The sequence below is a fragment of the Nicotiana sylvestris genome, chromosome 3, assembly GCF_000393655.2.
Source record: "Nicotiana sylvestris chromosome 3, ASM39365v2, whole genome shotgun sequence".
NCBI lineage: Eukaryota > Viridiplantae > Streptophyta > Magnoliopsida > Solanales > Solanaceae > Nicotiana > Nicotiana sylvestris.
The window spans coordinates 219,595,474-219,736,946 of NC_091059.1; the positions used below are offsets into that span (position 1 = coordinate 219,595,474).

At 36.1% G+C, this 141,473-nt stretch overlaps 5 protein-coding genes and 1 non-coding gene across 6 annotated transcripts; 3 read left to right on the forward strand and 3 right to left on the reverse strand.

Annotated features, from left to right (window-relative positions):
- Nucleotides 1-31,322: 31,322 nt before the first annotated feature.
- LOC104218281 (uncharacterized) lies at nucleotides 31,323-32,367 on the forward strand. The gene is made up of 2 exons (XM_009768734.2): nucleotides 31,323-31,646; nucleotides 31,923-32,367. Exons 1-2 carry the CDS (start codon nucleotides 31,527-31,529, stop codon nucleotides 32,295-32,297), a joined length of 495 nt encoding a protein of 164 aa, XP_009767036.1. The 5' UTR covers nucleotides 31,323-31,526; the 3' UTR covers nucleotides 32,298-32,367.
- A 14,448-nt stretch (nucleotides 32,368-46,815) lies between these two features.
- LOC138888695 (putative WEB family protein At1g65010, chloroplastic) lies at nucleotides 46,816-61,688 on the forward strand. The gene is made up of 7 exons (XM_070170607.1): nucleotides 46,816-47,139; nucleotides 47,596-47,654; nucleotides 51,241-51,657; nucleotides 55,709-56,075; nucleotides 56,532-56,590; nucleotides 60,177-60,676; nucleotides 61,639-61,688. The coding sequence occupies exons 1-7, from the start codon at nucleotides 46,816-46,818 to the stop codon at nucleotides 61,686-61,688; spliced, it is 1,776 nt and encodes a 591-aa protein (XP_070026708.1).
- A 12,004-nt stretch (nucleotides 61,689-73,692) lies between these two features.
- LOC104230595 (transcription factor TCP5-like) lies at nucleotides 73,693-75,742 on the forward strand. The gene is made up of 2 exons (XM_009783446.2): nucleotides 73,693-73,883; nucleotides 74,250-75,742. The coding sequence occupies exon 2, from the start codon at nucleotides 74,295-74,297 to the stop codon at nucleotides 75,273-75,275; it is 981 nt and encodes a 326-aa protein (XP_009781748.1). The 5' UTR covers nucleotides 73,693-73,883; nucleotides 74,250-74,294; the 3' UTR covers nucleotides 75,276-75,742.
- A 13,777-nt stretch (nucleotides 75,743-89,519) lies between these two features.
- Nucleotides 89,520-90,193, reverse strand: LOC104244297 (psbQ-like protein 3, chloroplastic). The gene has a single exon (XM_009799697.2). It carries the CDS (start codon nucleotides 90,094-90,096, stop codon nucleotides 89,548-89,550), a length of 549 nt encoding a protein of 182 aa, XP_009797999.1. The 5' UTR covers nucleotides 90,097-90,193; the 3' UTR covers nucleotides 89,520-89,547.
- A 54-nt stretch (nucleotides 90,194-90,247) lies between these two features.
- Nucleotides 90,248-90,319, reverse strand: TRNAT-CGU (transfer RNA threonine (anticodon CGU)). The gene has a single exon. It is a non-coding gene; the product is annotated as a tRNA-Thr (tRNA).
- Nucleotides 90,320-108,699: 18,380 nt separating this feature from the next.
- Nucleotides 108,700-115,188, reverse strand: LOC104218462 (protein LONGIFOLIA 2-like). Its single transcript, XM_009768959.2, has 5 exons — nucleotides 114,372-115,188; nucleotides 113,952-114,022; nucleotides 111,421-113,526; nucleotides 111,195-111,336; nucleotides 108,700-109,772 (listed from the first exon to the last, which is right to left on the reverse strand). The coding sequence occupies exons 1-5, from the start codon at nucleotides 114,523-114,525 to the stop codon at nucleotides 108,943-108,945; spliced, it is 3,303 nt and encodes a 1,100-aa protein (XP_009767261.1). The 5' UTR covers nucleotides 114,526-115,188; the 3' UTR covers nucleotides 108,700-108,942.
- Between the last annotated feature and the right edge of the window lie 26,285 nt (nucleotides 115,189-141,473).

Sequence of the window (141,473 nt, forward strand, 5' to 3'; positions counted from 1 at the left end):
CTTCTCTTAAGCCTTTATATACCTCTTTCTTTAGTGTTTCTAAGTCCTATGTAATTGGAATGCTATTTTTTGATATCTTTTTTTGCCATTGTTTACTGAAAAATTGTTATTTAGATTATTAGCGAATACTTGATGTGGAAGTAAGGATTATTGGTAAAATTGCTTTTAAATTTCTGTTTTTACCTAGGTTTTTTATATTTTTATTGTGTCTACTGGTTTATGCTTTTCTATATACTCATTTCAACCATAATATCACGGTGTTCAGAATTCCATATTATAATAATACTAGGTTTCTCTCTGGAATTGCCTCTTATCCCCCGCTTCTTTATGGGAAATTGGAAGAGTAAAAAGAAATAGTGTGAAAGAGGAAAAAAAAGGATGGAAGCATCGTTTTTCTAAGTTTGGTTAAGTTATATTTCCTAGATATATCAGTTATAAAGTAGTATCAATCATATAATCAAAACTTACTACAACTATTTTTCTATACAGTTTTTGCCTGCTAAAGAGGCTTGTGTGAGAATAACCTTCAAAAGAAAGGTACTCGACATTGCAGCAAATGTCCTCTCTGTAGAGATCATTACAAAGGTACTGACCATCTCTCTCTGCCCTACAAAATACATTAACGCTTTGATATTGTTTCTCAGCACCGAAATTAGTTTTGGTCATATCTTAACAGCTCTTGAATTTTTTTCATGGTTGATACCATTATAGAGGTTTGCTTTCAACTACCTCTTTTTCTGTGTTTGGCATCTTTATGAGTGAAACATATCTCATTGGAATTGAGGGAGGTTTCTGATTCTGAGATATTTATTGTGGATCGCTTATCATTGTTGAACCATGATATAACATGTATGAAAAGGGTAGGTATCATATAACTTTCTATGTAAACTGAGTCATTAACGGCTTTTACTAGATATAATAGTCAATATAAAATATAGAGTACACTGGTTTAAGATTGCATTATGACACATGGTGTAGCTTCCGCACCAAGTTAGCCCTAAAAGTAGGGATGGTACATGGGACTTGATTAGTTTTCAGAATTTTGTATCGTAGAAAAAGGATGAAAAATCCGAAGGGTGTGATTTTCCTTTTAAATTATGTGCAAGATAAGGGTGTGATTTTTCTTTTAAATTATGTGCAAGATTTTAACATCAAATTCGCGGTTTGTGGTCTTATAAAGACAAACTTTTAACACTTCCATCCCTACCTTCATACATGATCCTTGTAACTTTTTGGACCAACAAAAAACTAGAGAAGTTCCGGGGTTGAATTTATGACACAGCTTCTTGGTTTTTATAGTAGCTACTGCTTTGTCTATTTCAAACATTGAAAACTTGATAAGGTTTATTTTTCATATAAGGTTCAGTTAGTAACTTAGTATTGACAAGTTTACTTTGCATTTCTATTACATATAAGGAAAGAAACATGCTACTTTGTCGAAGTTGCTATATGTTGAAGATTTATGCTGGCTAGAAAAAGACTTTATAGGTTCTTTTATATTTAGCAACCTTAGCAGGAACCGTATAGAGACTATCATTTTGCTCTGCTACTTTCAAGTTCATGTGAATTTGCTCATGTGATGCGCCATCACACACTATCGTTTTGGTATAGTTCATTTTTTGTGTTGCAGTAGCAGCACCATCAAATCTTCTACCAAGTAAAGAAGCTGGTCCAGGTGTTACTAAATTGATCAGTATATGCAATATCAACCTACAAGACAAGGCAATCTAATAACAAACTATTGAGAAACAGCAGAGTTCGACGGAATGCGTGACATGATAGTCTTCCATTAAGTAGCAAGCTGAAAACAACGCAGTAAATGAGGCTCTTGATTGGTTGTTGAAAGGCATCGTTCTTATGTACTTTTTGCACATATTGTAAATAAAAAAATAAAATTATGCTCATGTTGTATGGAAAACTCTTTTGATTATGATTATCTATTTGGATTTGTTTACTATCATTGCTGCAATTGAAAAAGAAAAGGCTAAATATCCAATATATTGGGCCCGTGCTGGCATGGGCTATCCCTACCTAGTCACTTTTAATATAGCATGGATATGTATTTTCTTACTCTAGAAATATTTTTATTCTTAAAACTTATGTTACACTGTTCAAAATTCTCCAATTGTCTAAATTTATCAATAATATTTTTGAGAGTTATTTATTTATCTTTTATTTTTTTAATTAATTCAGAATATAACTATCATAAAATTAACCTTATCCCCCTCTTTTCGTCATTATTTTCTATTATAATATTTGAGTAATTTTCTCAATTTGTAAGTTACTGATAATTTAAATAATGTAATATTTCTTTTACTGAATTAAAATTTTAAATTCATCAAAACTATAAAGAGATAAGTCTTTTATTATTTGTATAAAAAAACTACCAATAATTGTAAGAATTATATATATATATATATATATATATATATATATATATATATATATATATATATATGCTTATCTTATGTATAGATATAGATTTGAATGGACAGTTTTTTATAATTTATGTTTTTTATTATTAAATATTTTATTTTATTATTTTATAGATATTTAAATTTAAAAATAATAATCAATAACTAAATAACTAATTATTAACTTTTTATGCCATGTGGCTTTTTTGTAACTGCCACTTGACTTAAGGAGGGAGCTTATAATACATAATCTATATCTTTAAAATTAGTTAAAATAGGGGTATTATTTTTTTCTTTAAACTCAATTTTTTATTTATTAGTTAAAATAGGGCAGTAGGTCGTATCTTTAGAAAAATCTTATTTACTATATTCCCATTTAAATTAAAAAAGATCTTCCTTTCAATTTAAATTAAATGTTATTATACATATTATCCTAAATTGTCAAATGACTTTATAATAGCTTGTCACTTGGCTTAACCATAATGCACATGTTATTCCTTTAATAGATATCAGCATGTCGTATCTTTAGAAAAATGTTATTTGCTATCTTCCCATCTAAATTTAAAAAAAAAAATCTTACCTTTCATTTTAAAGTAAATGTTATTATATATATTGTCCTAAATTGCCAAATGGCTTTATAATAGCTTGTCACTTTGCTTAATCATAATGCAAACGTTATTTTTTAATAGTTATACAAATTCAAATTATTTTATTTTAATTAAAAAATTCTTATTTTTCAATTTAATATATTTATTACATTTATTTTTACAGTGTAAAACTTGATTTGACAGAATATTAATCTTATAAAATTATGAACTAATATATTTTTATTTTAATAAATATTAGTTTTTATTTTCTTATTAGTATGCAGAAATATAACAAATCTATACAAAATCAAAGGATACACATCATATAGTAATCAAATAAATTATTGTCCCTTATTTATTTTTTATTAAATTAGCAAGTATGTGGTATTATTTATTTACTAATGTGATTTTTATAATCTTGTCAATTGACCTAATATTTTGATACTACTTCTCTTTTAATATAACATGGATATATATTTTCTTACTCTAGAAATATTTTTATTCTTAAAACTTATGTTATACTATTCAAAATTCTCCAATTGTCTAAATTTATCAATAATATTTTGGAGAGTTATTAATTTATCTTTAATTTTTAATTAATTCAAAATATAACTATCATAAAATTATCCGTATCCCCCTCTTTTCATTATTTTTTCTACTATAATATTTGATTAATTTTCTCAATTTATAAGTTACTGATAATTTAAATAATGTAATATTTTTTTTACTAAATTAAATAATGTATCTTTAGAAAAATCGTATTTACTATCTTCCCTTTTAAATTAAAAGTCTTACCGTTCTTTTTTTTTTGGTCGAAATTAGAACTTTTATTCCAACCTTTTTTGCAAAGTTACACCATCTGCTCTCTATGGACTTTGGAGCAGATCTTAAAATAAAAACCATTTATAATCTCCTATACAACTCTTCTGTTGCTATTCTATTACAAAGCATATAACTATCCTATATACAACTAGGATAGTTGTTTAACCTTTTCAGTAGTGGCTTTCATTTTTGTTTTTTTTTTGTCCAGTAACATGAATTTGGACAGCAATATCCTTTGCTCTGTCTTGTACTGTCTTCTTGCATTGTTGAAATCTTCTAATGTTTCTTTCCATCCATATGTTGTACATACAACATCAAACACAACTCCAAGTATGGCTCTCTTTGGGTTTCTGTTATTCACATTCTTGATTAGCCAGTTAACTTCCTCTTCCCAGTCTTGAGTTCTTCTTGAGTTCTTCTGTGATATCCCTGCCATGTTAACATACTTTCCCATAGTTTCTTTGAGTATGAACACTCAAAGAATAAGTGTTCATGAGTCTCAGTCAAGTCTCTCTCACACAGAACACATCCTTGTTCAACCTGAACTCCCCATTTCATCAATCTATCCACTGTTGCCAGTCTTCTATGCATTGTCATCCACACTATGAACTGTTGCTTTGGCAGACTACCATTGATCATTGTTATAGATTTTCATCTCACTTTTGGCCATTCTGGATTGCTTTTTACATATGTTGTTTTGATGCTGAACTTCCCATTCTTTACACAGGCTTGCATTCTTTGCATATCATTTTTCCACCATTCTCTTGCATTGAATATTTTTCTTACAAGCCAACTAGCTTGTTTAGGAACTTCCATACTTGCTATATCTTACTTCTTTATATATTGGTCATGTATCCATTTTATCCAGAGTTTATCCTTCTTAGTCACTAATGCCCATAGTAGCTTTGTTATTGCTGCCTTGTTCCATGCTTCATAATTGATTATGTTTAGTCAGTCCTGCTGCTTTTGGCTTACACAAAGTCTCCCAGGATATAAGATTTCTCTGAGTGGTTTCATTGCTCCCAGTCCACATATACCTCATGCATATGCTATCCACCATCTTTACAATCTTCTTAGGGATGAGGAACACTTGAGCCCAATAAGTCTGCATTTCAAACAAGACACTCTTGATGAGCTGTAGGCTGCCTGCATATGAATGAAACTTAGAGGTCCAGCTTCTAATATTGTCCACAATTCTTTCCACCAAGGACATACATTGTTGTGTGCTGATCTTTTTTGCAGATAATGGTACTCCCAGGTATTTGAATGGTAAGGTCCCTTCTGATAACTGCAACTCAGCTAACATTTTATCTTTGAATTCATTTTTTACTCCTGCTATATATAATGAACTTTTATCCATATTAGCATGCAATCCTGAGACTTCAGAGAACTTTTGGAAACATCTAATAAGCATCTTCATTGATATTTCATCAGCCCTACAACACATAAGAAGGTCATCTGCAAAGCAGATGTGGACAATCTGCAGTTTCCTACATTTAGGATGAAAATTGAAATTTGTTATCCTTGTCAGAGCTTTCAAGGATCTGTTGAGTACTCCATGGCTAGAACAAACAGGTAAGGTGACATGGGGTCACCTTGCCTTAAGCCTTTCCTTGCTTCAAACTTCTCAGTGAGACCTCCATTCAACAGTAGTGAGTAGCTTACTGTACTGACACATGTCATAATCAGTTCCACTAGCTTAAAGGGCACACCAAACTCTAGTAATACTGTTCTCAAAAAATCCCATTCCATAGAATCATAGGTTTTCCTAATGTCCCCCTTTATCATACACCTAGGTGATGTTGCGGAAGCCAAATGTATATAGTGTGAATAAGTCACAACTACTATACCAAAAATTAAGACAACCACCAAATAATAAATAAATAAGACAATAAAGCAACAATAAAGGGAACACCAGAATTTACGAGGTTCGGCTAATTTTGCCTACTCCTCGGACACAACCAATATTTTATTTCACTCCAAAAATACAAGTGAAATAATACTAAAGAGAGAAGATACAAATGCCTTAAACAGATGAGAAGGCAAATGAGAGGTGTGTTTAAATCCTAAACATTAGGCCTTCTTTTATAGGGGAAAAATCCCCCAAAACTCAAGAGCCCACCGATGTGGGACAAAAATTTTCCAAACTTCAACAAATCTCCACCTTGGCAAAATTCCACATCTTCAATTTTCTCTCAATAACAAATTTTGATTGTGTCTTCATCTTCAATCTTCAGTTTTCAACAATGTTGATCAAATCCAAACAATGTTGAAACTTGACCGCAGTCACCACCTTTGTCAGCATATCAGCAGGATTCTCCGTAGTATGAATTTTCTTCACCGTGACTCCACCTTCTTCTATGATTTCTCGTACGAAATGATACCGAACATCAATGTGCTTCGTCCTTGCATGATAAACTTGGTTCTTCGCTAATTGAATAGCACTTTGACTATCACAAAAAATTGTGATACCTTTTTGTTCAACACCAAGCTCCTTTAGCAATCCTTGAAGCCAAATTGCCTCCTTCACAGCCTCTGTAATAGCCATGTACTCTGCCTCTGTTGTAGACAAAGCAACTGTTGACTGCAAAGTAGACTTCCAACTAACTGGTGCCTTTGCAAAAGTAAACACATAACCAGTAGTTGATCTTCGTTTGTCTAGATCACCCGCAAAATCTGAATCACAATATCCAACTACAGACTGATTGTCTTCCTGCTCAAAAACTAACCCGACATCTACAGTATTATGAATATACCGTAGAATCCACTTCACAGCTTGCCAATGCTCCTTCCCTGGATTGTGCATATATCTGCTAATAACTCCAACAGCTTGTGAAATGTCAGGCCTTGTGCAAACCATTGCATACATCAAGCTACCAACAGCATTTGCGTATGGTACCTTTGACATATACTCTCGTTCAGCTTCATCCATTGGCGACATAGTAGTACTTAGCTTAAAATGGGGAGCAAGTGGAGTACTAACTGGCTTAGTCTTGTCATCTATGCCAAAACGTTGTAGTACTCTCTTCAAATATTCTTTCTGAGATAAACAGAGTTTCTTTGAACGTCTATCTCTAATTATCTCCATGCCAAGAATTTTCTTTGCCTCACCCAGATCCTTCATCTCGAACTCCTTCTTCAGTTGATTCTTCAATTTATCAATTTCTTCCAAATTCTTGGAAGCTATCAACATATCATCAACGTATAGGAGAAGATATACAAAGAAACCATCTTTAAGCTTGTGCAAATACACACAATGATCGTATTTGCTTCTCGTGTACCCTTGCCGCAACATAAACTCGTCAAATCGCTTGTACCATTGTCTAGAAGATTGTTTCAATCCGTACAACGATTTTTCAAGTTTGCACACCATATTTTCTTTTCCAGCAACTTTGAATCCTTCTGGCTGAGTCATGTAGATTTCCTCCTCCAAGTTTCCATGTAAAAACGCAGTTTTTACATCCATCTGAACTAGTTCCAAATCCAATTGTGCTACCAAAGCCAACATAATTCTAATGGAGGAATGTTTTACAACTGGAGAAAACACTTCATTGTAATCAATTCCCTCCTTTTGAGCATATCCTTTGGCCACCAATCTTGCTTTGTAGCGAACATCTACTTGGTTAGGAAATCCTTCCTTCTTTGCAAATACCCATTTGCACCCAATTGCTTTCTTTCCCTTCGGGAGATTGGCCAATCTCCATGTATGATTCTGATGAAGGGACTGTATTTCATCATTCATGGCAATCCTCCACTTATCTTCTTCTGAACTTTGGACAACATCTTTATAAGTGGTAGGAACATCATCAGCTACAATTGAGGTTGCACAAGCAACCGTCTCTATGAGACGAACATGTTTCGTTATTGTTCTTTTTGGCCTGCTGGTTGCTATTGATTCAAGTTGTTGTTGAGGTTCCTGAGTTGGAATCTCCTCTACTGGCTCTCCTTCCAGAGGGTAATCTTCATTTGTTTCCTCCTCTGCTTCTTGTGTAGGAAAAATAAATTTTCCCTCAAACTCCACCTGCTTAGAAGCACCTTTATTTTGTTTGGTATCTTCTGTTACCTTATTTACCATAGCAGATTCATCAAAGGTAACATCCCTGCTGAATATTACTTTCTTTGTCATAGGACACCATAAGCGATATCCTTTGACTCCAGAAGTAATTCCCATAAAAATAGCCTTCTTTGCCCTTGGATCCAATTTTGACTCCGTCACATGATAATATGCAGTTGAGCCAAACACGTGCAAAGAGTTATAATCTACAGCAGGTTTTCCGTACCATTTTTCAAATGGTGTTTTGCCATCAATAGCAGCAGATGGTAGACGATTAATGAGGTGGCATGCATATGTAATTGCCTCAGCCCAAAAATTTTTGCCCAAGCCAGCATTGGACAACATACACTGTACCTTCTCCAGCAAGGTTCGGTTCATACGTTCTGCCACTCCATTCTGTTGTGGTGTATGTCTAACAGTGAAGTGTCGGACGATGCCATCATTTTCACAGACCTTATTGAAATGATCATTTTTGTATTCACCTTCATTGTCTGTGCGAATACACTTGATCCTCTTGCCTGTTTGATTCTCCACCATCGTCTTCCATTTGAGAAAAATTCCCAACACTTCATCTTTGCTCTTCATTGTATACACCCATACTCTTCGGGAAAAATCATCAACAAAGGTTACAAAATAGTGCTTCCCACCCAATGAAGGTGTTTTGGAAGGACCCCAAACATCAGAGTGTACATAATCCAAAATGCCTTTAGTATTATGGATCGTTGTACCAAATTTAACCCTTGTCTGTTTCCCTTTAACACAATGCTCACAAAACTCCAAGTTGCAAGCCTTTACTCCTTTTAACAATCCTTGATCTGATAGAGTTTTCAAGGATTTTCCTCCAGCATGTCCCAAGCGCATGTGTCATAGCTTGGTTGCTTCTGCCTCTTTGTCGTCACTGGATGTCACTGTCGCTGTCCCAATAACTGTACTGCCACGATAGCGGTACATATTATTATTCTTCCGATTAGCCTTCATTACCACTAGTGCACCGGAGCATACTCTCATCACTCCATTTTCTGCAATGATTTTGAACCCTTTTGATTCTAGGGCTCCCACAGAGATGAGATTCTTCTTCAAATCCGGTACATATCGAACATCTGTTAATGTTCTGATCATTCCATCATGGTTCCTTAATCGTATTGAACCAATGCCATATGAGGTAAGAGGGCTGTTATCCGCTGTGTGGACGACTCCATATTCTCCTTCTTGAAATTCCACGAACCAGTCCCTGTTGGGACACATATGATAGCTACAAGCCGAGTCCATCAACCATATGTCTGATGATGTTGATGACTCTGTTGTAACTAATGAGAAGTCTGAATCATCACAATCAGCTACATTTGAATCCATAATGGCCTTTCCATTGTTATGTTTGGCCTTATTCTTCAACTTCGGACAGTCTTTCTTCCAGTGCCCTTTTTCTCGACAAAAGGCACATTCATCTTTGCTGGGTCTGGATCTTGACTTGGATCTTCCCTTCTTTGTCCTCGTTTGACTTTGAGGACGACCCCTCACAAATAGTGCTTCTCCTTCTCCGCCCTTCTGTTTTTCTCGCTTTCTTTGTTCATAGCTGTACAAAGCCGAACAAACTTCTCTGAGAGAAACTTCGTCATTTCCATGGAGTAGAGTAGTTTCAAGGTGCTCGTACTCATCAGGAAGTGACGCCAACAACATCAAGGCCAAGTCACCATCATCATAAGTTGTATCCATATTTTGCAAATCTGTGACCAACTTATTGAAACTGGTGATATGTTCATTCATCGTGGTACCAGGAACATAGGTGAAGTGAAACAGTCTCTTCTTCATGTACAATTTATTTTGACTGTTTTTCTTCAAAAATTTATCCTCCAGTGCTTTCCATAATCTACTTGCAGAAGTTTCCTTTGTGTATGGATATTTCTGCTCTCTAGCAAGGTAGGATCGAATGGTACCGCAAGCAACACGATTGATAATTCTCCAATCTTCTTCTCCAATAGCATCTGGTCTCTTTTCTTCAATAGCAAGATCTAGCCCTTGTTGAAAAAGGACATCTAGAACCTCGCCTTGCCACATCCCAAAATGTCCGGACCCATCAAATATTTCGACCGCAAATTTCGCATTTGACACAATTCTTGTCATAAGCGAAGATGCCAATGATGACGTATTGTTGACACTTGATGTAGATTCTTCTTGTTTATTGTCTCCCATCTTTGACACAAATATTATTTAATAGCTGACGACACAAATCAAGATTATTTCCTTTCTGGTGTGGAAGATCAGACTAAGCTGCAACCACAGAGCATACTAAGACAGAATCTTGACACAGTTACCAAGATAAATCTTTTCTGATGTGGAAGATCAGACTATGCTGCAACCACAGAGCATACTAAGACAGTACCTTGGCTCTGATACCAATTGTTGCGGAAGCCAAATGTATATAGTGTGAATAAGTCACAACTACTATACCAAAAATTATGACAGCCACCAAATAATAAATAAGACAATAAAGCAACAATAAAGGGAACACCAGAATTTACGAGGTTCGGCTAATTTTGCCTACTCCTCGGACACAACCAATATTTTATTCCACTCCAAAAATACAAGTGAAATAATACTAAAGAGAGAAGATACAAATGCCTTAAACAGATGAGAAGGCAAATGAGAGGTGTGTTTAAATCCTAAACATTAGGCCTTTTTTTATAGAGGGAAAATCCCCCCAAAACTCAAGAGCCCACCGATGTGGGACAAAAATTTGCCAAACTTCAACAGGTGATACATTCTTCTGAGTATATCCTTTCATTAGTTCATGTGCCATTATCACATTGTCTAGTATATTCCTTCCTTCAATAAAAGCAGACTGAGCAGGTCCAACCAGGTAATCCACCACCATTTTCAGTTTATTTGTTACAAGTTTAGCTATGATCTTGTTTAGTGTTGAACAACAAGCAATAGTCCTAAACTCCTTAACAAGACTGGGATTTTTTACCTTTGGTATCAATGTGACAGTTGTGCAATTAACCTCCTTCATTAACTTTCCTTTTTGAAAAAAGTTCTACACAACATCTGTAACTTCTTACCCTGTGATTGACCAGTACTCCTTGAAAAATTCTGCAGGATATCCATCAATGCCTGGTGCCTTATCATTAGGTAGGTTCCTCACTACTTGGTTGATCTCCTCATTAGTAATTGGAACTAACAGTTGCTGCTGTTGAATCACTGTCAAGCATGGCCCATCTCTTGCTATAGTTAGATCAATTCCTGGCATTTGGTCTACTGCTTTCCCTAGCAGCTACTTGAAGAATTGGATGAACTCCTGTTGGATCAGCTTTGGTTCTGTGATCTTCACCTAAGTATCATTGTAAATGCAGCTAACTTTGTTTCTTGCTTGTCTAGCTCGCATACAGGCATGGAAATACTTTGTATTTTGGTCTCCTAGTTGGATCCATGTAGCTCTTGATTTCTGCCTTAATATTTGTTCTTTGACTGCTTCCCACTTCTCAATATCTGCTAAACATTTCCTTTCATCCTCTATCAGTTCTACATTAAAATAATCTTCATTTAACTTTCCTTGAATCTGATTCTATTAGTCTGTAAGGTCTGTTGACTTTCATTTTTTGCAACTCAGTACTGATCATTATTGGTGTATGGTCTGAACATCCAGGAAGCATGTATTGAGTCTCAATACCAGTGTATAGGTTGAACCATTCAGCATTCCCAAAGGCCCAATCTATATGACTATATATCCTTACTTCAGCATCTCTTTTGTTACACCATGTGAAATCACCCCCTCTTTTGGTAATTTGCCCTACTCCTATATCTTCAATACAATTTTGAAAATCTACTAGCAGCTTGTTGTACAGGATTACCATTTATTCTATCATCAATATTTAGTACACTATTGAAATCTCCTATTATTCAATTGTATACTTCTCAGTTTTCCCCATAGTGATTGTCTATGTTAAACAATATGCAATCCATAAACATATGTTATGTAACAAGTGAAAGCAGAGTTCTTATCTTGCACATAACAATGAATCAGTTGCTCTGTCTTCTCCAATACTGTTACATTGACATTGACTTCCTTCCACATTAACCATATTCTACCATTTGGTGCATATTCATAATTGTCCTCAATTTTCCAATCATTGCTTATTTTCCTTTGGACATGCTTTGCCTTCTGCTTTCTGACTCTTGTTTCAAGGCAAGCTATCATATCCACTTTGTTTCTTAGCAAGAAGTTTCTCACTTCTCGCTGCTTATGTGACTTATTCAGTCCCCTCACATTCCAAGATATGATGATCATGGTGGCTGAGCATTAGGAGTGCTGCTTAGGCTCCTTTGTCCTGCTTCATTTCTGGTTTCTGCATGCACAGTCTGTTCAGGTGGCTTCTTGTAACAACCCGACTAGTCATTTTACTGTTTAGAACCCCGTTCCCTTAAATAAAACTTCTCGTGCTCGCTTTAGCTAATTTATAACTTGCGAGGACGGTTAGTTTGGAAGTTAGAAGAGTTTTGAGTAAAAATATATCCAATAACTTCCTTAAGAATTTCTCAAAAGGCCAAGTTTGACTTCAGTCAACTTTCATGCGAAACGAACCCGAATTCGTGATTTGACGGTCCCGGAGGGTCCGTGGGAAATATGGAACCTGGGCGTATGCTCTGAATTGAATTCCGAGGTCCCTAGCTCGAGTAATGAATTTTTATGTAAAATTATTAAATCGAAGTTTTAAAGAATTAAAGAATCTAAGTATTCATTGAAATCATAGGTATCGGGTTCGGATTCCGGTTCCGAAACTTGGTACAAGTCTAAAATATCAATTAAGACTTACCCGTAAAATTTGGTGTCAATACGAGTAGTTTAAGGGCGTTTTGACTCATTAAAAGGAAATTAAGAACTTGAAGTTCAATGAGTTGATTCAATTGGTTTTGGGGTTCGATTCCTCGATTTAGCATTGTTTTGAGTGTTTCGAGGGTTCGAGTAGGTCCGCCTCGTCATTTCAGACTTGTCGGTATGTTCAGACGGGGCTCGGGAGTCCCGAGCGTCGAATGGTCGAGGTTCGAGTGAAGTTGGAAACTTAGAAAAGGACTGAACTTGTTGCTTCTATCATAACTGCATCTGCGGTTCTTGGACCGCAGAAGCGGGACCGCAGATGCAGTCGTTTGATCGCAGAAGCGAAAAAGGGGCAGGCCATGGGGAACCGCAGAAGCGGCCCAGGGACCGCAGAAGCGGTTCCGCTTCAACGACCTCCAGACCGCAGAAGCGGTCTGACCCAACAGACCCATGACCGCAGAAGTGGCCCAAGAGCCACAGAAGCGGAAATTCTTCCGCAGAAGCGAAAATAGCTGGGGGCAGAAGGGTTCATTTAATACGAACTCAACTCCATTTCCCTCATTTTTCAATACACATTTGGGCGATTTGGGAGCTTCCAAGAGAGGGTTTCCATATAGATTGGTAAGGTAAGTAATTTCTCTTCATTCTTAGCTTAAATACATGTATAATAGGTAGATTAAACACTAAAAATTTAGTAAAATCAAGGGTTAGAGCTAGGCCTAGGGTTTTAATATAACTAAGATTTAACTATGTAATTTACTATGTAATGAACTAGAAATCATATATTTGTGATCCTTAGATTATAGAGAACAACTTTCTTTAAAAAATCTCGGAATCCGGGCACGTGGGCCCAGGGTCGGAATTTAGGAAACTTGTGGGAAAGGTTGGGAAATCACTTAAATAACTAGAATTCAACGTTGTAAGCCTTTATTGACTAATTAAATGCGTTTAAGAATGTAAGAATGTAGTGAAATTCAATTAAGTCGCGCCTAAAGAGTCTAACGCGTTATTATCTTTGGGAAAGGCAGTGAAATTCACTAAACAGTCCATCCCAAATTCTAAGTATTTATTATGATCAATTATTGAGGGCCCCGCAATTTGATTTTTTATTTGGCGAGGCTCGTCTCATTATTTTTTAAAAGGATAATCTTAGCATGACCACATTTTCTATTTTTTGTTTTCTAAAATAAATAAAGATAAGGTCCTACTTTATTTACATACTTTCGAGTTATTATAATTAAGTTTCGAAAGTGAGTTGTTTAAGGAGTTTACATGGCAACGCATAGAACATTCTACATACAGACAGTAAAAGAAAGAAAAGACTACATTAAATTACAACTTCAAATCTTTCTCATTTTTTGCATTCTTGCCTCGAGTGGCTTACAAGATGAACCAGTGTATCAGTTTGTGTACCTGGTATTTGGGAAAACAAGGAAAGAAGATGAAGATCAGTAGAAGCAGCAGTAGTGTAAATACACAGCAACCCAACAACAACAAATTCGAATCAGATTCAAGGCCCAGAAAACTTTGAGGAAAAACCGAACAACTCAATAGAATAAACCCAAAAGTTTGTAAGCAAACTAAACAGCAACAAACCACGCGTGTATTAAACCCGAAACTAAACTCGTTTCTCCCTTTGTTTTTGTTTTCTTTTTTTTTTTTTACTCTCTAACACTCTTGAGATTTTCGGAATATCTCCCTCTCTCAAAATAATCCTCAAAAATCTTTCAAGTTCAGTCTAAGTTTTCTCTCTCAAGTCTTAGTCTTCTTAAAATGTGTCAAAATGACTTTATTTATAACAAGACTCTTGTCTTGAATCCCCAACCCCAAATATTCCCTCAATTGCATGTTTTGTCCTCACTACTTAATGTTTTCTTTATTTTAAACTCTTGTCCCCCATGCTTAGCATAAATAATTACATTATTCTCACCCCACTACATTATGTCTTGTCCCCCACTATATTAAACAATTATATCAACCCCAACCCATTACATCTTGTCCCTCATACTTAACATAAATAATTACATTATTCTCACCCCACTACATTATGTCTTGTCCCCCATTATATTAAATAATTATATCAACCCCAACCCATTACATCTTGTCCCCCATGTTTAACATAAATAATTACATTATTCTCACCCCACTACATTATGTCTTGTCCCCCATTATATTAAATAATTATGTCAACCCCATCCCATTACATCTTGTCCCCCATGCTTAACTTAAATAATTGTTCAAATGTTCAATTCCAAAAATACCCCTCCGACCTTACTGCAATTATCATTTTACCCCTGAACGTACTGAAATTTACCAAACTACCCCCATCAGCTATAACCAAATCACCTAATCAATCTCAACAAAAATACAGCAAATATGACCAATTTCTAAATAAATTTCAACAACAAATCTCATGAACATATATTGAATCATGCAACTTCAAATTAATGGGAATAAGTTAACCATATTGGGAACCAATCCTGGTTAACTTAGACCAAAAAATGAATGAGCAAAGAGACAACAATATCAACAACAAAATATATGATTCAAACTAAATCAACAAATCAAAAACCAAAACAAACTCAAATTAAATTACTGGATTAAAAATGAACTTCAAACAAAGAATGAACATGCAATAAATCCATATTAAATAACAAACATGACGGATCCAAATGATTAAACCAACATATTTTCCTATTACAACTAAATTCTTTTAGACAAATAAAAACAAACCGAAGAAGAAACAATTATGAATTTAAACTTGAATCTAACAACATTAACAATTTTTGAAAAATACATAAAACACATGAAACAAACTGAAGAAATAATTAATTAAATTTCAATTTGAATCTAACAACATTAAACTAACAATTTCACATGAACAAACTGAAAAATTAACAAAACGATAAACACGAACAAAACAAGAATCAAACATTTACCGATTTTAGATTCGAGAATATCAAAACAAAATACGGATAAAAGTGAAACTCAAAACCCACTAACCGAATTGAAACGACGAAGAACTTGAATGAGAACAAATCTATCCAGGAACGATTATCGTGCCAAAATAGCTCGACGCCGAAGACGACCATGAACGGACCATGAACGAGAAGGCTGTTCTGTGCAACCCTTTTTTTCTTTTCGTTTTTTTTTCCAGGTGGAGAAGAAAGCAGCGGGGTCGACGAAGCAGAAGCAGAAGCGTGGTCTGGGTGGTTCGTTCATGGCAAGGTTCTGGCTGGTTGACGAAGCAGTGGCGATGGGGTTTGCTTGGACGTGATGGACGTAGCAGAAGGTGAAGCTGAAGACGCGGCGAACAGAAGCCATGGGAGCTCAGGCTCGAGCTCGACGAGGCAGTTGAAGATGAAGCAGCAGCGACGGGGTTGAGAAGAAGACGCAGCAGCAAGCCATGGATGTCGATATGGAGCTCGAAGGTGATTGTTGCCATGGATGTCGATATGGTTTCGACGAGGACGGAGGCTGGGCGAGCATCCATGGACTAGCTCGAGCTCACCATGGAGAAGTCAAAAGCAGCAAGAGGCAGCCATGGGAGCTGGACCTCGACTGACTGCGGTCGTGAAGGTAACCATGGTCGAGCTTGAGCTCGACAATGGAGAAAAACGGAGCAGGGCGATGGACTATCGTGGTGGTGTGTGTTTGTGTATGTGTGTGTGGCGACGTGAGGGGGGGGAGGCAGCCATGGTTGTTGCTCACGTTGGGGTCGTTTAGGACGAAGGGAGCAGACGAAGAAGGGGGCGGGTAGGTCGTTTTAGGGTTTTCCATGTTTTTTTGTTTTTGTCCAATGTAAGATAGGGGGTGTTGGGTATTTGGGTTATGGACCGGGTTGACCCGGTTTGAAATGGACCGGGTCATGGGGAAGGTTGAGTATTTTTTGGGCTTGTGGCTTGAATTTGAAGACGAGCCCAATTCTGATTTTCTTTATATTTTGCTCTCTTTTCTTCTTTTATTTTTCTAAAACTAAATTCTAAAAATCCTTAAATTATTAATAAGTTATAAAAGCACAAATTAACTCCCAATAACAATTAACACACAATTAAGTAATAATTAAGCATAAAATTGTACATTTGGACATTAAATGCTAAAAATGTAAAAGATGCTTATTTTTGTAATTTTCAATTTTTGTAAAACAAACTTAATTACTAACAATTGTAGAATTAAATCCTACATGCAAAATGCGACATATTTTTTTATTTTTTATTAATTTAACAAATAATCATGCACAGACAAATACAAATAATTATCCAAAAATGCACAAAAACTCTCAAAATTGCACACCAAGGAAAATCATTTTATCTTGAATTTTTGGGAGTAATTCTTTCATAGGGTAAAAATCACGTGCTTACAGCTGCCCCTCTTTGACCGAAGACACGAAGGGTTTTCGTGCAAAGATAAAGTGAGTGATTTTTGCCCATCTGAGTACTCCGTGTGAAGCATTTTTTGAAAAAGATTTAACTGAACCTTTGCTTCAAAGGTTTCCTACATATCCCTGGCTAAAGGGGAATCAGGTTAATGTAGTTCGGGAAATTTTGGTAACTGGGACTACCATGGGATTGCAATGCTTGTTGTTATTGTTGTTGTTGTTGCCACTACCGCTTTACTGACCTCCTTATTACAACCAAAGGAAATTGAAACTGAACTAGCTACTTATGCATGTCAACCGCTAGTTACAAGATTCCTATATATAATTCTTTTGCAACTTGATCTTGGGTCTTAGCTGATTCTGCTTGTAGACTTCGATCCGAATCTTGATGCTCGCAAGTTGTAGGAGCTTGTTTATTTCTGCAGTATTGAGTGAAACGGGATTGGCGGAGCTCGGGAATTTGATCAAATTTTGAGCGACCTGCCCTTTGTTTGTTCCAATATTTGGGAACATCTTCTTTTTGTTCTTTTCTTCTTTTCTTTATTCTGGATTGAGACTCAAACCGTAGGTCATCTCGATCCATGCGTCTCGAGGTCAGACCTGCTGAGACAACAAAACAAACGAACGAAATTTTCTGCCCCAGTTTCACTAGGAAAATTTTGTGAGTTAATTGCCATAAAAATTTACGGAATTGATGAGGGGATTGGAAACCTTAAGTCTAAAAAGCGCAACTCAGGGATTAGAGCCCTAATGTCGCAAAAGGTAAAAATGCTCAACACAGGGATTGGAGCCCTGATGTCGGCTTAAAGAAAATTGCTCAACTCAGGGATTGGAGCCCTAATGTCAGCTAAAAATAAATTGCTCAACTCAGGGATTGGGGCCCTAATGCTGGCTAAAAGTAAATCGCTCAACTCAGGGATTGGAGCCCTAATATTGGCTAAAGGGAACTCGCTCAACTGAGGGATTGGATCCCTAAATTGGGAGGATTGCCAGGTTACGCCGGAAACTGTCCGGGTTATGTCGGGAGAAAAATGAAAAAGGGCTCCTGGGTTATGCCAAGGAGGTGCACGGGTTATGCCGTGAAAACAAAGAGGTCCCCGGGTTATGCCGGGGAGGAGAGAAAAAAGGGCTCTGGGTTATGCCGAAAAAGGGAAAGAATCCTCGGTTTATGCCGGTAAAGTCATCGGGTTATGCCGGAAAAGGTCCACGAGTTATGCCGGGAAGATTCATCGGGTTATGCCGGAAAAGGGAAAGAGTCCTCGGGTTATGCCGGGAAAGGGAAAGAGTTCTCGGGTTATGCCGGTAAAGTCATCGGGTTATGCCGAAAAAGGTCCACGGGTTATGCCGGGAAGATTCATTGGGTTATGCCGGAAAAAGGGAAAGAGTCCTCGGATTATGCCGGGGAAGTCATCGGGTTATGCCGAAAAAGGGAAAGAGTTCTCGGGTTATGCCGAGTAAAGTCATCGGGTTATGCCGGAAAAGGTCCACGGGTTATGCCGGGAAGATTCATCGGGTTATGCCGAAAAAAGGGAAAGAGTCCTCGGGTTATACTGGTAAAGTCATCGGGTTATGCCGAAAAAGGTCCACGGGTTATGCCGGAATAGGGCAAGAGTCCTCGGGTTATGCCGGGGAAGTTATCGGGTTATGCCGAAAAAGGGAAAGAGTTCTCGGGTTATGCCGGTAAAGTCATCGGGTTATGCTGGAAAAGGTCCACGGGTTATGCCGGGATAGTTGAGGAATGAGGTCCTATGCTACCATGATTTGTTTTTCTTTTGGGGATTTTCATTTTCTTTCTTGTCTTCTTTATTTTCTTTGGTTTTCCTTTTATATTTCCTTTTATTTATCAAAATGCATGAAAGAATTCTGGGGAAACTTCCTTTTGGTCGTTTTTCCTGCTGCAAAGCTCGTTCAACGCTCGCACATTTCATTTCTTTTGGGTTATACCTGCTTCTTGCACAGTTGCTTTGAGTAAGACCTGTTTTCAACAAAGAACAATTTATTAGTTGAAACAGTGGTTGGTTCGGTGGCCTTGATCGTTCCAATTGCTTGGTCTCGGCCTAATTCCTGTTGAGAAACCCTGTCATTGATTGGATTCACAGGCAACCCCTTTTAAACTGATCAGACTCGCATTTTCGGATTTTGTGACGATTTGCCCGTGTAAGGCTTTGGTTCTTTCATCCTATTCTGCTTGGGGATTCTTAACGAGGTCAACTCAGTGGGGATTTTTATTGGGGCAGACTCGTTGGGGATTTTTTACAAGAGGAGACTCTGTGGGGATTTTTACAAGGGGAGACTCTGTGGGGATTTTTACAAGGGGAGACTCTGTGGGGATTTTTACAAAGGGAGACTCTGTGGGGATTTTACAAGGGGGGACTCTGTGGGGATTTTTACAAGGGGAGACTCTGTGGGGATTTGCCGGATTATTTTTTTTTTCTACTTCGAAGACAATCATCATCATGATCAGTCAGGATCGAACTGACGTACCGCTGAAGCGGGGTATTTTTTTCGCTTCTTACTAAACGGAGCTCCGTGAAATCGGTCCTGCCACCTTTTCTTTCCAACACATTCGGAATTTAGGGTTAAAACGAAAAGGATTTAAGGAAAGGGTAAACAAAGAGCGGAGAAAACGAATTTTAAAAGAGAAGTGTCCCTTTCGGGGACAAGAAAAACTTATCTGAGGCAAACATGCTGGCTTTAAATTGACATGACATGCTTTTTGGACTGGATGTCCGACCTTCATGAACTTGCATTTCCTCATGAACCAAAACGGATTTATGTTCTCAAACTAGTGGAACCCTGCCAAAACTTTCTGAGGTGGAATCATCTTTTAGGCCGACAGCGCCCTTTGCGGGTTTTCGCTAGTTGACCTCTCTCATTTCTCTCCTTGTTGTCGCTTGATAGCACTCTTTGCAAGTTTTTACTAAACAAGCTCTCTCATTTTCGATTTCTCTACTCTCGTCGCCTTACGGTGCCCGAAGATTTTCACCGACAAGACTCTCTCATTTTATTTCTCTCAATTTTGAATGTACCGGCCTCCAATCATGATATCTCTTGGCTTCCCCTGCCTTTGGCAATTGATCCGAAGGACTAGTGCTTGGTAAAAGAATTGTAGATGAAATTACAACTTTTAAACCATTTGGTGTGCTCCGGTTTCCACTTCAGGGTAAATTGGATTTTATTTTTGGTGTGACTGAACCCTAGAGAGAGGCTGCCTACGTATCCTTTCGGAATCAAGTCAGACGTAGTTCAGGCAAATCATTTGTTTTTTTTTCCGGAGCATCAGGGATTTTTTGATCCTCAAACCTAACTGCAATGGCTAATCGCGTGGGACTTAACCTTTCCAACTTTATATTTTGTTTTCTTTGTAGGCCTTTCTTTTCTGTCTTCTTTCTTCCAACTTCAATTTTAGAGCATTTGGGGGTACCTTGGTTTCTTCAACTTCGCTGAGGCGATTAACCATGTGAAACTCAACCCTTTCAACTTCAATTACCTTTATAGGCTGCCATGGCCAGTCGAGGTCGTCTTGATGCCCCTGCTGAGGCTGGGTGCCTTTTGCACATTAGCGTGCATCAAACGAAAGCCCTGTAGATCAGTCTTGCCATCCTTTCTTTGTCTTGGTTTTGGAACAGTGTTAGACCAAAAGGGATTCAAAGAGAAACAAATAATTGAATGGAGAATGAGTTTAAAACTAGAAGTGTCCCTTTCGGGCAAAGGAGAGAAGGACTTATCTGGAGTACATGCGGACTTCAATGAACATGACATGCCTTTTGGACTGGATGTTTGATCTGTGTAAACCGTCCGACTCTCAAAAATTCATCACAACTTTGCCTTGAATACCGAGGAACCTTGCCAGGACTCTGTTGATGCCGATGGCTGTGAGGATCTTATTTTCGATCATGGGCGCCCTTTGTGGGTTTTCACGAGCTGGCATTTTTCATTTCATTTCTTACCATCTCCTTATAGTGCCCGTGTGGGTGTTCACTAACAACACTTCTCATTTTGATTTTCTCTACTTACCGTCGCCTTACGGTGCCCGTGTGGATTTTCACCAATAAGACTCTCTATTTTATTCTTCTCATTTTGTTGTATCAGGTCCAAATAACTCCATCCTCCCATTTTGAATCACTTTGCCGATTGATCAGAAGGACTTGAACAAGGTTTGGGGTGAAAAGAATTTGGATTGAACTACAACTTTGGAACTTTTTGGGCGGGATCATTGCCGAACCATTATAACTTCTTCCCCAGTTTCACTTTTGGGGGACTTCTTGGATTTTTGTTTTGGTGTGACTGAACCCCAAGGAGAGGTTGCCTACGTATCCTTTCGGAATCAAGTCAAACGTAGTTCAGGATCAATCAATTTGTTTTTGATTTTCTTTTGTTTTTCTGATTTGCTTTGTTTTTCACTTTCTTCTTCCCTTCCGTTTCCTTTTTTTCATTTTCATTGTCTTTTCTTCCCTTTTTTGTATATATATTTTCTTATTATTCCAATTCTTTCTTCGTCTTCTTCTTCTTTTTTTCTTCATTTTTCTTTTTCATTTCAATTTCTTCTTTTTTTCATTTTATTTTCAATAATACTTTCAGGTTCCGAAGAGGGTAATCAAAGAAGAGTAACCAGCTCAAATGGGTTTGCAAAGGGTTGATAGTGTTTGGGTAGCGAGAATGAAAACCCTCGTCATCTCAACCGGAAAATATTAGAACTATATGTAAGATCCAACATAGTACCTTTTGACTGCATTTAAATTGACAGTTATTTCAAGGGCATTTCCTTCGATGTGTCCCAAGTACAACGCACTCTTTTGACAGTACTCTTGTTGCAATGTATGTACCTTTCCAATCTGGACCCAATTTTCTTTCAGCTTTTCCAAATCTTTGTCTTGTTTCCTTAAGCTATTCTTCATTGCGACCCAATTCTTGATTCATTATTTCGAGGTCTGACAGAGTTTTAAGATCCGGGCATGAAGTCCGCAAGCATGTCATATTATTGAAATCTGCATTTAATAGAACTAAAAGAGAAAATGAGAAAATTGACAAGATTTAAGAAAAGGGACATTCCAGGAAAATGAAATATCAATTTCATTTGATTTTTTGATTATTTTTTTTTTTGAAGATAGAAGGTTTTACATCGGAAAGTAAGACAATAAAGTAAAACATCTGGATCAACCCTTAGACAATCCAGATGCAGAAAGGATAGCAAGACTGGCTAGCGAGACTCCCGTCTGATGGGGAACTTTCAGGCTTGACAATCGTTTTTTGGCTTTTTTCTGTCACTACAATGGCTGCAATAGCCTTCAGTGCCGGATCAAATTCCTCAGCTTCACAGATCATTCCGTCTATTGTCCCATTTGTGAAAGTAGGCAGGGAAATGTTCATCATATTAGGAACCTTTTCGTCCCGGAGAACGATTCTTTCAGTTTCAATCAAGTCTTCAACTGCCATTTTGAGGGTCCAACGACCAACAGTCCTTTGTACCGTGCCCCACTGCTCAAGAGTGGTATTCACATCTAGTATCAGTTCGATACGGGGAGGGGGACTTGGTGTTTGGCCGATTTGGGGCCACTGGCTGCAGCAGACTTCGCTTGACTAGCTTTTGGAACAAGCCTGAGTATGATTCACCAATAGTGGTGAACTGATTCCTTTTGAAAGACTCTCTTGGGTGAGGATTGTATTGAGGAACATTTGATTGGGGACTATATGGAGATTGGTAAGGATGGGGATTTCTGAGAGGTGGAGCTCAGTTTTGTGTATAATGTTGTGGCCGCGTGCAAGGCTGCATGTTCATCACCGCATACCAACAAAACCAATCACCTGAACAGAACCTGGCTAATTTACTCACACACACAACCTTGTTAGTTTTGAGGCATTTAACATATAAGAAATCGCACGATGGGATGCAATGCACCTAAACAGTTAAACGCTTTTACCATGTGTTTGAACGGGTTGCATGTTTCATCCCGGCCTTAAACTAGCCCTCTTCACTATGTACCTCTTTTCTTTTATTCCTACCTCTTTTTAACCACTTTTGATCTTGTTTTTGCCGCTCTTTTTTTTGCACTCTTTTTTTTATTTATTTTGTCGCTCTTTTTTCCCTTTTTTCACTATTTTTTCTTTTCTCTTTTTCACTCAATTTTCTTTCTCCTTTTCTTTCAGTTTTTTTTTACTCAATTTATTTTATAGCTATGATCGAATCCGATGGAGATCGCCTACGTATCATGACCCCGCATGAATCAGATCTTGCGTAGTTCGGGACAAACAAGTGCAAAAATAAAGAAACAAGTGTTCATTTTGCATTGTGCTCATCCTGCACATTTATTAAGGTGATTTAAGCAAAAATGATTTGACTCGAAAAATGATTTGACTATTTCTTAGAAAAGAGAGATCCGATTTTCGAACACGGCCTTTTAGCACTTCGGGGATGAAGATTTTAAGGCTGTGAGGGTCAATCGATTCAGACTCTACAGGATGACCGAAAGTGGTCGTTTATGCAAAGTCAGCCTTCCGACGTCCCTTTCGGGAACATTTGGCTATTTTTGACAAAAACAGCATCACTTGATTTATTTATGACTCTTTTTTTCAGAATGGTGACCCGACATTGGGAACATGGCCTCGCAGAGCCTCGAGGACGAGGATCCTAAGGCCATTGGGCAATTTGGTCAAAAAAAATTTAAAAAAATGACCAAAATGGTTGTTTATGCAAAGTCAGCCTTCCGGCGTCCCTTTCGGGAACATTCGGCTATTCTTGACAAAACGGCATCACCTGACTCATAAATTAAAATTCTGACATTTTGGCTATTTCTGAAAAAGGGGAGTTGGACCCGATGAGGGTTGCCTACGTATCTCATACCCTGTGAGAATCAAACCGGCGTAGTTCGGGCGATCGTGAATAGAGTAAGTAAACTAACTCTTATTTTTTTGGAATAATTTTTTTTTAAAAAAAATGCTTTAAAAGAATAAAGTTTTTTTTTTTTGGATTTTTGTTTCTTTTGGATTTTATTAAAAACAATGCTTTAAAAGAAGAAAAGGATATATATTTTTTTGGATTTTTGAACTTGACTCTATTTTTTATTTGAAAGAAAGACTTCTAAAAAACAATTCCTTTTCTTTTGATTGGAACTTTGAGAATTTTAAAAGTAAAAAAAAAAAAGAAAATATTTTTGTTTAAATTTGCATTTGTTCTCTCTTTTTCTAAATAAGAAAGAAAATATTTTCTTTGGATTTTGGCTGTCGTCTCTTAATTTTCGAAAGAGGCACTTTTAAGAAAATATTTTGGATTTTCGAGTTTTTTTTTTTAAAATTTACAAAAGTACTTCTAAAGAAAAATGAAAATATTTTTGGACTTTAATTTTTTAATTCTATGACATTTACGAAAGAAAGACTTTTAAAGAAGGAAAGTCTTTAAAAGAACGAATATATATATATATTTTCTCTTTTTTCTGATTTTTTTTTATTTTTTGGAAAAATACTTCAAAATAAAGGAAACCCGTATTTTGGATTTTGATTTTTTATTTCTTTTTATTATTTTTTTTCTTTTATTTCTTTTTCCGTATGAAATAATTCAAAAAGAAGGAAACTGCCCCTTTTTTTGAGTTTTAAAAACTTCTTTTTTTTTTTTTTTTGAGTTTTCTAAGGAAAGATTTCTAAAGAAGGAACTAATGAAAAATATTTTTTTGGATTTTTTGAAAATTGGGGTCGGAACCGATGAGGTTTGCCTACGTATCTCACATCCGGTGAGAATCAGACCCGCGTAGTTCGGTACGATCAGGAGTAGAGGAAATAAACTAAACCCCTTCTGAATACAATCTTTTAAAGAAAAGGAGAAAATATTTTTTCTGGATTTTTATATTTTGTTTTGTTTTTTTTTATTTTTAAAAAGAGATGAAGACTAAAGAAATATTTTTTCTTTGAACTTTTTTTTTTTTACCTTTTTTTTGAAATTTCGAAAAATCTTTTAAGGAAGTATTTGGACTATTAGTCTGAATTTATAAAAGAGATGCTACAAAAGAAACAACTTTTTTTTTTTGAATTTTGAATTTTCCCTTTTTTTTTACTTTTAAATATATATATATATATATATTTTGGATTTTGAAAGTGATTAAAAGGATTATTTTATATGTTTTTTTTAATAAATCAAACTAAAAGACAAATTTTGTTTTCATTCTTTCTTTTTTTTTTTAAGAAAATTCCGGCGAGGTTTTGACACTACTTGGACATTGGTTTTATTTTTTCAAAAATAAGTAATTATCTCTCTACGCTGTTATTTTCTTTTCTTTTTTTTTAAAGTTTTTTTTAGAAACAGGTCAGCATGCAGAACTGAAGCAAATAAATGCGCAAAACAAACGGTATGCAGCAGGATGGTCTTTTCATTTCAGGTTGCCTGTCCTAGACGGACCCAACCCCTGTGTTGAGTCCCCTATGTCAAATGCAACATGATGCAAATAAGTGTTCCTACTAGGGATCCGGCATGAGGTTTCGTTATACTAAGTTCATCCTGAGTATATGTTCTAGACTGTGTACCCGAGCGGACAACTCGAGTCGAGGAGGGGGCTACGTACCGGGGACCCGCGAGATCGTCCGACTTTGTAACTTGTCCGGCCTCTTTCTTATTTCAGGTATAGACACTAACAAAATAGGGAGTCTCGACCAGCGAGCTTCTCCCCGGAGGTAAGAAGAGAAGGGTTTTGACACAGTTTATATACAGCACATATAATATCAAAGCGGTAAAAGACAACATTTAGCACGTTATGCCAAAACATGTAATAAAGATCAGATAATAAAGCCAAATATAACAATTATTCTAAGCTCTAATTCTTGAACCCTAAACCAGAGGTTCTGGGTTCTAATCCCCAGCAGAGTCGCCAGAGCTGTCACACCTCCTTTTTGCGCGCCCGCCCCGGAGGGTAAATGCGCGAGGGAGTTTTTCCAATTTAAGTGACAATATTCGAAATGAGGTTATTTATTTAATTCAGAGTCGCCACTTGGGAAAGGTTTGGCTTTTGGTGTCCCAAGTCACCGGTTTATCTTGAATCCCAAATCGAGGAAAATATTCGACTTTCCAAATGAAGTCTGCGAACCAGAAATTCTAAGTAAGGAATTCTGTTGACCCGAGGGAAGGTGTTAGGCACCCCCGAATCCCGTGGTTCTAGCACGGTCGCTTAAATTGTTATAATGGCTAAATATCTGATTTAAATACATGTTGTGACTTATGTGCTTTTATTAAGTTTAAACCGCTTTTATTATTATCATTTATTTTTATAGAATTGCAACGTCGTGAAAATGCATCTCGAACCACGTCACAATCAATGCACCCGTAGTTGTTAACACATTTCGACTCCGTTGAGATTTGAATTTGGGTCACATAAATGCGCACCCGAATTTAAGAATGTAATTTAATTAAGTCGCGCCTAAAGAGTCTAACGCGTTATTATCTTTGGGGAAGGCAGTGAAATTCACTAAACAGTCCATCCCAAATTCTAAGTATTTATTATGATCAATTATTGAGGGCCCCGCAATTTGCTTTTTTATTTGGCGAGGCTCGTCTCATTATTTTTTAAAAGGATAATCTTAGCATGACTACATTTTCTATTTTTTGTTTTCTAAAATAAATGAAGATAAGGTCCTACTTTATTTACATACTTTCGAGTTATTATAGTTAAGTTTCGAAAGTGAGTTGTTTAAGGAGTTTACATGGCAACGCATAGAACATTCTACATACAGACAGTAAAAGAAAGAAAAGACTACATTAAATTACAACTTCAAATCTTTCTCATTTTTTGCATTCATACCTCGAGTGACTTACAAGATGAACCAGTGTATCAGTTTGTGTACCTGGTATTTGGGAAAGCAAGGAAAGAAGATGAAGATCAGTAGAAGCAGCAGTAGTGTAAATACACAACAACCCAACAACAACAAATTCGAATCAGATTAAAGGCCCAGAAAACTTTGAGGAAAAACCGAACAACTCAATAGAATAAACCCAAAAGTTTGTAAGCAAACTAAACATCAACAAATCACGCGTGTATTAAACCCGAAACTAAACTCGTTTCTCCCTTTGTTTTTTTTTTTGTTTTATTTTACTCTCTAATACTCTTGAGATTTCCGGAATGTCTCCCTCTCTCAAAATAATCCTCAAAAATCTTTCAAGTTCAGTCTAAGTTTTCTCTCTCAAGTCTTAGTCTTCTTAAAATGTGTCAAAATGACTCTATTTATAACAAGACTCTTGTCTTGAATCCCCAACCCCAAATATTCCCCCAATTGCATGTTTTGTCCCCACTACTTAATATTTTCTTTATTTTAAACCCTTGTCCCCCATGCTTAGCATAAATAATTACATTATTCTCACCCCACTACATTATGTCTTGTCCCCCACTATATTAAACAATTATATCAACCCCAACCCATTACATCTTGTCCCCATGCTTAACATAAATAATTACATTATTCTCACCCCACTACATTATGTCTTGTCCCCCATTATATTAAATAATTATATCAACCCCAACCCATTACATTTTATCCCTCATGCTTAACATAAATAATTACATATTCCCACCCCACTACATTATGTCTTGTCCCCCATTATATTAAATAATTATATCAACCTCATCCCATTACATCTTGTCCCTCATGCTTAACTTAAATAATTGTTCAAATGTTCAATTCCAAAAATACCCCTCCAACCTTACTGCAATTACCATTTTACCCCTGAACGTACTGAAATTTACCAAACTACCCCCATCAGCTATAACCAAATCACCTAATCAATCTCAACCAAAATACAGCAAATATGACCAATTTCTAAACAAATTTCAACAACAAATCTCATGAACACATATTGAATCATGCAGCTTCAAATTAATGGGAATAAGTTAACCATATTGGGAACCAATCCTGGTTAACTTAGACTAAAAAATGAATGAGCAAAGAGACAACAATATCAACAACAAAATATATGATTCAAACTAAATCAACAAATCAAAAACCAAAACAAACTCAAATTAAATTACTGGAATAAAAATGAACTTCAAACAAAGAATGAACATGCAATAAATCCATATTAAATAACAAACATGATGGATCCAAATGATTAAACTAACATATTTCCATATTACAACTAAATTCTTTTAGACAAATAAAAACAAACCGAAGAAGAAACAATTATGAATTTAAACTTGAATCTAACAACATTAACAATTTTTGAAAAATACATAAAACACATGAAACAAACTGAAGAAATAATTAATTAAATTTCAATTTGAATCTAACAACATTAAACTAACAATTTCACATGAACAAACTGAAAAATTAACAAAACGATAAACACGAACAAAACAAGAATCAAACATTTACCGATTTTAGATTCGAGAATATCAAAACAAAATACGGACAAAAGTGAAACTCAAAACCCACTAACCGGATCGAAACGACGAAGAACTTGAATGAGAACAAATCTGTCCAGGAACGATTATCGTGCCAAAATAGCTCGACGCCGAAGACGACCATGAACGGACCATGAACGAGAAGGCTGTTCTGTGCAACCCTTTTTTTTCTTTTCTTTTTTTTTTCAGGTGGAGAAGAAAGCAGCGCGGTCGACGAAGCAGAAGCAGAAGCGTGGTCTGGTTGGTTTGTTCATGGCAAGGTTTTGGCTTGTTGACGAAGCAGTGGCGATGGGGTTTGCTTGGACGTGATGGACGTAGCAGAAGGTGAAGCTGAAGACGCGGCGACCAGCAGCCATGGGAGCTCAGGCTCGAGCTCGACGAGGCAGCTGAAGATGAAGCAGCAGCGACGGGGTTGAGAAGAAGACGCAGCAGCAAGCCATGGATGTCGATATGGAGCTCGAAGGTGATTGTTGCCATGGATGTCGATATGGTTTCGACGAGGACGGAGGCTGGGCGAGCATCCATGGACGAGCTCGAGCTCACCTTGGAGAAGTCAAAAGCAACAAGAGGCAGCCATGGGAGCTGGACCTCGACTGATTGCGGTCATGAAGGTAACCATGGTCGAGCTTGAGCTCGACAATGGAGAAAAACAGAGCTGGGCGATGGACTATCGTGGTGGTGTGTGTGTGTGTATGTGTGTGTGGAGACATGAGGGGGGGAGGCATCCATGGTTGCTGCTCACGTTGGGGTCGTTTGGGACGAAGGGAGCAGACGAAGAAGGGGGCGGGTAGGTCGTTTTAGGGTTTTCCATGTTTTTTTGTTTCTGTCCAATGTAAGATAGGGGGTGTTGGGTATTTGGGTTATGGACCGGGTTGACCCGATTTGAAATGGACCGGGTCATGGGGAAGGTTGGGTATTTTTTGGGCTTGTGGCTTGAATTTGAAGACGAGCCCAATTCCGATTTTCTTTATATTTTGCTCTCTTTTCTTCTTTTATTTTTCTAAAACTAGATTCTAAAAATTCTTAAATTATTAATAAGTTATAAAAGCGCAAACTAACTCCCAATAACAATTAACGCACAATTAAGTAATAATTAAGCATAAAATTGTACATTTGGACATTAAATGCTAAAAATGCAAAAGATGCCTATTTTTGTAATTTTCAATTTTTGTAAAACAAACTTAATTACTAACAATTGTAGAATTAAATCCTACATGCAAAATGGGACATATTTTTGTATTTTTTATTAATTTAACAAATAATCATGCACAGACAAATACAAATAATTATCCAAAAATGTCACAAAAACTCTCAAAATTGCACACCAAGGAAAATTATTTTATCTTGAATTTTTGGGAGTAATTCTTTCATAGGGCAAAAATCACGTACTTTTAACCATAATGTAAACTTTTTTGCTTTAATATATATATAGATCTAGATAGATAGATATAGATACTTAATATACCAAATTTATAAATGGAAAGTAATAACATAGCAAATCACGTTAGGAAGTTTCGAGCACTTTGAACTTCCTTTAGGTTTAGGATTTTTTTTGTTTGTTATTAAATTTTAACTAATTAATTATTTGTAAGTTACTGATAATTTAAATAATGTAATATTTTTTTTACTAAATTAAATAATGTATCTTTAGAAAAATCGTATTTACTATCTTCCCTTTTAAATTAAAAAAAGTCTTACCTTTCAATTTAAATTAAATGTTATTATACATATTGTCCTAAATTGCCAAATGGCTTTATAATAGCTTGCCACTTTGCTTAACCACAATGCAAATATTATTTCTTTAATATATATATATATATATATTTTTATTTTAATTCAAAATTTCTTATTTTTCAATTTAATATATTTATTACATTTATTTTTACAGTGTAAAACTTGATTTGAACTACTTAAGAAAAGACGTGGATTTGGATTAAAGATTACTTGCGTTAACTAAATTTCCTCGGGAAGTAGGTAAATCAAAATTTGAATTAATTTTTTTCCATTTTGATTTCAGTAATTAATCATCTTTTTGTTCTAAGTTTGCCACGTGACTTCTTAATAGCTAGCCACTATAATGCAAACTTTCTTACTTTATATATATATATATATATATATATATATATATATATATATATATATATATATATATATATATAGATTTTCCATCAAAATATACTCCACTAGTATCTTTTTAATTTGCTTACTAATATTTTTCAGAGTGAAACCAACTTTATTTTTCATGTAGTAGCAAATAAAGATAAATGTTTTAAAAAAAAATAAAGATAATTAGAAAATATTTTAACATATTTTGTCCGAGTAAAAAGTCAAACAAAATAATTAACAGAAGATAAAATGTGAAACTGAAAATCGTATTTTACCGACCTATTTGTACAAGTCTTTCACTAGACTTGGAACCTTTTTAAGGCCCCGTTTGGCCATGAGTTTTGTCAAAATAAATTTGGGATTTATTTCAAAATTCATGTTTGGCCATAAATGTTGTCCATATTTTGGCAAAATCCCAAATTCCAAACCCCAAATTTCAAAATCACCCCAATTGCTGATTTTGGGCCAAAATCCCAAAACTTGAGAATTATATACATGTTTTTCCAAAATAAAGTTAGAAAATATGTTTTGAAAACTTATGTTCAAATACATTTTCATCATCAAATCAAACTTCACCCAAATCAGATTTTTCAAAATAAATTTGAGATCTATGGCCAAACGCTAGCTAAATTTTCTTCGTATAAGTGATTATATTTTTTCCAACGAAAAAAGGGGTTAAACATGCGTATAAGTGATTATATTTTTTCCATTAAAAAGTTCATTTTAAACTAACTTCCATTTTTCTTTAAAAGGCAAATTTGATGTTCTAAAATTTCCCCTTGAGAGGACTGAGTGGAGGAGAGCGAAGATGCACAAAAATAGTGTCCAATGAGGTGATGACAGGTGGACAACCAACCGGCTAGAATTTAATCAAACATTTCATGCTATCTTCTCCGGGTCCTGGCCTCACAAAGATCGAAACATGCTTCAGCTTTGAACTCCTTTAGCCAAATAACTAGACCAGTGAAAAGAAGAAGAAGATGATAATGGAGGCCATTGCGATAACACGTTTCTCTGCTTCAAATTCCCCACTTCTCATCCGATCTATGGCTACCCAAAAACCAACTCCATCCGCTACCAGCACTGTCGCTTCTAAAAAGGTTAGATTCTTGATTACTTATATCCCGTGGCGGAAGTAGAATTTTCACTAAAGTGATTCAAAAAATAAAAATAATAAACACGCGAAGAAGCAATGAGATTCAACATCTAATATATGTATATAAGAAAATTAACCTTATACACAGTGTAATTTTTAGGCGAAGGAGGTTCGGCTGAACCCCTTCGGCCCACCTAACTCCGCCCCTACTTATATCTCAGCATTTACGGAAATAATACATGTACGATGATTAACATTTGTGTTATTACATATGTTGCAGACAACAACACCGTCGGTGAAGTTATTGACAAGGGTGGAGCAGTTGAGGCTTCTAACTAAAGCAGAGAAAGCTGGTTTACTATCTGCTGCTGAGAAATCTGGACTCTCTTTATCAACAATTGAAAGACTTGGTCTTCTTTCCAAAGCTGAAGAGTTTGGGATTCTTTCTGCAGCTACTGACCCTGGAACCCCATCAGTACTATTTAGCTTGAGCTTGGGATTGTTGGTTCTTGGTCCTGCTTGTGTGTATCTGGTCCCTGAAGATTACCCTTGGCAAATTGGTTTGCAGGTTGTGGTTGCTCTACTTTCTGTTGTTGGTGGCTCTGCTGCTTTTGGAGCCTCAAATCTTGTATCCGATTTGCAGAAATTAAAGTGAAATGTAAGCTGTTTAATACCATCTCTGTTAGACAGAAAATTTTCTGATAGTATAAATGTTCTTTGGTCAATCTTGAATTTTTATTTCTGGTGATCCATTGGGATGTGCAGATGCAATTGATTCCTGTAACCTTGAGATTTTTGTTACTCTATCTTGCAATGTAGGAGACACATTGTTTTTCTGGTTGAGCATTAAGCCACTATAAAGAAACCTGACTATCTGCAGTTTTCGACTAAGCAATGTAGTTCTTGCAATTCAAAGATTGAACTTCTTTATCATTGTTACATATATCGTTTTGGTAGAGTAACGTCGAGTAATGTTAGATCCTTGGATATATAATCAAAGTAGTGTGTCAACTATCTGAATATCATTGCAAATTGAGATTATAGTGAATGATTACATGACTGCAGAACATCAGCCTATTTGCTCCCCCTTAGAATCAAACGTAGGCCAATATATATGGCAATCTGAGGATTGTCTAGGGGAGTAGTTTTTCTGACTTTGTAACAACAAAAACAAAAACAACAACAACAACAACAAACCTAGTGTAGTCCCACAAGTAGGGTTTGGGGAGGGTAGAGTGTACGCAGACCTTACTCCTGGCTTTAAAAAGGCGGAGAGGCTATTTCCGGTTTTTCTGACTTTGTAATGACCAAATTAACAATCATCTTCCAGCAGTCAATGAAGGAGTATGCATTGCCAATAGTTGTGGTTAACACGCAATGCATAACTCATCAATTAGTACATACAAAAGGGAATTGCTAATATACACATATACATCTTTCTGAAAACTCTGCCATTTGGTTCTAGTTAGTTTAACACAATAAAATCTTGATAAAATTTGCAAACTATCGTCTAGCTGGGCAGATTGATGTACAACATACTTTACTGCCATCTACATTACAATGAACATGTCACTAATACATCAGGTAATGAGGAAGAAAATCTGTGAACATAAAAGGGAGGCAGGAACCAGAAAAGAATTCAATTGAGGAGTAAAGCTTGAACTAGAAGAACAACAAGGTGATACTGACTATGGTAGCTTAGTATTTCATATTCTCTCAAGTATAACAAAGTTGCATGAAGCTGCTTGATCACGCCCAACTATGCCTTATAAAAAGGACCCTGCGGACGTTGCAAATATAACCTGAGTATTCTGTCCAGAGTCGAATCCACAGAGAGTTAACCTATCAATCACTATCTTTAGACCCACTAAACTCTTGAGAACCAATTTCTCCAAACGTTTGAATCACAGTTGATGGTGTCTTTAATAACTAAAATTGCAAGTAAATAAGCAGTTGTAAACTAAGGATGCTAAGGTTGTGAACAATAATGAGAAAACGCTAAGGTGATGACTTCCCCTATTGATGGAATCCCTTCTGTTTATGCTTCATACAAATTGACCAACACCTCTCTATCAATCATGAACGCTCATCTTACCGTAAATCTCTCTCGAGTAATCACAGTATTATACTCAATGCACTCTCCCGAGATACACTAGCTAGCTCCAATTAACACGGTTCACTTTAGATTGCACTCAAGGCTTCGTTATCCCTAATCCCGCCTTTAAACCCGCAGTTATAGATCCCTCTTATACTTTGGGAGTGGTGTTGTTCAACAATAACCTAAATATGCACTCTCTCCCGAGTTATGCACACTAAATAGGCACAACTAATTGAGGATCCTGTCAATTAACTACAACATGCACAAAGTTGAACAAATAAAGATTGAGACTAGCAATTTGTATTCACATAAACAAGAAGTTCATCCCCCAATAGGTTCCATCAAAACCTTAGACAAAGGATTTAGCTACTCATAACTATGGGTAAACAAACTAAAACAATATTCATCATAAAACTTGCAAGAAAAATCAAAGAAAAGAAGAAAGATGTTTTGGGTGATCTCTCACACTTGTTTTTCCTTGCCAAAATCCTCTCCAAATCAATACATGCCTCTCTTGGGCGAAGTCTAGTGTTTAAAATAGGGTTTTGGGCTAAAAATCCCGTGTTTTGCACTTTAGTCCCTGAAGTTCTCCGCCTCCGCCGTGGTTCTGCCGCGGTCGCGGTCAAACCGCGGCCAAACATGCTCTCTGATTCTCACTTTGTCTGCAACCCTCTTCTATCGCGGTTCTGCCGCGGTCGCGGTGGAATCGCGGTCGCGGTGGAACCGCGACAGTCCTCTTTCGGTTCTGACTTGAGCTGTTTCGCGTGGTTTACTTGACGGAATTTTACGATCGGCCTCTTTTTCTTCATATTTGATCTCAAAAGTACTCCATAGCCTTCTCTGGTCATATATAACCTGCAAAGCATGAAAAACACTAATAAGAGCATTTTGTTATCACTTTTATCATCCAAACTATACAAGAAAGTGGTTATTTAGGGCCTAATTATAGTTAAATTCACCTATTATCAACACCCCACACTTAAACCTTTGCTCGTCCTCGAGCAAGTTAAACCACACTTCTAGGCCTAATCGTTCGATGCATTACCCAATTTTTATGCCACACCCGCCATTATGAAGGAACAACCTAAGCAGTGCAACAGTCACACCTCAGATGAAGACTCTAACACCATGACACACTCATGCTCACTCTAGTTACTCTAACATAGGTGAAACCTCACTTTTTCTTCCTGAGTCACATGCCCTCACATCATAATTCTGAGAGAAGTTCCACACACATAAAATTCAAGCAACAAGGAACCAAAGATAGGAAGAATTCACTCACTCTCAGCAAAGAACATTCACATGCCACACAGACACACCATAAGCTTGCCCCTAGTGTAGTACTCTAATAATCGAGCGATTCAGTCAAAGATCAAGAGGTCTTTATTTGGTTGTAATGTAGGCTAAAGGACGGGTAGGATATATTTGGATATAGTGACTAACATCCCTAAGCACTTTTAATACACACTTCCTTTTATTTCAATTTCCATGCTCAGCCCACTCGATCTTCCACATTTTAGTTCATAGGTGACTCCCACTTTTCTTTAGGTGCAACTGTTTTTTTTTCCTTTACAAATCCATTGCACCATTCAAGTATTTCTTTCCTGATTCCCCTTTTTCCTACTTCCTTACCACCCCATACTTTGACTTTTGTATGTTCTTTAGTAATTCAAGTGCTTCTAAGAGGTACAGGTTCAAACAATCAAACTATTCAAACACAGGGATATAGGTCATTATAGGGTTATCAAAGGGGTTAACTATGGCAATATATACAGGTGGATTCACAAACATACAGGCTACTTAAAGAAATGCCCCAATCATCTCTAAAACCAAACAACTTCTATTTCGCTTTGCAAACACACAGGGCAAGTTCTAGGTATCACATGCAAGCAAAGAATACAAGTAATAGCTCACACACACACACTTGACATGTAACTCATTCCGAATCAGTTTATCAACACACTCATACGAGTGTTCAAGCAAGACAGGATGTGCAAAATTAAGGCATAGATTTACGAGTCTACAAACGAGCCTAGACGTCGCACCCTCATGTTCGTTTTTGTTATTCTCAGGTGTGTACATCAAGGGTTGCATTCTAGCCTTCACCCATTTTGGTCTTAAAACTACAAACGAAAAATCTACCTAACCCGGTTCAAGGAAAGCCCTTGGAAAAGAACCGTGGTCAAAAAAAAAAACCAAGGGAAAATTACTACACTACCTAAAAAAGAAAAAAAATAAAATAAAATAAAGAAACTACATGGACTACTTCCCTCAAGAGTACTGTCCAAGTGGTCCGTCCTCAGGAAGAGTCCTCTACATTTTTTTTATATCCGACTTTGACCCTCAAGAGACCCGTCGACAAGTGTCCGTCGTTGGGCCAAGTCAGTTACTTCTAATGTGAGTACATTCAATTATACACAACAACACCAATCAAATACTACAACATACACCATGTCAATATACACTACAATACATTACCCGAGCAAGTCTCCCACCCCACACTTAAAAATTATGGCATGTCCCCTTGTCATATAAAAAATAACGAGCAGAAGGGTAAGAAGACTTCTCTGAGCCTCAACCAGAGTCGGAGACGGTGCTGGGGTCCACATGGCAAGCTCTCCCCAAAGCACGGAACCGGGACATAAACCGGCTCTCAGACCTGGCCTGCCGCTGAGACATGGCATCCATACGCGTGTGTAGGCCCTCCACCGAGGTGCGAAGATCCGCGACCTCGTCCTCCATAGTACGCAACATAGTCTGGGTGGACTGTGATCTGGATAAGCCTGCCCCAGCATGGGGGTGCCGAGAGGGTCCGGCACTGTCATAGGATCTCCTGGATAGTGCCATGGGAACTGGGTCATCATCCTCATCATCGATCTAAATGGTGGTGCGTGCACTCCTGCCCACTCTGATGCCCGAAGCTCTGAAAGCTGCTTTAGGGGCAACTCTCCATCAGTAGGATGGGTGGGGACATTCTTCAGCAGGCACAATGTAGTCACCAGGGAGGGGAAATAGAATCCCTTTGACCTCAGCGGGGACCGTATGATCATTTCATCACCAATAAGTCTTGCTGTATCAAAATCTTTCTTTGTGACGAAGCACCACGTCAAGATGGCTCTTTGGAAGTTCACGTCAGTCGTGTTGCCTGAGGGCAAGAACCGACTGCAAATGACAGTGAGCCAACACTTAGCCAAATGGGTGAATGAATTAGAGTTCATGGTGATATGGTCACGTATCCAGATTGGTTGCCCCCTGTGCAGAGTGCATCAGTCATAATATCCCAAGTGATCTTGGTGCATCCTGGTAATAGTCGACGTCACCAGTAAACCGGGGCAGCCGCAACACCTGTTGAATAGTTTCAACTGAGGCATCTACCCATTTGCCCCGCACAGTCACCTCCCGCAACGTATGTGATGGGCAGTTCGCGTAGAACTCTCTTACAAGCATCCTGTTCACCGTTTCAGGTTCATCAAATAAGAACTCCATCTCCCTCCGCCAGATTTCCTCATACATCTCCTCCTTTTCTGCACGGAGGGCTGCCCTGTCAATCGGAATCTCAGGGATGAAGCTCTTTGAGGCCTTGGCATGAAAGTCGTCCTCTGCCAATTCTGATTCGAACCTTGAGGCATCATATGTAGGCTGTTGGGACGTGCCTGCCGATCTCTTTTGCTTCTTACGAGCCATATGACCTGCAAAGAATACAAGAGAACCATCAAAGATATCCTACATGTGCCAGCCGGATGGTTACTCAGACTTCACCACCCGATGGCACCAAATAATAACCCCCATTTATTCCATTCATACACTATGCCAAACCCCCAACTAGTGAGATGTTCCAGGTTACAACCTCCACAATGGCCCCATAACTTTCTTACAAATTCTGGCATACAACACCTCACACTTACTCCCTCAAGTGATTCACGTTAAATATAACACCACCATTCACCAAATACAACACCACCACAACCTAGGATAGACACAAAATACCTCAAAATAGCACCACAAGCCCCAAATTTTCGGCCAAAGAGGGCCTTCCACCAAACTACACCTCAAAAATTATTTCTAGGCCTCCAAATCATCGAAACAACCCCCACAATCGAAGTATAAGAAAGATCCAACCATGTTAGCACCAAACAAATCCACAAGAAGCAAATACAACAATAAAAACATAGAAGAAGCAAAAATTGAAAGAAAATCTACACTATTCCTACCTAGGGTTTAACTAAACTAGTTTAGACTAAATTACACTAATTAGAAGAAGAAATAAAATCAAAAAGAAGAGAACACTTACTTGATGAAGGTAGGAAGGGGTGGGTGGTGGTGAGAGGAGGTGTGGAGAAGATAACAATGGAGGTTTTTTTTTGGGAGTGAGGGAGGGATTTGAGAGAGAAAGAGAAGGGATGGATTCTGAATAGGGAGGGGGAATAATTGTTTTAGGGTAGGTGCAGGGTTAGGTGAATTAGAAAGGGGGGGGGTGAATTAAAAAAAACATTTTTTTTTGCATACCTGGGTCCGACGGGGTCTGTCGCGGTTCTACCGCGGTCGCGGTGGAAATGCGGTGAACGAAGTTCAGAGGGGGTCTCTGATCGCGGTTTGACAGCAGTCGCGGTGGAACCGCGGTCTGGGCAGTTTTTTTTTTGTTTTTTTTGATTTTTTTTATATAATGTGTTACACTTACAATAATTTCGTGGGTTGCCTCCCACGCAGCGCCTGATTTAACGTAGCGGCACGATGCAGGATGAGCGCATTTAAGGCTCGCTCGACCTCTGTGGTTCAGTAAGGTGCAGCTCAGACACTTTCTTTTTCTCGCTCATGCCCACATATGGCTTCAATCTTTGACCATTGACTCTGAATGTACGAGAGTCATTCTCTGTGGCAATCTCAACAGCTCCTGAAGGGAAAACTTCAACTACTCGAAATGGTCCAGACCATTGTGACTTAAGTTTACCTGGGAACAGACGTAGTCTTGAGTTGTATAGCAATACCATGTCCCCGGGTTTGAAATTTCTCTCAACAATGTTCTGGTCGTGCAGCCTCTTCATTCTCTCCTTGTACAATTTTGTGCTCTCAAAAGCAAGATATCTGAACTCCTCGAGCTCATGCAATTCAGTGACTCTTGACGTGCCCGCAGCTTCCATGTCTAAGTTCAGCTGTTTCAATGCCCACCACGCTTTATGTTCAAGTTCCACTGGCAGGTGGCAGGCCTTCCCAAATACCAACTTGTATGGTGACATACCAATTAGAGTTTTGAAGGCAGTTCTGTAAGCCCAGAGTGCATCATCTAGCTTCCTCGCCCAATCAGTTCTTGTGGGGTTCACAGTTTTTGTTAACACACTCTTGATTTCTCTGTTGGACTCTTCAACCTATCCACTAGTTTGCGGGTGGTAAGGAGTAGCCACATTGTGGCGCACATCGTACTTAGCAAGCAACTTTTCAAAGGCCCTGCTGCAGAAAAGAGTGCCTTCATTACTGATAATTGCTCGTGGTGTCCCAAAGCGGGTGAATATGTTCTTCTTTAGAAATCCCACCACCACTTTTGCATCATTGGTGGGTAACGCCGCAGCTTCCACCCATTTGGACACATAGTCTATAGCAACAATAATGTACTTATTGCCATAGGAGCTGACGAAGGGACCCATGAAGTCAATCCCTCAGACGTCAAACACTTCCACCTCTTGAATTGGGTTCATGGGCATCTCGTGGCATCGGGAAATGTTCCCGGTCCGCTGACATTCATTGCAGTCCTTCACCCATAGGTGCGCATCTTTAAACACTGTCGGCCAGAAGAATCTAGCCTCTAGCAGCTTTGCCGTTGTCCTAACCCCTCCAAAATGTCCACCATACGCCGATGCATGACAAGCCTGTAAAATAAAAAATTTCTCTATCTCGGGGACGCATCTCCGAATCATATTATCAAGGCATATTCTAAACAGATAAGGTTCATCCCAGTAATACTGGCGGCTTTCACGAAAAAATCTTTTCCTTTGGACCGATGAAAGGTCGTGAGGAACTATACCACTGGCCAGGTAATTAGCAAAGTCTGCATACCATGGTGCTTCCTGATGAGTGGTGGCGAGCAACTGCTCGTCTGGAAAAGTTTCCAGTATTTCCTCAACCTCAACTACATTTTTAGCTCCCTCAAGTCGTGATAGATGATCAGCGACTTGATTCTCAGTGCCCTTACGGTCACGAATCTCAAGATCGAACTCTTGTAATAGTAACACCCAACGAATCAGGCGTGGTTTAGATTCTTTCTTTTCTATTAAGTACCTGAGAGCTGCATGGTCAGTATATACAATTACCTTGGACCCTATCAGGTAGGATCGGAACTTGTCAAACGTGAACACTACAGCCAACATCTCTTTTTCAGTCATAGTGTAGTTCAACTGGGCTCCACTCAACGTTCTACTAGCATAGTAGATTGGGTGCATCAGTTTGTCTTTCCGCTGGCCCAGCACTGCTCCCACTGCATAGTCACTGGCATCACACATTAGTTCGAACGGTTGCTCCCAGTTGGGGGCAACAATGATAGGTGTTGTGACCAGTCTCTTTTTCAACTCCTCAAATGCTACCCTGCAATCATCAGAAAACAAAAACGGGTGATCTTTTTCTAACAACTTACAGAGAGGGTTGGCGATTTTGGAGAAGTCTTTTATGAACCTCCGGTAAAAACCGGCATGTCCAAGGAAGCTTCTGATGGCTTTGACTGAAGTTGGTGGAGGCAGCTTTGCTATTACATCAACTTTCGCGCGATCCACCTTTATTCCCTTGCTTGACACCCGGTGCCCCAAGACTATGCCTTCTTGTACCATGAAATGGCACTTCTCCCAATTCAGAACCAAGTTAGCCTCGATGCACCATTTCAGCACACACGTCAGATTTATCAGGCACTCATCAAATGGATGCCCCACCACTGAGAAGTCATCTATGAACACCTCCATTATGTCCTCAACCATGTCGGTGAATATGGCCATCATGCACCGTTGGAATGTGGCAGGTGCGTTGCATAGGCCAAAGGGCATCCGTCTAAAGGCATAAATGCCATACGTGCATGTGAAGGAGGTCTTCTCTCTGTCCTCCAGTGCAATGGAGATCTGATTGTACCCTGAGTACCCATACAGAAAACAGAAGTGTGACCTCCCTGCCAATTTGTCTAACATCTGATCAATGAAGGGAAGTGGGAAGTGGTCTTTCCGGGTGGCTAGATTCAACTTTCGATAGTCCATACAAATTCTCCAGCCTGTGACGGTTCTTGTTGAGATCAATTCATTGTTGTCATTTGTCACAACCGTCATGCCACCCTTTTTAGGAACACATTGCACTGGGCTCACCCAGCTGCTGTCAGAGATTGGGAAAATAATTCTCGCATCCAACCACTTATCACCTCCTTCTTTACCACTTCCTTCATGTTGGGGTTCAACCTCCTCTGATGTTCCCTGGAAGGTTTGTGCCCCTCTTCCAGCAGAATCTTGTGCATGCAGTAGGCGGGGCTGATCCCCCTGATGTCTGCCATGGTCCACCCCATGGCAGTTTTGCACTCCTTTAATACCTGTAAAAGTTTTTGAACCTGCACATCTAACAAACTAGATGAGATAATAACAGGTAATGTGGAGTCAGGTCCCAGAAATTCATACCTGAGGTGGGCTGGCAATGGTTTTAACTCCAGCTTTGGTGGTTCTTCAATGGATGGCTTAGCTGGAGGAGTTTCTCTCTTTTCTAAGTGCAAGGGCTCAAACTCTAGATTTCTCTCCCAGAACCCTCTACCTTCCAATGCCAACACCCATTCCGCCAAATCCTCACCATTCACTTCATCTAAGTTCATCAAACATGCATCAAGGGGGTCCTTAATTGTCAACACCTCATCATCAGACTCTACAATTACATCTACGACATCAATAAGAGAGCAATTGGTGAACTCGCTTGGTCGCCTCATAGACTTCTGCACATTGAATGTTATTTCCTCATCATTGAGTCTCATTTTGAGCTCCCCAGTTTCACAGTCAATCAGAGCTCTCCCCGTGGCCAAGAATGGTCTTCCTAAGATTATAGGAATCTCTTCATCCACTTTGCAATCCAAGATTACAAAATCTGCAGGGAACACAAATTTCCCCACCTCAATAAGCACATCATCAAGGATACCGAATGGACGCTTCACAGTCCTGTCGGCCAGCTACAACAACATGGAGGTGGGTCTAGCTCTCCCAATGCCCAACCTCTTATAGATAGACAAGGGCATAAGATTAATGCTGGCCCCTAAATCACAGAGCGCCTTAGCAAAGGCGAAATTCCCAATAGTGCATGGAATTGTAAAGCTACCTGGATCAGACAGCTTTTCAGCAATATGTCTCGTCACCACTGCACTACAGGTCTGAGTAAGTGTAACCGTAGCCAAGTCTTGAAAGCCAAAATGCCCCTCAGGCCCACGTCCCTGAATCGGGTGAAATTTACATTTTCAGAAATCTCGTACTCTCACGAGTCCACATGCGTCCACACTATGTGTTTGCATGCAACCTCACGCGACCGCACTACTTTGGCTCCTCACACTTCGCGATCGCGAGCCAATCCTAGCGATCGCATAGAACAAATTCTGCCGCCTCACCAACAACCCTATGCGATCACAACCCCACTATTGCGATCACATATAAGGAAACCAGATATCAGCAATTCAACAATTCCAACAAGTTCCAAAATGACCCGTTGAGCATCCGAAACACACTTGAGGCCCCTGGGACCTCAACCAAACCTACCAACATATCCCATAACTTCATTCAAACTTGTTCCAACCTTTGGAACGCTCAAAACAACATCAAAACACCTATTTTTCATCGGATTCAAGCCTAAGAATTCCCAAAACTCTAAAAATACGCTTTCGATCAAAAAGTCTATCAAACCTCGTCCGAATGACCTGAAATTTTGCACACACGTCACATTTAACTCTACGGAGCTACTCCAACTTTCGGGATTCCATTCCGACCCTCGGATCAAAATCTCACTATCGAACACGAAACTTCAAAAATTCAACTTTCGGCATTTCAAGTCTATATTAGCTACGGACCTCCAAAACACAATCTGAACATGCACCTAAGCCCTAAATCACCCAACAAAGCTAACGGAACCATCGGAATTCCATTTCGAGGCCGTCTTCACACTGTTCTGACTACAGTCAACTTTCCGACACTTAATCTCTCATTTAGGGACTTAGTGTCCCAAAACTCTCCGAAACTCAAATTTAAGAGATTAAGGGTGAAAAATTGGAAAATTAGGACTTGAAATTGGATGGTTAAAATTGGAGATTTAAAGGGCCATTTGAGGTCCGATTTTGATTTTCTTGGTATGTATAGACTCGTGGGAGGATAAGGATTCTAGTGTTGTGATTTTTATCGGATTCCGAGACGTGGGTCCAAGGGTCAGGTTTGACCAATTTCGAGATTTTGAGTTTAATTTGATAATTTTCGGGTGGGCATTGCCCCTTTGACTTTTATTGATGTTATGATTTTGATTTTGGATAGATTCGGAAAGATTTGAGGGCGAGTCGAGAGGCAAGGGCATCGTGGAATAGAATTTCTTCCGGGTTGAGGTAAGTAACGATTGTAAATCTAGACCTGAGGGTATGAAACCCCAAAATCTTGTACTGTTTTGATAAATGAGGTGACACAATTCTAGGTGACGGGCATTTAGGCGTGCACCCATAGGGATTGTGACTTGGACCATCCCGTGGCGAATGTAGAGTTGCATATTTTGATAAACTTTGTATAATATCCATGTGTTTTAGAAATAAATCTGTTAACTCGGGCTGAATGCCATGTTTGGGGCCACATGCCGAACTGTTTGGACCCTTAGGAGTATTTTACTACTTTCCTCACACTGTATTGATTTGAAAGCATATCCTCAGTCATGATTTTTACCTGTTTGTTGTTTGATTCAGTTTCATCATTCTACTTTCAAATATATGAAAACTGTTTGGGTTGAGTTCCCTGATTTTTACTGAAATGTCCGAGTGGCTGTGAGGTTAATGACTGAGAGAGAGAGGTCGAGGATCTGATGGTAAGGATTATATATATTTATGGTCTACGTTGCACACCCAATGATATATATATATATATATATATATATATATATATATATATATATATATCGAGCTGCACGTCGCAGCGATAGTTATATATATGGATCGGCCTGCACGCCGCAACGATATGTTGGATCGGCCTGTGTGCCGCAGCGATATAGCGCTTGGGCTGAAGGAGCCCCTTCGGAGTCTGCACACCTCCAGTGAGCGCAATCGACTATATATATTTATGGATCGGGTTGCACGCCTCAACGGTTATTATTATGAGATATCTACTGAGCGGGAGTGCTGAGTGTGAGTACTGATTGACGAGAGCGGAGTCACGAGTGACCGAGAGGCTTTCCCGAGGGGCTATACTTATGAGTGATACTTTGCCCGAGGGGCTTGTTTATGAGATTTCTGTTTTCACTCTTCTTTTATATTGAGCTTCTATTGAAAAATATTGAACAAATGCTTTAAAGGATTTTCGTTGCACCTGGAGTTTTTACGAGATATTTGGTAATTGAACTACAGATTTTGACTTTGATAATTTTGTTGAGGTTCTTGATAAAGTATGTATATGATTTTAAATGCTCGTCACTGCACTCAGCCTTTATTTACTTTGGTTACTTACTGAGTTGGCGTATTCACCTTACTCTCTATACCTTGTGTGCAGATCCAGGTGCCAAAGCATTAGAGTGAGAGCTTTCAGCAGCTTCTGAGTATTTTCGGAGACAACAAGGTAGTTGCACGATGTTCGCAGCCCTGTCTTTCTCCTTCCTATCATAGTACTTTATATTTTAGACTTATCTTGTATTAAGCAGACACTGTTGAGTTGTACTTAGTGGCTCATGACTAGTGACACCAGGATCGGGCTGAGTTGATGTACTTACGTATTTGTTTTTTTCCTGCATATTTGATATATATTAAAATGAAAGATTAGAGATTATATCTGAATAGAAAATGAATTTACAAAAGACCTTTATATTGTTCGTGTTGATTCGGCTGGCCTAGTTGTACGATAGGCGCCATCACGATCAGGGTGTTTGGGGTCGTGACAGGTGCGGACGGAGATGAACTGATGAAGTACTCTACATCTTTATTAATTATTTGACGTACGTAAAATATCTTGATATTAAACTTTCTTCAGAGATCACACCAAACCCTCTCTTTTGTAAACTGATGATAGGCTATAATTACGTATTTTAGTCGATTATTACACTCTAATTTACTGCACTTTAGTTGAGTTTGCGCTTTAATCGCTAGTGTTTTGCACTAATTATGTGTTTTATGCCTTGTAGGTATGATTCCGAGCTATATAGATGTTATGTAATGGATTTAAGTGGTTTGGAGCTTTGAAGTCTGAGTAATAGCTCAAGGAATTAAGCCGGGATTGCGTTCGGGGATCAACGGATGATAAAACAACAAAACGAAAACTCGAAGAGGCATATTGCGTACTGTCTAGTAAAATAAACATAACTTTTTTCTAAAAACTCCATTTGGGCTCCATAATATATGGTTGGAAATATAACTCAAAGGGCTACAACTTTCATGTTTTACGTTTTTCCAAATTCCAAAGGGAACAGGGTGAAAAACCGCGGATTTGGCGCGACCGCGGCAGAACCGCGGTGAGGGCTGCTCGCAGACAATTGAAGCAGCAGAGGCCATGTTTTAAGCCCTAAACCCTATATTAAACCAAGGAAGTCGGCCAAGAAAGGTATTAGACATATTTTTGACATAGATTTGACCTAAGGAGGCAAAGACACAATAGGAGCAAGGCTTGGGAATTCTTCTACAAGTTTTTCCTTCCTCTTCCTATTTTTCATTGTTGGTTATGACTTTTAGTATCGTAGTTTTACATACTATTATGAATAGCTAATTTGTTATCTAGAGTTTTGATAGAACCTTTTGTAGGATAAATTCTTGTTATGTTTTTATATAATTGAGCCATAGTTTTTCTCTGTTTGTTCAACTACGTTCTTATTGTAGTTAATTGAAGAGCTCTCAATTAGCTGTGCCTATTTAGTATGCATAACTCGGGAGAGAGTGCACATTTAGGTAATTGTTGAACAACACCACTCCCAGAGTATATGAGGGATCAATAACCGAGGGTTTAAAGGCGGGATTAGGGATAACGAAGCCTTGGGTGCGATCTGAAGTGAGCTGTATCAAAAGCCAGCTAGCGTAGCTCGGGAGAGTGCGTCTAGTAAATTGTCGTGATTACTCGGGAGAGATTTATGGTAATAAGAGTGCTCATGATCGGTAGAGAATACTTAGGCGAAATTATAGAAGACATAGCGGGAAGGATTCCGACAATTGGGGAAATCATAACTCTAGACCTCCTTAATCTTGTCTCTAACTCTTAGTATCTTTAGTTGTTAATTTATTATTTTAATTTGTTAATCAATTAGTTAAACACAAGAATCTAAATATCTATAAGTTAGAAACTGTTCAAGCTTGTCTTCTTGGTGATAGTGAATAGCTGTAGTTAAGCCTTAGTTCTCTGTGGGATTCGACTCCGGACTTGTAAACCGGATTATATTTGCAACGACCGCATTGTCCTTTTTATAAGGCATAGTTGGGCGTGATCAAATTTTGGCGCCGTTGCCGGGGAACTAATGGTGTAGCTGTAGGTGTACATATTGCTAGGTTTCAAGTTTGAACTTTTATTTTTATTTTTTGTATTTGATTTTTTTTTGTTTTACTTGTTGATTTAAAAAAAACATGGCATCATTGAATTATGAAATTTTTGATGTTGGTAAATCTACTTATAATCCTCCTTACGAATATTGTGATGAAAACTACCCTTGGCAAAATTATCAAAATATTTCCGAGAGCGAGTTATGTGCACCAACTCAATCTTATGTGTGTAATGTGTGTGATATGTGTGGTGGTCAAGATGGTCACTTTCATGGTTGTGCTTATATTTCTTATCTTCCCCCAACCCCTTATTATGATGATTTTACGTTTTCTTGTGAGGATAACAGGAACAAAGAACCTAGGGAAGCGAACCTAAAGAAGATCGAAGATATGTTAAAGTGCATTATAGAACAACAAAGTAAAATACAGCTGCAGGTAGAAAGACAAGATGAAACTATTCGCAACTTAGAGGCTCAAGTGAGTCAACTAGTTGAAGCTTTCAATGCTCAATATGTCAATATTATGGATAGTAGCCAGGGGCAATTTGCATTAGAGACGGAAATTGAGGTGCCAATGGAGGGATCCAAAGTAGAACCCCAACACTCTAACCATCTATATTTTGAGGATGGCGATGTCGTAGAGGAGATACTAGAGTCAACCAAGGATATTGAGGACACATATTTAGTTGACTCTATTGTCATTAGTGTTGAGAATGTAGACTGTCCCAATGTTCATGTAGTTGAGCGCATTGGTCCTCACTCCAGGCATTTTTCCACATTGTGTTTAGATGATGATATGAAAATAGAGTCGTCCGAACCACTTGAGGAGTCAAGGAATGAGGAACAAAGTGCTTACATTCTGGAATTCTTCTTTCCAAAAAGTCGGGATTACACACCTCATCTAAAGGCCAAGAAGTACAGAATACTACATTATTTTATTGGGCCAGTCAGATTCGTTCCACCGCCCCATGACCATAATCATAAGCTTGAATCAAAATTTGGGGTTCAATTCATAAGCTCGAGGTGGAGGCAAAAAGTGATCAGTGTCGTGCCGCGACGTTAAATCATGCGCTTGTTGTGAGGCAACCTAACTCTATTGCTTTCTTTTATTTATTTTTTTATTTTTTTTAATTGTATTATTTTTGTAGTGTCAATTTTTTTTATTTTCTAGGAGCATGGAAAGCAAAGGTATTGGAAGGATGCAACAGCAAACCAAATGGTTGAAACTAAGTATGAGGTACCCGCACAAAGGACCAAGCTTGGGAGACGTCTGAGTACCCCATGAGCTGTTAATGTTTCGGCCTTTGGTCTACCAGGGAGTCTCTTTTACCCTTTTTATTAGTTATGGTGTGCATTGGGAACAATGCACAATTTTAAGTGTGGGGTGAGAAGATTGTCTGGGTGACTTTCTATGCTATTTTAGTTGTGTTAGTTTAATTGAACAATTTTTTTTAAATAGAAAAGATTGGACTTTTCCCGACGATGGATCTATTAGACAATTTTCTTGAGGGATTTAAGTCTAAAGAAAAAGTACAAAAAGATTTTCTTTTGTTAGGTAGTGTAATAATTACCCCTTGGTTTTTCTTTAAACCACGGTTCTTTTCCAAGGGTTTTATTTGAACCGGGTGTAGTTACTTTTTTTTTGGGAGTAGGAGCCATTATGTTGTGTTTTGAAGTGAAACAATATCTCTTGACTTTGTTATGCCTTGAGAATAGTGAGTACTTTGGTTGTGACGCTTAGACTCAGTTTTTGACTCTTGTATAGTACCTTAAATTGTATGATCTTAACTTTGCTTAACTGCTTTGACTAGAGTGTCTTGATGATCCAATCTTGAGTGAGTCATGTGCCATGTGTGCGTGAGGGTTGTTGTATTCTGTGCATTGCATTTGATGCCTAGAACTTGCCCCGTGTGTTTGCAAAGCGAAATAGTAGTTTTGTTCAGTCTTGGAAGTAATATAGGCATTTCTTTGTTGAGCCAGATATCTATATTTTACCCGCCTAATTGTTATGTATCGTAGTTAACCCCTTTGAGCCTGTAATCCTGTTTCTTTGGCAACCACATTACAAGCCTTACCCATTTGTTTGAATTAACCATCTTTTGAACTTTTTCACCTCTCATGAGCACTTGAATTGTTATGAACTTTATAAAAGTTAAAGTGTGGGGTGGTTGGTTTGGCTTTTGAGTGGAACTAATGAAATAAGGAGAAAGGTGCACTATTTCTAAAAAAATGTAAGAGCCACTTGAATTGAAAAAGAAAGAAAAGAAAAAAAAGAGTTGTATTGTTGTGAAGAATATTTCTTGTGGCGGTGACTTTTGATGTAATTGTGCTTAAAGAAGTATGGAGTTAATATACATTGATATGAAGGTGGAGTTTTGGTTTGACATAAGTGGGGTTTTAAATATTAAAGTGTATGTATTAAAGTGCTTGGGGAGGTGTAGTCACTCTTATATCCAAATGTATCTTACCCGTCCCTCAGCCTACATTACAACCAAATAAAGTCCTAATTGATCCAAGATTGAATGAGCTTGATTAGTGAAGTAGTACACTACGGGCAAGCTTATGGTGCATCTTTTGTGGCATATGAATGTTATTTCTGAGAGTGAGTGAATTCTTTCTTATCTTGAGTTCCTAAGTGTTCTTAAATTTTATTGTGTGGAACTACTCTCTTTTGTTGTGTGAGGGCACTTGATTCATGAAGGAAAGGTAATGTCAGTGACCTCTATGTTAGAGTAAGTAGGTGAATTGTGAATAATGCGTGGTACTTATGAGTCAAATCTTGAGGTGAAGATGTTACGCTTTTGTGCTTAGTCTATTTTAAATACTCTTGGTGTGATGAGTTAGGAGAATTATTTAAAAAGGTCGTGTCTATAAAAAAAAGTGTAGTTTGATTGCTCGAGGACGAGCAATGGTTTAAGTGTGGGGTGTTGATGATAGGCTATAATTACGTATTTTAGTCGATTATTACACCCTAATTTACTGCACTTTAGTTGAGTTTGCGCTTTAATCGCTAGTGTTTTGCACTAATTGTGTGTTTTATGCCTTGTAGGTATGATTCCGAGCTATATAAATGTTATGTAATGAATTTAAGTGGTTTGGAGCTTTGAAATCTGATTAATAGCTCAAGGAATTAAGCCGGGATCGCGTCCGGGGATCAACGGATGATAAAACAACAAAACGAAAACTCGAAGAGGCATATTGCGCACTATCTAGTAAAATAAACATAACTTTTTTCTAAAAACTCCATTTGGGATCCATAATATATGGTTGGAAAGATAACGCAAAGGGTTACAACTTTCAAGTTTTACGTTTTTCCAAATTCCAAAGGAAACAGGGTGAAACACCGCGGATTTGGCGCGACCGCGGCAGAACCGCGTTGAGGGCTGCTCGCAGACAATTGAAGCAGCAGAGGCCATGTTTGACCGCGGTTTGACCGCGACCGCGGTAGAACCGCGGAAGGAGGCGGAAATTTCAGGGACTAAAGTGCAAAACACGGGATTTTAAGCCCTAAACCCTATATTAAACCAAGGAAGTCGGCCAAGAAAGGTATTAGACATATTTTTGACATAGATTTGACCTAAGGAGGCAAAGACACAATAGGAGCAAGGCTTGGGAATTCTTCTACAAGTTTTTCCTTCCTCTTCCTATTTTTCATTGTTGGTTATGACTTTTAGTATCGTAGTTTTACATACTATTATGAATAGCTAATTTGTTATCTAGAGTTTTGATAGAACCTTTTGTAGGATAAATTCTTGTTATGTTTTTATATAATTGAGCCATAGTTTTTCTCTGTTTGTTCAACTACGTTCTTATTGTAGTTAATTGAAGAGCTCTCAATTAGCTGTGCCTATTTAGTATGCATAACTCGGGAGAGAGTGCACATTTAGGTAATTGTTGAACAACACCACTCCCAGAGTATATAAGGGATCAATAACCGAGGGTTTAAAGGCGGGATTAGGGATAACGAAGCCTTGGGTGCGATATGAAGTGAGCTGTATCAAAAGCCAGCTAGCGTAGCTCGGGAGAGTGCGTCTAGTAAATTATCGTGATTACTCGGGAGAGATTTACGGTAATAAGAGTGCTCATGATCGGTAGAGAATACTTAGGCGAAATTATAGAAGACATAGCGGGAAGGATTCCGACAATTGGGGAAATCATAACTCTAGACCTCCTTAATCTTGTCTCTAACTCTTAGTATCTTTAGTTGTTAATTTATTATTTTAATTTGTTAATCAATTAGTTAAACACAAGAATCTAAATATCTATAAGTTAGGAACTGTTCAAGCTTGTCTTCTTGGTGATAGTGAACAACTGTAGTTAAGCCTTAGTTCTCTGTGGGATTCGACTCCGGACTTGTAAACCGGATTATATTTGCAACGACCGCATTGTCCTTTTTATAAGGCATAGTTGGGCGTGATCAAATTTTGGCACCGTTGCCGGGGAACTAATGGTGTAGCTGTAGGTGTACATATTGCTAGGTTTCAAGTTTGAACTTTTATTTTTATTTTTTGTATTTGATTTTTTTTTGTTTTACTTGTTGATTTAAAAAAAACATGGCATCATTGAATTATGAAATTTTTGATGTTGGTAATTCTACTTTTAATCCTCCTTACGAATATTGTGATGAAAACTACCCTTGGCAAAATTATCAAAATATTCCCGAGAGCGAGTTATGTGCACCAACTCAATCTTATGTGTGGAATGTGTGTGATATGTGTGGTGGTCAAGATGGTCACTTTCATGGTTGTGCTTATATTTCTTATCTTCCCCCAACCCCTTATTATGATGATTTTACGTTTTCTTGTGAGGATAACAGGAACAAAGAACCTAGGGAAGCGGACCTAAAGAAGATCGAAGATATGTTAAAGTGCATTATAGAACAACAAAGTAAAATACAGCTGCAGGTAGAAAGACAAGATGAAACTATTCGCAACTTAGAGGCTCAAGTGAGTCAACTAGTTGAAGCTTTCAATGCTCAATATGTCAATATTATGGATAGTAGCCAGGGACAATTTGCATTAGAGACGGAAATTGAGGTGCCAATGGAGGGATCCAAAGTAGAACCCCAACACTCTAACCATCTATATTTTGAGGATGGCGATGTCGTAGAGGAGATACTAGAGTCAACCAAGGATATTGAGGACACATATTTAGTTGACTCTATTGTCATTAGTGTTAAGAATGTAGACTGTCCCAATGTTCATGTAGTTGAGCGCATTGGTCCTCACTCCAGGCATTTTTCCACATTGTGTTTAGATGATGATATGAAAATAGAGTCGTCCGAACCACTTGAGGAGTCAAGGAATGAGGAACAAAGTGCTTACATTCTGGAATTCTTCTTTCCAAAAAGTCGGGATTACACACCTCATCTAAAGGCCAAGAAGTACAGAATACTACATTATTTTATTGGGCCAGTCAGATTCGTTCCACCGCCCCATGACCATAATCATAAGCTTGAATCAAAATTTGGGGTTCAATTCATAAGCTCGAGGTGGAGGCAAAAAGTGATCAGTGTCGTGCCGCGACGTTAAATCATGCGCTTGTTGTGAGGCAACCTAACTCTATTGCTTTCTTTTATTTATTTTTTTATTTTTTTTAATTGTATTATTTTTGTGGTGTCAATTTTTTTTATTTTCTAGGAGCATGGAAAGCAAAGGTATTGGAAGGATGCAACAGCAAACCAAATGGTTGAAACTAAGTATGAGGTACCCGCACAAAGGACCAAGCTTGGGAGACGTCTGAGTACCCCATGAGCTGTTAATGTTTCGGCCTTTGGTCTACCAGGGAGTCTCTTTTACCCTTTTTATTAGTTATGGTGTGCATTGGGAACAATGCACAATTTTAAGTGTGGGGTGAGAAGATTGTCTGGGTGACTTTCTATGCTATTTTAGTTGTGTTAGTTTAATTGAACAATTTTTTTTAAATAGAAAAGATTGGACTTTTCCCGACGATGGATCTATTAGACAATTTTCTTGAGGGATTTAAGTCTAAAGAAAAAGTACAAAAAGATTTTCTTTTGTTAGGTAGTGTAATAATTACCCCTTGGTTTTTCTTTAAACCACGGTTCTTTTCCAAGGGTTTTATTTGAACCGGGTGTAGTTACTTTTTTTTTGGGAGTAGGAGCCATTATGTTGTGTTTTGAAGTGAAACAATATCTCTTGACTTTGTTATGCCTTGAGAATAGTGAGTACTTTGGTTGTGACGCTTAGGCTCAGTTTTTGACTCTTGTATAGTACCTTAAATTGTATGATCTTAACTTTGCTTAACTGCTTTGACTAGAGTGTCTTGATGATCCAATCTTGAGTGAGTCATGTGCCATGTGTGCGTGAGGGTTGTTGTATTCTGTGCATTGCATTTGATGCCTAGAACTTGCCCCGTGTGTTTGCAAAGCGAAATAGTAGTTTTGTTCAGTCTTGGAAGTAATATAGGCATTTCTTTGTTGAGCCAGATATCTATATTTTACCCGCCTAATTGTTATGTATCGTAGTTAACCCCTTTGAGCCTGTAATCCTGTTTCTTTGGCAACCACATTACAAGCCTTACCCATTTGTTTGAATTAACCATCTTTTGAACTTTTTCACCTCTCATGAGCACTTGAATTGTTATGAACTTTATAAAAGTTAAAGTGTGGGGTGGTTGGTTTGGCTTTTGAGTGGAACTAATGAAATAAGGAGAAAGGTGCACTATTTCTAAAAAAATGTAAGAGCCACTTGAATTGAAAAAGAAAGAAAAGAAAAAAAAGAGTTGTATTGTTGTGAAGAATATTTCTTGTGGCGGTGACTTTTGATGTAATTGTGCTTAAAGAAGTATGGAGTTAATATACATTGATATGAAGGTGGAGTTTTGGTTTGACATAAGTGGGGTTTTAAATATTAAAGTGTATGTATTAAAGTGCTTGGGGAGGTGTAGTCACTCTTATATCCAAATGTATCTTACCCGTCCCTCAGCCTACATTACAACCAAATAAAGTCCTAATTGATCCAAGATTGAATGAGCTTGATTAGTGAAGTAGTACACTACGGGCAAGCTTATGGTGCATCTTTTGTGGCATATGAATGTTATTTCTGAGAGTGAGTGAATTCTTTCTTATCTTGAGTTCCTAAGTGTTCTTAAATTTTATTGTGTGGAACTACTCTCTTTTGTTGTGTGAGGGCACTTGATTCATGAAGGAAAGGTAATGTCAGTGACCTCTATGTTAGAGTAAGTAGGTGAATTGTGAATAATGCGTGGTACTTATGAGTCAAATCTTGAGGTGAAGATGTTACGCTTTTGTGCTTAGTCTATTTTAAATACTCTTGGTGTGATGAGTTAGGAGAATTATTTAAAAAGGTCGTGTCTATAAAAAAAAATGTAGTTTGATTGCTCGAGGACGAGCAATGGTTTAAGTGTGGGGTGTTGATGATAGGCTATAATTACGTATTTTAGTCGATTATTACACCCTAATTTACTGCACTTTAGTTGAGTTTGCGCTTTAATCGCTAGTGTTTTGCACTAATTGTGTGTTTTATGCCTTGTAGGTATGATTCCGAGCTATATAAATGTTATGTAATGAATTTAAGTGGTTTGGAGCTTTGAAATCTGATTAATAGCTCAAGGAATTAAGCCGGGATCGCGTTCGGGGATCAACGGATGATAAAACAACAAAACGAAAACTCGAAGAGGCATATTGCGCACTATCTAGTAAAATAAACATAACTTTTTTCTAAAAACTCCATTTGGGATCCATAATATATGGTTGGAAAGATAACGCAAAGGGTTACAACTTTCAAGTTTTACGTTTTTCCAAATTCCAAAGGAAACAGGGTGAAACATCGCGGATTTGGCGCGACCGCGGCAGAACCGCGTTGAGGGCTGCTCGCAGACAATTGAAGCAGCAGAGGCCATGTTTGACCGCGGTTTGACCGCGACCGCGGTAGAACCGCGGAAGGAGGCGGAAATTTCAGGGACTAAAGTGCAAAACACGGGATTTTAAGCCCTAAACCCTATATTAAACCAAGGAAGTCGGCCAAGAAAGGTATTAGACATATTTTTGACATAGATTTGACCTAAGGAGGCAAAGACACAATAGGAGCAAGGCTTGGGAATTCTTCTACAAGTTTTTCCTTCCTCTTCCTATTTTTCATTGTTGGTTATGACTTTTAGTATCGTAGTTTTACATACTATTATGAATAGCTAATTTGTTATCTAGAGTTTTGATAGAACCTTTTGTAGGATAAATTCTTGTTATGTTTTTATATAATTGAGCCATAGTTTTTCTCTGTTTGTTCAACTACGTTCTTATTGTAGTTAATTGAAGAGCTCTCAATTAGCTGTGCCTATTTAGTATACATAACTCGGGAGAGAGTGCACATTTAGGTAATTGTTGAACAACACCACTCCCAGAGTATATAAGGGATCAATAACCGAGGGTTTAAAGGCGGGATTAGGGATAACGAAGCCTTGGGTGCGATATGAAGTGAGCTGTATCAAAAGCCAGCTAGCGTAGCTCGGGAGAGTGCGTCTAGTAAATTATCGTGATTACTCGGGAGAGATTTACGGTAATAAGAGTGCTCATGATCGGTAGAGAATACTTAGGCGAAATTATAGAAGACATAGCGGGAAGGATTCCGACAATTGGGGAAATCATAACTCTAGACCTCCTTAATCTTGTCTCTAACTCTTAGTATCTTTAGTTGTTAATTTATTATTTTAATTTGTTAATCAATTAGTTAAACACAAGAATCTAAATATCTATAAGTTAGGAACTGTTCAAGCTTGTCTTCTTGGTGATAGTGAACAGCTGTAGTTAAGCCTTAGTTCTCTGTGGGATTCGACTCCGGACTTGTAAACTGGATTATATTTGCAACGACCGCATTGTCCTTTTTATAAGGCATAGTTGGGCGTGATCAAATTTTGGCACCGTTGCCGGGGAACTAATGGTGTAGCTGTAGGTGTACATATTGCTAGGTTTCAAGTTTGAACTTTTATTTTTATTTTTTGTATTTGATTTTTTTTTGTTTTACTTGTTGATTTAAAAAAAACATGGCATCATTGAATTATGAAATTTTTGATGTTGGTAATTCTACTTTTAATCCTCCTTACGAATATTGTGATGAAAACTACCCTTGGCAAAATTATCAAAATATTCCCGAGAGCGAGTTATGTGCACCAACTCAATCTTATGTGTGGAATGTGTGTGATATGTGTGGTGGTCAAGATGGTCACTTTCATGGTTGTGCTTATATTTCTTATCTTCCCCCAACCCCTTATTATGATGATTTTACGTTTTCTTGTGAGGATAACAGGAACAAAGAACCTAGGGAAGCGGACCTAAAGAAGATCGAAGATATGTTAAAGTGCATTATAGAACAACAAAGTAAAATACAGCTGCAGGTAGAAAGACAAGATGAAACTATTCGCAACTTAGAGGCTCAAGTGAGTCAACTAGTTGAAGCTTTCAATGCTCAATATGTCAATATTATGGATAGTAGCCAGGGGCAATTTGCATTAGAGACGGAAATTGAGGTGCCAATGGAGGGATCCAAAGTAGAACCCCAACACTCTAACCATCTATATTTTGAGGATGGCGATGTCGTAGAGGAGATACTAGAGTCAACCAAGGATATTGAGGACACATATTTAGTTGACTCTATTGTCATTAGTGTTGAGAATGTAGACTGTCTCAATGTTCATGTAGTTGAGCGCATTGGTCCTCACTCCAGGCATTTTTCCACATTGTGTTTAGATGATGATATGAAAATAGAGTCGTCCGAACCACTTGAGGAGTCAAGGAATGAGGAACAAAGTGCTTACATTCTGGAATTCTTCTTTCCAAAAAGTCAGGATTACACACCTCATCTAAAGGCCAAGAAGTACAGAATACTACATTATTTTATTGGGCCAGTCAGATTCGTTCCACCGCCCCATGACCATAATCATAAGCTTGAATCAAAATTTGGGGTTCAATTCATAAGCTCGAGGTGGAGGCAAAAAGTGATCAGTGTCGTGCCGCGACGTTAAATCATGCGCTTGTTGGGAGGCAACCTAACTCTATTGCTTTCTTTTATTTATTTTTTTATTTTTTTTAATTGTATTATTTTTGTAGTGTCAATTTTTTTTATTTTCTAGGAGCATGGAAAGCAAAGGTATTGGAAGGATGCAACAGCAAACCAAATGGTTGAAACTAAGTATGAGGTACCCGCACAAAGGACCAAGCTTGGGAGACGTCTGAGTACCCCATGAGCTGTTAATGTTTCGGCCTTTGGTCTACCAGGGAGTCTCTTTTACCCTTTTTATTAGTTATGGTGTGCATTGGGAACAATGCACAATTTTAAGTGTGGGGTGAGAAGATTGTCTGGGTGACTTTCTATGCTATTTTAGTTGTGTTAGTTTAATTGAACAATTTTTTTTAAATAGAAAAGATTGGACTTTTCCCGACGATGGATCTATTAGACAATTTTCTTGAGGGATTTAAGTCTAAAGAAAAAGTACAAAAAGATTTTCTTTTGTTAGGTAGTGTAATAATTACCCCTTGGTTTTTCTTTAAACCACGGTTCTTTTCCAAGGGTTTTATTTGAACCGGGTGTAGTTACTTTTTTTTTGGGAGTAGGAGCCATTATGTTGTGTTTTGAAGTGAAACAATATCTCTTGACTTTGTTATGCCTTGAGAATAGTGAGTACTTTGGTTGTGACGCTTAGGCTCAGTTTTTGACTCTTGTATAGTACCTTAAATTGTATGATCTTAACTTTGCTTAACTGCTTTGACTAGAGTGTCTTGATGATCCAATCTTGAGTGAGTCATGTGCCATGTGTGCGTGAGGGTTGTTGTATTCTGTGCATTGCATTTGATGCCTAGAACTTGCCCCGTGTGTTTGCAAAGCGAAATAGTAGTTTTGTTCAGTCTTGGAAGTAATATAGGCATTTCTTTGTTGAGCCAGATATCTATATTTTACCCGCCTAATTGTTATGTATCGTAGTTAACCCATTTGAGCCTGTAATCCTGTTTCTTTGGCAACCACATTACAAGCCTTACCCATTTGTTTGAATTAACCATCTTTTGAACTTTTTCACCTCTCATGAGCACTTGAATTGTTATGAACTTTATAAAAGTTAAAGTGTGGGGTGGTTGGTTTGGCTTTTGAGTGGAACTAATGAAATAAGGAGAAAGGTGCACTATTTCTAAAAAAATGTAAGAGCCACTTGAATTGAAAAAGAAAGAAAAGAAAAAAAAGAGTTGTATTGTTGTGAAGAATATTTCTTGTGGCGGTGACTTTTGATGTAATTGTGCTTAAAGAAGTATGGAGTTAATATACATTGATATGAAGGTGGAGTTTTGGTTTGACATAAGTGGGGTTTTAAATATTAAAGTGTATGTATTAAAGTGCTTGGGGAGGTGTAGTCACTCTTATATCCAAATGTATCTTACCCGTCCCTCAGCCTACATTACAACCAAATAAAGTCCTAATTGATCCAAGATTGAATGAGCTTGATTAGTGAAGTAGTACACTACGGGCAAGCTTATGGTGCATCTTTTGTGGCATATGAATGTTATTTCTGAGAGTGAGTGAATTCTTTCTTATCTTGAGTTCCTAAGTGTTCTTAAATTTTATTGTGTGGAACTACTCTCTTTTGTTGTGTGAGGGCACTTGATTCATGAAGGAAAGGTAATGTCAGTGACCTCTATGTTAGAGTAAGTAGGTGAATTGTGAATAATGCGTGGTACTTATGAGTCAAATCTTGAGGTGAAGATGTTACACTTTTGTGCTTAGTCTATTTTAAATACTCTTGGTGTGATGAGTTAGGAGAATTATTTAAAAAGGTCGTGTCTATAAAAAAAAGTGTAGTTTGATTGCTCGAGGACGAGCAATGGTTTAAGTGTGGGGTGTTGATGATAGGCTATAATTACGTATTTTAGTCGATTATTACACCCTAATTTACTGCACTTTAGTTGAATTTGCGCTTTAATCGCTAGTGTTTTGCACTAATTGTGTGTTTTATGCCTTGTAGGTATGATTCCGAGCTATATAAATGTTTTGTAATGAATTTAAGTGGTTTGGAGCTTTGAAATCTGATTAATAGCTCAAGGAATTAAGCCGGGATCGCGTTCGGGGATCAACGGATGATAAAACAACAAAACGAAAACTCGAAGAGGCATATTGCGCACTATCTAGTAAAATAAACATAACTTTTTTCTAAAAACTCCATTTGGGATCCATAATATATGGTTGGAAAGATAACGCAAAGGGTTACAACTTTCAAGTTTTACGTTTTTCCAAATTCCAAAGGAAACAGGGTGAAACACCGCGGATTTGGCGCGACCGCGGCAGAACCGCGTTGAGGGCTGCTCGCAGACAATTGAAGCAGCAGAGGCCATGTTTGACCGCGGTTTGACCGCGACCGCGGTAGAACCGCGGAAGGAGGCGGAAATTTCAGGGACTAAAGTGCAAAACACGGGATTTTAAGCCCTAAACCCTATATTAAACCAAGGAAGTCGGCCAAGAAAGGTATTAGACATATTTTTGACATAGATTTGACCTAAGGAGGCAAAGACACAATAGGAGCAAGGCTTGGGAATTCTTCTACAAGTTTTTCCTTCCTCTTCCTATTTTTCATTGTTGGTTATGACTTTTAGTATCGTAGTTTTACATACTATTATGAATAGCTAATTTGTTATCTAGAGTTTTGATAGAACCTTTTGTAGGATAAATTCTTGTTATGTTTTTATATAATTGAGCCATAGTTTTTCTCTGTTTGTTCAACTACGTTCTTATTGTAGTTAATTGAAGAGCTCTCAATTAGCTGTGCCTATTTAGTATGCATAACTCGGGAGAGAGTGCACATTTAGGTAATTGTTGAACAACACCACTCCCAGAGTATATAAGGGATCAATAACCGAGGGTTTAAAGGCGGGATTAGGGATAACGAAGCCTTGGGTGCGATATGAAGTGAGCTGTATCAAAAGCCAGCTAGCGTAGCTCGGGAGAGTGCGTCTAGTAAATTATCGTGATTACTCGGGAGAGATTTATGGTAATAAGAGTGCTCATAATCGGTAGAGAATACTTAGGCGAAATTATAGAAGACATAGCGGGAAGGATTCCGACAATTGGGGAAATCATAACTCTAGACCTCCTTAATCTTGTCTCTAACTCTTAGTATCTTTAGTTGTTAATTTATTATTTTAATTTGTTAATCAATTAGTTAAACACAAGAATCTAAATATCTATAAGTTAGAAACTGTTCAAGCTTGTCTTCTTGGTGATAGTGAACAACTGTAGTTAAGCCTTAGTTCTCTGTGGGATTCGACTCCGGACTTGTAAACCGGATTATATTTGCAACGACCGCATTGTCCTTTTTATAAGGCATAGTTGGGCGTGATCAAATTTTGGCACCGTTGCCGGGGAACTAATGGTGTAGCTGTAGGTGTACATATTGCTAGGTTTCAAGTTTGAACTTTTATTTTTATTTTTTGTATTTGATTTTTTTTTGTTTTACTTGTTGATTTAAAAAAAACATGGCATCATTGAATTATGAAATTTTTGATGTTGGTAATTCTACTTTTAATCCTCCTTACGAATATTGTGATGAAAACTACCCTTGGCAAAATTATCAAAATATTCCCGAGAGCGAGTTATGTGCACCAACTCAATCTTATGTGTGGAATGTGTGTGATATGTGTGGTGGTCAAGATGGTCACTTTCATGGTTGTGCTTATATTTCTTATCTTCCCCCAACCCCTTATTATGATGATTTTACGTTTTCTTGTGAGGATAACAGGAACAAAGAACCTAGGGAAGCGGACCTAAAGAAGATCGAAGATATGTTAAAGTGCATTATAGAACAACAAAGTAAAATACAGCTGCAGGTAGAAAGACAAGATGAAACTATTCGCAACTTAGAGGCTCAAGTGAGTCAACTAGTTGAAGCTTTCAATGCTCAATATGTCAATATTATGGATAGTAGCCAGGGGCAATTTGCATTAGAGACGGAAATTGAGGTGCCAATGGAGGGATCCAAAGTAGAACCCCAACACTCTAACCATCTATATTTTGAGGATGGCGATGTCGTAGAGGAGATACTAGAGTCAACCAAGGATATTGAGGACACATATTTAGTTGACTCTATTGTCATTAGTGTTGAGAATGTAGACTGTCCCAATGTTCATGTAGTTGAGCGCATTGGTCCTCACTCCAGGCATTTTTCCACATTGTGTTTAGATGATGATATGAAAATAGAGTCGTCTGAACCACTTGAGGAGTCAAGGAATGAGGAACAAAGTGCTTACATTCTGGAATTCTTCTTTCCAAAAAGTCGGGATTACACACCTCATCTAAAGGCCAAGAAGTACAGAATACTACATTATTTTATTGGGCCAGTCAGATTCGTTCCACCGCCCCATGACCATAATCATAAGCTTGAATCAAAATTTGGGGTTCAATTCATAAGCTCGAGGTGGAGGCAAAAAGTGATCAGTGTCGTGCCGCGACGTTAAATCATGCGCTTGTTGGGAGGCAACCTAACTCTATTGCTTTCTTTTATTTTTTTTTTATTTTTTTTAATTGTATTATTTTTGTAGTGTCAATTTTTTTTATTTTCTAGGAGCATGGAAAGCAAAGGTATTGGAAGGATGCAACAGCAAACCAAATGGTTGAAACTAAGTGTGAGGTACCCGCACAAAGGACCAAGCTTGGGAGACGTCTGAGTACCCCATGAGCTGTTAATGTTTCGGCCTTTGGTCTACCAGGGAGTCTCTTTTACCCTTTTTATTAGTTATGGTGTGCATTGGGAACAATGCACAATTTTAAGTGTGGGGTGAGAAGATTGTCTGGGTGACTTTCTATGCTATTTTAGTTGTGTTAGTTTAATTGAACAATTTTTTTTAAATAGAAAAGATTGGACTTTTCCCGACGATGGATCTATTAGACAATTTTCTTGAGGGATTTAAGTCTAAAGAAAAAGTACAAAAAGATTTTCTTTTGTTAGGTAGTGTAATAATTACCCCTTGGTTTTTCTTTAAACCACGGTTCTTTTCCAAGGGTTTTATTTGAACCGGGTGTAGTTACTTTTTTTTTGGGAGTAGGAGCCATTATGTTGTGTTTTGAAGTAAAACAATATCTCTTGACTTTGTTATGCCTTGAGAATAGTGAGTACTTTGGTTGTGACGCTTAGGCTCAGTTTTTGACTCTTGTATAGTACCTTAAATTGTATGATCTTAACTTTGCTTAACTGCTTTGACTAGAGTGTCTTGATGATCCAATCTTGAGTGAGTCATGTGCCATGTGTGCGTGAGGGTTGTTGTATTCTGTGCATTGCATTTGATGCCTAGAACTTGTCCCGTGTGTTTGCAAAGCGAAATAGTAGTTTTGTTCAGTCTTGGAAGTAATATAGGCATTTCTTTGTTGAGCCAGATATCTATATTTTACCCGCCTAATTGTTATGTATCGTAGTTAACCCCTTTGAGCCTGTAATCCTGTTTCTTTGGCAACCACATTACAAGTCTTACCCATTTGTTTGAATTAACCATCTTTTGAACTTTTTCACCTCTCATGAGCACTTGAATTGTTATGAACTTTATAAAAGTTAAAGTGTGGGGTGGTTGGTTTGGCTTTTGAGTGGAACTAATGAAATAAGGAGAAAGGTGCACTATTTCTAAAAAAATGTAAGAGCCACTTGAATTGAAAAAGAAAGAAAAGAAAAAAAAGAGTTGTATTGTTGTGAAGAATATTTCTTGTGGCGGTGACTTTTGATGTAATTGTGCTTAAAGAAGTATGGAGTTAATATACATTGATATGAAGGTGGAGTTTTGGTTTGACATAAGTGGGGTTTTAAATATTAAAGTGTATGTATTAAAGTGCTTGGGGAGGTGTAGTCACTCTTATATCCAAATGTATCTTACCCGTCCCTCAGCCTACATTACAACCAAATAAAGTCCTAATTGATCCAAGATTGAATGAGCTTGATTAGTGAAGTAGTACACTACGGGCAAGCTTATGGTGCATCTTTTGTGGCATATGAATGTTATTTCTGAGAGTGAGTGAATTCTTTCTTATCTTGAGTTCCTAAGTGTTCTTAAATTTTATTGTGTGGAACTACTCTCTTTTGTTGTGTGAGGGCACTTGATTCATGAAGGAAAGGTAATGTCAGTGACCTCTATGTTAGAGTAAGTAGGTGAATTGTGAATAATGCGTGGTACTTATGAGTCAAATCTTGAGGTGAAGATGTTACGCTTTTGTGCTTAGTCTATTTTAAATACTCTTGGTGTGATGAGTTAGGAGAATTATTTAAAAAGGTCGTGTCTATAAAAAAAGTGTAGTTTGATTGCTCGAGGACGAGCAATGGTTTAAGTGTGGGGTGTTGATGATAGGCTATAATTACGTATTTTAGTCGATTATTACACCCTAATTTACTGCACTTTAGTTGAGTTTGCGCTTTAATCGCTAGTGTTTTGCACTAATTGTGTGTTTTATGCCTTGTAGGTATGATTCCGAGCTATATAAATGTTATGTAATGAATTTAAGTGGTTTGGAGCTTTGAAATCTGATTAATAGCTCAAGGAATTAAGCCGGGATCGCGTTCGGGGATCAACGGATGATAAAACAACAAAACGAAAACTCGAAGAGGCATATTGCGCACTATCTAGTAAAATAAACATAACTTTTTTCTAAAAACTCCATTTGGGATCCATAATATATGGTTGGAAAGATAACGCAAAGGGTTACAACTTTCAAGTTTTACGTTTTTCCAAATTCCAAAGGAAACAGGGTGAAACACCGCGGATTTGGCGCGACCGCGGCAGAACCGCGTTGAGGGCTGCTCGCAGACAATTGAAGCAGCAGAGGCCATGTTTGACCGCGGTTTGACCGCGACCGCGGTAGAACCGCGGAAGGAGGCGGAAATTTCAGGGACTAAAGTGCAAAACACGGGATTTTAAGCCCTAAACCCTATATTAAACCAAGGAAGTCGGCCAAGAAAGGTATTAGACATATTTTTGACATAGATTTGACCTAAGGAGGCAAAGACACAATAGGAGCAAGGCTTGGGAATTCTTCTACAAGTTTTTCCTTCCTCTTCCTATTTTTCATTGTTGGTTATGACTTTTAGTATCGTAGTTTTACATACTATTATGAATAGCTAATTTGTTATCTAGAGTTTTGATAGAACCTTTTGTAGGATAAATTCTTGTTATGTTTTTATATAATTGAGCCATAGTTTTTCTCTGTTTGTTCAACTACGTTCTTATTGTAGTTAATTGAAGAGCTCTCAATTAGCTGTGCCTATTTAGTATGCATAACTCGGGAGAGAGTGCACATTTAGGTAATTGTTGAACAACACCACTCCCAGAGTATATAAGGGATCAATAACCGAGGGTTTAAAGGCGGGATTAGGGATAACGAAGCCTTGGGTGCGATATGAAGTGAGCTGTATCAAAAGCCAGCTAGCGTAGCTCGGGAGAGTGCGTCTAGTAAATTATCGTGATTACTCGGGAGAGATTTACGGTAATAAGAGTGCTCATGATCGGTAGAGAATACTTAGGCGAAATTATAGAAGACATAGCGGGAAGGATTCCGACAATTGGGGAAATCATAACTCTAGACCTCCTTAATCTTGTCTCTAACTCTTAGTATCTTTAGTTGTTAATTTATTATTTTAATTTGTTAATCAATTAGTTAAACACAAGAATCTAAATATCTATAAGTTAGGAACTGTTCAAGCTTGTCTTCTTGGTGATAGTGAACAACTGTAGTTAAGCCTTAGTTCTCTGTGGGATTCGACTCCGGACTTGTAAACCGGATTATATTTGCAACGACCGCATTGTCCTTTTTATAAGGCATAGTTGGGCGTGATCAAATTTTGGCACCGTTGCCGGGGAACTAATGGTGTAGCTGTAGGTGTACATATTGCTAGGTTTCAAGTTTGAACTTTTATTTTTATTTTTTGTATTTGATTTTTTTTTGTTTTACTTGTTGATTTAAAAAAAACATGGCATCATTGAATTATGAAATTTTTGATGTTGGTAATTCTACTTTTAATCCTCCTTACGAATATTGTGATGAAAACTACCCTTGGCAAAATTATCAAAATATTCCCGAGAGCGAGTTATGTGCACCAACTCAATCTTATGTGTGGAATGTGTGTGATATGTGTGGTGGTCAAGATGGTCACTTTCATGGTTGTGCTTATATTTCTTATCTTCCCCCAACCCCTTATTATGATGATTTTACGTTTTCTTGTGAGGATAACAGGAACAAAGAACCTAGGGAAGCGGACCTAAAGAAGATCGAAGATATGTTAAAGTGCATTATAGAACAACAAAGTAAAATACAGCTGCAGGTAGAAAGACAAGATGAAACTATTCGCGACTTAGAGGCTCAAGTGAGTCAACTAGTTGAAGCTTTCAATGCTCAATATGTCAATATTATGGATAGTAGCCAAGAGCAATTTGCATTAGAGACGGAAATTGAGGTGCCAATGGAGGGATCCAAAGTAGAACCCCAACACTCTAACCATCTAGATTTTGAGGATGCCGATGTCATAGAGGAGATACTAGAGTCAACCAAGGATATTGATGACACATATTTAGTTGACTCTATTGTCATTAGTGTTGAGAATGTAGACTGTCCCAATGTTCATGTAGTTGAGCGCATTGGTCCTCACTCCAAGCATTTTTCCACATTGTGTTTAGATGATGATATGAAAATAGAGTCGTCCGAGCCACTTGAGGAGTCAAGGAATGAGGAACAAAGTGCTTACATTCTGGAATTCTTCTTTCCAGAAAGTCGGGATTACACACCTCATCTAAAGGCCAAGAAGTGCAGAATACTACATTATTTTATTGGGCCAGTCAGATTCGTTCCACCGCCCCATGACCATAATCATAAGCTTGAATCAAAATTTGGGGTTCAATTCGTAAGCTCGAGGTGGAGGCAAAAATTGATCCGTATCGTGTCGCGACGTTAAATCAAGCGCTTGTTGGGAGGCAACCTAACTCTATTGCTTTCTTTTATTTTTTTTTTATTTTTTTTAATTGTATGATTTTTGTAGTGTCAATTTTTTTTATTTTCTAGGAGCATGGAAAGCAAAGATATTGGAAGGATGCAACAGCAAACCAAATGGTTGAAACTAAGTGTGAGGTACCCGCACAAAGGACCAAGCTTGGGAGAAGTCTGAGTACCCCATGAGCTGTTAATGTTTCGGCCTTTGGTCTATCAGGGAGTCTCTTTTACCCTTTTTATTAGTTATGGTGTGCATTGGGGACAATGGACAATTTTAAGTGTGGGGTGAGAAGATTGTCTGGGTGACTTTCTATGCTATTTTAGTTGTGTTAGTTTAATTGAACAATTTTTTTTTAAATAGAAAAGATTGGACTTTTCCCGACGATGGATCTATTAGACAATTTTCTTGAGGGATTTAAGTCTAAAGAAAAAGTACAAAAAGATTTTCTTTTGTTAGGTAGTGTAATAATTACCCCTTGGTTTTTCTTTAAACCACGGTTCTTTTCCAAGGGTTTTATTTGAACCGGGTGTAGTTACTTTTTTTTTGGGAGTAGGAGCCATTATGTTGTGTTTTGAAGTGAAGCAATATCTCTTGACTTTGTTATGCCTTGAGAATAGTGAGTACTTTGGTTGTGACGCTTAGGCTCAGTTTTTGACTCTTGTAGAAGTACCTTAAATTGTATGATCTTAACTTTGCTTAACTGCTTTGACTAGAGTGTCTTGATGATCCAATCTTGAGTGAGTCATGTGCCATGTGTGCGTGAGGGTTGTTGTATTCTGTGCATTGCATTTGATGCCTAGAACTTGCCCCGTGTGTTTGCAAAGCGAAATAGTAGTTTTGTTCAGTCTTGGAAGTGATATAGGCATTTCTTTGTTGAGCCAGATATCTATATTTTATCCGCCTAATTGTTATGTATCGTAGTTAACCCCTTTGAGCCTGTAATCCTGTTTCTTTGGCAACCACATTACAAGTCTTACCCATTTGTTTGAATTAACCATCTTTTGAACTTTTTCACCTCTCATGAGCACTTGAATTGTTATGAACTTTATAAAAGTTAAAGTGTGGGGTGGTTGGTTTGGCTTTTGAGTGGAACTAATGAAATAAGGAGAAAGGTGCACTATTTCTAAAAAAATGTAAGAGCCACTTGAATTGAAAAAGAAAGAAAAGAAAAAAAAAAGTTGTATTGTTGTGAAGAATATTTCTTGTGGCGGTGACTTTTGATGTAATTGTGCTTAAAGAAGTATGGAGTTAATATACATTGATATGAAGGTGGAGTTTTGGTTTGACATAAGTTGGGTTTTAAATATTAAAGTGTATGTATTAAAGTGCTTGGGGAGGTGTAGTCACTCTTATATCTAAATGTATCTTACCCGTCCCTCAACCTACATTACAACCAAATAAAGTCCTAATTGATCCAAGATTGAATGAGCTCGATTAGTGGAGTAGTATACTACGGGCAAGCTTATGGTGCATCTTTTGTGGCATATGAATGTTATTTCTGAGAGTGAGTGAATTCTTTCTTTCTTGAGTTCCTAAGTGTTCTTAAATTTTATTGTGTGGAACTACTCTCTTTTGTTGTGTGAGGGCACTTGATTCATGAAGGAAAGGTAATGTCAGTGACCTCTATGTTAGAGTAAGTAGGTGAATTGTGAATAATGCGTGGTACTTATGAGTCAAATCTTGAGGTGAAGATGTTACGCTTTTGTGCTTAGTCTATTTTAAATACTCTTGGTGTGATGAGTTAGGAGAATTATTTTAAAAGGCCGTGTCTATAAAAAAAAATGTAGTTTGATTGTTCGAGGACGAGCAATGGTTTAAGTGTGGGGTGTTGATGATAGGCTATAATTACGTATTTTAGTCTATTATTACACTCTAATTTACTGCATTTTAGTTGAGTTTGCGCTTTAATCGCTAGTGTTTTGCACTAATTGTGTGTTTTATGCCTTGTAGGTATGATTCCGAGATATATAGATGTTATGTAATGAATTTAAGTGGTTTGGAGCTTTGAAGTCTGAGTAATAGCTCAAGGAATTAAGCCGGGATCGCGTTCGGGGATCAACGGATGATAAAACAACAAAACGGAAACTCGAAGAGGCATATTGCGCACTGTCTAGTAAAATAAACATAACCTTTTGCTAAAAACTCCATTTGGGCTCCATAATATATGGTTGGAAAGATAACTCAACGGGTTACAACTTTCATGTTTTACGTTTTTCCAAATTCCAAAGGGAACAGGGTGAAAAACCGCGGATTTGGCGCGACCGCGGCAGAACCGCGTTGAGGGCTGCTCGCAGACAATTGAAGCAGCAGAGGCCATGTTTGACCGCGGTTTGACCGCGACCGCGGTAGAACCGCGGCAGGAGGCGGAAATTTCAGGGACTAAAGTGCAAAACACGGGATTTTAAGCCCTAAACCCTATATTAAACCAAGGAAGTCGGCCAAGAAAGGTATTAGACATATTTTTGACATAGATTTGACCTAAGGAGGCAAAGACACAATAGGAGCAAGGCTTGGGAATTCTTCTACAAGTTTTTCCTTCCTCTTCCTATTTTTCATTGTTGGTTATGACTTTTAGTATCGTAGTTTTACATACTATTATGAATAGCTAATTTGTTATCTAGAGTTTTGATAGAACCTTTTGTAGGATAAATTCTTGTTATGTTTTTATATAATTGAGCCATAGTTTTTCTCTGTTTGTTCAACTACGTTCTTATTGTAGTTAATTGAAGAGCTCTCAATTAGCTGTGCCTATTTAGTATGCATAACTCGGGAGAGAGTGCACATTTAGGTAATTGTTGAACAACACCACTCCCAGAGTATATAAGGGATCAATAACCGAGGGTTTAAAGGCGGGATTAGGGATAACGAAGCCTTGGGTGCGATATGAAGTGAGCTGTATCAAAAGCCAGCTAGCGTAGCTCAGGAGAGTGCGTCTAGTAAATTATCGTGATTACTCGGGAGAGATTTACGGTAATAAGAGTGCTCATGATCGGTAGAGAATACTTAGGCGAAATTATAGAAGACATAGCGGGAAGGATTCCGACAATTGGGGAAATCATAACTCTAGACCTCCTTAATCTTGTCTCTAACTCTTAGTATCTTTAGTTGTTAATTTATTATTTTAATTTGTTAATCAATTAGTTAAACACAAGAATCTAAATATCTATAAGTTAGAAACTGTTCAAGCTTGTCTTCTTGGTGATAGTGAACAGTTGTAGCTAAGCCTTAGTTCTCTGTGGGATTCGACTCTGAACTTGTAAACCGGATTATATTTGCAACGACCGCATTGTCCTTTTTATAAGGCATAGTTGGGCGTGATCATAAACTAAACTGATGATACAACACCATGCCCAAACATTGTATGGTGGTTTAATTAAAAAAAACATTTAATCATAATTTTTTTTAATAAGCTGTTGAATTTTTGAAATTTTCATTTGATCAAGATAACAGTTGTGGCGGAGCTAGATTTTTTTCCAAGGAAATTAAAAAAAAAATATTACACCTGAAATTTTAACCTGTGATTTTATGCACTTAAGCATACACATTGCATATTATACAGAAGAAAGAAAAGAATTCACACCTGATGTTAAGATTAAATCAATAAACTCTTTCGTACGCACCTTTTTATATATATATCACTAACCATGGGTAATTAATGTATACTCTCACCTCAATCTAACACTTAATTATCATAACAAACTATTGTAAGTTGATGTAAACACGATTTGTAAATAAGTTTGTTTTTAACCATTGACTCATCGAGGGTCTTAGGATGTGTGTGTGTGGGGTTAATTGGTTATGACTAGAAATGTAGGAGGACTAGCAGTTTGCTTTTTTCTGCAAAGTAATGCATAATTGAACGCGTGCATTTATCATTGAATTCATCACGTCTGCCTGTTCTCCTCTTTTTCAATTTTCTTTCAGAAGAAATTAAAGGAAGAAAGGTGTAAAAGTGTGAATCGTGAAGTGTGGCAGTCGGGAACTTATGATTACTGTATTGGGCTGAGGGTGCCTATGTGAAATAACTGTCTGAACTGAAAGTGACACTACGTATATATACTAGTAGAGCTACCCCAAGATCCTTATTTTCTTTTATATTTCAGCTAAGTTGCTCGGACTTTTCACCTTTGATGCCGCATTTATGTCGATACGACATGTGTGTGAGCGTGAGTGTGGGATCCGTACCGGATCTGGTCAAACGATTTTGGATACTTTGACTAAAATCGACAGAGAAATTCGAGATGGAGAGGATGTTTTTTTCAAATCAAAACAAAAGTTAGGGTGAAATAAAATTAAAGAAAATACAATACCTTGTATGTAAAAATTTCTATGTCAATTATTTTCTTTTATCTCTTTCTCGGATTCTCCTCTTGATCAATATTTTCTCCTTCTCGGAATACCTTGAAATTTTTCACATAATGTCTCATAATTTAGACATGTTTTTATAACTCTAATTTTAGATATTTGAATTATTTTTAACCGAATCCCTACATCTGTATCCGTACATGAATCTGTATCCCTGAATCTTAAAATTTAGATAAATAAAGGATTCGACCTCTAGACCGGCACATCGGACACACTCACCCGAGTCCCAACAACTTAGCATTTTAGTACTGCCTCTATTATCATCTGTATAATTCCTTGTTAACTACTCCCTCCGTTCCAATTTATGTGAACCTGTTTGACTGGACACGGAGTTTAAGAAAAATAAGACTTTTGGAATTTATGGTCCTAAACAAGTCAAAAAGGGGCCCAGAGTATTTGTGTGATTATAAAAGCTTCTCCTTAAGGGTAGAATTGTAAGTTTAAGCTAAATTGTTTCTAAATTTAGAAAGGAGTCATTCTTTTTTGAACGGACCAAAAAGGAAATAGGTTCACATAAACTGAAACGGATGGAGTAGTATTATTATTTTCAAAAGTAAAAAAGAAACATCCTAATTTTCTATTCTTCATCATCCTAATCTTCTGTCTTTATCCTGATACGCCCTTACTCCAACTTTGTTCGCTTAAGTTTGGTCAATAAAGTAGATGTAGATGTTTTTTCTTTTCACACAAGGACTCCTTATTAATTAGTGCTTTGCTAGAGAGCTTTGGCTGAAAATGGTCTATGAGGAACTCAAATTAATTATAACTGTAGTTGGCTGCGCAGAGTTTAGTGCCGAGATGAGACTAGTTGGCTCATCTAAATTCTAATCAATAATATATGCCTTTGTACAAATTAACTATAGACCCCAGGCAAACGTTTAACCAGCCCCACAAAAATAGATGAATTTTTGAAAGTTATGGTTATTCCTCTCATCATGTTATTCCTATTCGGTGTACGGTATCCGTATTGGAGATTCGCTTGAAAAAAAAATGTTCCATACTAACGGATTAATTTGGGTCCATAACCATGGGTTCCAATGAACGAGATCTTGTAGCACTTACCAATGAGGTTCTATCGACCCGACTAAATGGATTTAGGAAGTCTCACATTAGAGGTAAAATGCTCTCTAACAAAGGTGTTATACCCACGACTTGAACCCGAAACCTCTGGTTAAGTATCTAATAGACTTCTCTCTTTAGAGAAATTTTGCTTTTCATAATGTTTCCTTACGATTTTTATTTTTTTTTAAAAAAGAGCAACGGAGGGTTAATTAATTGAACAACAATTTTGAGCTTATGAACAACAAAAACAACAACCCAGTATAATCTCATTTAGTGGGATCTGGGGAGGGTAGTGTATACGCAGACCTTTCCCCTACTCTAGGGTAGAGAGATTGTTTCCAAATAGACCCCCGACATCCTTCCCTCCAAGAACTTCCCACCTTGCTCTTGGGGAGACTCGAACTCACAACCTCTCGGTTGGAAGTGGGGGTTGCTTACCATCAGAGCAACCCCTCTTGTCTGAAGGAAAAGATGATGCTGGGACACGCACAGTTTGTGGGCTTGAAATAGCTGCTGTTAGCAGTTAGTAGCACAGTCCATTATTCATTCTGTTGGACTGCAGAAGATATCAGATTGTATGGGATCCTCTATTTATGATTTCTTATTTAAACTGTGGGGCAATGAGGTAATCATCCATTTATGATTTCTTCCCTATATTTGGTTTCATTTCAATCTGCAAGAGTGAGAAATTGGGAAATGAAGTATATAGTTCATAGTTGCTTAACCTAGGGATCATTTACTTGTTGAAAATTAATTTCAGCAACTTGCGAGATTTGTAGCTAACTAGCTAGGGTTCTAAAATTTGGTGCTTAATTGCGCAATTATGACCCAAAATTCAGTAATGATCAGCTTTTGGCCTGTTATGACTTTAGCCAGCTCTAGTCCTAATTAAGAAAAGCTGCCGCCTGTCAAAAACATCTTCTTAATTGTTTTCGTTAGGGTTTAACGGTGGTTAAGGGAAGATCCATACATCTTTCTATCTCTAGAGACCAACAACAACAACAACAACGACCCAGTATAATTCCACAAGTGGGGTCTGGGGAGGGTAATATGTACGCAAACCTTACCCCTACCCTGAAGGGTAGAGAGGCTGTTTCCAGGAGACCCTCGGCTCAAAAAAGCAACAGGAGACGATATATTAGTACCATAAAAATGCATAATAAAATAACAGCAATATAAGAGATATGAAATACAGAATACGAAATAGATGGCTAGTATTGTAAAAACTAGCAGGTAAAGCCCTGCATCAATAGACGACCAATGGCATTCTTAGTCTAACTAATGTTAGAACTAATGTTTCAGAGGCGAATTCAAGATTAAAAGTTAGTGATTTTAAAATGAGTCTGATCTTATTTTATGTATATATTTTAACTTATTTTTTGTATCTATACATATATGTATATATGGGCAGCCAAGGGCGAAGCTACATGTCTTGAAGGGTGGTCAACTGACCACTCTTCGTCAAAAATTTATTGCATATATAGGTAAAATATTAAGTTTTAGAGGTATATAGCATATAGTAAATACTCTTTGTCAGATTTTTTTTTTCGCTTCCTTCAAGTTTGAACATCCTTGAGGAAATTCCTAGTTTCGCCACTTAGGGCAGCAAGCTAAGTTTTTTAATTAGCATTTTAAATATATGTTGAATTTCTGCAGATACACTGTTACTTTTCCTTCTCCAGTTACTAAATGGAACAGTTATTTGGGATTTGATCATTCTTCTGCAGATACACTGTTACTTTTTTAATAACTATAATGATTTTTTGCAAAAGATTGGTGCTTTTGAGAACTTATACATAGTCTATTTCAGACATTAGTAAATCTTAAGAATTTGTGGAGTTCCTTTTTACCCTTTAATAAACTGAAAGACGTGAAGAAATTAATTAAAATGAAAAAAAATTCCCTGATAATGAAATAGTAGCTGGTTTAAGTTAGTAAAGTCCAAGTTGCTGCATGCAAATCTCACTGCAAAATATATAGAAGTGGTCCTTTCTCTGTGTGTACGTACTAAGTGGGAAGTCTTTTAAGAACTTTTATATGGTTTGGTCCCTCATCTACAAGTATAGCTGCAGCTTCTATCAATTAAATAATCTCATCCAGCTAATGAACTCCTACTGTATATATGCACCACAACTTTGGGATACCATTGTCCCACCAGTTTATTTAATTAATTTTTATTTTAAATGATATTTAATTACTGAACATTCGTATTTTCATGATTATGTAAATTAATTATGTCAGCATCTTTCAAAGGTTTCAAAAACGTACAAATTTTTATAGTATATGGTACTGGTTTTTGTCAAGGATTTAATTATTCTGCTCTCTTTACATTTTTACTTGTCAAGGCATGCATATGAAATAATTAAGTAACTAGGATGATTAGCCATATAATTTCTTTTGTACTAGTAGTTTTCTTTTTCTAAGTCTAGGGTGGTCCATGGGAGGTTAACAGTCTACCTTTCTTTTGTAGCATCATTAAATAGTATATGACAACTGAAAATTAAAATGTGAAACTATGTTAGAATGACCAGTTGACTAATTCATTTTGCAAACAATTTATTCATGTAGTAGTCTAAATATGGGAAATAGTTTAAGTTATATGTGCCATCAGTGTAGCAGACTAATACGTAATTTATTCTATTTTCAAGATAATAAATCTCACATTAAAAGAAAACTTGTAGATATTTTTTGTGTGACCTGATAGTAATGTAAACTAAGATAGACAACTTCGAAATTAAATTAGTCCTACTAACTCTAGCTATCAAGTCTGTACGCGTGTCAGCATGTGTAAGCGCCACATGGCCACGGATTTGCCATACTTCTACTTTCCTCTATGATATAAGGCAAAGTAAGAATCTAATTAACATTTCTTCTTTCCCCAAAACTACAACTTATATCCTGTAAGGTTATTCTCTGTATATGAGTTGTTCTTTTCAGAAAATTTGCACTAACATCCCATTTTGATGCAAGGCTGAGCGTATAAGAGGAAGTAACGTTATCAAAAGCTCTTCCATTCTCAAGGCTGTGAGACAAATTGAACTTTATCTGCAGCAAAAACCTAATGTGAGTTTAACTTGTGACCTTTAACCTTCTGATTGTTTATTCAAAGAAGTAATTTAATTTCTTATCTCCAGCTAGATATTAGTCGTCCTCAGCAAACTCTTGGTTTAGCGGAGTTATTTTGGAGGTTCAATTTGTTGTAAACACCAAGAGCTAGCAACCCTAATTATCTTCACAACTCCAAAATTTATCCAAATTGAACATAAGTTAGAATCTGCACAAGAAATTTTACACGTATACTCTTCTCGTGATTGGATATCCCCTTATATTCCTTCTTGTGAAGCATAATTTGCAATCAAATCACTAATTTTAATTTCATTTCTATCCTTTACTTGGTGCTTAATGTTCTTTTTTGTTTTTCTTTTCTAGTTGTTGATTATTGTAGATCGAGGATGAAGAACGACAGATAATATCATGAATTCAAGTGGAAACAGTTTTCAGGCGAAGCAAGAATCTGGTGGAACCAACAACAGTAAATTGACCTCAAAGGCTACTACATCAACAAGTTCAAGGCAGTGGGGAGGCTTTAAAAATCCAAGAATTGTACGTGTATCGCGTACTTTTGGTGGAAAAGATAGACACAGTAAAGTCTGCACAATAAGGGGTCTTAGAGACAGGAGAATTAGGCTTTCAGTGCCAACTGCAATTCAATTGTATGATCTTCAAGATAGACTTGGTCTCAGCCAACCTAGCAAAGTTGTAGATTGGTTAATTGAAGTCACTAAACATGAAATCGATAAGCTTCCACCATTACAGATACCACCAGGATACTTTGCTCAGTTCCAAGGCGATCATCATTTTGACGCAGCTAATTTGAGAGCAAAATCCAAGGTAATTGATACAGACACAGTATATGGAAAAAACAAGTCGATTGCTTCAAATGAGCAAGAAAACCAAGAGGAAATTGGAGGTTATGTTCCTCAAATTTCAGCTCAGAGTTTCTTTCCATTAGGCAATAGATCTCCTAATTTACCTGGCCTGATGAACAACAGCATGCCTTTCAATTCTTACTATCCATGGGAGCCTAATTCGAGTTTGTCTTTAGCTCATTTTGGACAACCCCAAACAGAAGAATCGTCCCAAAATAATTTTCCTTTATCATTGGCGTCATCCTTGTCTTTGCCTTCAGGTTCTCAAGTATACTTTAATCCAACAGCTACAACATTTTCACCTATGATTTCTCCTTATATGACCAATTATCCCATTGAAAATGATCCAAGGGCGCAGTTGAACCATTTCCATTTCTTAAGCTCAAGTTCACAACACGTCCTTCCGAATCCACCAGTGTCAACTCTTAATTTGATCAAACCCTTCAGTCTGAATGACGATCCAAGATGGATTCATTCAAGAGAAGATGATGATGATAGCCAACCACATGAAGGCGGCGACAATTAATTTAGATTGGATCAGGAGGAAGAAATTCTAGTATCAACTAAGGGGCTTGGAGCCTTAAGTCCAAGAAATATGGGAAATTATACGTTTCTGCATAATACAATATTATTTCAAAGACAAAGATCATGTACCGGATAGAGCAAACAAGATTATGCTACTTTCCTACATCAGAGGTACATCAATATTGCAGTAAGACATTCTATCTCTAGTACTATATATGTTTATAAAGTTTTACTTCTTTTCTCTGCAGAACATACTATTATTTAAAACACAGTTCACATTACCACTGCGTGGTAAATGAGTATTCTATTTTGCAGTTTTTTTGTGGTTTCTTTTCTTTTTCTTCCTTCCTCGTTTCTTGGTGCTTCTTTTTTGTCTTTTTCTTGGGTGTTATTGAAGTGGTATAAATTCTATATTTTGGTTGTAACTTCTTTTACCATTGGAATATGATTTAATTATTTAGTTATACATATCGAAAGTTGTCTTTAGCGTTAATTATGCATTCTTCTTAGAATAAACAGTTGCCATACTCGAGCCCTTTCTAATTATAAGTGAATTAAACTGCAATTTGCAAAATTTAAAGGTAAGTAAGGAATGTTTAACTAAAATTTGTAACTGATCACCTGATAAATATGAGCTATACATCTCACTCTTTCTCTCTGATCATTATCATGGTTTTCGTTAACCAAGCTAATCATAGTATATATATAAATTAGGTTATTCATCAGTTTCGGGTGGTTGTTAATTTTACCAACAGAACAAATCCGTTGGTAAATATTACCAACGAGCCTTTTAGCAACGGATTCAAACCCGTTAGTAACCCAATTTACAAAATGATTCTCTTGTTAATGATTCCAATTTTTCTTGTAGTCAGACCAAAAGATTCAAGCTACTTCTGTTAATTAAGGAAATTAAATACTTCTCCATAAAATATATGGAACATATCATATTTAGCTGTGCACTAATAATAGACCTTACTTCATCTTCTTTAATATTTACTTGAACTTTTCAGTTCTTAGAAATTAGAAGTATGATATCGCCACATTAAGAAGCTAAGCTCATTCACTGTGTTCAGTCTGACCGATATCACATAATTGTCAAATTATGAGAGCCTCTGATTGCCAAATAATTATAGCTTCTGCTTCATCTACCTGAAGCTTTTATTGATGCATGCATGCAACTGTTAAACTTCCCTTTTGACATCTACGAATATTTCTTTCATGCATATCCAAGATTTAGACAAAGTTGTAAATTTCCTCATTATTCTTTCGCAAACAGGAAATAGTTACTTCTTGTCTCAAAGTTATATGCTCTTGCTAGTAGGAGTCTTAACTCTTAAGATCATTAACGAGCAATTGCCAAATTATATTTCTTTTTTTTGGTGTTTGATGCAAGATATCTATAAGAATATATTTACTAGTCATTTAAATTTCTATGGATGTAAGTAGTACAATTTAATGTTGTGCTGCAAAGCTTTCTTCATAGAACAATGGAAGGTTGTGTACTAAACTGTACGGATAATGTGAACATCTTCCCTTTTTCTTCTCTTTCTTTTTTCTATTTTACTTTTTGCTCCCCTTATAAATAATGTGTAATGTTGAAAGCATATTTCATGGCAAGTGTACGGGAGTAATATGAAGTAGCTCAAAATGATTGTTTTTCAAGCAGTAATCACAAAAAACTAACGAGAGTCGGAAGAATAGTGAACCCTAGCTAGAGTAGTACTGGTAAAAGTTGATTTCTGGAACTTGAGAACCCTAGCTACATTGTGGATGCTACATGTCATGCGCAAGCTAGCAAAGCAGACTTGAACGACAATAAGTCCGACAACAAAAGAGAAATCTACCAAAAGAGACACAAACATTTAACGTGGTTCGGTCAACTGACCTACATCCACAACGGAGATGAGCAATCCACTATATAAAAAAGAGTACAAAATATCGAGAGAACAACCTCACAAAGAGGTAAACACAAGTGACACACTAACACTTGTCCCGTAAAGTTCTCCCCCTAAATACTACTCTCAAGCCCCTATGGCTACATTGTGGATGCTACTGAATGAGAAAGACAGATCTTCAATTTATAGAACTCCAAACCTTTTTCTACAAGAAAAAGGACTAGCCAAGTATAGGAGAATTATAATTTCCTTCTACAAAAAGGAAAACTCAATTAAGGTAATTATATTGCCCTTTCCTTCAACAAATAGGAAAACCAAATATGGTAAGAAAATTATGGCAAACACCTAACAAATTCTTCTCCAATAATATCCAATTAGTCTGTGATTTTATGAACATAAGTTGACCAAAATTAAAACCCTTTCAAAAAGAAATTTATATATGATCGTATATTACACTAATTGAATCACAAATTCCCAAACTAGCTTTAAGTAGCAAAAGAGTTTATGCGGGTAGCATGAGTTAACATAATATATAGTATTTACTTTCGTTTTCTTAATAAAAAATCCAATTTATTCAAGGAGCTATGAGGTAATTGGCGTCTTCTTATGCCATCAATTCTAATATAATTAAGAATCTGTAAATTGTATCTAGATTAATGATTCAATATCTAGGGTAAAAAAATGTAAACTCTTCACTATAATTGAACAAAAGCTGTTCACGTACGACTTATTGTGATAGGCATAATTAATCTTGGAATTGTGAGTACATTTTATTCGAACTTTTAGATGAAAGAATGTACAAAACGGATAGGAGTTGAATTTCATGATCTGCCATCTCTTAAACTGCCTGCGAAAAAGCGTAATTATTCTTTACTATATTACTATATAACCTTTTTGCAACCTAAGTATTCTCGAGTCTCAACTCTCTAGTAACCAACTTGATAGTAGCGTAATGTAGTCTGTAGCCATATAGGCAGTCTTATATATATGCTGTATTGGTTGCGTGGAATATTAGACTGCTGACATGGCATAATGTGTACAATAATAATATAGCAATATGTGGCAGTCTTATTTGATAGAGTAAGAAAAGACACGGGAAGAAATACTCACGAGACAGTACCGGACCTAACAGCTGGCAAAGAATGAATAAATAGTAGAAAGAAGGAAAGATACATGAACCGGAAAGAAATAAGGAAGGTGAATTGTAACAGATGTAAGGCATTTATAGCAATAAATGCATCGGTTATGAGAATCCAAAATAATGGGCAATCAATATCATTAATGCGCATAATTAGCTCAAATTATGAGGAAAAACCGATACTATTGTACATTCTTATATAAGGGCACATGATATTATTTGTAAAGACACATATGAGACAATATTGAAATATATAATTTACTTTTTTACTTTCTCGAAATTCTGTAACTTGACTTTGCAATCAATTATTTCCTTAGTTATTCTTATTATTTTCCTTTGATGCCATTGAGAAAGTGAAGTTAAACTTGATTATCAGTAACCCGTTTTCTTCTAAAATTAAACTTTGACAGAAAGACATATTTTTGGTTAAACATATGCCAATGCGTGCACGATAAAAGCCACCTCCTAGCTATTTGCTCGTAAGTTACTATCAATAATTAATAAATTAGCGTTTGCCGTTAAACTAGAGATAGAACACTGTTGAGTTGTCTGGTTTGGTTTGTCCGATCACTGGGTTAAAACCTAGTGACAATCTTTTCTTTTATGTTTAAATCAATCGTTTTGATTCTCCTTTAAAACCAGAAAGTTAATTAAGAAAATCAATATGCATAATGTTCAATGGGTAGGGTCCGGATTAAAAACATATAAATAAAAAAGTAAAAATTGCACGGGACGTCCTATTTGGTCGCCCCCATTTAACCTATACCCATTTTTTTTAAAAGTTTTAACTTGTACTTATTTTTTAAACAACTTCAGCCTTTTTTGTCCTCCTTCGTTTTCTTCTTCTCCTTCTTTTTTCTTCTGTTGTTGTTGGTGCTGCTATGAAACTTCAGTTCGTGGGGATGATTGCCATAAATATGTTTATCAAATTATTTAAAAACAAATTATAAATAACTTTCTAAAGTTGGTACGTACATGTATGTAAATGTAAGTCTATTTCCTTTAATTCACATTCTATTATTCTTTTTGGATTCAGCTTTGTACATTATCAATGCATTTTAACTTGTTGTGCTAAATTATTATCTAGTTTTTTAAGTTACTAATTCTACTTAAGATAATATATTTGTACAAAAAATCAATTACATGATAGCATAAAACATACTGAAATTCAGCAAATATAGAACAAAACTTCAGCTAAAACATGTTGAAGTTCAAGAAATAGAGAACAAAACTTCAGCTACTACAATGCCGAAGTTCAACAATTACAAACAAAAACTTCAGCAAATAGAGAACAAAATTTCAGCTACTATGCTTAAGTTCAGCAATTACAAACAAAAACTTCAGCACACTTGGTTCAGCAATTTTTGCTACTTCAGACCCGTCTACTAGAATGCTGAAGTTTTGCGTGATCGCCTTTGATACTTCAGGCTCGTATGCTGAAGTTACGCGAAAAAGTGGGTACGCTTGCAATTTTTTTTGTAAAGCGAGCACAAATTAAAACGTAACCCAAAAAATAGGTATATATACAAATACCCCCAATAAAAAAAAAACACTGATAATTTCTTTCTATTAACTTAAGCCTTGACAGATCGTTACCCAATATTTATGTTAGTAGCAGATAACAAATATTTGAGAGAATGGTCAAGATGAACATAAATTTACATGAATATATACCATCACTGTTATAAGAAAAAATCACTTGCAATACAATAAATATGTAACACTAGGTTATTTATAGATTAACCTAAATGGTTGCCTACTCAATCGCTTAAACTAAAAATGATCCGTGTATATAATATATATATATATATAATCAGTGGCGGAGACAGGATCTCCACGAAGGGGGTTCAAAAAATTTTTTGTAGCTAGTGGGAATTGAACCTATAACCTTATGAAGGTTTTGAACCCCCTTGACCACTAAACTACACTTTCGGGTTGTGTTAAGGGGATTCAAAACTTAATATATAGAGGTAAAAAACAGATTTTGCCTTATATATACAGTGTAATTTTTCGGCGAAGAGAGAACCCCCTTCCGCTCTCTAAATCCGCCCCTGTGTATAATTGTACTACAGACAAGTTAAAAAGAAACCCTAGAAACAAAGAAGCCTTGAGAGGAAAAGGAAGGTTATACATATGAATGAGTACAAGCATGGAAGCAAGAAAAGGAGAGGTATGTGGAATCTATAATTCTTCTATGCATGACAGTGTGTGAAAGGGAAAGGTGATAAGCAATGGACAGAGATTGGATTGCATCAGTACTACTGAATTCACTAGATCCAAGAACTTTTTTTTTTTAAAGAATGGCCACAGCTGCTGCAAAACTCCAACTTGGGCTAAGGTGCCCTTTTTCTAAAGTAGAAAAAGGTTTTTGTGGTCCTCTTTAGAAAAGAAATGTATTGCTTTTATTAGAAGTTAGGACATGCACGTGATAAGGAGACAATTTATTTTTGAGTAGATCGTGAAAAATGAAATCTTGCTTTGCGTGGGAGAGCAGTCCGATGCATTAAGTTTCCGTTCTACGCAGAGTTTGAAGAAGAGTCGTACCATCTAATTATATTTCCTTTGTCCCACCTAAGATGAAATTATATTTCCAATTATATATATGATCATTGTTATAATATTTTAACGTGAACTTCTTGACATTTAAAGTGTAAGAGAATTTATGCACTATTAGCTAGATTACCCCAACATGATAATTACAAGTAAGTATATAAAAAGTGAAATTAGTATATAACTTATATAAAAAATAGCTCCCGTTGAGCCATAGATTTTGGTTTCATTTTTTCAATTTTTTTTTTGAAAACATTGTTTGTTTATGAAATATGATCATATTTTGGAGGGGAAAAATTCAAACATTTTCAAGTTGGTTTATGGGAGTTTTTGGGTGAAATTTTTTCTTCCACTCATAGAATTTCAAAAAAAAAAATTCCAAATAAAATACATGTCCAAACACAACTTCGACTTCCAAAAATTATTTTTCAACACAATTTCAAAAACTTTTTTTTTTAAATTTCAACCAAATTTATGTCCAAACTCTAGCTAAGATATGTTATCCTACTGCGACAAGTTTGAAATATACCAATAGTGACAAAATTCTTTATATTGTGAATGTGCCTAAGTTAAATCTTTTCTAATATGCACCCGGTGGTGTAATGGATTAATCTTATTACTTATACTCTTGATCGTTTTGTATATTTTCTTTTCGGTGGATATAAGAAAAAGAAAAACTAGTAGGAAAAAGTAGTTAATTAAGATATCTAATGGCTCTTTTCGGTGTGGTCCATTTGCTTGAACCCAGACCCAAGCTGATTCAATCTGTAGAATTAATGAATTTCTCATCTTGATAGCTAGTCCCTAGCTATAACTATATCCATTTAAAAAGAATTTAAAAAAAGAGGAGTAAATTAAATTACTCTACGGAGAAGATTCCATAAATTGTATGTTTTGCTTAATTGGAAGTGAACTAAATTGATCCATACTCTATATATATAGGGTGAAAATCATTTACACTCCCTAACTTCGCTTTAAAAATCAAACTCCCTCTTCAACTATGAACAATTATCATTCTCCCCCTTTTATCCTACACAATGTCTATATTGCCCTTGTTATTTTTAATTCCATCCTCAATCCTTTTTTTATTGTATATGCTATTTTTATGATTTTATCTATAATTTAAATTATGTTATATTATACATTATAATTTACATTTATTAAAATTATAAATAGAATATTCCTTTTTATAAATTTGTCACAAAAACTATTATACTTTTATGATTTTTATTTAATATAACGCGCATTAAGTATATCTCTGAATTATATTTTCTTAGTGTTAAATAGATAATTTTTTAGAAGTTTGTTATAAAATCTGCCTTTATTTTTAATAATTATAAGATTTTGTATTACCTGTATTGAGCATATATTTATAAGGTTTTCACTATTTTATTCTTGATTGTGTATAAGAGTGGCAAACGGTCGGGTCGGGTCGGATATGATTCGGGTCGAAAATGGATAATGAAAAAATAGATCAGTTATCCGACCCGATCCATATTTAATACGGATAAAAAATGGGTTAACCAGCGGATAATATAGGTTACTCATATTATCCATGACTTCTTGTATATGATCACTTTTGGGAGAATTCTTAGTCTCCCTAACTTGAGGAACCCTCAATTTGAGGCTTTACAAATGTAAAAGTTAGACTCATTGGTTATCCATTGGTTACACATTGATTATCCATTTTCTAAATGGATAATATGATTCTTATCCATATTGGCCCGTTTTTAAAAAGTTCATTATCCAACCCATTTTTAAGTGGATAATATGGGTGGTTAACTGTTTTCTTTTAACCATTTTGTCACCCCTAATTGTGTAAATGAATTTTTTAAATTCAATTTCTATTAATAATATTATTTATAAGATTAAATTATCTTCTTTTAAATTCTATTTTGTTAATCCTTTTTATTATTAAATGTTATTAAATTATATGCTTGATTATCATTTTTACTTTTTCAATTTGAAAATTAAATTTAGTTGTTATATAGGTACATAGCATAAATATTAGGAAAGAAAAAAAATATCATGATGCTAAAAAGGTAAAAGATTAAAAACAAAAAGAGATAAATGTTGATATTATAAAAGTTAAAATAGGTATTTAAAAAAGTTAACTGACAAATGGGGGAGAATTACAATTGTTCAAAGTAGAAGAAGGAGTTTGACTTTTAAAACAAAGTTTGGGGATGTAGATGATGTTCACCCATACAGTATATGTATCTAAATTCTAATCATCCATGCCTATAGCTGAATAAAAGATAGCACTAATATACAAGCTCCATTATATCTTGAGTCTAGGTTAAGTATATGGTTAGATTCAAATAATACCAACAAGTGTGAAATATGTACTGAAGCTAAAAGTATAAAAAAAAATTATTTTTTCATAAATAGAGAAACAAAGTTGTTAAACGGTATTATGTAATATTTATTGTTGATTTTTCTTAATTATTTACTTAGTCATAAAGATAATATCTTTAATGCTTTTATTTTTTATAAAGCTCAGATGGAAAATCAACTTAGTAAAAAGATAAAGAGATTTACATTTGATAGTAGAACAACAACAACAACAACGGCCCAGTATAATCTCACAAGTGGGGTCTGGGGAGGGTAATATATACGCAGACCTTACCCCTACCCCGAGGGGCAGAGAGGTTGTTTCCAGGAGACCCTCGGCTTAAGAAAGCAACAAGAGACGATATATTAGTACCATCAATAGAATCATAATAAAATAACATCAATATAAGAAATATGAAATAGATGGTGTCACACCTCCTTTTTGCGCGCCCCGCCCCGAAGGGTTAAATGCGCGAGGGAGTTTTTCCAATTTAAGTGACAATATTCGAAATGGGATTATTTATTTAATTCAGAGTCGCCACTTGGGAAAGGTTTGGCTTCTGGTGTCCCAAGTCACCGGTTTATCTTGAATCCCAAATCGAGGAAATTTTCGACTTTTCCAAATGAAGTCTGCGAACCAGAAATTCTAAGTAAGGAATTCTGTTGACCCGAGGGAAGGTGTTAGGCACTCTCGAATCCCGTGGTTCTAGCACGGTCGCTTAAATTGTTATAATGGCTAAATATCGGATTTAAATACATGTTATGACTTACATGCTTTTATTAAGTTTAAACCGCTTTTATCATTATCACTTATTTTATAGAATTGCAACGTCGTGAAAATGCATCTCGAACCACGTCACAATCAATGCGCCCGTGATTGTCAACACATTTTGACTTCGTTGAGATTTGAATTTGGGTCACATCAATGTGCACCCGAATTTAAGAATATGATTTAATTAAGTCACGCCTAAAGAGCCTAACGCGTTATTATTTTTTGAGAAGGCCATGAGATTCACTAAACGGCCTAGTCTGAATTCTAAATATTTATTATGATTATTTATCGAGGGCCCCCGCAATTTTGCATTTTTATTTGGCGAGGTTCGTCTCTATTTTAGAAAGGATATCCTAAAGTGGCTACATTTCTAATACATTTGTCCCTAAAATTAGAAGAAAAGGTACATGCTAATTTAATTATAGGCTTTGGCCTGATCCGGATTCTTATGATTAATTATTTACAAAGTTAAGAAAATGTTATACTTTAATGGAAAAATGCTTTAATCTGAAATCGCATACAAGCTAACGAAATATAACACTTAATCCGAACATTTCTTGAGTTGAACTTAACTAAACTCATTTAGGCTAGATTAAAGGATTTAGCTACTAGATATTGTTACCAATGGGACTTTGAATGTGACCCTATGTACTGCCTAATGGAACCCAAAAAAAAAACTAAAGGAAACAGAAACAGCATTGTATAAGGTCGGAGTATACGTACCCCGTACTAACAAACAACTGACGAACTAACATAAAGGGGCTAAACTCAATCAAGTATCAGTACATACTTTCACACTATTGAATTATAAACTAATCAATTTTTTACAGACTCGTTAATGTACCATGAATATTACAACAAATACTTGAACTTCTTCAACCTTTTTCATTTCATGCTTTCAAACTGTTTCAGTTACATCAATATGGGACTTGAAATGTGTACCTGGAATGCTGAAATGCAAAGAGGAAGAAGAGAATAACAGGGAAGATCAGCAGCAGCAGGAATCAGAGTAACAGCAGCAATCAAAACAACACAGCAGAGCAGATTCTATTGCAAGGGATGGAACTATAGTTGAAGAGAAAGTAGCCAAATGAAGCAGCACACAGTGTGGTGGAAACAGAACTCCAGACAATCCAATTCCGAGATACACCAAATGCAACAAAACACTAACAGTAATCTCGATTGAAACTTAGAAGAAGCAACACTACCTAACAAATTGACAACAGATGAACTTCAGACAAACAAAACCAAGTTTCTGATTTCCTATCTGTTTTATCTCTTTCTTGCTCTCTTTCTATTTCTGTATATATGTGTATCTATGTATGTCTCCAAACCTCTCTTCTCAGATCAATCTTGATCTCCTCTATCTTTTTTCTTAACAATTCCCTCTGTCCTCTATGTATATTTTTTCTTATCTCTCAATGTGCCTCCCTTTTATAAGCCTTAACATCACCCCTTTTACAGCCTGATCGGCTAACCAGATACCCCTCCCATATGCTTTCTTCTTTTCAGTTCCACTTAGCTATTTAAGTATTAGAAACCCATCACATTCCCTGGCAGACTTACCCTTTTGAAAGAGGTTTAATACTTCTTAACTAAAGCAGGGTAATGGGCAGCAGAATATATCTGACAGCATGTGCTGTCGATTATTTTATTCAAAAGCCCTTATGCAGGGCACAGGCTGTGCACAAATGCACCTGTGGTGCACAAATGCACATGTTGTGCAGAAAGTGCACATGCCCTCCAATTCAGAAGTTAAACAAACATTCCTTTTACCTTTCTGATTCAATTAACAACTATAAGTAAACAAACTCAGTTCCTAATCGATTCAAACAAATGTGTCCAGAAGCAAATCGATTTGTTATTGTTCAGGCAATTGAAACTAATTGACGACACATGTCGACTCGACTATATTAATCATAACATGCACAATCGTAGCCAAAAATCAGACATTTAACAGTATCGACACATGATTTGAATTATACTGACTAAACAAAGTGGTACTCGAGGAATCAGTTGATCAGTCAAAATTTGAAGCTCAATTATTCGCACAGCACATACATACATACGCATTATCAGAATAGGAGAGGGATTCAAACAAACACAGAGGTTCAGGTAAAGTGGACAAACAACAGTTGATAAAAATTCAAAGACACAAATTAAAACAAAACATGAACAGACCTTTAATCAATCAGATGAACCAAAACAAATAAAGAAAAGAAAGCAAAACTTACCTTAAACCCCGAAAAATCAAAATCTTACTTGGATTCGAACAGACCTTTCTTAAGGCTGAACGGACTTTAATCGAAGTGTTTCTCAGATGAGAAACACTTCGATTAAGGTCCATTAGACCTTAATCTCTTCGGCTTGAACGGATATGGACCAGTGACGAGGAACCCTAAGGTTCCAAAAATCAGATCTGGGATTCATGCTTCCCTGATCAGATTCGGACCAAACCAAGCATGGTTTGGTCACGAGGGGTCTGGGGAGTGTCTGGTGTGAAACTGGGGTTAAACGGTGTAAGTCAAGTTCCGACTCGAATCTTCAAACGAAGATTCGAGAAGGTGGGAAGGGATTCGAGTTACGTGGTTAACAGATCCGTGTTCCGGATGGCAAGGGGGGTTCTATGGTGTTAAGGGTGGGGTCACCGGCGTCCGTGCCACCGGTTTTCATGGTGAAGGATACAGGGGCGGCTAGGGTTTTTGGAGGGGGAATGGGATGAGGACGAAGGTGACCTAAAGCCGGGGTTCGGATAGGGGGGCAGGGTAATGTTATAAGTTTATATAGTTAGTGGGTAGGTGGATCCTGGCCGTTGGATGAGATGTGATGAAGGGTCAGGATCTCTTGGCTGATAGGGGACGGTGTCGTTTCATCTTTAGAGGGTTTGGGTCGGTCCGGGTGGAAACGGGTCGGGGTCATCAGTGGGTTATGGGGAGGTGATCTTGGCCGTTGATCTTTCAGAGATCAACGGCTCAGATCAGCCTGGATAAAAACGACGTCGTTTGTATGTTCTCGAAGTAGGCTGGTCACGGACCGGGCAGGCCTGGGTTTTGGGCTAAGTTTGTTTGGGCCAATTTGTTTAAAATTGGCCCAAGTCCGAGAAAAGATTTTTTTTTATTATTTTTCTTCTTTATTTTAAAAACAAAACCTAAGTAAATCAAATTAAAATTAAATAAACACTTAATACAGTTATTTGCACACACATTAAAATATTTTAAAAACGGGTAAAATCAAACAAAAACAAAATTACGGACGAAGATGCCTATTTATGATTTTTTATTTAACAACCGGATTACGGTTCAAATTATTCATGACACATACATTTTTGTATTTTGTTTTAATAAAAAATAAAAATGGGCAAAAATCATGAATAATTAACAAAGTGCCATGTAAAATCCAAATTTGTACAGCAGGACCATTTGTTATTATTTTTTTATTCTTTTGGAGCGATTGTCGCGCAAGACAAAAATCACGTGCTCACAGATGGAAGGTATAATAATAACCAGTAGCTAAAGCCGTGCATCAGTAGATTACCACTAGAATCCTAAAACTAACTCCTAACTGGCTAATCTCACTCTAGTGCGCTGTAGAAATATTCACAACTTTCCCCTAGCCTACAACCTTAATGTTCGACCTCCACAATTCCCTATCAAGGGTCATGTCCTCAGCAATTCTAAGTCGCGTCATGTCCTGCCTGATCACCTCTCCCTAATTCGTCTTAGGTCTCCCTCTACCTCTCCTCGTACCCACCATAACCAGTTGCTCACACCTCCTCACCGGTGCATCAGTGCTCCTCCTGTGAATGTGCCCGAACCATCGAAGTCTTGCTTCCCGCATCTTATCCTTCATGGGAGTCACGCCCACCTTCTCTCGAATTTCTTCATTCCTAATCTTATCCATCTTTGTATGCCCGCACATCCACCTCAACATCCTCATCTCTGCTACTTTCATCTTCTGGATGTGTGAGTTCTTAACCGACCAACACTCAGTCCCATACAACATGGCAAGCCTAACCACTGCTCTATAAACTTACCTTTTAGTAACGGTGGCACTTTCTTATCACACAGGACTCTCGATGCTAACCTCCACTTCATCCACCCCACCCCTATACGGTGTGTGACATCCTCATCGATCTCCCCGATCCCCTGAATAACCGACCCAAGGTACTTGAAACTACGCCTCTTGGGAATGACTTGAGAGTCAAGCCTCGCGTCCACTCCCGCTTCCGTTGGCTCGACCCCAAATTTGCACTCAAGGTATTCCGTCTTCGTCCTGCTCAACTTGAAACTTTTAGACTCAAGGTCATGTCTCCAAACCTCTAGCCTCTCGTTGACGCTGCTTCGTGTCTCATCAATTAGAACTATGTCATCAGCAAATAGCATGCACCATGGCACCTCTCCTTGAATATGATGAGTTAGTGCATCCATCACCAGGGCAAATAGGAATGGGCCGAACGCAGACCCTTGGTGCAACCCCGTAACAACCGGCAAGTGCTCGGAGTCGCCTCCTACTATCCTAACCTGAGTCTTAGCTCCATCATACATGTCTTTAATCAGCCTAATGTAGGCAACCGGAACCCCTTTAGCCTCCAAGCAGCTCCATAAGACCTCCCTAGGAACCTTGTCGTACGCTTTCTCCAAATCAATAAACACCATGTGGACATCCTTCCTCCTATTCCTGTATTGTTCCACCATCCTCCTAATAAGGTGGATAGCTTCTGTGGTAGATCGCTCCGGCATGAACCCGAACTGATTTTCTGATATAGATAGCGTCCTTCGCACTCTCATTTCCACCACTCTCTTTCAAACTTTCATGGTATGACTCAGTAATTTGATACCCCTATAGTTGTTACAATTCTATATTTGATAGTAGAAGAGAATATTTAATTCTGACCCATTCTTTAAAAGAAAAAAAGGAATAATGCACGAAGTAACATCTCCTTACTCGCTCGAGTCTAATGGAGTAATTGAAAGGAAAAACAAAACAACCAAGTTTGAACAAAGAAAATTAGAGAAAGAAAGACAGTTGTGGACCACAAATTCCAAAACTTTATGGTTCAACAATTCCACTGAAGTTGACAAAATTTTAAAGCTAAATTAGAGTAGTTCAACTTAGTATTATAAAATTAAAATTAAAATATTCAAAAACTAAATTGAACGAAGAGTGTACTAAACAATTGTAAAATCTGCCAAAATAGCGTAATCAAACAAAATGCAAACTACATGGTCCAGTACATCTTATCAAGATGTTTTTTGTAAATTACATAAGAATTAGAACAATCAAGTTTGGCTCTAAATGTATCAATCATAAGGAAAATCTAATATCCTCTATTTCTCAGCAATTCAAGAAATCAGGAGTAACTTAATTTCAATTCTAACCTGACAGGTAATCTTCATTATTTTTAAGGTTACAAATTTTACCTTTTTTTATGGAAAATTTTATATACATATCTTTTGGGTGATTTAATCTGTATCTCAAGGATGAAAGGTAATTATATGCTCACGTCATACATCTAGTAACAAACAGAACATGAATCAAAAAGAACGACCCACAATTTAAAAATTAATTGCATGGCTATATAAAACTATAGTCTTGACAAAATATTGTTAAGAGCTAGGACAATGTTATCATAATACTCCCATACACGTGGCACATCCTTATCCCTAGCTGCAAAATCCAATCTTGAAACAGTATTGAACAAAATGGAGTAAAGCTTCCTCAACTCAGGCCTCAGTTTTCCTGGTTTAGCTTGGATTATGGTGTAGATATCTTGTTTAAGTAAAGCTGAGCTTTTTCTCAAAGCCTTTTGAGCTTCTTTCCATGTTTCTGCCTCTAACAATTCTTTGACTTGTAATAAACTCTTTGCATGGCTTTGAATCCCATTTTCTGCTTCTTCAAGTGTCTGGTCAGGAACTGTGATTCTGAAATCAAAGGCATTGGCAGTTTTTTCACTTAAAAGAATGAATGAAGTTGCACCAAGATTTAGACTCGTTCTTCGAGTGAAGTGGTGGGAATGGAGGCACATTTGAGTTCTGTTTTTGCTTTGGTTTAGGTTAAAAGGGTTGGGAATGGAAGAAGGAAAAGGAATTAATGGTTGGATTGGTTTTTGTACCAAAGGTATAAGTAGTGCCATTCTAAAATATGGACTTTTGATTTTTCAAGATTGAACAAATTTAATTGGAAAATATCTGCACAATTTACGAACCTGAAACAAAATCTGGAAAATGTAAAGCCAGGCAAAAAAAAAATGAAACAGGCCAGGAATAATAAGAAATTAAATAAGGAGCCCCCGGCGAGGATCGAACTCGCGACCTTTCGCTTACGAAGCGAACGCACTACCACTATGCTACGGAGGCCTGTTGATATATATGTTCCTCAGATGTTTTAATATATACAATATCTGAAATGTACTTCGTTCATGAAGACACTATACGAGAATAATTGAACGATCTTTTGTTATGAACGATTTTGGGCCAAGCGACAAGAGTCTAAGGTGGAGGGAAAATTTTGGAAAATTGAAAAATTATGTGTGAAACCAAGGTAAGGGTGTATTGTGGGTCGGGCCCAGTCCGGGACCGCTAGCAAACGGGTCGGTCCCTAACAGTCCTAAAAGCCTAATGTGGGCCGGTCCTCACCAAATAGACCGCGAGCCCGGGACCATTTGAAAAAAAAATTTAAAAAAGGCCAACGGTTTGAAATTTAAAAACTAGTTGTTGGCCTGCAATTTTAGCCGTTTGGCGTTTTAAAAAATAGACATTTGGCCCACAAACTTTGTTTTAACCCCAAACTTTTTATAATCACACTTTTTCCATATTCTCAACTATAAATACTCCATAATTCTTTCATTTTCACTCGCAAATTCATCAATCTCTCTCTAATTTTCTTCTATAATTGCTTACTTTATTATTGCAATTTTGTGAAAATTTGTTTAGTTGGTGAATTGAAGTATTCAAGTCTTCAACGATATTCAATTTTCAAGAAGTTGTTCGTCAATTCGGCAAACTCGTTCTAACTCTTAAGTTTTAATATTATAGTTTTGTTTGTTTTAGTTAGTATAATTATAATTAATATGGACTTTTCTTTGAAAAAAATATTTGGTGGTAAGGGTAAGAGAAAATCTAAAATTGGTGAATCTAGTCGCCAAGCTACTACTCTTTCCCCGGTTCCCCGACCCAGACCTGTTACCCGTCCTCCTCCACCTGTTATTCTTGATAGTGATAACCCTTGTTTTTAATTTTTCGATAGTCAATTTTGCCATGATAGTGCACCAGGTCAACAATTAAATGATGAAGTTATGAATGCTCTTTATCCTAATCAAATTATCTTTGAAAATGATGAGGAAAATGATGATTTAGATGAAATGCAACCGGATTTAGATGATACACCTACTAGTCCTGTTAATAACCCAATTGATAATAATCCAAATGATGCCCCGTTTGACCCTTTTGTAGTAACCCCTACTTTTAATAGACAACCTTCTAAACGGACCGAAACATCTCTTGTTTAGCACTTTTTTACTCAACTAAGAGAACAAAATAAGGCTAAGTGTAAAACTTGTGGGTCTTTGATGGCTCATAAATATACTGGAGACCGTAGCGGTACGAGTACTTTGACTAGACATATAAAGAAACACCCTAGAGATAAAGCTAGATATTTACAAATGAAAGCTGCGCAAGAGGGCAGAAGTTTAGATACTGAGGTTAACCCTAGTACAGGGTCAAATCTAGTTCAACCGGAAATTAACACTATTACCGGTGGCATTTTATATTATGATCCAAATAAAGATCTTGAAGAATTGGCAAAAATGGTTACTGTTGTGTGCTTACCCTATAGTTTTCCTTCTAACCCTCACTTTGTGCATTATATTAAAAGAGCTTTTAATCCTACTTATAAAGGATGGCCTCGCGCAACCGTAAAGAGCGATATTTATAAATATAAACATGAATATGAATAATATTTACGCTATTTATTTACTCATATAGATTTTCGCATTGCTATTACTACTGATATTGGTAGAAGTGGTAATGACTGTGATTATCTAACTGTTACAAGTCATTGGATTGATGAGGACTGGATAATGCAAAAGCGCATTATTACTTATAGAATAATTAATTCACGCCACACAGGTAAGTTTATTGCTAACACAGTTGCAGATTTTTGTAGATATTTTTGCATTAGAGATAAAATAATGTCAGTTTCAATGGATAATTTTTCTAGTAACACTAATGCTATAGGCTTGCTTACAACTACACTAAATCCTGCATTTAGTAATATTTTTTATGTCATATGTATTTGGCATATTTACCATTTAATCGTCGGTGATGGTATAAAAATTTTAAATGTGGAAATTGAAAAGGTTAAAATGGCTCTTAATTGGCTTTTTTATTCAAACCGTAGAAGTAGACTTAGAGAATATTTTAAAAAATGTGATGAATTTGGTCTTAGAGAACGAAAGGTTCATAAACCTTGTCCGACTAGATGGAATTACATATATGAAAGTTTAGTTATTGCATATGAATATAGAAACCCAATAAACGCAACGTATAATGCTCGTGTTAGTGGTGATGATGAGCACCTTTCAAATCAGGATTGGACTAATATTAAAATGCTTGTAGGCTTTTTAGAACAATTTCATGTTGCTATAAATGAATTATCTAGGCAATATTATCCTACTATTTCTAACTGTTTAGTTTATATTGCAGCATTTGCAGATTTGTTTACTCAATTTTCAGAGGGTGGAGTAATTTATCAACTTGCTATTAATTCTATGAAAGATAAGTTTAAAAAATATTTTTTTCATATCCCCCTATTTTTGGTGTTGCTGTCATGTTAAATCCTACAATGAAATTAGGAGGTCCTCACTTTTGGTACACAAAAATTTATGATGCTTATTACTTTCAGATGAGGAATTTGCTACACTTAGAAATGCAAAAGCCTCAATTAAAGTAAATGCTCAAACAATTTATAATGTTTATCAACTTGCCTTAGATCATGCTAGACCAAATGTTCCAACTCCTACTTAAGTGATCCATATTAATCGTAAACCTAGGACCCCCTTCCCCTTATTTGCTTTCATCTCTTCTCGTGAAACCATTCAAATCTTTTTTTTCCATAAATTCCTGTCCTCTCTACTTATCTTCAAAAGTTTTCAACCTAATTGCAATGTTGTATGCAAGTCCTTATTTGAGTTTTGATTGTTTACTTGTAAAGTCACAATTGTAACATGGCCGGGACCACACTAGTGGATCTTGAGGGGTACCTAACTCCTTCCCCTCGAGATAATTTTTAGCCCTTACCCGAACTCTGGGTTTTTCCAACTCAAAACTTTCTTAAAGTGTCCTAATGAACTATAATCATTAGGTGGCGACTCTTCAAAATTCCAAAACCCAATTCTCGAAAGGGAATAGAGTTGTCCTCCCAATGTCGTATACCCGATTTCGACCCATAGAAAAAGGGGGCGTCGACATACGTCTCAATGGGAAAAAGATGGAATTGAAAAAATATTGTTATCGATAACATTTTTTGTTATAATGTTACTGTTGAAATAATGCAACAAGATGAGGATCTTGAACCAAAATCTGTCGATGAATGTAGACAGATAAATGATTGGCCAAAATGGAAAGACACAGGCAGAGTTAACTTCACTTGGAAAACGTGAAGTCTCCGGACCCATAGTCCGAACACCTGAAGGTATAAAGCCAGTAGGGTACAAATGGGTTTTTGTGCGAAAACGAAATGATAAAAATGAAGTCGTTAAATATAAAACACGACTTGTGGCACAAGGATTTTCGCAAAGATCCGGCATTGATTATATGGAGACATATTCTCCTGTGGTGGATGCTATCAAGTTCAGGTATCTTATAAATCTGGCAGTGCATGAAAAACTTGATATGCATCTAATGGATGTTGTCACAGCCTATTTGTATGGCTCATTAGACAATGAAATCTTTATGAAAATTTCTGAAGGATTTAAAGTGCCTGAAGTATATAAAAGTTTTCGAGATGTTCAATAAAGCTTCAAAAATCCTTATATGGATTGAAAAAATTAGGGCGCATGTGGTATAATCGCCTAAGTGAGTACCTGTTGAAAGAAGGGTACAAAAATGATCCAATTTGTCCTTGTGTCTTTATAAAAAGGTCTGGATCTGAATTTGTTATAATCGTTGTGTATGTTGATGATTTAAATATCATTGGAACTCTTGGAGAGCTTCCAAAAGCAGTAGACTGTTTGAAGAAAGAATTTGAAATAAAAGATCTACTAGTTCGCAATCAACTAAAAGAACTGCGGGCCTAAAGCCCTTAGTGCTTGGACGGAGTTCAGGGATTCTCAAGGTGATAATATTGGTGATAGTTCACAACTAAATGAGCTTCAAGTTTATTTGTCGCAGGGACTTGAATAAGAGAATCTCGATAGCTCCTTTGATGTTTTGGAATGGTGGAAGGACAAACAAAAATACTATCCGGTTCTTTCAAGGATGGCTCGAGATATTTTAAGTGTTAAAGCTTCAACAGTGGCATCGGAGAGCGCTTTCAGTCAAGCGATACTTCAAATCGGTGATCATAGAGCGTCTATAAGGGAGAGCTTGGAAAAATCAGTACTCATTAGAGATTGGATCCGTTCGGAAAGAAGAAATTTTGGACTTGCAGAATCACAACCGTAGATAGACGAAGCTTATGAAGAAATGCTAGCGGAACTTGTGCAGGATGCTGCTTCGCTCGGAAGCGGTGATGAACAAGCTTCTTTTCCGCCACCACCAACGGAAATTCCTCCGGACCTTAAAGGATTTATGAAATTTGTTAGAGATAATACATAGACTAATATGTAACATGTATTTTGGCACATCTTCCTTAGTTTTTTTTCTTTTAATGGTGGTATTAGTACCTTGTTGTGCTCATTCTATTGGAGGGAAGAAGACTAAGAAAGATATTGCCATTTTTTGTTAATGTCGTGATAATAAAAATTATAAGACATTCCCTTGAATATTTCTTTGCAATTTATTTTGTGTTTAAATTTGATATATTATATATTTTATATATATATATATATATATATATATATATATATATATATATATATATATATATATATATATATATATATATATATATATATATCATTTTTATCAATTGTTTAGAAGAAAGTTTATCAAACCAACCATAATCATAAATGGTTTTTATAGAAATTTTAGGAATTGTCCATTTATTTAATAAATCAAGGTTTTGAGGTATATTTACCTCTTCAAGTCTAGTACCTTTAGTACTTGTTTCTCCCAGATCCATTCCAAAAGCTTCATATCTATGTTGAATATTTCATATCTATTACATATTTACCATGAAAATTCCTAGGCTCTGATACCATCTACACCAGGATCAGGGTAGGCGGGCGGTATTCCGCACGGCCATCCAGATCTAGCTGTTTCAGTACCTTTGAAGGTTGGCGGTAGTCCGCGTGACCAGTAAAGATTCGAAATATACGGGAATTTTATTATAGTTTTAATGACTGTATGGAAGGATCTATCCTTTTACCCAAGCAAGGGGCCTGTCTAGGTCCGATACATACTCTTATTGAGCCCATGTGTATAGCAGTTCTAACTGTGAAAGGGATAGCCCTTTTGACAACTTCAGCGGGCTTTAATGTCACAGCTGGCTAGACGTAGCCACTAAGGCAAAGCCAATAAGAGTAGTATCAGAGTCGACTGTACCACAATCTTGGAACCAAGCCAAGAAACTATATTAAAATTCCTTTATATTTTGAAAGAGTCTGGATTCTTCATGGTTAATATGCAAGAGAAATTAGTTTTTCAACATAGATATGAATCCGCTGAAATTGAAAATTTGAAAAAGGATATTAAGTCTCTTAAGCAAAATCAAATGATTTGCGATCACCGAATTACTCAAATTGAGAAAAATAATTCTCTACCTGAATTTTCGACTAAAGGAATTTCAAAATTTTCTAATGATAAAGGAAAAGAAATTTCTGATCTGACTGAAGAAAAATCTTATATGTTTTTAGGTATGATGCAAATTATTACTGCGCATAAATGGTATATTAAATGTACTATTTTGATCGATAATAATTTTTCTATAACTGATGTAGCTATGATTGATACTGGTGCTGACGTAAGCTGCATTCAGGAAGGATTAATTCCAACTAAATATTTTCAAAAGACCACTCATTTGGTTAAATCTGCTTCTGGTCATGCTTTAGATATAGAGTACAAACTACCAGCTGCATCGGCTGTGAATCTTCTTCTGCGATATCATCGCCACTTGTTTCACTGTGCATTGATGTGTCTGATCTTTCACATTGATTCAAAGTTTGAAGTAAATTTCTTTTTACTTCTTCCAGATATTTATTTACTAATTCGGTTTTATCTCCGTCTTGAACAGAGATTCTTCGAGCAATATGTTTGACGGAGTTGTCATCAAATATTTTCTTCTGTGGAGTGGACGAGTATACTTGGATTTGTGTTTTAATAGAATCCAATAATTCTTGTCCATATAATGTTTTTGTCTTGGGATCATTCTTCATCAATTTGTCCCAAAAATTATTGTAAAATACCATATATAAGCAAGGAATTTGTTCCTCCGTAAAACCTAATTCAGGAGTCCATTTATGAATCCATGGGATAGAGAATTCAATAAAGAAGCAAATTTGATCAATTTTCTCTAGGCAACAGATATGATCTGCGTGATATAACTCGGTTAGGAATGGTGAAACTTTTGCCCATTCTTTGTATAACTTAAGGAATGGTTCAGGCAGGATTTTTGTTGTGGGACCGTGGTATGACCACCAATTTAAAAACCAGTTAGGAATTGGTCCTGTAAATACCTTTGCACATACTTTAATAAACAAAGTATGTTTATGCCTCTCATTGTTATAATAAAGCACTCTATCAAATGCTTGGATATAATCCCAATAAGTAAAATTCATAGGTGATTTATTAAGGCTTATATGGCTTTCTTTCATTGTTGAAATTCCCCATTCTTCAACAGATATAATCTGTTTGATAATGATTTTTGAAAAGTTATAAACGTTTTCATTTGTGTTATAACCCTAAAAGTACTGGAATTCTGCACTACCTGTACTGATTAGAATAGTCTCTAATAAGTGCGGGTTTTATATGATTCACCCGGGTAGTATAATTCATTAATCAGATATCTCTGGAATATCTTCCATGGTTCATCTTTTCTCTGAATCTCAGAGTTTTCTAGGAGAAATATCATTTCTTTCTTTGGTAATTTTTCGTAAGACTTAATATCATTGTTGTCTTCTTCTCTAGCGATTGAAGCAAATGTATTACTTTGCTTTTTGGAAGCCAAATATGCCTGTAGATGACCATATAATGGATCATCTTCTGGATTATCATCCAGGTGTATAGACGGACCTGATGAAGAATCTCCTTTATGGAAAACCTTTGAGTTTATTAAACTCGTTTTCCCTGCCTGTATCACTGGAGAATTTGATGAGGATCCGTATGACGATCCTTGAGAATATGATCTATTAGGGGAAGATCTTCCCCTACCTCTGCCTCTGGTGGCCCAGCCGATGCAGCCAGAAATAATATTATCTGACAAAGAGAAAGGAAAGGTGAAAAAATTCCTCCAGCCATTTATCCTCCTCATGCCCCCTTTATTTTACCTAATAATATTGGTATTACCTTCACTGCCTTTCAAAAATTTATTGATGATAACGTTGCAGCTATTAGTATCGCAGAAATTAATAAATTGATTTCTCAAAACAATTATTTGGGTTTATATGTATAGATTTTAGGAGAACATATCGGTTCTCTTGATAAGACACTGGATGATTTGACTGTTTTAATAAAGGAAATGAGTACTAAGAAAGGACCAACTGATATTGCCTCCACTTCGGGAAGTAAAACAGTTGATCAAGCTATTCTTACTCATATTCAAAGACCTCCTGAGATTCAGGATTTTAAATTTAAATCTCTTGATGACTTAGCACAACTACTTGATAAAAAGCTTTCTGGTTTGAATGTTAAACCAATTGATTTATCTAAAAAAATTGCTGATATAATTGAGACCGTTTCTGATTATAAAACTGAGACATGGTCAGAGTTTAATAAACTCAAAGGTATAGTTAAACCCAATAGTAGGTATGCTGACAGACCTAGGATGCAAACTTACTATTATCCCCGCCCTACTCCTCAAGATGTGTTGATTGAGGAACGCGATTGGAATCAGACTAATACGTCTTATAGCGGTTCCGAAATTTATGAATGGAATCTTGATGGTTTGACTGATAGACAATTAACCATTCTCGTACATAGAATGCTTATGTATTCGACTATCTGCAAAAGTTTTAAAAATACAGATAGAACTATTTGCAAAATGATTATTGCAGGTTTTACTGGCCAACTTCGTGGCTGGTGGGATAATTATTTATCTGTTGAAGAAAAGGCTTTCGTTATTAATGTTACGGCTGTAGACGAGGGTGTTGATAAAATAGGTATACCTCTAGTTAAGGATAGAGAAGATGCAGTATATACCCTTATCATTACAATTTTAGAGCATTTCAATGGTAGATTTACCTCAAATCATGAGACCATCAGAACCTTACTTAATGGGCTTAGATGTAAGACCCTTAGTGAATTTAGATGGTATAAAGATACTTTTATGAGTAGGGTTATGGAACTACCCGAGACTAAATATGAGTATTGGAAAGCTAAGTTTATAGACGGCCTCCCTTCCTTATTTGCTGAAAGAGTAAGGAAAGTATTAAGGGGTAGTTACGGTGAAATTCAGTATGATAATTATACCTATGGTAAACTTATAGGAGTATGTACACAAGAAGGATTAAACTTGTGTAATGAGCTAAAGCTTTCTAGACAGCTTAAGGTTGATAAGCTTAAAGAGAAATCTCAATTAGGTGACTTCTGTACCCAGTTCGATTTACCCGGAACCTCTACTCAAAGTAGGAAGAAGAAAAACAAATATCATAAGTATCCTCACCCGGATAGCCCGTATAAGAAAAAGAGGTCTAGATATAGGCCTAAGGAAGAGCGTGATACTAGAAAAGCGCATCGGAAATCTACTCGATTTACGAAGAATAGATCAAAGAGAGATCTCGCCGATATTAAGTGTGGAAAGTTTGGTCATATTTCTCCAAATTGCAAGATTCAAAAGTTGAAAACCTTAGAACTCGATGATGAGTTATGCGATAAGGTTTATGGCTTGTTATACACTTCAGGATCAGAATCTGACTATTACTCTGAGACTGAATCTGAAGATGAAGTTGATTTAATTGATTTATCTGATAGTGATAAAAATGTTGATACTTCTTGCACTGCTTGCAAAGGTGATATTTGTACTTGTGATAGTGACGAATTTTATAAATTGCAATCACAATTTCATGACTTAAATATGAAAACTATTACATTTGATAATGTAATAGAACTTTTAAAAGAAGTTACCGATGAAAAACTTCGTGAAAAAATTATTTATTTAGCTGCAAGTTCTAGTTCTAGTAGTTCAAAACCTTTTGAAAAATACAAGCACGGATTTGAACATTTTGTGCCTTATTCTTTGTCTGAAATTAATAAACGACTTCATAAGTCCAGTACGCCTAGCAAACCTTTCTTCTAAACAATTGATAAAAACGACTGAACAGTCTTTAGCATTAAATTCGTCTGAACAGACTATTCATTTATTAAACAAACACGATATAGATTTATATAAACATCATTATCATTATCTGCATATTGGTATGATTCAAATTGCATTTAAACCGTTAACCCTTAAAAGATTACCAGAGACCTTTTTAGCAGCTCTTAGAGATGCTAGAAATCTAAATTTCAGACAATCTCTGATGGGTTCGATTGAATCTACTGTGGCCTGTGGTCCAGTATATTTTAATACTAGACCCAATCTGCAGTTATCTCTTTCTGATGTTAAAATTCTTGATGCCTTGACTTTAAATGTGAAAACACATGGTTATAATTATGCGCCTGGTTCTGAACTTATATGTCTGTCTTATAGGATTTATTTTAAACTATGATCTACTTTAAATCCTAGATGTAAGCTATACAATACATCGGATCAGACCATACTGGTAGAAACCAACTTTGCAAGGTCCAAGGTCACCACTAGGAGACCTATTAGGTGGGAAGAAATTAATTTCCCAACTACTTGGACTTTAAATTCGGTTATATCCCCAAGTCAGATTACTAACGACTTGTCAAATACTGAATTTTCGCATGTTACTCAAAATCCGGATGGTAGGATTTGTATTCAATTTGATGATAAGTCTACTATTTATAATAGACATTCGTTTTCTAATCATAGACTTCTACCTGCTATTCAACATATTTCTCCTGTTGAACCAGTCTACGGTTAATATTCTTGATGCCTTAACTTTAAATGTGAAAACGCATGGTTATAATTATGCGCCTGGTTCTGAACTTATATGGCTGTCTTATAGGAGTTATTTTAAACTATTATCTACTTTAAATCCTAGATGTAAGCTATACGATACATCGGATCAGACCATACTGGTAGAAACCAACTTTGCAAGGTCCAAGGTCACCACTAGGAGACCTATTAGGTGGGAAGAAATTAATTTCCCAACTACTTGGACTTTAAATTCGGTTATATCCCCAAGTCAGATTACTAACGACTTGTCAAATACTGAATTTTCGCATGTTACTCAAAATCCGGATGGTAGGATTTGTATTCAATTTGATGATAAGTCTACTATTTATAATAGACATTCGTTTTCTAATCATAGACTTCTACCTGCTATTCAACATATTTCTCCTGTTGAACCAGTCTACGGTCCAGCTCGCAATCGTGCAGCCTCTTTACACACTATTACTAGTAAAGTTAGTAATAAGCCTGTCGAAAGAGTTGAAAGGGTTAAAGTTAACCCTCAAACAAATATTGTTCAGGACAATGACAATATTTCTGATAAGGATATTCCTTCTGTATCCGAGATGGATTTCGACCCCAATAGTACTTAATGATTCCACACCAAATTGATTTTAGCCCCGGTTCTCAGGCACGAAAATATATTCAAAAGGAATTTTTTAGTGATAAATGGAACCAGTTTAAAATATGGTTTTTCGATACTTATAGCAAAGATGATTTGAATAATATTTCTCAAGAATTTTATGAAACTTGTACCCTGCATAATCAAATTATGTATTTTGTTCCTTGGTTTATAACAGCGTATTTGCCTCTTTATATAAAGGTATTAGAAAGATCTTATAAAGATTGGAGTGGTAATATTACTAAAGCCATTTATCCTCCTCATGCTCCCTTTATTTTACCTAATAATACTGGTATTACCTTCACTGCCTTTCAAAATTTTATTGATGATAACGTTGCAGCTATTAGTATCGCAGAAATTAATAAATTGATTTCTCAAAACAATTATTTGGGTTTATATGTAAAGATTTTAGGAGAACATATCGGTTCTCTTGATAAGACACTGGATGATTTGACTGTTTTAATAAAGGAAATGAGTACTAAGAAAGGACCAACTGATATTGCCTCCACTTCGGGAAGTAAAACAGTTGATCAAGCTATTCTTACTCATATTCAAAGACCTCCTGAGATTCAGGATTTTAAATTTAAATCTCTTGATGACTTAGCACAACTACTTGATAAAAAGCTTTCTGGTTTGAATGTTAAACCAATTGATTTATCTAAAAAATTTGCTGATATAATTGAGACCGTTTCTGATTATAAAACTGAGACATGGTCAGAGTTTAATAAACTCAAAGGTATAGTTAAACCCAATAGTAGGTATGCTGACAGACCTAGGATGCAAACTTACTATTATCCCCGCCCTACTCCTCAAGATGTGTTGATTGAGGAACGCGATTGGAATCAGACTAATACGTCTTATAGCGGTTCCGAAATTTATGAATGGAATCTTGATGGTTTGACTGATAGACAATTAACCATTCTCGTACATAGAATGCTTATGTATTCGACTATCTGCAAAAGTTTTAAAAATACAGATAGAACTATTTGCAAAATGATTATTGCAGGTTTTACTGACCAACTTCGTGGTTGGTGGGAATATTTATCTGTTGAAGAAAAGGCTTTCGTTATTAATGTTACGGCCGTAGACGAGGGTGTTGATAACATAGGTATGACTCTAGTTAAGGATAGAGAAGATGCAGTATATACCCTTATCCTTACAATTTTAGAGCATTTCAATGGTAGATTTACCTCAAATCATGAGACCATCAGAACCTTACTTAATGGGCTTAGATATAAGACCCTTAGTGAATTTAGATGGTATAAAGATACTTTTATGAGTAGGGTTATGGAACTACCCGAGAATAAATATGAGCATTGGAAAGCTAAGTTTATAGACGACCTCCCTTCCTTATTTGCTGAAAGAGTAAGGAAAGTATTAAGGGGTAGTTACGGTGAAATTCAGTATGGTAATTATACCTATGGTAAACTTATAGGAGTATGTACACAAGAAGGATTAAACTTGTGTAATGAGCTAAAGCTTTCTAGACAGCTTAAGGTTGATAAGCTTAAAGAGAAATCCCAATTAGGTGACTTCTGTACCCAGGTCGGTTTACCCGGAACCTCTACTCAAAGTAGGAAGAAGAAAAACAGATATCATAGGTATCCTCACCCGGATAGCCTGTATAAGAAAAAGAGGTCTAGATATAGGCCTAAGGAAGAGCGTGATACTAGAAAAACGCATCGGAAATCTATACGATTTACAAAGAATAGATCAAAGAGAGATCTCGCCGATATTAAGTGTTATAAGTGTGGAAAGTTTGGTCATATTTCTCCAAATTGCAAGCTTCAAAAGCTGAAAACCTTAGAACTCGATGATGAGTTACGCGATAAGGTTTATGGATTGTTATACACTTCAGGATCAGAATCTGACTATTACTCTGAGACTGAATCTGAAGATGAAGTTGATTTAATTGATTTATCGGATAGTGATAAAAATGTTGATACTTCTTGCACTACTTGCAAAGGTGATATTTGTACTTGTGATAGTGACGAATTTTATAAATTGCAATCACAATTTCATGATTTAAATATGAAAACTATTACATCTGATAATGTAATAGAACTTTTAAAAGAAGTTACCGACGAAAAACTTCGTGAAAAAATTATTTATTTAGCTGCAAGTTCTAGTTCTAGTAGTTCAAAACCTTTTGAAAAATACAAGCACGAATTTGAACATTTTGTGCCTTATTCTTTGTCTGAAATTAATAAACGACTTCATAAGTCCAGTACGCCTAGCAGAGATGCTTCTTTTGATGATTTAAAGGAAGAAATTAAAAATTTGAAAAAGGATATTAAGTCTCTTAAGCAAAATCAAATGATTTGCGATCACCGAATTACTCAAATTGAGAAAAATAATTCTCTACCTGAATTTTCGACTAAAGGAATTTCTAAATTTTCTAATGATAAAGGAAAAGAAATTTCTGATCTGACTGAAGAAAAATCTGATATGTTTTTAGGTATGATGCAAATTATTACTGCGCATAAATGGTATATTAAATGTACTATTTTGATCGATAATAATTTTTCTATAACTGATGTAGCCATGATTGATAGTGGTGCTGATGTAAGCTGCATTCAGGAAGGATTAATTCCAACTAAATATTTTCAAAAGACCACTCATTTGGTTAAATCCGCTTCTGGTCATGCTTTAGATATAGAGTACAAACTACCAAATACTCATATTTGCCAAAATAAAGTCTGTATTCCTCATTTCTTCTTTTTGGTAAAAAATCAGTTATACCTTCCGATTATACTTGGAACCCCTTTTATTAATGTTATTTACTCTTTTAATAACATAGATGCACAGGGTTTTTCTGCTACTTATCAAGATAAAAGGATAAGTTATTCTTTTGTTATAGATCCCGTAACTAGAGATATTAACGCCTTGATTAATATGAAACAAAGGCATGTTGATTCATTACAATTAGAAATATTAAGCATGAATATATTCGATACTTTACAATCTACTAAGGTTCAGCAAAAGATTAAATTGATTGCTGAAAAGATGGCTGTTGATATTTGCGCCGATCACCCTAGTGCCTTTTGGAACCGAAAAAGGCATATTGTAACTCTTCCTTACGAAGAAAACTTCTCCAAGGATGATATCCCTACTAAATCTCGACCTTGCCAGATGAATGCTGAACTAGTTGAATTCTGCAAAAACGAGATTCACAGCTTGTTACAAAAGGGTTTGATAAAACCCTCAAAATCTCCTTGGTCATGTTCTGCCTTTTATGTTAATAATGTTGCAGAAAAAGAACGAGGTATTCCTAGATTAGTTATAAATTATAAACCATTGAATAAACATCTAAAATGGATTAGATATCATATCCCCAATAAAAGGGACTTGCTATCTAGATTATATGACGCCAATATATTTTCAAAATTCGATTTAAAATCTGGATATTGGCAAATTCAAATTTTTAAGGAGCATACTTATAGAACTGCTTTTAATGTTCCATTTGGGCAATATGAATGGAATGTCATGCCATTTGGTTTAAAAAATGCCCCTTCTGAATTTCAGAAAATTATGAATGATATTTTTAACCCTTATCTAGATTTTATCATCGTTTATATTGACGACATATTAGTATTTTCTAAAACATTAGAGATGCATATTAAGCATCTTGATATTTTTAAGAAAATTGTAATACAAAACGGTTTAGTAATTTCTAAACCAAAAATGAGTCTATTCCAAACAAATGTTCGATTTTTAGGTCATAATATTTGCCAAGGAAAAATTACCCCGATACAAAGATCGATTGATTTTGCCTCAAAATTTCCTGATGTTATTACTGACAGGACTCAATTACAAAGACTTTTGGGAAGTTTGAATTATATATCTCCTTTCTACAAAGGTTTATCTCGGGATTTAGCCCTTTTATACGACAGGCTGAAAAAGGATCATAAGCAGCCTTGGACTGACCAGCATACTACGTTAGTCAAAAGTATTAAACAACGTGTTAAGTCTTTACCTTGCTTAATTCTTGCTAATCCTACATGGCAAAAATTATCAAGACCGATGCGTCCAACGTTGGCTACGGTGGGATTTTAAAACAAGTGAATCCCAACAATAAGAGTGAATACCTGATAAGATTTCACTCTGGTAAATGGACCGAAGCCCAGAAGAAATATGCTACTGTGGCTCATGAAATGTTGACTATTGTTAAATGTGTTTTAAAATTTCAAGACGATTTATATAATCAAAAGTTTTTAATAAAAACTGATGCTCAATCTGTTAAATATATGTTTGACAAAGATTTCAAACATGATGCGTCTAAGTTAATATTTGCTAGATGGCAAGCTCAGCTAGTACCTTTTGATTTCGAAATTCAATACAAAAAAAGGACTTGATAATTCCCTTCCGGATTTCTTATCCCGTGAATACCTTGATTAATTATGAATTTTTATACGACCTTTCTAGAAGAAGAAGTATTAATTACTATCCTTAAAGTGGTTAGATTAAATCGTGATCTACAAAGTCTCATAATTGATTTGATAATTGAAGAGATCATTGATAACCAGATTAAATATTATAATCATATTGAATTTATTAAGAATTCATACCTAGACTATATTATTAGGGTTGATATGTTGGATTATTACTTCTCAGAGTAAATTGACTTGTTATTTCTGCAGAATGGACCCTTCATGGGCCACCAGAGGCAGAGGTAGGGGAAGATCTTCCCCTAATAGATCATATTCTCAAGGATCGTCATACGGATCCTCATCAAATTCTCCAGTGATACAGGCAGGGAAAAAGAGTTTAATAAACTCAAAGGTTTTCCATAAAGGAGATTCTTCATCAGGTCCGTCTATACATCTGGATGATATTCTAGAAGATGATCCATTATATGGTCATCTACAGGCATATTTGGCTTCCAAAAAGCAAAGTAATACATTTGCTTCAATCGCTAGAGAAGAAGACAACGATGATATTAAGTCTTACGAAAAATTACCAAAGAAAGAAATGATATTTCTCCTAGAAAACTCTGAGATTTAGAGAAAAGATGAACCATGGAAGATATTCCAGAGATATCTGATTAATGGATTATACTACCCGGGTGAATCATATAAAACCCGCACTTATTATGAGACTATTCTAATCAGTACATGTAGTGCAGAATTCCAGCACTTTTCGGGTTATAACACAAATGAAAACGTTTATAACTTTTCAAAAATCATTATCAAACAGATTATATATGTTGAAGAATGAGGAATTTCAACAATGAAAGAAAGGCAGATAAGCCTTAATAAATCACCTATGAATTTTACTTATTGGGATTATATCCAAATATTTGATAGAGTGCTTTATTATAACAATGAGAGGCATAAACATACTTTGTTTATTAAAGTATGTGCAAAGGTATTTACAGGACCAATTCCTAACTGGTTTTTAAATTGGTGGTTATACCACGATCCCACAACAAAAATCCTGCCTGAACCATTCCTTAAGTTATACAAAGAATGGGCAAAAGTTTCATCATTCCTAACCGAGTTATATCACGCAGATCATATCTGTTGCCTTGAGAAAATTGATCAAATTTGCTTCTTTATTGAATTCTCTATCCCATGGATTCATAAATAGACTCCTGAATTAGGTTTTACGGAGGAACAAATCCCTTGCTTATATAAGGTATTTTACAATAATTTTTGGGACAAATTGATGAAGAATGATCCCAAGACAAAAACATTATATGGACAAGAATTATTGGATTCTATTAAAACACAAATCCAAGTATACTCGTCCACTCCACAGAAGAAAATATTTGATGACAGCTCCGTCAAACATATTGCTCGAAGAATCTCTGTTCAAGACGGAGATAAAACCGAATTAGTAAATAAATATCTGGAAGAAGTAAAAAGAAATTTACTTCAAACTTTGAATCAATGTGAAAGATCAGACACATCAATGCACAGTGAAACAAGTGGCGATGATATCGCAGAAGAAGATTCACAGCCGATGCAGCCAGAAATAATATTATCTGACAAAGAGAAAGAAAAGGTGGAAAAATTCCTCCAACAAAAGAACGATTTAGACAGAAGAGGACTTTGACTAAAGCCGTCGAAGACCCCACACAACAGTAGATACACTGTTCCCAACAGTAGAAATACTGTATAAAGGACCCAGATATGGGACCCAATCTACTATTTAAAGATTCTTTATGTTTTTTTTTCCTTCTTTAAATAGAAGACCTCTTCATTTGAAGAAGCAGGTCGTGAAAATCCCCTCTCTCTCTAATCTCTCTCTCTCTAAACTCTCTCCTTGTAAAGTTTTTAGCTTATTAGTTTTATAAATCAGTTGAAGATTAATAAAAGTTTTGAAGTTCAGTTCATCTTCAGGGCCTTGCTTCTCGGCCTTAAAGGTATTTATTTTATTTTATTATATAGCATTTTATATACTTAGTTTCTCTCCCCAGCCGTGACTATGTCCGGCTAAGCGGATTCATATTTATGTTGAAAAACTAATTTCTCTTGCATATTAACCATGAAAAATCCAGACTCTTTCAAAATATAAAGGAATTTTAATATAGTTTCTTGGCTTGGTTCCAAGATTGTGGTACAGTCGACTCTGGTACTACTCTTATTGGTTTTGCCTTAGTGGCTACGTCTAGCCAGCTGTGACATTAAAGCCCGCTGAAGTTGTCAAAAGGGCTATCCCTTTCACAATTAGAACTGTTAGACACATGGGTTCAATAAGAGTATGTATCGGACCTAGACAGGCCCCTTGCTTGGGTAAAAGGATAGATCCTTCCATACAGTCATTAAAACTATAATAAAATTCCCGTATATTTCGAATCTTTACTGGTCGCGCGGACTACCGCCAACCTTCAAAGGTACTGAAACAGCTAGATCTGGATGGCCGTGCGGAATACCGCCGCCTACCCTGATCCTGGTGTAGATGGATATATATATATATATATATATATATATATATATATATATATATATATACAACCTTCAAAGGTACTGAAACAGCTAGATCTGGATGGCCGTGCGGAATACCGCCGCCTACCCTGATCCTGGTGTAGATGGATATATATATATAGTTTATAAGTAATTGTCTTAGATTAAAAAAAATTTAAAAAAAGATAACCCGGAACACGTAGGCCCGGCATTTAGCACGGAACCATGTGGGCTTAGGCCCACAGTGAGCTGGTTCCACCCATCAGAAAAAACCGGCCCGTCAAAGCCCGGAACCATGAGGCCCGGCCCATTTAGGCTCGGGCCAGAATACAGCCTTAAACCAAGGTAAGAGCATGTGGCTATTCTTGTATTTTCATTTCCAGTACTTAAGATTCTACAGTAGCTATTGTCATTTGAGTTAATATTCATATTTTACTGTTTACGATAACAAAAAGGTACTCCTTGGGAGTCCCTTTGTTTTTCATTTGTCACATTTTGTCCAAAAAAGACCAAACTAGAAAGTATCATCGAACATTGTTCGAGAAAAATATATTCTAATTGGAAGTATAAACTGTAAGGTACGTCAGACCACCTTGAATCGTTGGATTAACAAATTCCGACGTATTTGCATCCCAAAATAGACAAAACCACGTAAGTGCCAGATATTATTTCATCAACCCCATCTCAAGAAAAAAGAGAAACAGATACCTAGAACATGATGTTGCTATTCTTGTAAAACCAAGAAATGGTATTTTTCATAAGTCGAGAAATGTACGTTAACAAAATAAGAAAGAACCACAAAAAGGAAAAGAATAGCTGGTAAAAAATCTATAATTCTGCATAACATGATGCGAAACAATACATATAATGGTACATTTTCTGGACAGGTGATCTTCACTAAGTATGTTGGTAATACAATTAAGAGGAAATTATTCCTTTACATATAACCCAAGACGCAAATGAGTATTTCTGAATTATTTTACTACTCAATAATTAGGCTGAGGAGGAAAACAAACAAAAAACAAAGAGAAGTCAAGAATAGAATGGTAGAGATATAGTACTACTTTGCAAATAGCTGTCTACGCCTAGTTGGTTTTGCTCTCAAACCAGCACCATCACCTCTCACTATCTCATCAACTAAATCTTTAAAGATCATCCGTTCCACGTCCAAGACTACAGTTGATAACTCACCAGTGAATATCGTCCAACTCTCTGATCGATGCATCACATCCTCAAGCAATATGTTTTTCCACTCATCTTCCTCATCCTCCAAGTCGCTTTTTGATGGTTTAGCTTGAAGTAGTTCTATCTCCGCGCACAAATCCCTCAGAAGTCTTTGAGCATTCAGAGCGTTCTTTGCTAGCTTCTGGTGTCTCAACCATGGATCATAAGATGGTCCCACTAACACCAATTTTCCAGCAAGAATCTCATTAACAACATCAAAGATGAGTTTCCGACGTATCCTTTCCTTCGGCTTAGAATGCCTCATCTTTTCATTGCAGAATTCCTCCTTAACTAAAGTGCTTGCCTTGGTTTGTTCCAAGACAAGGAACAGCTCCGGGTTGATGGGGTGACCTGATGGATGGAACTGGAAACTTGTTAGGCTTGAGCCGAGATCCCTGAGAAGGAGTCCTGAAGCCAATAAGATCTCTGAAATGTATCTGTGGTCTGGGTTTGTGTTCTCACAGAGAGACGCAATATAATCCGTGCGAGCCTCATCATGGTTGGAGTTCAACCTCCTAAGTTTCTGAACCAAATTCTCGATGTTTTGTAATTTTTTTCGATTGATTTCCGATGAGAGACCAGAATTGGTGGCATCAGTCACAAGAGTATTGGCTCGATCACTCTGTGGCGTACTGGAAAATTTATCAGCAATGCTGCAGCTTTCATCTGTCACACAAAATAACATATGATGAGAAACAAAAATATCCCACTTTTTAAACAGTATACATAAACTATAAACTGAATAGTCAAAACTATTTTGACTCCAGAAGGACAAAAGACTGACACCATAATGGAGACACTTATCTGATATTTCTTGCTGAATGCTGACTACAATATTCATTTGAGCAGCTTTCAAGTATTTGCAATATATCTTTATTTTCTTACTATAATTAGATCTGTAATCTGTTTAGTTTTGGACGGTTAAAAGAAAAAGGAGATCTGAGTGCAGTGAATAAATTTGTGTCAGATGTGGATGGCAGTGACAAAATTGTAATGTGCTACTGAAAAAATCAACTGAAGCAGCAATGTATAAGGTTTACCACAATTTTGGTTTGTTCCAGGTGACATAAGTGACTAGAACGGACAAATTTAATGCACATAAAGAATATACAAATATACACGTAGATGTATGTGCCTTTTTAGCTTATCATGTTATTATTCAAGTTTTTTTGACAGACATGAAGGGGGCATCTGCATATCATACTGGTGTTCATTGTTCGGTCAAATCCAAGGTGGCTTAAAAGCACCAAGTATTTGTTCCCTCAAAGTGATAATAGTTGGTTGCTGTACCTGGGTCTGAATCTCCTGTGGAACCTAGTTTATGCATTTGCTCTCGCTGTTCTGGCGAGAGATGCTCACACTTTCAAATCCTATAAAACTTTCTTAGCTTCTATTTTTCCTTAGGCTGTCCTTGACCTATTTTATTCAGAGTTGAGTCTCCCTTCTACTTATTTTTCCTATTAACTTATTTAAAACTCGTTGGTATTCACTTGTATAACCATGGCATGGCATAGTGAGTCCATGCATTCAACCCCCCCCCCCCCACTCACACACACAAAAAAAAAGAGATGAATTGGCACATACTAGTCATTGAACAAGTGTTAAAAGGGCAGCCCGGTGCACAAAGCATCTCGCGCGCACGCAGGGAAGGGCTGCACCCCAAGGGTTAAACTAAACTAAAGTTTAGGCTTCCAAACAGAAAGTAGTTTCAACTATTTTCCTACCCTTTCTCAGTCTTTTTCAGCAGGCATTTAAGGGGAAAATGTTTCAGCAAATGAAGCAACCTAATAACAAAGTACAAGTATCCAGTAGTTAACTTATCATGATTCTCTATCAGTGAATATTCCTGCACATGTGTGCCTATTGCAAAGAATCTGCATAATATGTCTATTCTTCAACTCACTAATATCAACAAATATATCCCCAACATGCCATCACTTAGGTGCTAGTTCGATTCGAGTAGGAAGGTGCTAGTTCGATTTGAGTAGGAACTTTAACTCAAAATAATAGATCTTGTTATTTCTAGTTATATTTGCTTATGTGAATGTGCTTTTAATTTCTTCACAAAATACGAGGGGAAAGCAGCACCTTTCATGAGTGTTGGAGTATGCTTCACAGGGGAGGGAGATTCATCTGTATATACGGCATTGTCAAGAACCGAGACAGGACTTGGATACTCTGGGGCAGATTCAGCTAACAGTTCATCCTCAGAGAGCACCAGAGACGATTTCTGAAATGAAAGTCTCAGCGTCAAGCATGGTATGGTATGGTTCAAGTACTCCATATAAGGCACAAATAAATGGAAGTTTCTTACCTTCTCTACCAAGTCACATCTCAGGTAATTGGACGCATCAATAGATGAACTCCGGCTGCTTGTCACCTCAGGAGAGCGCTCAAAACTAGTGACTTCAGAATCTACTTTTGATTCTGCTATTACATTACCGTTGGATTGACCAGAAATCTCATTCCCACGGCAAAACAGATTCCTTGATTCACTACTGATCTCACTCGCATGGCCATCATTTTGATGGATGTTTGAAACTCTTGGTCTACGTCTTCCACCAGGGGAACTAGCCTCTGTCTGTTGCTTGTTTGGCTGTCTTCTCGATCTGTTGGAATCAGATGGAGGTGTAGGTGGCCGAGATCTTTTCTCTAGCTCCAGTTTATGCTGTTGCAATCTTGGGCTGATGGATCCTGGGCTCTTTATTGAGCCTGATGTGCTCTCTTTAGGAAGCTGTTGGGACCTTGTTGAAATTTGTGTAGGTTTCGAAGTTCTTCTTGCTTCATTGGAATTCACTGAACTGCTGCCATAACTAGTTCTTGGGTGATGTTCTTTAGCTGTTCTGCTAGTAGCATTACCCTTTCTTCCATAGACAGAGTCACCACCATGAAGCTTGGGGAAAGTGGGTAAGCCATCAAGTGGAATCATTGAAGAAGTAGGAATATCAGATTTTTCCACTAATTTTGCTGGCTTCATGATCACTATTGGGGATTCAAAATTCTTTAAAGAATTAGGCCCCCTCTTTGTTGGAGCAGTCAATTGATCACTCTGCCTCATTCTTTGGTTTACCAGCTTTCCACTCTGTGCATAACTCGCAAACTTCTGGTGATGCTCTTTCTGACCAGTAAAATTTGAACCTTGCTCCTCTTTTTCTGTCTCCAGGAGGCCCTTTACCTGCATTGCTTCCAATATCTGTTTAAGAGCTCTTAGATCCTTGCCCGACTGGGTGAATTCTAGATCTTTCAGTCTCTTTTCGATCTCACTGTAGACAGAAGGAAATGGGCTGGCAGGCTTTACTGGAGCTTTTGAGGTCCTGGATACAGGTTTCTCATATGCCCGAGTCTTATCAACTTGCTTCCAGGGTGCTGGTTCTATGGGAAACCTAGAAATAGGTTTCATAGCCATATCAGGGTTTCTCCACCGAGGAGAAGTAGGTTCTTTCCAGAGGTTCTTCGTGGAATTAGAAGTTCGGATAGGTTTGCATGGCTCAGATACTTCTGAAGACCTTGGAAAAGAAACAGTTTCTTCAACTTGAGAAGATTTGCTCGAACCCGTCTTGCTGTCAGTTGATGACACGGCATCAGGTAGTGTTTCTAGACCCATTAACTTTGCCACAACACTAGGAGGACGAGCCTGAGTTCCAAATGTTTGCAGCAGAGGTGGTGACTTTGCATTGGAATTATAACCACTATCCTTCTGCATAGATTTTGAGGAAAAGTTAGACTTTGGTTCTGAGTTCAAGCTTCGTACTGGACTCACTCTACTGTCCAAAGAAAGTCTTGGTAGCTCTTTCAGCTTTAGAGCGGATTTTGAAATGTCTCGCGATTCAAAGGGTAAAGGATTTGTTTCCCTCCCATCACATGAGAACCGAGGGGCATCTTTTGAGATTGATGATGTAGAAGTGTCTTTTGAATGATATGATAATGATCTAGTGAGTTCCCTATGTTCATTTGAGTACCAAGGCGCTTCCCGAAGTTTTGCAAGAACTCTAAGAGATTCCTTAAGATCAACAGGTGAATTCTGCTTCCCATTATCATAAGCCCCATCAAAGGATTTCAAAGCCTGCACTGGCCTAGGGGAATCACCGGGCTTCAACATAGATTCTGTCACCTCTTCTTTCATTGTAGGTCCAGCTGAGAACCTCTGAGCTTCTCTATTCATAGAATCCTTAACCACATCCCGAATGTCAAGAGATTGCCGACCAAATTGCGGTGATGCATTTGGTTGGACTGCAGCTGAGTCTCTTGAAGGAGTTTCAGCAAAACTTAATCGATCAAAAGCTAAGGGCTCTTGTTGACTTATTTTATTACAATCAAGAGAAGAAAAAGAAGATGAACGTGAAGAAGATGAGAATGATGGTCTCGACGATTCTGTAGACAATCTTTGTTTATCTTGCACAATCTTGTTTGTGTGGCTTTCCTGCAACAAAAAGTGGTGTCATCAAGCTTTCAAGATATAATATTAAAGATACTCAGTTGTGTAAAAATACAAGAGTCATTAGACACTAGGAGACTTCGTGAGACGGACTGAAATAAGTGGACTTTAATTTTACAAATCAAGTTAAAAAGAAAAAGAAAAATACAACAATTTATCTGAATTACAATTCATAACAAAAAGAAGAAAAGAATTGCCAATTGTTATCAGACATCAGTCAGTCTTGACTATGCAAACAAATAACTCAGCATTGTCAATGTCCTTGCCAATCACATTCAGTATGAACTGTTTGATGTTAATGACCATATAAATACTCAAACAGGGGCTTAAGTGTCAAATACTTTCAAATTTGATAGGGAGAGACAGAGAGGACTGAGGAGAGATATCAAGTTAGCACAAATAACTCTTACCATAGCTGCTGATTTTTGGTATGTATTAGTGTACTCTTTTTCAGAAGTGCCATTGCCAATGTGAGAACTGCCTGTAACAAATGAGATTCACATGATGTTACAAAAATGATTCTTTAAGAGATCAATTGAAGTGTCCAAGAAAAACTGAAGCACCCCTATCTACTCATAAAAACATAATTACAAAATCTTGCTATATCCTTTGAGGAATCCTAGACAAAAAAATTCTTTTGACCAGTAGGAAATTGTGAGACAAGAATGGTGGTCACACTAGAAATGAACCAGATGGTTGACATAAGAACATGGATAGAAAGATAAAATCTTGATTCCCATTTCCAACAAACAAGCAAATACTTTACAAATGTTGTCATAAACACATTTTACAATTAACCAAATTGGGCAGAATGAAATACTAAGTATTACCAGAAGTGAGCCTTTTGGGGCTGTTACCAATAAGGCGCCTGCTAGCAAGCATACTTTGGCGATCAAATAGTTGAAAGATTCCTGTCATACATCCAATTTGTTTCTGCAAATCTTGGTTCTCTTCAGTCAATGAATGTAAAAGCTTGGCAGCCATTGTCAAAGTCAAAGCTCTTCACTACAAAGCTGGAATCAGTTCCTCACACCACACAAATCAAACAAGAATCTGGAAAACCTCTCCTAGCCACCATTCTATGCTTTGTGGTCTGATGAAACAATACCAATCAACTCCAGGAGCATAAATCAGAGAATATCTCTCAATGATAATAAAAGTTTCACTAACATTCACCTAATTTAATCTTTCAGTTTTCATCATCTAGCAACAACCCCTAAGATCAAGATTTGATTTTCAGCACTGAGAAATCAAGTTAATGGACTTGTTTTCTTCTGTAATATGCCCAGAAATTAGTGCTTCAACTTCTTACTAGTAAAAACAAGAAAGAGCTGAGATACCCAAAAGAACAAATTTAAGTTCTTTTCAGCATATGAGACCAAATTAAGTAAAACACCAGAAAATTGTGCAAAAAGCAATGATAACATCAAGAAAGTGAATATGAGTAACATTTGTGCAAGAATTGTAAGAGGGTCATCTCTATAGATCCACTAGTAAATGTTTCAATGTTAATTTTCTTGGAGAATAAAAGGAGAAACAAGAACACCCCACACACATACAATGGAAGAGATTGAAACAAGTACTGTAGTATTAGTTAGAGAGAGAAAGGAAGAGAGAGAGGGGAAATGGGTACATGTGAGTGACAATGAGTTGATAGTGAGGGAAGAGTTGGCAAGAAATATTAAAGAATTACTCTTATCTAACATTGATAATAGTTAATAAAGTACTAGTAGTATTATTATTATGGTTTAATGTGGAGGGAAAATGCAGATGTCTTGCATTTGCATTGCAGGCCTTACCCCTTCCCTCATCCCATGTGGATTGATTACATGCTCTAAATCTGTCTGCATCCTCATGTGCTGCTGTCAGGCATTCTTGAGATCTAATTAGCCTCATTTTGCTTTCACAGATTAGTTTGCAAAACACCATTTAGCTGAGCTGCCATGAATCTTGTTTATGTTGTGTGTTGCTATAGTGTTCTGGTCAATTTGCATGCATTTTATTTTTTTACTAGTTAAAATATCGAGTAATTGTGAGCATTAATATTTAAATAAATTTTTAAAAAATCACCTATTTTTTTGTCTGATGGTCATTGAGAGAAGCAACAATTTACTTTGGCTGCTTAGCTTTCTCTTTCTCTTTTTTCTTCTTTTTTATTGGGGTGGGGGGTGGGGGGGGGAGGGATTCAAGAATATTTATATGTAGAAGTATTTTTCTTAAACATATATTTAGGTGTAACTTCTAATATAATCTGGAAGAAAAGTTTAGTTTCTGGTCAAAAGTTAAAAGGATAAGTTTTTCAGATTGTAATTTGAAAATTAAGTTGGATAAGGAAAGTCACATTGCCTGCCCATCTACCCATTGTCAGCTCATTAATCATTTGGATAACAAGCAAAAAAGTTCACTCTAAAAAGTTTAAGTTATACATGTACAAGATATTTTTATATTATAGTGTTGTCTTTGTTTGTTATAGCGGGTAACTCATCTTATTTTTAAGATTACTAATCTTATATTCTAAAAAGGCTTATTTGTCAATATTCTTCATATCACATGATGATATATATAAGCTTAAGTTAATGCTAAAATCATGTCGCAATTGGAAAGTTGAAAAATTCCTAGGAAAACTTACAGTCGCAGTTCTTCGGGTGCGCACTAAGTATCTTGCTCACTGTGCAATAGCTCGCAAACTACACAGGAGACATAAACTGCTCTAGGCAAGCTCGGTGCGACGAACTCTGACCGAAGACATACCAGTCACTCATCCAACCAACTCAGCCAATCTTTGTACATTAGTAGTTTTGGTGAGATATGATAGTTAAGAAAATGAACTTATGAGAGTAAAATCTATCTTCAATATTGGCTATTGAGATTAAATAACTCCAACTTGCACAAGCAGTGAGCAGACTAGCTTGTTTTATTTATTTCCATTTGATATAATAAACAAATAAATAAAGAGAAAAGGCCAGAAAATCTATGTTAAAAAAGTGGCCATTTTATTAACAGATTAATTATTGGTATATCATTGCCAGTTTGTGTAAACGCGTGTGTATCCACTGCATTGCATTCTTAGGCTGTCCAAAACCATGATTGAGGCAATTAAATGGCTGGCCGGTACAAATGAAACCACTAATTATCTTGTTTGTACTTGAGGGTTCTTTTCGTTAATTTTGGTTATAATATGTAAAAACCCTTGTGTACAAATCGATTGTATTAAATTTAAAAATTAGTATTTATTTTTCCTTTAAACGTTTCACTTAACTAACACTCCTAGCTCCACTAATATAAAAATTAACCTCTTATTTTCTTAAAACTTCAAATATTTCCAAAATAAATTCACTCTATCAAAATGAGTAATGCTTGGGATTTAAGGCAGTACTAATAATTTATCCATTTACCCATAATAAAGGCAGGGTGCATGTGAAGTTGGCTAATAAAATGCCCTTTAGTGCTTTTTCTCAGTCTTTTAATTTCGAGACTTTATTACTCCTTAATTAATACAGGTATGGGACGCAGTATCCATCAACAGAAATTTAATACAAGTAACAATAATTTAATGATGAAATTAAAGCTAATTATTGGCTATTTTACCCTATTCTAAAATCGGAAGCGCCCTAGAATATTTTCAAAACTCAATTAAACTAATATTTTCTGGTGTTCTTCAAAAATTTAAATTTATGTTTTTATCACTTACATATTATTTAGATTACCAATCTTTTATTTTTCAAAATATATAAGTAGTGAAATATTTTATACTTATTAGACCAAGAAATAAACGAGAATGATATGAAAAGTTTAAAAACAATTACCAAAGTGTGACTAGTTAAAATAAACTTCTCAAGGTACAATTATACAAGAAACACCCTACAAAGAGAAGAATCGAATACATTCAAACTTTATAATTCGAATGAAAGAATCACGAAAACTATTACCCTAAAAAGAAGGATAAGATTACATCCAAAATTTAAATTCTAAGGAAAAAAAGTGACTAAAGAAAAAGATGTCGAAACTTTGAAATTGAAAGCACATCAGCTAAAGGAGAAAAATAGGGGTACGAAATTTTAATGGTTCGACGATATTATTGGTTATTTTTCACTAAAAAAGATGTGTAGTTCATAGTAACAACTAAGGATTTGAGATGAAACAATAAAAGTAGAAGAACAATATTGCAGAGAAAGAGAGAGAGGAAATTCTTATTGAATTTTGGGATGATTTACAATGGGGTAAGACCCCTCTATTTATAGGGAAAAAATGACTTAGCCACAAAGTAAAACTCTCTACAAGATAGACATTCACTCTAAATAGAATTCTATTCATAACACTACCCCTTGAATGTCTACTCGATAAGTAATGTGCCTCATTAAAACCTTAACTAAAATAAAACCCAATGGGAAAAAATTCTAGAAAAGGAAAAAGAGTACACATGTTTAATAATACGCCTTTTGGTTGTCTCGTTAAAAACCTTGCAAGGAAAACCCAGTGGGACAAAACCTTGTAAGGGAAAAGGAGTGCAACGCGCATTAACTCCCCCTGATGAGAGCATCAATTCACATCCTTGAGCCTTCGCATCCCGATCTTGTACACTAGCTTCTTGAAGGTTGACGTTGGTAGAGATTTTGTGAACAAATCAGTCATATTATCACTTGAACGAATCTGTTGCACATTGATATCACCATTCTTTTGAAGATCATGTGTGAAAAATAACTTTGTTGAAATGTGTTTTGTCCTATCTCCTTTTATGAATCCTCCCTTCAATTGGGATATGTATGTTGCATTGTCTTCATACAAAATCGTGGGTAGTTTGTCACATTTCAAACCACATTTGTCTCGAATAAGATGTATTATAAACCTCAACCACACACACTCTCGACTTGCTTCATGAATAGCAATTATCTCAGCATGATTAGATGAAGTAGCCACAATTGATTGTTTAGTCGATCGCCAAGATATGGCAGTGCCTCCACAGGTAAACACATAACCTGTTTGAGATCGAGCCTTGTGTGGATCGGATAAATACCCAGCAACGACATAACCAACAAGATCAAGACTGCAATTATTACCATAAAATAAGCCCATATCGGTAGTCCCTTTTAGATACCGCAATATGTGTTTGATTCCATTCCAATGTCTCCTTGTGGGAGCAGAGCTATATCTTGCTAAGACATTAACTGAAAAAGTTATGTCAGGCCTTGTAGTATTGGCAAGATACATTAGTGAACCAATTGCACTAAGATATGGTACTTCAGGACCAAGTAGCTCTTCATTCTCTTCTTGAGGTCGGAATGGATCCTTATTCACATCAAGTGATCGAATAACCATCAGAGTACTTAATGGATGTGCTCCATCCATGTAAAACCGTTTCAATACCTTTTCTATGTAGGCAGATTGATGAACAAAAATTATGTTTGCCAAATGTTCAATTTGCAAACCAAGACATAATTTTGTCTTTCCGAGATTTTTCATCTCGAATTCCTTTTTTAAATAATCAACTGCCTTTTGGAGTTCTATAGGAGTTCCAATAAGGTTTATGTCATCAACATATACGGCAAGTACAACAAATTCCGATGTTGTTTTCTTTATAAAAACACATGGGCAAATGGCATCATTTTTATAGCCTTCCTTTAATAAATACTCATTAACACGATTATACCACATTCGTCTTGATTGCTTTAGACCATACAAAGATCTTTGCAATTTGATTGAAAACATTTTCCGGGACTTTGAATTATGTGCGTTTGGCATTTTAAATCCATCGGGAATTTTCATATATATCTCATTATCAAGTGAGTCATAAAGGTAGGCGGTAACCACATCCATTAAATGCATGTCAAGCTTTTTATGGACAACAAAATTAATGAGATAACGGAATGTTATAGCATCCATAATGGGTGAATATGTCTCTTCATAATCGACACCAGACCTTTGTGAAAATCCTTGTGCAACAAGGCGTGCCTTATATCTTTGTACCTCGTTTTTCTCATTTCTCTTGCGTACAAAGACCCATTTATAGCCAACACGCTTAACACCATTAGGTGTTTGGACTACAGGCCCAAAAACTTCATATTTTGCAAGTGAGTTCAACTCTGATTGGATTGCTTCTTGCCATTTTGGCCAATCAAGTCTTTGTCGACATTCTCCAATAGATTGAGGTTCAAGATCCTCACTTTCTTGCATAATGCTAGATGCAACATTATATGCAAAGACATAATCCACCACTATATCCACTCGATTCAAATTTGTCTCAATATCGATTGGATTTATTGATAGTTCCTTATTTTCTTAAGCCTCGGGCTTAGTGGATTCCTCATGAATCTCAGAATTTATTAAATCGTGGATTTCTTCATGAGATTTTTTCGTAGTGTCATTTTGATCATTTGTTTTCCTTTTTCTAGGATTTCGATCTTTGGAACCTAATGGTCTGCCATGTTTTAGGCGTACTTTTGACTCATTAGCTATGACACTAGAAGATTGTCCAATAGGGACATCAATACGGATTGGAACATTCTCTGCAGGGATATGTGATTTTATTATCCTTTTCAAATCCGTAAATGCGTCTGGCAATTGATTTGCTATTCTTTACAAATGGATAATCTTTTGCACCTCTTTTTCACAAATAGAGGCATATGGATCAAGATGAGATAATGATGGATTTTTCCACAAAAATTCCCGTTTGGTTTCACCAACTTCTCCCCCTAATTTTGAGAAAAGTGTCTCATCGAATCGACAGTCTGCAAATCGTGTAGTAAACAAATCCCCCGTCAATGTTTCTAGGTAGCGAATGATGAAGGGAGATTCAAACCCAACATATATTCCTAACCTTCTTTCCGGACCCATTTTGGTGCGATATGGCGGTGCTACAGGCACATACACTGCGCATCCAAAAATTTTTAAATGGGATATATTAGGTTCATGACCCAAAACTAGTTACAACGGGGAATATTTATGATAATTTGTCGGTCTGAGATGAACTAGCATTGCTGCATGCAAAATGACATGACCCCAAATAGAAGTGGGCAACCTCGTTATCATGAGTAACGGTCTTGCTATCAATTGTAGACGTTTAATTAAAGACTCTGCAAGACCATTTTGAGTGTGAACATGAGCTACAGGATGTTTCACTTTTATCTCAATTGATAAGCAATAATCATTAAATGCTTGGGATGAAAACTCAGCAGCATTATCAAGTCTAATAGACTTAATTGGATTATCAGGAAATTGTGCTCGTAATCGAATTATTTGTGTCATTAATTTTGCAAACGCGAGGTTGCGAGATGACAATAGGCACACATGGGACCATCTAGAAGATGCATTTATTAAGACCATAAAATATCTAAACAACCCACTAGGTGGGTGAATAGGTCCACAAATGTCCCCTTGTATACGTTCCAAAAACGCAGGGTACTCAATTCCAACCTTTGTTGGTGATGGTCTAATAATTAACTTGCCTTGATGACAAGAAGTGCAAGAAAATTCATCATTTAAAAGAATCTTTAAATTCTTTAATGGATGCCCATTTGAGTTTTCTATAATTCGTCTCATCATAATTGATCCAGGGTGCCCCAATCGATCATGCCAAAGTATAAAAGTATTGGAATCAGTAACCTTTTGGTTTACAATAGAATGTGCCTCAATTGCACTAATTCTTGTCCAATACAGGCTACAAGATAAAGATGGGAACTTCTCAATAACCCTCTTTTGGCCAGAGACATTCTTGGTAATGATGAGATATTCAAGATTATTCTCATCTATTGTCTCAATATGATATCCATTTCGACGGATATTTTTAAAACTCAACAAGTTCCTCTTAGACTTGGAGGAGAACATTGCATTCTCTATGATAAGTATTGTTCCCTTAGGCAGAGTTATAGTAGCTCTTCCAGAGCCTTCAATTAATTTACTACTACCAGAAATTATAGTAACATCTGCCTTACACATATTTAAATGAGAGAAATATTTCTTCTCTTTGAATATTGTATGTGTCGTACATGAATCAATTAAACAAATATTTTTACAATTGAACTTTGATCCAAGTTTGCTTTGTGGAATAGCTATATTTGCCTCCCATTATTTGACATACAAAAGAAATATACGAATAAACATTAGTATTTTCAGAAAGAAAAAAAACCATACTATTATCATAAACACAGGACAAAAACACTATCATAGTGCTTTTAAACATGTTTAAAATATTCACACAGTGATTTTGAAAATAATGTTTCTAAAGTACCATGTACCTATATGAATTTAAAGCAAAATAGAAATGGAAACACGGCATACCATTCAGTCTATATCACTGTTAACAACGTGAATACTTACATGTTCGATAAATATATGTTTTCGTTACGTTAATGTTCTTGAAATCATATGTTCCACTGGATTATTACATTTTAGTTTTAGTAGGATAGTTGATATTCTATTTTAAATCAAATTACCTATAAGTTAGGCCATTCCAATATAAGAAGCGATAAGAATGGTATTCGTACCATTATTGGAACATTGTATAAAACGAATACTAGAACTATATTTAATCAAAATGAACTAAAACTATTCCATAAAATAAATAATATTAATTGATACTAATGACTACTACTCATGTAAAGAACTATGACTACATGGTATTTATTCACTAACTACTTTGAATAGGCAAAAATAAAAATTAAACTACTCAATCATCTTTAACTACGAATCCATCACCGATCAAGTGGTCTATTTTCCCATCAGGGCGCTCAAAGAAGTCTGCCACATCCAAGTGGGTGATGTCAAAATCATTGTCAGAGACAAAATTAGCTTCAGGGTCTTTGTTCTTTAGAGATGCTTGATAAAGTTCAACCAAATATCTTGGTACACGACAAATATTTGCCCAATGGCCTTTTCCACCGCAACGGTAACATTCGGTTTCTGAACCATTTGCCTTTGGTTTCTCATCTTTCCCTTTCCATTTTTGGTGGTTATTTTTCTTTGGGGGGTGATTAACACCAGAAAAATTTCTTCCTTGTCCACGGCCACGACCACGACCACGAATAGGGCCACGGCCTTTTCCATGCTTAGCATATTGAGAATACACCTCATCCACTTCAGGCAATGGTGTAGACTCAGTGGGTCGATTTTCGTGATTTCTCATGAGCAAGTCATTGTTTCGCTCAGCCACAAGGAGAAGAGAAATCAACTCAGAGTACTTCTTGAAACCTTTCTCTCTGTATTACTGTTGCAAGGCCATATTGGAGGCATGAAACGTTGTGAACGTTTTTTCAAGCATATCATAATCAGTGATAGTATCTCCACAGAGTTTCAATTTAAAAGTAATTTTGAACATTGCAGAATTATATTCAGAAACAGACTTAAAGTCTTGGAGCCTCAGATGAGCCCAATCATATCGTGCTTGTAGAAGAGTGACCAACTTTAAGTTGTCATATCTTTCCTTTAAGCCATTCCACAAAACAAGTGGATCTTTGACTGTGAGATATTCTATTTTCAACCCTTCATCAAGGTGATGACGCAAGAAAATCAAGGCCTGGTCTTGGGTGGATGATTTAGTTTTGTCTTTAATGGCGTCTCCAAGACCCATTGCATCTAAATGGATTTCAGCATCCAACACCCATGTCATATAGTTCTTGCCCGAAATTTCAAGGGCAACGAACTTTCTTTTCATAATATCAGTTATAATTAAAAGGGGAGAAAAATTGTACCTTAATCTTCTTGAGACGGTAGAGTGTCGTGCTGATAACGTGAGATGAAACAATAAAAGTAGAAGAACAATATTGCAGAGAAAGAGAAAGAGGAAAATCTTATTGAATTTTGGGATGATTTACAATGGGATAAGACCCCTCTATTTATAGGGGAAAAATAATTTAGCCATAAAGTAAAACTCTCTACAAGATAGACATTCACTCTAAATAGAATTCTATTCATAACAGGATTCCTTTTTTTTTTTTAACCTTTTGAGTATTTCGATGGCAACTTTCGTATTTTGTTAGTTTATTTTAAGGTCGAGAAAGGAGATTCATTTCTCAGCTCAAGTGCACAACTATTTCAAATATGATACGTTCATATATTTCAAAATAGTTTAATTTCAAATTTCTTAGTTTATCCTTAATAATAGTATTATTTTGTCGACATACAAATGTCATTCCATATTGGCATGCTAACACAAAATGAAATGGAAGGAGTATACTTAAAGAGTATTAACTGCAACTAGTATTAGTATTCGCGTGATGTGCGGATACAAATAACAAATTATAATTTAAGTTATTGAAATTACCTTAAAATTTAAAACTTTCAGATAACATGTTTTTTTTTATTTATATTTTTATTTTATATCTATAACAATGCAATTCCTTGATTTAGTACTTGTATTTTATTTGGTGGTCACTGTTAAATAATACTGAACATATCACGTTTATGATATGTCTTGTTTGAGCATATTATTTAACAAAATTCTTACTACTTTTTTATGTTTCACCACAAATTCGAATAAGTTCTATCCTTCTACATTTTCACCCAAAACAACTCTCTCTTCAGTCTTTGCTTATAGTTATTACATTATCTATTACTTAGTAATGTTATATTCATGTGATCTTTTATTAGCTTATCAATTGACTTGATATCTTGCTTATTACCCTTTTGATAAACATATATAAATACAAAAACAAATTATTCCTAAAATTTAATTTATTTTTGTACTTTTATCCTCTTACTTAGAACTTTTTTTTCATTTAAATCTTTCAATAATATATTTTGAGTATTATTTAATATACTTATACTTAATTAATTTCAAGTATAAATATTCTCACACTATCTCTATTTTCCTCTTTATACATCCCTTTCCTACTATGAATTTTTAATTAGTTTTTTTACATTAATATTTTACCAATAAACAAAATATATAATATCACATTTTATTTTAAGTTATAACTTTGAATTAGTTTAAAATATCAATCGATAAGTTTATTATTATTATTATATTTTAAATCTATTGAATTTTTTTATAATTGTTTTTTGTATCACGTGTAATTAAATTTTCTTTCTCTTTTAAAGTTAGGATACAAATTAGACTTTAATTTTCGTTCATAAAATTACCCATATGAGATATTTATTTTGTATTTCATTAGTTTTAATTTGTTATCTATTTGTTAGTTTTTTATCTAGTAAAACTTTAATTTTGTAGTCCTATCCATAGTTTAAGCGTTTTCACCATAATTTTAATCTAAATCTCAAGTTTAAATCGTCTTTCCCTTATATTTCTAATATTAAATATTTTTAAATTTTTTGTTATTGCTATTAAGTTACCTAATTATATAGTATTTTATTTTCTTATGTGGCCTTCATTAACATGCCTCTTTATTTAATATCATAATCTATTTATATCCTTTAATATTATTATATAAATTGACGTATGATTTTTAATCTTGAAATAAATATTTATTTTATTTAAAATTAATATTCAAAATTATTAAATTATTTAAATTTATTTATAATATTTTTAAGCATTATATATTTACTTTATTCTAATTTTTAAACTAATTCTTAGTATAAATAACCTCGCAATATCTTTAATTTATTAATATTTTGATTTTTTTAATTTTTTAAATCTATTAAACTTCAGTTATGTGGCCTTATCCACATCATGACATTTTTTTATCATACGTAAAAAAAAACTTTTTTATATCAAATTTAAATAAGTTTTATCATTCTTTGTTATTTATGATAGAAATTTTGATTTTTTTCTCTATTTGTTTCTTATTTTGCTATTGTATATTCAATACTTAATATTATTAACATTGTCATGTGCTTTTTATTAGTTTACTTGAACTTAATATCCACTTTTATCACATTCATTTTAATATAATACAAATAATAAATAAAAATTATTTCAATAGTAACTTTAACTCTATTGCTCATATTCTTAAATATGATTTTTCTTATCATATTAAAAAAAAGTCCCATCTCAAATTCAAATATATCTTATTCTTCTATTATATCCATTGGACCACATTTTCAAAAATCATCTTATACTTTCAAACTTAACCTCGCAATACTCAATTCAAATATTAATCATAAAAACTCTAATTGTTGCAACAATATTTTCACTATTATTTTAAGAAATTTTTATTTGTCTGAATTGTCAACATTAACATAACCTCATTATATATATATATATATATATATATATATATATAACACTATTTAATTATTTTTCCTACCATAACTGAATTAGACACAAAGTTTAATTAAAGATACTTATTGTAATGTATATTGTTCACAAATAAGGTCAGATACAAAGCTTGTACTAAATAAAAATTATTATTTCAACTTAAAATTAATGTGTAAGATACAAAATAAAAACTTAATTGATTTTTTCTCAAAAAAAGATACCTACCATAACTGAATTATACACAAAATTTTAATTAAAGATACCTACAGTAATGTATATTGCACCCAAATAATGTTAGATATAAAGCTTTTACTAAATAAAGAATTATTATTTCAACTTAAAATTGATATGTAAGATACAAAACAAAAATTTAATTGATTCTTTCTCGGAAAACAATACCTACCATAACTGAATTATATATAAATTTTAATTAAAGATACCTACAGTAATGTATATTGTACCAAAATAAGGTCAGTTACAAAGCTTGATCAATTAATTAAAATTCGTCCCTACCATAATTATACAAAAAAATATTAACTAAATTATACTAATAGAGATTTGTATCATAATTAAAAAATAATTCTTATTGAACTACTACTTCCATTAATTATATTTTCATTTATAATTCAAATTTTTAATGTTGTCTTAAAATTGCCAAGTGACTTTTTTTTAGCTTGCCACTTGGCTTAACCTCATGCTTCACTACTCTCCTTTTAATATAATATAGATTCGATCAAAAATAGGGACACTTAGGGTGCGTTTGGTACGAAGGAAAATGTTTTATAGAAATGTTTTCATGGAAAATGAGTAGTTTTATCACTTATTTTCACTTGTTTGGTTGGTAAGTGAAAACCTTTTTTCGAAAAATATTTTCTAGTATTTGGTTAAAGAGTAGAAAATATTTTTAGGAAAATAATATTTTAGGCTACATTCTTTACACCCCCCCCCTACCCCAAATACCCAACATTTCCATGACTCTATTTTCTTCAAGAATTTAATTATTCTTCTAAAAATTCACACAAACCAAAAGGAACGTAACTAATGTGTTGATTTACTTTTTTTATGCAAAAATAACATTGAAATTTATGCTTCATGACTAAAAAATACTCTTTTTGTTGAAATAAAAAAAATACTTTTTACTATATTATAAAAGGAAAGTATTTTTTTGTTAAAACGAAAAAAATTATATCGTGAAAAGAAAATACTTATTAATCATTTATTGAAGTAAGGATAAATTTGAAAGAAAGAAAAACTAACGTGGTTTCCAAAATCAGACACTTATAATTGACCTTTTTTTTTTGTTAAACAACATTAAGAATCGAAAAGAGTAATTTTATTGACGTTCTTTTTGTATGGGTCAAAATTAGATCAGAGAAATTCGGCACGCGAAGACGTAAGGTCAAGGTCGGACAGTCATCAATAAGGCCGAGGTCGGATAAGCCGAGGTCGGGCAGTGATGAAACGACTAGTCTGCTCTGGAAACCTCAAAAAGAATATTCTACTGAATATTCCCTCTAATTGCACCTTTTCTTTTAGGATTTTTCTAGGAATACCCCTTATAAATAGGAAGTGGTGACTTCCCAAGCGGGGGGCGCTCTCCCTCTCCCTCTTCCTCTTTCTAGAAAATATGTAAACACACTTCTCCAAAGAAATGAGAGGATCCGTGATCCATATCTTCATCAGATCCGAAACGGTCCTAAGGTTCTTATATTTGCCTATCATTCGTCTTTATTAAATGAAAGAAGATCTGTCTCACTGAAGATCAGGTGAATCTTTTCCTTTATTCACATTTTTGTTACTTAATTCATCTTTCTTTATGCTATTAAATCTGGCCATAATCGCCGTCAACATTTATATTCGGCTATGTTTTTTAATTCGTATTATTCATCTCGGATCTAGAGTTAATTATCCTTAACTAGGATTAACCCCTTTATCTTCTTTGATTGAATTGTTCAAAAAGGTCCCAATTCTTTTTGCTCAAATAATTTGGCGCCGTCTGTGGGGATTTTCTAGTTAAAATTTTAGTTTCCTCTAGATCTGGAATTCAATTCCAGTTCCACGTGCTATTCATGGTAGATATTTCCTAGTACGGCTGTCTACCATAACATGGAAAGATGAAATAGCTTTCTTAAACTCTCTTTTGCTTCTGCAGCTTCAACTTTTTAATATACTATTCGTATAAGAGAATATTCGTACAACTTCCGCGTTCTTTAAATACCAAATCAAAGGCGTTTCTTATTATTGGATAAATTTGATTATATATTTCAACTACAGAAAACAGATAAGTGACTTCAAGGACTTATGAGTTCAATTGTCTTAAATGAAAAGAGCTTGGACATAGAAGCTAAAAACGTCCAAGTTATAAAGATGGAAGGACTGCAATTGCACAAAACAAACTCAAGAAAATGACAGCCCATAGAACGTCGAAGTGGAAAAAGAGGGCAGATGGAGCAATCTTAACTTTATGTTTGAAATATCATAATATGCTATCTGTACAACAACAAATTTTTTTTTACTAAAGCGGACAACCACGCCAAAATTGGTAGCGGCCACTGAAAGCATAACCGGAGAAGGGAATATGGTCACTCCTCTCCACTCGTCGACCGATCAAATCGAGGTAACGAACGCTTTTATTTTGTTTTAACTGACTATTTTTCTAAGTGGAATAGAAGCAGAAGCAAACTGGGCCACCCCCAGGAAATACCTCATATTCTCCAATGCAAGCAAAATTAAGCAAACTGGGACTCCCCCAGGAAATACATCATATTCTCCAATGCAAGCAAAATTAAGCAAACTGGGACTCCCCCAGGAAATACATCATAATCTCCAATGCAAGAAAAATTAAGCAAACTGGGACTCCCCCAGGAAATACATCATATTCTCCAATGTCAAGCAAAATTAAGTAAATTGGGACTCCTCCAGGGAACACCCCTTAAGGCCAAGGGCCTTCGCCAAAAAAGAAGAGCGACATCGACCAAACGACGACGGGTTAACATTTTGATAAGTTTGAAATAACACCCTTTAAGGCCAAGGGCCTTCGCCAAAGAAGAAGAGTTCGATCTCGATCGAACAACGACGGGCTGCTATTTCGATATGTTCGAAATAACAACTTTAAGGCCAAGAGCCTTCGCCAAAGAAGAATAGTTCGACCTTGATCGAACGACGGGCTGCTATTTCGATAAGTTCGAAATAACACCCTTTAAGGCCAAGAGCCTTTGCCAAAGAAGAATAGTTCGACATTGATCGAACGATGACGGGTTAACATTTCGATAAGTTCGAAATAACACCCTTTAAGGCCAAGGGCCTTTGCCATCAAATAAAAAAAGGTTCGACCTCGCTCGAACAGCGACGGACTGCTATTTCGATAGTTCGAAATAACACCCTTTAAGGCCAAGAGCCTTCACCAAAGAAGAATAGTTCGACCTTGATCAAACGACGACGGGTTAACATTTTGATAAGTTTGAAATAACACTCTTTAAGGCCAAGGGACTTCTCCATCAAATAAAAGAGAGGTTCGACCTCGCTCGAATGATGACGGGTTAACATTTCGATAAGTTCGAAATAATACCCTTTAAGGCCAAGGGCCTTCGCCATCAAATAAAAAAGAGGTTCGATCTCGCTCGAACGACGACGGGTTAACATTACGATAAGTTCGAAATAGCATCCTTTAAGGCCAAGGTCCTTCGCCATCAAATAAAATAGAGGTTCGACCTCGCTTGAACAACGACGGGTTGCTATTTCGACAAGTTCGAAATAGCACCCTTTAAGGCCAAGGGCCTTCGCCATCAAATAAAAAAGAGGTTCGACCTCGCTCGAACGACGACGGGTTAACATTTTGATAAGTTTGAAATAACACCCTTTAAGGCCAAGGGCCTTCGCCATCAAATAAAAGAGAGGTTCGACCTCCCTCGAACAACGATGGGCTGCTATTTCGACAAGTTTGAAATAACACCCTTTAAGGCCAAGAGTCTGCGCCAAAGAAGAATAGTTCGACCTTGATTGAATGAAGACGGGTTTCTATTTCGACAAGTTAGAAATAGCACCCTTTAAGGCCAATGGCCTTCGCCATCGAATAAAAGAGAGGTTCGAACAACGACGGGTTACTATTTCGACAAGTTCGAAATAACACCCTTTAAGGCCAAGGGCCTTCGCCATCAAATAAAATAGAGGTTCGACCTCGCTTGAACAATGACGGGTTGCTATTTCGACAAGTTCAAAATAACACCCTTTAAGGCCAAGGGCCTTCGCCATCAAATAAAAGAGAGGTTCGACCTCCCTCGAACAATGACGGGCTGCTATTTCGACAAGTTCGAAATAACACCCTTTAAGACCAAGGGTCTTCGTCTAAAAATAGAGTTCTTAGCCTCAATCGAACGGCCACAGACCAACGCTTCGATAAATTCGAGACGACATCATTAAGGGTCGACAACCACTGGAAGAAAAGAAAAACGGGACTCGCCGAGCGAGCCTCTATCTTGCACTAAAGCCATGAATAGTTGGAATAAAAAGTGAAGTACGAGGCAAATATCGAAGAAGAAAACTTTTATTTGTGCAATGTCACAACACGGGCTATCACCACTTACATACGGCCCATGCCAAAAAAAAGAGAAGAAGAATCCGACCTCGCTTGAATTACAACGGGTTAACATTTCGGCCTTTGCTCGAAATAACACCCTTTAAGGCCAAGGATCTTCACCAAAAAGAAGAGTTCGACCATGATCGAACAACGACGAGTTAACGTTTCGATAAGTCGAAATAATACCCTTTAAGGCTAAGGGCCTTCGCCAAAAAGAAGAGTTCGACCTCGATCGAACGACGACGGGTTAACATTTCGATAAGTCAAAATAACACCCTTTAAGGCCAAGGGCCCTCGTCAAAAAGAAGAGCTCGACCTCGATCGAACAACGACGGGTTAACATTTCGATAAGTCGAAATAACACCCTTTAAGGCCAAGGGCCTTCGCCAAAAAGAAGAGTTCGATATCGATTGAACCACGATGGGTTAAATTTCGACCAGCTCGAAATAACACTCCGACGACCAAGAGCCATCGCCAAAAAAGAAGAGTTCAGCCTTGTCCGAATCAACTTCGTCCTCGCCCGAATTCACAGTAAGTGACCTCCTCCGATGTCGCCATCCTTGGCAAAGCCGCTATCCTGGCCTCGACGGCCTTCCCTAACTCTACCGTCTTCTCGATCGACTCATCATTCGAGTCATTGGCCCTGATCAAACTCTGCTAAAGATCGGCCTGCTGGGATACCACTTTGACCTAAAGATCGGCACCATCAGCCGCGATCTACACTAGTCGACCTCGCTATTCGAATTTCTCGAACTACGATTAATGAAGTCCGCTCACCGAGCTCGACCAAGAGACGACCTCGATAAGCGGAGGGACTAACTGTATGGGTCAAAATTAGATCAGAGAAATTCGACACGCGGAGACGTAAGACCAAGGTCGGACAGTCATCAATAAGGCCGAGGTCGGACAGGACAAGGTCGGACAAACCGAGATTGGGCAGTGATGAAATGACTAGTTTGCTGTGGAAACCTCAAAAGGAATATTCTACTGACTATTCCCTCTAATTGTACCTTTTCTTTTAGGATTTTTCTAGGAATACCCCTTATAAATAGGAAGGGGTGACTTCCCAAGCGGGGGCGCTCTCCCTCTTTCTAGAAAATATGTAAACTCACCTCTCCAAAGAAATGAAAGGACCTGTGATCTCATATCTTCATCAGATCCGAAAGGGTCCTAAGGTTCTTGTATTTGCCTGTCATTCGTCTTTATTAAATGAAAGAAGATCCGTCTCACTGAAGATCGGGTGAATCTTTTCCTTTATTCACATTTTTGTCACTTAATGCATCTTTCTTTATGCTATTAAATCTGGCCATAATCGCCGTAAACATTTATATTCGGGTATGTTTTTTAATTCGTATTATTCATCTCGGATCTAAAGTTAATTATCCTTAACTAGGATTAACCCCTTCATCTTCTTTGATTGAATAGTTCAAAAGGTCCCAATACTTTTTGCTCAAACACTTTTTCTCCTCACAATCACTCATGATTTTTTTTTAAAAGAATAAAAAGGAAGAAAACTATAACAATCCCGAAACATTTAAACTATAACAATCCGGAAACATTTTTTATATCGTGAAAAGAAAATACTCATTTGTTGAAAAAAATACTTTATCCATAATATGATCAAAAGAAAGTACTATTAATAATATTTCTATTTAGGATGGGGTGGGAGTGAGGGTAGGGTGGGTCAAGATTAGGTGGGGTGGGGTGGGGTGAGGTGGGGTGGGGTGTGGGAGTGAATTGGTGGGATGGAAAATGTGGGGAAGGTTGGAAAAGAGTTTTGGAAAATATTTTCCTTTTCTTGATAGGGTCCAAAATATTTAAGCCAACCTTAAAAAAATTGAAAAATATTTTCCTTTATACTAAACACACCCTTAGTGAGAACCCGTTTCTTTCTTTTGTACAATTGTTGACGAATGTGCTAAATCCACTAACACAATTACGTAGTAGCAAAGAAAGAAGCTAGTCTTATCTTGATGGCGATTTTCCGTTGCATGCACGCCTTATCTTGTACGTATGTAATTAAAAGCTTAAATTTCCGTTGCGTGCAAATCATTTATATGCTTTCGTAAGGATTTACCATTGATTTTAATTTTTGTCACCAGCGTCTTGTTCCATGTTTCGCCTTTTCGTTTTCCTTTATTTTTTGTCACAATCCAAACCCATGAGACATATTATTCACTTTGGGTCTAGGTCCGCACGAATTTAATTATCCATCGGGCTACACCATCTCGAGCCTCAGAAGTATGCTTACCATGTAAATTTGCGTCATGCCTTACATAACTCTTCCCCAGTGGCGGAGGTAGGATTTCCGCTAAGGGGGTTCAAAAACGAAAAAAGTTAAAAAAAGATTAGCTAGTGAGAATTGAACAAATGACCTTACAAGGTTTTGAACCCCCTTCACCACTAAGATATGCTTTTCGGATATATCAAGGGGATTCAAAACTTTCCTTATATATATAGTATAATTTTTCGGCGAAGGGGGTTCGGTGAATCCCAGCCCTTTCGCTCCTCTAAATCCGCCCTTGCTCTTCACTTTTCTCTCTCATTCCGATGTGGGATTTGCTTAAGGTGACATGTGCACCCCTTCTTTAGAAGCATGCCAGCCTAGAACCCTGTCAGTCCTGCATTACCCGCCCTCGTCAAGCCCCATTCTGTCATGGTTATCACATTCAACTCCCTCTTTAGGACTCAACGTCCTCGTTGGGGTTTGTCCCACCATCGTACTGAGAGAGATTCGGCTATGATACCATATGTGTCACGACCCAAACTCATGACACGTATTGTCCGATTCGGGCCTAGGTCCGTACGAATCTTTCCTTCAGGCTACACCGCCTCGAAGCGTGCGTACCATGTGAACTTGTTATGTAGCTCTACACTTTTCTCTCGCATTCTGAATATGCCGGCCTAGAAGTCTTTCGGTCCTGTTTGATCCGCCTTCATCAGCCCGCCCTCCGTCATTTGGTATCACATTTCCTTTCCTAAATTCAGTTAAAATCGAGAATACAAATAAGATATAAATCATAAAAAAGAGAGAACTCGGGATATGAAGTAAGAAAAATTATTCTTTCGATGTATGGTCTTGAAAAAGTGGGTATAGCGTATTTTTGGGAGGAGAGTATGTATGTTAGTCCTAAAAGATTAGGACCAACGGAAGCGATAAGAAATTCAAATTGTCAGAAATAATTTTCTTGATAAGTCTAGAGATTAACTTTATATCCCTCAGTAATAAACTGTCTCAATTAAATTTGCATTAGCACTTGTTAAAATTCATTTGCAGAATATTCTAGTGAAATTACCCCATTTTTATTTCATCTTTACTTTAACGCTACCTTTAATTTCCCTAACTTCTAAATATTGCTAGAAATAAATAAGAAGCTTAAAATATGACGGGAAAAGAATAAACTTGGGGTCCATAGCCACCCAACCCTTCCCAACAAACCCTGTTTGATTGTACTTTATACCAGAAAAAAAAATACATAAATTAAAGATTGAAAATTCTTATTAGATCTTACCTACATTTACCTTGTAATTTAACAATAAACTTATAGGTAGGAGTTGGCGTGTTGACCATTAAGCATAGAATATTAAACACATGGCCAATCGTATTAAGTTCTACACCATACTATGGTTATGCCACATGTGCAAAGCGACCAAATCCTTTTTCTTCTACTAGTTTATATATTTCATATACACATTCTAAAAAATTCACCAAAAAAGAAAAACAAATTAGCTTCTACTTGTCTTTCTAATCCTAACACGTTGACTGACCTTTAATTAGCAAAATAAACATTCTTTTCCTTTTAGACAAGAGGGGTTGCTCTGATGGTAAGCAACCTCCACTTCCAACCAAGAGGTTGTGAGTTCGAGTCTCCCAAGAGCAAGGTGGGAAGTTCTTGGAGGGAAGGATGTCCGGGGGTCTATTTGGAAACAGCCTCTCTACCGCAGGGTAAGGGTAAGGTCTGCGTACACACTACTTTCCCCAGACCCCACTAAGTGGGATTATACTGAGTTGTTGTTGTTGTTGTTGGCGCTGTGGCGCGTGTTTTGTAAACTTAATTTTGACGCAGCATGTTTCCTCCATAGTTTCAATCAATTCTATTACTTCAAATTAGTTTGGGAAATTTCTTGCTTATTTCATCTTTATCGTTTGAATCGATGAATTATGTTTTGGTTTGTGGGTTAGTTTTTCTAACTAAAGTATGATTTAAGAGGGGGAAATGACAAAGTTTGATAATGACAAATCAACAACATTAATAACTTAACAGGGAGAGAAATGAAATTTTGAGAAATATTCAAAACCATATGTAGCAAGTTTTGTGCACGTATAAAAGTATGTTATTAATGATAAATTCAAAAAACTAAAATTAAATTATTTTTTAAATATAAAAGTACGTTATTTTAAAGAAAAAAAGAAAATAGTACTTTCTTTGGTCCACAATAAGTGACCAATTTGCTTTGGGCACACCCATTAAGGAAATGTTCCTTCTGTTCACTTTTACTTGGCATGTATACTAAACATAATTTTCATTTTTACTTGTCACTTTATGCATATCAAGATAAGACAATTTTTTTCCTGTTATACCCACAGTATTTATTACTCATTTCAAATCATTTTCTCAAATCCAATAAAATATGCATCAATTAATATGGGTATTATGGTAAATTATGCACTTCATTTATTATTTCTTAAGGGGCTTGAAAAGTCAAAACGTGCCGAGTAAAAGTGAACAGATGGAGTATTAAATTATAGACAAAAATAGTTAGTGTGACTAAACTACTTTTAATTAAATGATGCATCATAGTTATAGTAACACTTACTTCTTTTCTCAAATGTAATGAGTAAATGACTTTTTAGGGATATGTACATAAAATCAATTTTAAAAAAATAAATTGAATTTTTTCTTGATTATATAAATAGACACTTATTTTGAACTAAAATAAAAAAGCAAATCGGTCAGACAGGAGAGAGTATATATCACAAGTATGTACTTGGCATCACTAAGTGGTTGTGAGTTCGAGTCTCCCCAAGAGCAAGGTGGGAAGTTCTTGGAGGGAAGGATGCCGGAGATCTATTTGGAAACAGTCTCTCTGCCCTAGGGTAGGGGTAAGGTCTGCGTACACACTACTCTCCCCAGATTCAATTAAGTGAGATTATACTGGGTTGTTGTTGTAGTAGTAGTACTTGGCATCATGATGAAATAATTAATGTTAATGTGAATATCTAGGCAAATAAAAAAAAGGTGATGCTGATATGTAGATCTAGACAAGGGACAGAGAGGTTAGAGCAAAGGGAAATGGATGATTGGCACATGCATAAAGTGAAGAAACCACACTCACATGTGGGGGTGCCTCAACTCTATTAGGCAATAACAACTAACCCATCTCAATCATCTTAGCCCATGTTCTAAGCTACATTTCTTTCAATCCTACTATGCTTTGATTGCAACATTATGCCCTACTTTTTCTCCCTAACCTACTTTTACATTACATACAGAAAAATCTTAGTATAAAGTGACATATCATGAGTTGCGTAAGATAATTTTTTTCACCAAAAGTTGGGGCTCAACCATCCATAGTCTATCCAATCCAATCATTAATGTGCAATCCTGAACTTGTGAGGAGCTTGAGAGGCCCCATTGTTCAATATCTCAAGTATATCGGTTGTGTATATAAGTGATATCCTTACAAAGCTTTTTGTCATTTTTCTTCCCACAAAGGAAGAAAAGATAAAGGTTGCTCATTAATTCTTTTCCCAAGTAGTGACATATTCTTGAAAGCAAAAGTTACTTTATTATGCTACAGTAGAAACGATAAGTAGTTCTCCATCTTTAATTAGAGGTTTTAAGTTAAGTTATGGGTATGAAATCGCCTTTAATAGTGAGAGCTTTATTCCCAAAATGGAACTTCCCGATGCAAATCTAACTTAAGGCCTGTTTGGCCATAAAAACGATTTCATTTTTTTTCGAAATTAGTATTTGGCCATAAGATTTTAAATTTTCACTTGAAGATGAAATTTGAAATTTTTCAAAAATTTAAAAAACTTTTTCACTTCAGATCACTCATAAAATTCAAAAACAACCCAAAATTATATTCATATTCAAACAAAACTCTAATTTTCAAATACTATTTTTACTTTAATGAAAATTACTTTTTTTGGAATTTTACAATTCTTATGTCCAAATGCCCACTTTAGTCTAGGAAGCAAAAGTTACTCTACTAATCTTTTGTCTAGTAAAAGTAAATCCTACCTTTTGCTTTTTGCCTTGGAATACCAAACTTCTAAACCTATGTATAATTGTTGGAGGATATTTTAAGTATATCATCAACATCCACTTTTTATAAAAACCTGGATTTTGTTGACCTTTTAGGTCATCAAAAAGGGGTCATATATAGATCTAATAAATGTAATTCGGTAAGCAAGTAGAGAGTTTTATCTTTTTGTGGAACTTCCATTAAATTGTACTCCCTCCTGTCCAAAATAAGTGATTTTTTGGTTATTTTCACACATATTAAGAAATTCACCTTTTAACATTAAATAGCAATGAAATTAATTATATTAACCTTTATTGTCTCTTCACATAAACACTCCTAACACATACTCCAACATTAATTACTCCAAGGGCAATGTAGGAAAAAAATAATTAATTCATTCTTGAAATCTGGAAAAATCACTTATTTTGGACCATAAGAAAAAAACTAAAAAATCACTTATTTTGGATCGGAGAGAGTAATACACATGCATCACCTTTGGTTGTCATTGTGAAAGCAACTATATAACTAGTTTGCTTAAAATTGACAAGCTTAAGTTATTGTAGCCCGTGACATTAGGGACCATGAAGTCGAGGAAATAAAGATTTTGTGGTTACAGATTACTGCTAATTAAAAAACAGATTTGACAGTTGAAAAGAAATAGATGAGGGAAGATTTTGGATGGAAGATACAAATGAATGCAATTAAGCTTTGCCAGATCATAAAATAAATTCTCAAATCTAAAGCACATGGACAAGTTGATTATAATTAGTCACCTAATAACTTCATTAGTGATTAGTTGGTTGGATGAAGGACAAGGCATCTAAAAGTATTATCCCATCTTAACACAAAAACTCATTTACACTATCCAGAACTTAGAATAGATTGGGATTGTCATAGCTGTCAAAAGGACCCAACCATGGACCACGTCGACCAATATTTTGTTGATTGCATTATAATTTTGTGCTCAAATTGTTGTCAGGATTAAAAAAATAAATTTAAAGTTTATTTCTTTTTTTTTTGTTTACTTTTTGGTGCAGGTGGGAAGAAAATAATGATAACAATAAAGCAATTCTAAAGTTGGTTAAAGCACATGCAAGCATATGGAGTTGGTAAATGTATAATGTTAGGCTAGTTTCTTAATAATGAAATTAAATATAATAAGAGCATGAGTTGGAGCTTCTTGAAATATATACACTCTAATATATACTCCTATATATATTATAGTTGAGTTGAATAGTCATATTATGTAAGGGATTAAGCTATTAGGTTGGGATAGGACAAATAAATTCTAACTACCCTAGCTCGTTAGAAAATAAAGAGAGATATTGTGATGTTGACCGTGACGAGGAAGGTGAGGAACTAATAGCCTGTTTGGCAAAGTATTTTTTTTTGGCCAAAAATACTTTTGGCAAAAAATTAAGGTGTTTGACTAAACTTCTGGAAGGAAAAAAAGTTTTTTTGAGAAGAAGCAGAAGCAGTTTTGGAGTAGCAGAAAAAAGTAGTTTCTCTCCAAAAACACTTTTTTGAGAAGCACTTTTGAGAAAAATACACTTAGAAGCAGTTTTTTAAAGTTTGGTCAAACACTAATTGCTGCTCAGAAGTGCTTTCCAAACTAATTAGACAAACACAAACTGCTCCTCACCAAAAGTACTTTTGAGAAAAGTATTTTTGAAAAAAAAAAACACTTCTCAAAATAAACTGTTTTTTGCGGTTTGGCCAAACGGGCTAATCTTGAATTCAAAGGGGCAAAACATTAGCTACTAAAACTTTGTCAGCCATTATTGCAGCTTTGCTTTGCTGGTCACAGGGCGCCAGTCTGGAATTTAAGGTGCAAGTATCACCAATGCTGGAAAATTTTATTTTGTGCCTCCACAACTTAAATTAGTTGTGTGAGACCTTTTTTTTGTTTCACAACTGTATGGTCCTAGAATTTTATAAATCCAAATATGTAAGATATAGGTCCACAAATATGTTAGATAAGAAAATATCTCACATAACCAATATCAGTTGGTGTGAGGCATACCAAATAACCTTCATTGTTGGATGCACCAAAATGTACGTGGCCTAATGAATAACAAAATAAAGGAGACCATGAAATCTCATGGTTTAAACTCACTGGGATTATTGTGTTTGGCTGAAAATAAGTTTATGAGTTCAGAATTCTAGTTTTTTTAAGTTATTGGGTTCCAAATTAATGATTTATACATATTAATAAATAATAGTATAATACAAATAATGAATTTGAACCAAAGCTACTGGGGTTCGATCGAATCCAAGGCTTGCTCCGCCCCAGAACATGGAGCAAGGTTCCCAGCAACAAGGAAAGAATTAAAACTCACTGAATTACACAAGGTTTTGTGAGGACAATCGTCCAACATAAGGGTATTTGGTTCATCATATTCACCCCTCTCACAGGGAATGAAGTCATAGTTCAAACTTCTCCCATAACCTATTGAGCTTCTTCAAAATAATATGTAGGCTTGCTTCTCCTCTACGAACAACAGAGAAACCAGTATCAGCAATGCAGTCGGACTCAATGCCGTAGCCAAATATTATGTTTAAGGATGTTCAAATTTTGAAGAAACAAGTAGTTTTTTTCCCATAAATAAGTGCACTGAATAAAAAAATATCTGATGAATGGGCAGGGGCGGATTTAGGGGGCCGCAAGGGTGTTCACCCGAACACCCTTTGCCGAAAAATTACACTATATATATAAGGCAAAATTTGTTTTTTATCTCTATATATTATGTTTTGAATACACTTAACACAATTCAAAAGTGTAGTTTAGTGATCAAGGGGTTCAAAATCTACATAAGGTCATGGGTTCAATTCCTACTTGCTACAAAAAAAAAAAAAATTTGAACCCCTTCGGGGAGATCCTGCCTCCGCCGCTGTGAATGGGTGCATTGAGAATCCATTTTTCTTATTTAAATCAAGATTCATTAATTTTTTTTTCAAATTATATACTTATCCAAAGTACTTTTTTGGTCGTATTTAATAACCTTGACAAAGTAGAAATAAAAAACCGACGTCCCGCTTTGACTTTCTATGACCATGGAGGGTTAAATATGTGGCTAAAAACATTCTAGAACTCAATTTGAAATCTTCCCAATTGATTTTTTGACTGTAAAAGAAAACAAGAATGGTAGGAGGATTTTGAAGAGCTGAGAAACTCAACATGGTTGCTCTGATGGTAAGCAATTCCCACTTCCAATCAAGAGGTTGTGAGTTCGAGTCTCCCCAAGAGCAAGGTAGGAGTTCTTGGAGGGAAGGATGTCGGGGGTCTATTTGGAAACTGTCTCTCTACCCTAGGGTAGGGGTAAGGTCTGCATACACACTACCCTCCCCGGGTAAGGTCTGCATACACACTACCCTCCCCAGACCCCACTAAGTAGGATTATATTGGGTTGTTGTTGTTGAGAAACTCAACATGGGAGAGAGAGAGAAAGTTGGGCTCAGATGTGTTGGGGGTTCTGTTGGGCTTAAATGATGCTATTGGGTCTGCTTTTGTTCGAGAAAGAGATTTTTTCTTTCCTATACATTATTTAAAACTTTATTACGAAAAATGTTCATGTATTAGTATTTATCATACCTAAACACATTTTAATTATAAAATATATATAATTCCCTTATTTTGTTGAGAGATCATTTGATTTTCTTGATATAAAGGCTGGGTATTTGGTGGTATCGAGGTTTTCCAAGAGGTTCATCCCCATTTTGCAGCTACACGTTCTTGGTGAACTCGAGCCTCCTATTCGTGCGGAAAATTTTATTTTGTGTCTCATACAACTGACACTAATTGTATGAGACAATTTTTTTGTCTCACAGTTTTGTGGACCCAGATTTCTGTGGACCAAGAAGTGTAAGATTGAGGTCCACAAATTTGTGAAACAAAAAGAAGTCTCATACAACTAATGTCAATTGTACGAGGCACAAAATAAAACTTCCCGATTCATGCTTACCCTAAATGAAATCTACAGTTACATTTATGAACTTTCTGGTATGTGAAAAGATCATCTAAATGTAGCAAAGCCATTATGTTTCTTTTTGGTGGTCTATTGATACACTAAAACGGCGGCCTAACTTATGAACTAAAAGATAAGTTATATAATTCTACTGTTTGAATGAAGATTAAATAACGAGAACGAATGATTAAGTATAGGAGGGTGAAGTGTCCAAATTACTTTTTAGGGAGGAGGGTTTCACTCCTCAGAAGTTGCAAATGGCGATTGATACAATTTATCTACGACTCATCTATAACTTATCTACAACTTTCACACATTATTTTTATTCAATTAAATACGACTACAATAACATAAAACTTAAATACAAATTCTATACAAAATTTATTCAATATGTTTTTTGTATATTTTGTATCTGATTTATACATAATAAAAACAAATTTCATACAACTAATTATATATTATACAACTTATCTACAATTTTCATACATTATTTCTACTCAGTTATATATAACTACAATATCATACAACTTAAATATAATTTTAATACAATATTATTCAACTTTCATACAATAGTTAAATAAATAAAAGAAAAATATATAAAAAACAGAATATAATTTTTCTACAATTTTACTACAATTTTGTAAATATAATGTATATCATGTCTTCTTCTTCTTCTTCTTTTTCGAGTTTCAATCTGAAATTCAGCCAAAACCAAGTCTAATCTTCACCAAAACCCCTCAAAATTCAAATATAAACTCCAAACCATATTTCCAATTGTTTGCAACAACATCCAATCCAAATAAATAATGATTTTTGAAAACCCAAAGTCGAATTCAAAGTTTTTAATGGTTGTCAATAGTGAAATTGCTGCTCTTTTTTCCTTTGTTTTACATAACTGAAATTAGGGATTGAGAGATAAAGAGAGACGTAGAGAGAATTCCCAATTCTTTGCAACATCATCCAATTCAAACAAATAATGTTTTTTGAAAAC

Coding starts and splice junctions, on each gene's coding strand:
- LOC104218281 (XM_009768734.2), top strand. CDS start 31,527: ATGATAATGGAGGCCATTGCGATAACACGTTTCTCTGCTTCAAATTCC. Junction 31,647..31,922: donor GCACTGTCGCTTCTAAAAAG/GTTAGATTCTTG, acceptor CATATGTTGCAG/ACAACAACACCGTCGGTGAA.
- LOC138888695 (XM_070170607.1), top strand. CDS start 46,816: ATGTTAAAGTGCATTATAGAACAACAAAGTAAAATACAGCTGCAGGTA. Junction 47,140..47,595: donor TTGTCATTAGTGTTGAGAAT/GTAGACTGTCCC, acceptor TTTATTTTCTAG/GAGCATGGAAAGCAAAGGTA. Junction 47,655..51,240: donor AACCAAATGGTTGAAACTAA/GTATGAGGTACC, acceptor TGAGGATAACAG/GAACAAAGAACCTAGGGAAG.
- LOC104244297 (XM_009799697.2), bottom strand. CDS start 90,096: ATGGCACTACTTATACCTTTGGTACAAAAACCAATCCAACCATTAATT.
- LOC104230595 (XM_009783446.2), top strand. CDS start 74,295: ATGAATTCAAGTGGAAACAGTTTTCAGGCGAAGCAAGAATCTGGTGGA.
- LOC104218462 (XM_009768959.2), bottom strand. CDS start 114,525: ATGGCTGCCAAGCTTTTACATTCATTGACTGAAGAGAACCAAGATTTG. Junction 114,023..114,371: donor CCCCAAAAGGCTCACTTCTG/GTAATACTTAGT, acceptor CATTTGTTACAG/GCAGTTCTCACATTGGCAAT. Junction 109,773..111,194: donor TACTCCAACACTCATGAAAG/GTGCTGCTTTCC, acceptor TTTGTGTGACAG/ATGAAAGCTGCAGCATTGCT.